The sequence below is a fragment of the Enhydra lutris genome, unplaced genomic scaffold (genome assembly GCF_002288905.1).
Source record: "Enhydra lutris kenyoni isolate GAN:26980312 unplaced genomic scaffold, ASM228890v2 scaffoldscaffold24, whole genome shotgun sequence".
Classification (NCBI taxonomy): Eukaryota; Metazoa; Chordata; class Mammalia; order Carnivora; family Mustelidae; genus Enhydra; species Enhydra lutris.
The window spans coordinates 13,107,620-13,251,385 of record NW_019154108.1 but is presented as its reverse complement, the minus strand read 5'-3'; the positions used below and the strand labels follow the sequence as shown (position 1 = coordinate 13,251,385).

General features: G+C 43.9%; 3 protein-coding genes and 1 pseudogene across 3 annotated transcripts; 1 reads left to right on the top strand and 3 right to left on the bottom strand.

The window, feature by feature from the left end:
* Nucleotides 1-19,653: 19,653 nt before the first annotated feature.
* Nucleotides 19,654-29,689, bottom strand: LOC111150794 (neudesin neurotrophic factor). Its single transcript, XM_022508396.1, has 4 exons — nucleotides 29,470-29,689; nucleotides 21,664-21,724; nucleotides 20,809-20,912; nucleotides 19,654-19,938 (listed from the first exon to the last, which is right to left on the bottom strand). Exons 1-4 carry the CDS (start codon nucleotides 29,644-29,646, stop codon nucleotides 19,762-19,764), a joined length of 519 nt encoding a protein of 172 aa, XP_022364104.1. The 5' UTR covers nucleotides 29,647-29,689; the 3' UTR covers nucleotides 19,654-19,761.
* Nucleotides 29,690-36,037: 6,348 nt separating this feature from the next.
* On the top strand, nucleotides 36,038-73,090 carry LOC111150730 (transmembrane protein 206). The gene is made up of 8 exons (XM_022508297.1): nucleotides 36,038-36,149; nucleotides 39,976-40,072; nucleotides 60,415-60,624; nucleotides 62,066-62,217; nucleotides 66,940-67,082; nucleotides 67,983-68,127; nucleotides 70,398-70,505; nucleotides 72,134-73,090. The coding sequence occupies exons 1-8, from the start codon at nucleotides 36,114-36,116 to the stop codon at nucleotides 72,293-72,295; spliced, it is 1,053 nt and encodes a 350-aa protein (XP_022364005.1). The 5' UTR covers nucleotides 36,038-36,113; the 3' UTR covers nucleotides 72,296-73,090.
* Nucleotides 49,779-50,034, bottom strand: LOC111150731 (annotated as a pseudogene).
* A 1,792-nt stretch (nucleotides 73,091-74,882) lies between the features above and the next one.
* On the bottom strand, nucleotides 74,883-137,741 carry LOC111150668 (protein phosphatase 2 regulatory subunit B'alpha). Its single transcript, XM_022508187.1, has 13 exons — nucleotides 136,771-137,741; nucleotides 106,534-106,730; nucleotides 103,786-103,887; nucleotides 89,609-89,701; nucleotides 85,748-85,878; nucleotides 84,655-84,714; nucleotides 83,677-83,785; nucleotides 83,094-83,147; nucleotides 79,176-79,226; nucleotides 78,548-78,667; nucleotides 78,339-78,466; nucleotides 77,575-77,676; nucleotides 74,883-76,078 (listed from the first exon to the last, which is right to left on the bottom strand). Exons 1-13 carry the CDS (start codon nucleotides 136,952-136,954, stop codon nucleotides 75,946-75,948), a joined length of 1,464 nt encoding a protein of 487 aa, XP_022363895.1. The 5' UTR covers nucleotides 136,955-137,741; the 3' UTR covers nucleotides 74,883-75,945.
* Nucleotides 137,742-143,766: the final 6,025 nt, after the last annotated feature.

The following is a 143,766-nucleotide window of genomic DNA, read 5'->3' as shown; positions in this document are numbered from 1 at the left end:
CCTGAGCCCCCCAGTACTCTTCTCCCAGTGATGGTTACAGGAGTTCCACCTTGCAGTTTTCTTGGCTCAGATCGCTTTCTTGCAAACACAGCTGCCCTCCCCTGTCCTTCAAGGGTTTTCCAGCAACCCTCTGCACTCAGTTCCTTGGCAGAAGATTACGGGATCACATGGCTGAGTGAGTGGCATTTTCTGAATCACGGAATGGAAAGAAACACTATACACAGAAGCTGCACACAGGACCTCTGTGTGGAGCCTGGGTGACAGCACAGCGTGGGAAGTGATTCATCCCAGCCCGCCAGGCCTGTGTACTGGCCAGCGGAGGGAGTGTGGCTCAGTGCTCGTCTTCTGTGGGGACTAATGGGGTTTCTCAGCCAGAGGGCAGCTCCAGGTGCCTCCCAGGCACACCAGGGCCCCAGGGTGTGTTGGTCGGCAGGTGTCTGGGAAGGTCACAGACAATAGGATAGAAGGTGAAAATGACGGACTGTCCAGGTTAGGGGAATCAGAGAAAGGAACCAGGCAGACAGATGTGGGGAGAATATGATCAGCCTCGCCCGCAAACCAGGAAACAGGCTCCGACTTCTCCATTCCATATCCCAGAAACACAGCCCAGGAGGGTCCGGGAGACAGTGCTCACCATGATGGAATGGAGTTAATCAATAATCAATAATAATAATCAATAATATGCTCGTGGCGGAGTCCGGGCACGGTCGAAGTCCTTGACATGTGCTATTGCACTTTATCCTTCTAGTAGCCCTCTGAGAACAGCAGTGAACCCATTTTGCAGATGAGGAAATTCTGCACAGAAACATGAAACAGCTTGCCTGAGGTCATGCCACTGCTAAGGAGAAGTCTCACCTCCGGTATCCTGTCCTGAGTCTGTGTGCAGAGCTCCTGTTGTTGGCCTGACAGTGCCCTTCCCATACGCGATCGGATTTTATCTGCACAGCAACAATACAAAGAAGGTTCTGTTCCCATTTTTTAAAATGGGAAAACTGAGGCTCAGAGAAGTTAAGTGTGTTGCCCAAAGTCACACAGCTGGTAAGTGATGAAGTGGGGCTCACCCATGTCTGCCTGATTCCAAAGCCCAGGATCTGTTTCATGACACCTGTGTTCTCCTTATCTTTTGGGACAGTGTCACTCTTTTCTGAGTCCTCGGCCTGTCCACCCATGGTTCATATTGGCTAAGTCTTGACTCAGTAGTAGGAACCTCTTGGTTGTTCCACACAAGGGCCTCCCTTATTGGAGAGGGAGGAGAGAGGTGATGTCCCAGAGCTAAAGGGACAGTGTCCCCAGGTGGACTTGGAGGGTTTTGTGCAGGTGGGGACCGATGAGGGAAGAAAGGCAGAGCTCACTGGCCAGCAGGTCCAGTATCAGCCAGCAGGTCCCTGGCTCTGTATCCAAATCCCTATTTATTTATTTATTTATTTATTTTTAAAGATTTTGTTTATTATTTGAGAGAGAGAGAGAGAGTGAGAGCAAGCACAAGCAGGGAGATCCGGAGAGGGAGAGCAGACTCCTTGCTGAACAGGGAGCCCGAACCTGGGATCATGACCTGAGCTGAAGGCAGATGCTTAACCAACTGAGACACCCAGGTGTCCCTCAAAATCCCCCTTTAGAAGACATGGGCTAAGAATGATAGAGATCTGGGTGGGGGTGTGGGAGCGTGGGGGTGTGGGGGTGACTCCAAGGGGCAGCCAGGGCTGAGAAGTGTTCATCACATCTACTGCTACTCTTCACCTCGTGGAGCAACTCTCTGTGGGGTCAGCCAGGGCCTAGCAGGTTCATGTGGGATGTGAATCTCCCAGGCCACAAGCCATGGAGATATATCACATATAGATGCTCTTGCTTTTGTTGTTCCTTACAGTTGGTGTCTTTAAGCAAGGTGTTTCCTCTCCGTTTGCCACAGGCCCCACTAGTCCCCACTGCCTGATACCCTCGTATTCACTTCGACAAATTACGGTGTCACTGGAGCTGCTGATAACACTGGAGTTTGAGGCCCTGAAGATGTAAGTAATTTAGTGTCAGTATTTCACACGAAAAAAAAAAATTGTGCCTCCTAGACCAAAATGAGGACCCTGAGGCCCCGTCAAGTAACAGTCACCGGGCACATCTGTGAAGCTAACTCTGAAGCAAACAATAACTTAGAAAATAACTTAGAAAAACCCATGTCAAAGGGAACTGGCTTCAGATTACCATTTGCTTCGGGCCATCTCCATCACTGATGCCCACACTCGCCGAAACCAAGCCCTGAGCTCATTGTCTCGCAGGTCTGGGGTTAGAGCTGGAGCTGTCACAAGAAGATACACGTCAGCTGACACACCCACAGGGTGAAGGGCACATCAGTTCACATCCTTGGTCTTCCCAAGTTAGGGATCGTTGGGCCCAGCTTAAGAGTGGCCAGAGGCCATTAGTGGGAAGGAATTTCCTTCTCATTGTCTATTTCTTGCTCACATTGTTCTTTCCCACAAGCATGAGCAACTCCTGTAACACAAAGATGTTCCCAAGGTGCCTGTGGGCAGGGCAGGCCTAGGTGCGTGTGCATCCTGGGACTCACTGTCCTCCTGACCCCTGGTTGTTTGTCACGTGGGGGACGAGGCAGGCTGCAGCTCGCCCTGCTTCCCCTGGCCTGAAGGCAGGCAGGTTTGTTCAGTTGCTTGAAGGGTGGAAAAGGAGATTTGTGTCTTGGGGCTGATGCCAAAGGCCTCATGTTGTGCCCTAACAGAAAAGCTCTGTTGTTCCTAAAGGCCCTGAAGCCATCTCAGGGTGCCTGGGGACACCCACTCCATTTTTTAACAAAACCTCCAAAAGCCCACATGGTACCAAGGATGGTGGTTGTGGCCATGACCTCCCGAATGACCCCCTGCCCACCACTGAGCCGGTGACCCTCCGATTTCCGTAAAGCTCAGCTCAGAAGCGCCAGTCCAGGAACTGCTCCAAATGCCCCAGGACAGCCCCGGCCCTGACCGTCACTGGGGGACTGTGCCCAGAGCCGTAGCAGTACCCTGCACGGGAACAGCAAAACTTGACAGTTTTCGAAGGACACTGAGCTCCTCGGTGTAACCCGCAAGTGCGGGCGGAGAGTGCCACCTCCATTGCACAGATAAAGAAATTGAGTCATCTGCTTTGGGTCCCTGGGGCCCCATGATGGTGAATGGTAGCCAGAACCGAAACCGATGTCTTTGGACTCCTCGGCAAGGGCTCTCTTCCTTCATCTGGGATGCCAGCACCCCCTCCCCCAGTCCAAGGGCAGCAGAAGCACCCAGTCCCCATCTCTCTCCGCCGGCCTGATCTGATTTTCATCAGCACTTCCTACGCGCGCGGCCCTGAGCTAGCCCTGGGCCTGCCTTCTCTGGCTCACAGCATGCAGAGGGCAGGGACTGCAGTCTGAGGTCACAGGGCCGCAGCCCCTGACTGGGGATGAGAGGCTCATTTGAGCAGAGGAGAACTGTGGGCTTTCCATAAGCTGATGGTTTGCTAATCTTTGAGGCTACAGAAACCCGTTTTCTAAATGCAAGCAGACACAGCAGCCTGATAAAAACACAGGTTACGCGGCGCCTGGGTGGCTCAGTGGGTAAGCCTCTGCCTTTAGCCCAGGTCATGATCTCGGGGTCCTGGGATTGAGCCCCACATCAGGCTCTCTGCTCAGCGGGGAGCCTGCTTTCCCTCCTCTCTCTGCTTGCTACTCTGCCTACTTGTGAGCTCCCTCCCTCTATCAAATAAATAAATAAAATCTTAAAAAAAAAAAAAAAACTAAACACAGGTTACTTAACTGACAGGAGGGTCAGGCTGGGCCCTGCCTCCTCCACTGGCCCACACAGCCCCTCACTCCCCGGGCCCTGGGGCCGCCTGCAAAAAACTCCCGAGGTTCACATCATTGCTCCGCTTTTAAAAGCCATCCCAGGGTGCTCTTGGTTGGGCTCTCCCTGCCTTGGAGGTGCCTTACGTGTCCTCGCCCAGCAACCCCTCTCCGTCAGCCAGAATCCTGGAAAGCCCGCTTGGGGTGGCCTCCCTGTGCATGCCAGGCTGAGGTGGGAGGGTGACAGAGAGGAAGGGGCAAGGGACAGCTCTGAGTCTTCTCCCCTGGAAATCCTGCCTCGGGCCCCAGGGTCAGGACCATTGACCAAGTATCCAGAGGGAAGAAGAGAAGGGATTCCTGCTCTTTGGGGAGAGACAGAGTGAGAAAGGAAGAGTCCAGAAGCTGCTCCTGCTCCCAGGAAGGCAGGGCACAGTCCTCAGCCGGGGCCAGACAGGGTCTAGAGGCATGCCAGATACTTGGCGGGCTGTGCGCAGCACCTGGTATGGGGACGCAACCCCCCAGGACTTCCCAGAGGTGGCGGTTTCGGTCGAGGTGAGGGAGACGTGCAGGGGGACCTGGGCAGCCAGCCAGAGGGGCCCAGGGCAAAGGTATCAGTTTAGGGGAGGAACCAGCTCGTCCTCAGCCCCTGGTCTATAGCAAATGTTTAAAAATGATGTTTGAATGAGGAAGGAAAGAAGCAGGAAGGAGGAGAGGGCGGGCATGGACCCATTTGGTTAATTCTCGACATTGAGGGAGGGAAAGAAATAGGACAGTCATCAATTAGGGTTTCTTTTTTATCCTTTTGTTACTGAATAAATTGTTTAAAGCTTGTAAACGTGAAACCCTTTAAAGAGAGACAGTGTTGGGGCGCCTGGGTGGCTGCCAGTTAAGCGTCTGACTCTTGGCTTCAACTCAGGTCATGATCTCAGGGTCGTAAGATCGAACCCCATGTCTGGGCTCTGTGCTCAGCACCGAGTCTGCTTGAAGATTCTCCCTCTCCCTCTGCCTCTCCCCCTGCTTGTGTGCGCTCTCTCTCTCTCTCTCTCTCGCTCGCTTTCTCTCATTAATTAATCTTAAAGGGAAAAAAAAAAGATTTCTGGCGATTGGGGTTCAAGGAGCTTGCTGTCCTGTGTCACAGTTCCCCACAGGTTCTTGACCCCAGTCATCCTCTACAATAACCGGGACAGGGGCCCCCCAGAAGGGCCACCTCCCTTCCTGCACACAGCGCTGGGAGCCCAGTGAATGAGAGTAGAGGCGGGCAGGAGGCCAAGTTTCCTGCCTGAGCTGGGCTCAGGGAAGGCGGGGGCTGTTGATAAGGCCGGGCGTGCAAAGCCTGGGAATCTCAGATTCCCCTTCCCCAGCTCAGCTCTGGAGCCTTCTGACCCTCACACCTCGTCCCTCCTCAGTGCCGGGAGAGCCCTCATCCCCCTGGGAGCAGGCATCGGCCATCCGTCCCTTGAGGCCACTCCCCAGCCCTCTCTGACCAGGATCCAAGTCCTCCTCAGAGCCCGGGCCTCAGAGCTTCCTGAACAAGATCTAACTGTGAACTCTGTTTAACCTGCTTGGGGAACAGGCTGGGTCAGGCCTCCACCCTTTTCTTTCTGGTGGCAAGTGAGGAGTCGGGTCAAACCAGGGGTGTTCTGAAGCCTGAGAAGGCCGTGGGGTGCCTTGCGGAAGAAATCTGAGTAGAAGGTAAGCCGCGTTCTCGCAGACGGCAAGGTCGTGTGTGTATTGGTGGCCGCGTCTTCAGGGGTCCACCCCCTAGCTTGTGCCCACGGCTCCTCCCGCCCACCCGCACCCCTGCTTCAGCTGGTCCCGGGGTGGGGGGGGAACAGGGCAAACAAGAGGGTCTGAGGCAGGGGTGGGGTGCTCAGTCATGCGTCCGTTCTAGGTGGACGAGGGCGTCCCAACTCCCCCAGGTCTGGCTCTGGAGGTGAGCGCTAACAAGGCCGCACAAGGTCAGGCCACAGCTTCGGCTCTAACATGGGCCCAGCTGTACACCCCCTCTTGGAAATGTCTGCAGAGCTGCTGGGGACTCCTCAGGCCCAGGGCCGTGACCTGAGAGGATGTCTGGGACCCAGCGGGCGGCAAGTGGAGGGAAGCTTCCTCTCCACTCCCCTTTCCCATCCCTGATGCCTGCGGCCCCTCCGTGCTAGAAACACTCACCCTGGCTGTCACCACCCCTGACAAACGACAGACCTCGCCCACTGCCGCCCAGCACACCTGTCCTCAACCTCCTCTGAGACTGCGTGTGAGGACCCTCCCCCTTCGTTGTGTTTTGGGGCCCCAGCCGGAGGCCCTGAGCCCGGTGAGGAGGCTGGTGGGTGGGAGTGGGGAGCTGTGGTGAGAGCTTGGACCCGCGCCCCCACGGTGCCACTGCTTTGTCTCAGTAGGTCGGGTGGGCCTCTGTGACCCGGGCTGAGGACCAGCCCTCCAGACCTGATTTCTGTAGAGAAACCAGATTCTGAATCCTGAGCCACCAACTTGCAGAGGGGAGTGGAGGTCCAGGGTTTGTGGGAATTTGGGTGTGAGGGGAGGGCAGAGTCACAGCCTAGAACCCACAGGGGCTGCTCGGTGGGCTTCGAGGCCCCCTGTGGACACTCTCCCAACCCTCCCGAGCAGCCCGCTCACCCCTCAGTCTGTCTGCTGCACCTTCTAGCACCTGCGTCCAACTTCCCCTGCCAGGTGCCTAAGACACAGCACATGGCGGGGCAAACAAAGCTTTGCAGACACAAGGGATGCTCACTCTTTGTGGATTTCATCTGCAAATTTACCTACTGGCTAAAATGTGTCAATGCCCAGGGCTCTTTTGTGGTTGTGCGCGGTTGACATGCAGAGGGAAAATCTGAGCTGGCCATCTGGACCCTCCCCGCTGAGGTCACGAGGTGACACTCTGCCTGCTCATTTCACCTCCCCCGCCGGAAGGAAGTGTCCTTTTCACTGTCTAAGTGGGGCCATCGCTGTGTGTGGGGGGGGGGGGGGTGATTTTGTTGGTGATTTCTCGAGCGCAGCCCTGCAGTGCCGTGTGGGGCTGCCAAGCCCAGGAAGGCTGTGGTGGGCGCTGAGGAGAAAAGAGGGGTATTCGCCAGGCTTCGTGCGGGTATAAGTTCCACATTAATGAATCTCCTCTTGTATTACACAGTCTTTAAACAGAAACACACATAAAACAAGGTTATTGATGGTTCAGTTGATGAAAAGTTGTGTCTGGAGGCTCCCAGGAACCTAATCCTGTATTTCCCCCAAGGGCAAAGGTTCGGAATTGGCTCATTCACTGTTGCCAGAGACTTGATAGACTATAATGACCTTGAATGAGGAGAATCAGCCATAGGGTTGCTCTGCCTGGGCTCACCCGGACCTAGCGTGGCAGGATTTCCTGGCATCCGTGTTTTGGAAGCACTGGAAGTGACTCTGCCGCAGGGTCTGGGGCGGGGAGTCGCTGCTGTGATACCTCAAGGCACCATGTTAGACCCGCTGGGTTTGGACCGTCAGGGCGGCCATCTTGAAACGGCCTCTGTCCAGCTGGGAGGTGATGTGTACCACGACATGGGGAGGGGAACATGGGACTGACCAGGTATTAGGGCTCTGAAGCCCTGTGTGACCTCAGACTAATCCTCTGATGTTCAGGGACTCAGTTTCCCCACCCATAACATGAAGATAATAACACTGACGCATGGAGGGATTTGCTCTGAGATTCAGACATGTCTTGTGAGTTAGGACACCAGGAGTCCACAGGTGTCTTTAGAGAAAGCATTCATCCCGAAAGAAAGGGCAGATGGTCTTAGCCAAGAGTGACGAGCACATTCTTGGGGAGGGAAAGGAGGAAGGAAAACTCGGGGAACCACTTGGTGGTGGTCACTCAGGTCAGCTTCTAGCCTGGCCCATAAGGACTTGCACTTGAGGGGACGACAGGGCAGGCTGATTGCCTAAGAACCTTGGTGATACCCAGGGAGTCCAAGGCCACCAGCATCAGACCTGACATATGGCCCCGGGCAGAGGCAGGATGTCTCCCCTCAAGGAAGGGTGCCGTGCACCATGGCTGCCTGGCTCAGCCTGTGGGAGCTGGTACCCACATGGGCAGTGCCCCATCCACCCCAACGCTCCTCTCACCCCCTGAGGTAGCACCTTCCTGAGCTTTGGGGACACTGAGGGTAGTTGTTGCAAATGTCACCTCAGAAAGTTGGAGCTGGAAGGGAAGGACCAGCTCCTGAGCTCAGAGGCCCTATACAGGGGCTGAGGGAGACACAAAGCCCGAGAAAGACTGTTAGTTCCTGTTCATGTGACCATTTTTTGTTTATTCCAGACTTGTGTTGTGAGGGAGATGGGGATCCCAGATGTTTGAGAATCAACTGAGCCAGTAGCTATGAAAGATTTTTAGGAGGGGTACCTGGCTCAGTTGGTTAAGGTCTGCCTGGGGCTCAGGTCATGATCTCAGGGTCCTGGGATCAGTCCTGCATCAGCTCCTTGCTCAGTGGGGAGTCTGCTTCTCCCTCTGCCTCTGCCCCTCCCCCTGATTGTGCCCTGTGTCTGTCAAATAAATGAATAAAGTCTCCAGCCATCTATCTCCCAACTCTGCCCAGCTTCCCGCCCTCCCCACCAAGCTCTGCTCACATTGGTCACCTCGCTCGAGAGCTCTCACCTGGGTGTCCCCAGCTAGCTCAGTGTCTACGATCCGCTGGACAGGAACTGCATGGTTCTCCTTTCCAGGGCATGGTTGCTGGCCAGCCAGCCCTGTGGGGCTGCTGCTGGGGCGGGTGGCTGCGGGGCTGTGCCTTAGTTGTGCCGCGGGTCTTCCAGAGACCTCTGCTCTGGCCTGGGCTTGAGGCATGGCCAGACCGCACTCACAAAGAGACATCCAGAACGACCACCCCTTCCCCAAACCCTCCCAGGGACACTGCGAGCCATAGAGGAGCCCATGGTCTCATCTCCCAGGAGCGCTGTGTGGCCGGGCCAGGCTGGGGTAAGGGGCAGCTCAGCAAGGAGGCAGGGGTGGGGTGAGGTGGGCCAGACACACCTGGACTTGAGATGGCACTTGTCCCCTTTCTCCTCACTGTCCCTTCTCCTGGAGAGGTAGAAGCCTGCCCAGGGAGGAGTGGAGGTCTCCCTTTGTTCCCAGGGGCCACCAGCTACTGACCACCTGCAGGGTTCACAAAACTGGGTCTGCTCTTCTTCCCTGAGTCTGCTCTGGCACAAAAGGCCCCCGGAGGCCAGAAAATGGCTCGGGTCACCTGACACTAATGGCAGAGAATGCCAAAAATGTGTCATGGAGGTGGCAACTGCGGGAAGCACCGCCATCCCAGGCAGAGGCAACAAAGGGAAACGGGGAAGCTCCCTGCCTGGGTGGAGACGGAGGCATCAGCGTGGGGACACGTGCCCGCCGGTGTTGACATCTCTGGGGTGCTGCTGGGGTGAAGAAATACTTCCGGGGCCTCCAGAGGAACCAGAGGTAAACAGGGAGGCAGGGAGCAGCAGGTGCCCCCCAGCTTTCCAGCGCCCTCTATTTGCGGGCGCGTCCTAGTGAACTCTTTCCTGCTTGCAAGTTCTCTGATCTGAACTTGGAGCCTAAATACATTTCCAGAGCCAGATTAACAGGAGGGGGAAGATACACTGCAGCTGCTATTTTTAGCAGGGTTTCAATGTCGGGGTGGGAGGGTGGGAGTGAGGGCTCAAAGATGGTTCATCGGTAAGTGAGGTCATTACAAACCTAGCAGTCCCAGTTTCCTTCTCTTGACCATGTTGCAGGTGATTGAAGTCCAATCAATTATCAGATTAGAATTAGTTCTGCCACATGATAGAGCTTTTCTTACTAGGTTGATAAATGCCCATTAATTTGATTATTAACTATGACGGGTAGTGTTTGTAATGATCACTGTTCTGTAGGCTTAGGATCTGGACAAACAGGAACTTCAGTATGTTTACTGTTGCTCTTACTTGAAAAAAAAATTTAAAAAGCACAAATTAAAGTCATAGATCCATTTCCATATTGTTCACTCATTCAACAAAAATTTACTGAAGTTCCTTACATAGGTGAAGAACCACTTCTCATAGTAGATTACGGAGTAATTTGTAGGAGTGTGCATGTAGTGAAGAAAATGGGCATAAGTCCTCTGAAAAGTACTTGAGTATCTTTTTTTTTTTTTAAATACACTCTTATTTTTCTACTTGGTTTTATTGTTCATCATAGCAGGAAATGAAAACTGTTCTTTGAATTGTTTTTTTCATCTGATGTAATAATGAAAGCCAAAGTACTCATATTTCTTAAGAAAGCCCTAAAGGTGCTCTTGAAATTCGCATGGAGGGATTTGCTCTGAGATTTGCTCCGAGATTCGGATTGCTAACAGGCGGCCGCTGGCAAAGCCACGCGTGGTCCGCCCAGTGTCAGCTCCAGCACCACGGAAGGGGGATGAGAAGATCAGCACAGTCGTGAGCTGGAGCTGGAGTCTGCTCTCGTGCATGTGTGTGTGTGTGTGTGTGCGCGCGCGCGGTGGGGGGTGGCAGGCACAGACCCCAAGCTCCTTCCCTGCAGACAGGACTGTGAGTCCTGCCCCATGCCTGTCAGAGCTGACTTCCGCTCTTCGTGTCACAGCCGAGTTCAAGGCTCCAACTGCCCAGGACTTCTCTGATTTCTGAACTGCCGGGCCCTGGGCCCCATTACCTCCCCACCCCCAAAACAGCCCCTGCTTTGAGATCTTCTCTCAAAAGGAAGCTCAAAATTCTCCATCCCTGGAGGGACATCCGGCCATCCGGCAGAGAAAAGGTTACAATGCCTGCTCCCCTGTCCAGCGGGAGGATCCCAGGAGCTCAGAGAAGCAGGCTCTGTGCCGTATCGCTCGGCACGTGGTGAACACGGGGAACTCCTTTACCAAAGGAAAGTACAAGCTAAAAATGCAGTTCTGGTCTCCATTAAATGTCACCTCTTTGGACAGATTCTCCCAGCCCATGCGGTCTAATTAGGGCCCCTGCCACCCTGTTGCTCTCCATCCCCCCGTGTTGTCATTTCTGTCAGCCCGTGTCATGGTGTGTGATTCTACTTTTTAGAATCGTGTGTTTATCGCCTGTCTCCTCTGGATAGCAGACTCCCAAGGGCAGGGCCATGCTGGCTTCCTTCACCACCACGGACTCAGGACTTAACCCAGTGCCAGGCACACAGTAGGTCTCAATAAGAGTTTGCCAAATGCACCAACTTAAAAATATAAAATGTTCTAAAAGGGGGAGGGGTGCGGCGCCTGGGTGGCTCAGCAGGTTAAACACCCAACTTCGGCTCAGGTCGTGATCTCAGGGTCGTGAGATTGAGCCCCGTGTCAGGTTCCACACTCAGCCTTGTGTCTGCTTGGGATTCCCTCTTGCTCGCCCTCTGCCCCTCTCCCCACCGCTGGCGTGCTGCGCCCCCCCCCCCAAAAAGTGGTTCTCCATGAGTTGTGGAAAATGGTGGGTCTATGAATTTGTGGGATATGTGGCATAGCACGGAGGAGAATGTTGTAGAAGGCAGTTGCTCTCCGCTTCCAGGTGGATGGGCTGGCAGGCAGGAGCATCTCTCTGCCCTCGGTGTGGTTTCGGCTGTGCCTGTGCTCTGCTGTACACCTGTGGGGATTAGGGCCCAACCCTTCCTCCTCATAACTTCGCCTCCTGAACCCCCGATGGCCCTGGGCTCAGTGAAGCCTAGAGCTGGGGGGCCCCATCGATTCTGAAAGTGGCTCCACATCACCGCCACCCGGGGAACATCTGAAAGCAGCGTTCTGTGGATCCCGCCTCTGGTTTCTCATTCTTTTAGGTCCATAATTCAGTGGGGCATAGCTGGTCTCCAGAACCGTGAGCCCGAGTCCTGACTGCCACGCACTGTGAGCTTACTTAACCTCTCCGTGTCTTGATTTCTTCCCCTCTAACATGGAAATAATAGCCCCAACCTCAGAGGTGTGTTGTGAGGACCAGCGTGCCTAAAGCTCCTGTTGCAATGGCTGGTTCAGTAAATACCGAATCAACACAGCTCTCACAGTGATTATTTTCTCGCTCTGAGTTAGCGGCTGGCGTGGGGCGAGCGCCCAAGCCTCCTGACCCTGGACCCAGTGTTCTTTCCAACACGTCACGCTGAATGTGCACACGGCATTCCCTCTGAGGCCAGACTCGTCACGGAGAACAGACGGCCACTGTCCTGAGACCCTTGGGTCAAACCCCAAGGGAAAGAGACCCGCACCTGAGAGCAAGGTGCCGGTCTGACCCCTGGAGAGCAGATAGCTGCAGATCACGGGAGTTCAGCTGTGCAGCTCTCGGGCCCTTTGAGAAGCCCTCTGGCTGCTCCTGTTAGCATTTCATTATGGAAATATTGGGAACCAAAAATAGAAGTTCTTGGGAGCTTAATCCTTTGGGCTTTACAGAACAGCTGCTGGAGAGTTCCAGGAATCAACCACCAGGGGGCACTGTCATTCCATGCAAGTGGTCACTGTGGGTCAAAGTTTCCATGAAAATCCCAATGTCCCTCCGCAGCCTCATGCACCCACCTTGTCACGCCCAGGACCCTGTGGCTGGGGTCCCCGCAGATCAGCAGCACCTGGGGCTAGGGAAACCTCTTTGCAGCTCAGTCCATCGCTCTCCTTGGAGACCCTTAAGAGCAAGGACAGTCCTTGCATTTATTTTCCTGGCTTCATACCGTACCCCAGCCCCAAGACCTCGTCTAGTGCTGGGCACGTAGTGGGCATGAAGTCCACAGACGCTTGGTGGGTGAATGGATATGTGAAATCTGGTGAAATTAATACGCTGTGGAAAAGAGACTGCCTGAGCTTTAAGGGGATGGTGAGACAGGATGTGGTGGTGTAGACCAGAGAGAGGATTATGGCTGATGGTTAAGGGGAAGGTCATGACTACATGGGAAGGAGAGGCTGAGTGGGCTCAGGCAGGAAGGGAACAGATGTGTTTCTGGGATCTAGCTGGGAAGAAGCTGCTCAGTGGGGAGGTCAAACCCTTACCTGGGAGCCCTGAGCAGCGGCACCAGGAATGTGGAGACGCGAGCCCCAGCAGCCCCTAGCCATGGCTCAGCTGCCCTCCACGTGGACATCGCTGGTCCCAAGGCCATTATTAGCCTCTCCTGTCTCTGGGGTGGTTGTGGCTGCCACCATCAGCTGTGAGCTCCCACAGGTGGACCCAGGCCCCACGGCCTCCCTTGGGGTGATGCCATAAAGTGCCACGCTTGCCATGCCACTGACAAGGCAGGGGACTCAGGCAAGAGGCCTGCAGCCCCATGAAGTAGCGGGGTGAGTGGGCGGAGGAGGCAGAGGCAGCCACGAGGGGCAAGTTCCGGAGTGGGCTGGGCCGAGTCGGGGTGACACAGCCAGGAAGATGAGGCAAGGTCACTGTCCCAGGACGAGGGGCGTGAGTGGGGGAGGCCAAGGCTGGCTCTCGCACAAACAGGGAAGAGAGCATGGCAGGCCAGGCCAGCGCCCAGTAGGGCCACATCCACCACCTGCTCCCTGGAAACCTTAGGCTTCCCTTTGCGGACGCCTCAGCGGCTCACTCCGAGTCCTGCCTCCCCCTTTCCTCTCTCAGCTGCTGGTTCTCCCTCTGGGGGCTTCTGCTAGAGCCCAGCGGCCTGCAGAGGGTCAGCAGCTCCCTCTGGCCTCACCCTTCAGCCATACTCTTCTGTTCTCCTCTCCTGGCACCCCCTGAATCCCATCCCCCAGGGCCTCCGGGACCTCAGCCCACACAGCCTCAGGCCCTGCACTCATCCTGGAGGGGAGCTCGGTGGTGACAGGAGCAGGGCTCAGGCGGGGCTGAGATTGAGCCATGGGGGAGGGCTGGCAAGAACAAGGCTGTGGGCCTGGCTGGAGAGGGGGCCAGTAGGGCCCAGAGCCAGGGAGCCCAAGACTTGGGCAGAGACCCAGAAGCTCCAGGAGAGGCCTGGGACAGCTTGGCACAATGGCCACACCTGAAATGAGGCCTCTGGCAGCAAGACTGAGTCTCCTGCTGGTGACCTCATCTGGATAAGGCAGAGCAGCCAGAGGAGGACTCACTGACCCCACCGGGAGGGGACAGAGGCACAACACAGGGACTGCCAGGGATGCATATGATATGGGCAGATGGGCAACTCCCCTAGCCCATTTTTTTCCCTTTGGGCTTCAGAACAGGTGGTCCCCAGGAAGCCAAGAGGGGAGGAGAGGCAGCTTGGATGGCCCCCTGCCCGGCCCAGACAGGAGAGCTACCAGTCGGAGCAGGCTTCCTTTTCCTCCCGGCCTCCAGGCTTTCCAAGACTGTCCGTGCCGGTTACCATCTGCCGTGGTGGTTGCCAGGGGAACCACTGACTATTTTTGTATGTTGCCCACATGACGGGGCCTTGGGAAGGCTCAGGCATGGTTGGTCCAGGAGGAGGTGATGCCCAGTGGGCTCTGTTGGAGACCTTGGTCAGGGGGTGGGCATTGTGGTCCTGGCCCAGGATGGGGCCCAGAATTCAGACCTACATCCCCGAGTGAAGGGTGGGGAGGGGTCACCGAGGCGAGGGGTAACCCACGTGGGGAAAACCAATGCATTCTCTCGTTCACCTATCAAGCACAGAAGGTGCTGGGCATTCATTACACTAGGTGGTGGTGAGGCAGCTGAGAACAGGGCTGGTGGCAAGAATGACGAATGAAAACACTGTCATGGGGCAGCAGAATCGGTGCTGATGCGGGCACCATCTTGGCAGGGAGGGGTCTGGGAAAGCTTCCTTGATGAGATGGTATCTAAGCCAGGACAAGGTATTGTAGGTGATGCGGGCAAGAGGGAAGTGACAGAGTAGGAAGTTAGTTGGAAGAGCCTTCCAGGCAGAGGGAACAGCATGTGCAAGGGCCCGGGGAGATTGTGAGTGAGGCATCTTCTGGAATGGAAGTCACCTAACTTCTAGAGTGTGAGGTAGGGCCCAACCCCAGGGGAAGTGAATGGTCGGCAGGCACCCAAACCATCGGGTGTGGTGGGGAGCTCCACCACAGGGGACACACCCAGGCACACCTGACATTAGGCCTCCGGCAGCAAAACGGCGGTACTCTTGGAGGAGGTGGGCAGGTGTTTCCCCACGGCCCTTGGGACTCTGGGAGAATCTCCAGGGCTTCTGAGAAACCAAAGAGCCTGAACTGTGGGAGGGAGATGCCATCAGCAGAGCTGGGTTACTGTTCAAAGTTTTGGGCTGAGCAGCAAGTATCTGGGGAGGGGACGAGAATGGGCTGAAGCTGGGCACCCTGATTTCTCCCACCCAGCCCATCACCCAGACCCTGGACGCATAACTGACGATTTCTTCTCACGTCGGTCTGTGAACCTGCTGGGAAGTCTGAGAAGCATTCAGTCCCGAGTGGAATGGGAGGGGAAGAGGAAAGAGGAAGTGGCACCGGGCAGGTGTTGGGAATCTGCTCGGGGCATTACGACACCGCACATCCGGTGCTAGCAGTAGCCTCGTGAAGTGGGAGTTTGGGCTCTCATTTTAAACATTAGGAAACTGAGGCTCTGGGAAGCTAAATAACTCACCTGGGATTATAGAGGCGGTAAGCGATGACATCGGGACTCATACCCGTCAGTCTGACCCTGAAACCTGTCTCTCCCCACAAGACGAAAGCAATGGACTGCACACCTGCCACATGCCGGACAATCAAGCTAAACACAGGAAACCTGAAAACAAGAGTATTTTCTTTTGTAAGAATCTCATGAGATCAGGGGCAAGGGGCCTGTGGCAGGTCATATTTTCCCAAATAGGCCTGGTGTGCCTTGACCCTGGGTGGGCTTCGTGGCTGCCATGAGGTGTGGAGGTGACATTGCCTGACGCTAGAGGTCAGGTCGTAAAAGGAGGCACAGCCCAGTTGTGTGAGAAGTCATGCGTGGAGAGGAATGGAACTTCCTACCCAGGACCGGCTCCACCCCCGGGAAATGTGACCGAGCCCGGCTTCTTCGTTCTGGCGGAGGCCCCAGACAGCGGGATGGACCAGCATCCCCAACGGCGCCCTCCGAGAGTCACTGGCCACCGCACCTCTGAGCACGAGGAGGAGCCATTGCACACCGGTAAGTTCTGGGGGTCATTACTTACACAGCTGTGGTCGCAGGAACGAGACTTTGGAAACTGTTAAGTGTGCACAGGTGTGAGGTGTTACTAGTAAACCCGGGTTTGGCATAATGCCATCCATTGGTGTCTGAGGAAGTCAATTGTGTCTTACCCTGGGTTGTGCCCCTGCTGGGTAGGGGCTGGTGTGCAGGGACGGACATTTGGGAAATGGTCCTTGGGCTGAGGCCCAGGGGATTGAGGGGAGGAACACAGGGAAGGACGCTTTCCCAGTTCCAGGGGGCGTTACTGAGCAGATCACCTCTGTGTGCAGCTGGGGTTCAGTCCCACCTGAGACCCTCTCAGGAGCCCAAAGAACGAGCCTCAGTGGCGGGAGGGGTCTGCAGACTCCAGCCCCTGTTGGTGGAGGGGCGTTCCGGGGGGAGGGACGTTAGCTCCTTGCCCTTGCCGGCTGGAGTGCCCTAGAATGGCTTAGATGGCTCGCTTGGCAGAGAAGTCCAGGGGAAAACGGCTGAACTTGGCACTGAGAGATACCACCACACGTGGGGGGCCGACAGGCTGTGAATGAGACCATGAGAGGTGACCGACACATCGTGGTATTAAGTAATTCTCGAGGCCGTGCTTACGTGGGATGTCCTGGGTGCACGTCTGCAGGGCCAACCCTTGCCTGGCCAGATTCCCTGCCACCCTGAGGCAGCCTGCCTGCCCTTTCTGGAAAAGCCTGTGCAGCCTTTGTGCCCTCGAGCTGCCCTCCTTCAGAGTCGGGCCCTGTAGGTGGTCTCTAGGAATCACAGCGATCCCTGGAGAGGGCCAGGGACAGGGCACTCTCCGCCTGGTGGAGACTGGGTTCTAGGGATGGATTTCCAGCTTCGGCCTGTTGCAGAAGCACCTCGGAAATGGACAGTGCCCCCAGCAGGCCATGGTTTTTGGAGATTGGGGCTTTGAGATGCAGCCTTTTGAAGGAAGCCAATGCAGAGGGGGAGGTCGCTATATTCAGACCCTAGCTTTTCCCCTAGAAGCTAATGATGGAGTAGATGGTAGACAGGTCGAGAAGGACAGAGGGGTCTGAGTCTGGAAGCCTTCCTGTCCTGGGACCTGCGCTGGATGTCCTCTGCATGAGCTCGCCTTTAGGACTGGGTTGCTGGTCAGCTCCAGCACTCACCCCTCTGGAACGTTCAGTGCCTGGTGGTCTTATTTTCTAAACGGAGAACAGGGCTCCTGGCTTCAGGGCCCCGTTTCCTGCCTCTAAGCCACTTCTTCTCTGTTATGCAAGGGAGCTGGCTTGTGCCGCCTGCCTGGGAAGAAGGTCTGTGTGGCGGCAGGCCAGGAGCACAGAGGGCAGGAACTGAGCAGCACCCAGGGGTACAAGGGAACGTGAAGCAGGGGGAGCTCCGTGGCCCCCAAGAGAGGCCACGGAGGAGCTGCTCCTCCTGGAAGGAACTTAGATTTAGGAAAGGAGTTAACCAATCCTATCAGTCTCAACAACACTCTGTTGTAAGGGCACCTCCTGTAGACTGGGTGTGGAGCGTCCCCTCTGAGAGATTGAACTTGAACTTATGTGGGGTCTGGTTAAGAACACAACCCCTGTCCACTCTCCCATTGCCTTTCCTTCAGCCTCCTCTTCTCCCGGGTAAGGAATCATAGCTCCTCTCTTCCTTCCTCATCCCAAGCTGGCACAGGCCTCCCATGATGTCTGCAGTCTCTCCGCTGGGAGGAGGCCTGGCCTCAGCGGTTGGCACAGTTTGGTCCCCCAGCTTTGCTCCTGACTGCGGGGTTTCCTGCGGTGCAGGGTTTTCAGTGCCAAAGCTGGCAAGTCCAGCAAGGTTGGCCACGTCAGTGAGGGTCTGTGCTGGGCCCTCAAGGTTCTCCTGTTTGGGGGAGACAGGCTCATAAAGAGGCAGTTATAGCCAAGCAGGTGAGTGCTAAGCTATAGGGAATCCCAGAGGCAGGTCGGAACGGTCTTGTAAGGATAGAAGCCTTGAAAGCAAAGAAAACATGACAAGCCAGTGTGGGAGTAGGGGAGCAGGGGTAAATGGGGCAGCAGGCTTTGGGTCCTGCAGACACACTGTGACACCGATCCCCAAGCCAGCCGGGTTTCCCTTCCCTGAGCTGCGCTCACCTGTGTGGGGCCTCTCCGGGCCGCCTGGGTTTCTGTGTGCTCTGTCCTAGAATCTCTGAATGAGACACATTCTGATTCACAGAAGCCCTTTGCTGGGGTGTAGGGCAGCGAAGTGGGCAGAACTGCCCCAGGAGTGGGGAGCCTGAAGCCTTGAGGGAAACCGTGCTTTGATGTGGGGGGGGGCCATCAAGGAGAGAGGGGAGTGGGGAGGACAGTGGTCCTGGAAAGTCCCCAGCCTGCATCCCAGGCTTTAAGGCAGGGACTCTTCCCCCATCACTGCCCATAAGGCAGGAAGTGGGTAGCAGGTGTTAGGTAAAAGAAGTCCTCACTCAGGTGTTTCCAGAAACTTGTAACCATCTGTGCGCACTCACACGTCATTCGTTTTTGGGGCCACATGTCCGGGTACAGACTACCTTGGCCACACGAAGGACTTTCTGAATTCCAGGCCAAAGAGTCCTGTCTGATAAATTCCAGGCCCTTTACTCTTGGGTGGGTGGTCACCAAGCTCCCAGCTTCTGAGTGGGACGCCAGAGTTCACCGGGAGAATCTCTAGTCTGGACACATGGAAGAACAAGGCAGAGGTCAAGCCTGCTCCTCAGAAAGGCTCTGGCAGGTTCTCCCTGAGGTGACAGGTGAGACAGAAGGTAATGTTTCTCAAAGTCTATCCAAGCCCATCCATGTCACAGTCTCCCGGGGGGAGGGGGGCGGGAGGGTGCTCATTAAAAATGCAGCTCCTGGGCCATGTTCTAGAAATCCGGAATCTGGGGCCCTGGGGTGGGCCCCAGCATCAGCATTTTGAACAGTCAGTCCCCTTAGGAGCGTCTTCCGCTTAATGTAAAAATTCTCTCTTGGGAAGAGATGCTATTTAGTTTCTCTCAAAGAAATTCATCTCTACTATAAAATTTCCAGGATGAGTTTAACGTGGCACTTCTCAGCCTCAACACATGAGACCCTTTGGGCCAGAGGTTCTTGGTCTGGGGAGGGAGGGCTGTCCTGTGCACCGTAGGCTGTTCAACGTGAGCTACCGGTAGAATCCTACAGCTGTGACAACAAACATATAAAAATGTCTTCAGACAGGGCCAGTGTCCCTTAGAGGGGAAAAAATCCCCCCTCAAAAGGAATGAAATCCTTATGGAATCTAATCTGAGTCCCGCGTGTTGCATGGACCTTACCAAGTTTGGGGCGACGTCCAGGCCGGGCTCTGGCCACAAGGCCCTGGCCCTGGGCACCACTTTCCAGCCCACATAGGGCTGAAGCCAGTCAGGGGGGGGTCACTCTGTCCTGGTGGAAGTGCCGAGCCAGCCCCTCTAGCGCCCCCTCACCACCCCTGCCGCTCCCACTCCCACGCATCCTCCCTGTTCCTGCCCTGATGGGGATGGTGAGGACGGCCCCTCGGGTGGGGACACTGCAGGTAGGACTGTGAAGGCGCGGCCCACGCACAAGGCTGCCCCTGCCCATGGAGCAGATGAGGCCTCAAGGAGAGGGCGTGTGGGGAAGAATCTTCTCTTGTGAAAAATATGAAGTTTATTTTTGTGCTTATTCTAAAGTAAACATGGTCACAGTGAATCTAGTTCAAGTACAAGAAAACAGAAATCTAAAGAAGTCAGTCACTTCCACGGTGACACCGAGGGGGCTCCTGGCCCCACCGTCCTGACCAGCCTGGTCAGTGTGCGGGGGTGGGGGGGTGTCACGGGGACAGAACACTCGACCAAGGACAATAACAGGCATTCAGGGTTCCCGGTTCAACGTCTGGTTTATTTGGGTCCGGGTGCCCAGAGGCTCGGGCAGCTGAGGGTCTCCCTGCCCCGCCCCCCATCAGGAACACGATCCCAGGATGGAATATCAAAACTCATCTTTTGTGTCAAAATGGGGCTGGTCTTCGGGCTCGAAGTCCAGGTTGGGGCTGCCGTCCTCGTTGAGAATCCTCCGGGCCGTGTAGCCCACGATGGGGTACTTGGCTTTGTACACTTTGGTGAAGACGTCGTCTAGGGATTTTAGCTCCTCGGCCGTGAGGCCCGTCTTGGGGAGAAAAGCCCAAGCGACACCGGGGAGAGGTGCGGGGGTGGGATGAGTGAGTCATGCCTTGCACTGGACTCTCACCACCCCGCCCCCCTGCCCCCACACCCCTAATGCTGGCAAAAATGTATCTCAACAACCAACCGACTTTTCAAGAACCAACCCTGTGTGTAGGGGGATGGTGGAGAGGGAGCCATTTGCTGTTTGACTGATGTGGGAATTCAAGACTCCAGAGAACACCCAGTCTGGGGCAGGGTCGGGTACGTGATACGCAGTCTGCACCCACCTTCTTTTCATGGCCCTCTACCCCTCTCCCGTGACAGATTCATACACCCTTCCCCTTCCTTGGCTCCTGAATCTTTCTGTAATGTTGTGGTTTATAAGTCTGACTCATCTGAGCACAGCTGGGTGAATGCCGGCCCCTCTGCTGGGATTTCTGAGGCCCTCAAATGGCTTCTGTCAATGCTGTTTTCTCTTTCACAAGAATATGAACATGGGGATACTCTGCTTCTCAACCCTGTTCATGCCCAGAGCGGCCTGGGGAATGGGTGTCCAAGCCCAACAGCAAACCTATGAGCCTGGGGGTGGCAGGTGCAGACTGTAAGGGGGATGGGACTGTCCGGCAGGTTGAAGCCAAACTGTGAAGGTCCCAAGTTCACGGGAGCTTGGGCGTGACTCTGCAGGTACTGGGGAGTCTGGGAGGTTTCTAAGTAGGAGTGGCATAGTAAGATCTCTACTTCAAGAAAACAGCTGGCCACACTGAGTGGACGGAAGATCAACAGGCTAATTAGGAAGCTTTGCTATTGCCTAGGTGAAAACGGCCATGGCCAAGGCAGGTGGGACATTTTGACAAAGGCTCATAATCTGGCTCACAGTGTCATGGGTGAGGTCTGCGGGGTCGAGAGACATCTTGGCCACCCCTCTGGTGGAGTCCTTCCCAGTCAAGGCATTGTAGGGGGCTCCTCGTCCATAAAACTCTGCAGTGGAGAAGAAGGAAGAAGTCGTGAGTGTGGACATGCACGCCAAGCAGCAAGGAGACGGTCTGTGGTGGGGGAGGGGGCTTCTGAGCCCAATCCGGTGCTGTAGAAGCCTCCAGGCCCAAAGAGAGGGGAAGCAGAGAAGACATGAAGCCCAATAAGCCAGCCCCTGCCATCAGTCTGGGTTCCACTAATGCAGACTTTGGAATAAGTCACACATGCTGGACTGAAAGGTGATTTTTAAAAAATACAGAGTGAAAACAATCTCTTAAAAATATTTAAAATGCAAACAGGAAGAATGTTCAGTCTTCTTAAATGTTGGTGGAAGCCAAGTCTACTCGGTTCAACATCTTTTGTTTGGTATCAGGTAACAATGAACCATAACAAAACTGCCATGATATCATCGGTAATTACCACTAGAGAAACCATGAAGTGACATTAAAATGTTCTGTCATGTTCTGTGATCCCAACACCTTGCAAAGCAACACTTTTCCTCTCACTGCTTCAACCATGGTAAAAACATCAAGTTGGAATTTGATTACATAAGCAGCAGGAAGCCATGGGGGGCTTTTGAGCAGGAGCATGACATCATTAGAAAACCACTGTGGAAGTACAACAGTGACGAAGAATGTTATCTCCATCTGAGGGAAAAGGCCCTGGCCAGTGTCCCCTCACTTTGTTCACACATCCAGTGCCCACTCTGGCTGCCAAGCTCCCCAGAAGTAAGGATTCATAAAGCCGAGCCACTTACCCTTTCCAGAACTGACATCAAACACCACTCCTTTCACTGCCATGTAGATGGGCTGATCCTCCTAGAAAGCAAGAGAGAAGCTGTTGGAGGCAGCCCAAGATCTCCGCTCCTCCAGCCCAAGCTGGTGACATCTCTTCCCACCACAGGCTGTGCAGACAGCAGCGGCCGAAGGTACAAAGCGGCCATCCCTGAGCCAGTCCTCAGCCAGCTCGTCCCATCAGGAGCTTGCCCCTGCCTGCCCAATGTCACGTCCACTCACAAACTTAGGAAAAGTGACAAAGTATCATGACAAGCCCAGGGCAATACCTTTCTGTGAAAAAAAAAAAAAAAAAAAAAAAAAAGAAAAGAAAATCCCAGGGACTGAAGCAAATCTACATAGGTAAGAATTCAAAGTATGTTAAATAGTGGATTTTTAAAATCAACCCAAATCTCCTTTCATCTTGGTTAATGTACTTACATGGATGCAATCAGTATAAATGATCGATTTTATATTTTGCTTCTTACAGGTAATATTGCTTCATATAAACATTCCCATGTATTGAAATAACCAAAATGGTTGTCACTAACACAGCGCTATTTTATATTAGTGATACTGTGTACCTGTTGGTTTGGCTCTTCTTCTATTTTGGGTATTTGGGCTCTTTCCAATTCTTTAAAACCATAAATGGCAGGATTATGAATATCTTTCTATTAGCTACTTTATAATTTGGTGAGTTATATTCCTGGACCAAAGTACATGAACAACGTCATCACTTATTAAAAATGTAAGCAGTCTGTTCTTCAAAAAACCATTTACAGTGCTAGAAATATACAAGCAATGCTGTCTCCCCAAAGTGCTCACAGTCTCATAGTATATTTTTTGCTATATTTATAGGGATAAAATGTTATCTGCAAATCCCTATCCCCTCCCACCACCACCGAAGAGAACAACGCAAAAACAGATGGCATGAATTTCCTAACTACCATCAGGGTGGACTCGGGCTGGGGCAACTGGCACGTTCTAGGACACGCAAGACCAGGCCTCCTTTGTCTCAGCCCCATTGTAGGTACGGGGACACCAACCGTCGGCTCCTAGGCCAGGGTGAAGGGGGCTGCTGCGGCCGGGTACACAGGAATCTCTAGATTGCCGAGAGCACACTGCTTGTTCTCCTCTAGGCATGGGCCTTGAGCTTCTTGCCCTCGTGGGGCTTAAGGTCAAGTTTTCATGACTACATTTCACAGAGAGAGGAGCTGGGGCTCTGGGAAGGTAAGCGACTCGGCCGAGGAAATGTATCTCACCATCACATAACTTCACAGGCCTCAGTTTCTCTGACCGTTAGGTATGGATAACACCCAATGACCTTGCAGGCACGCTGAAGGACACAGCATAGGCGAGCACACAGTAGGCCCAGCGCAGGAGCTCAGTGAGTGGTTGGTTATTACATTCTCTATCACCTCCGGACAGTCTCCAGAACTTCTGTTGACTTGGTGGACATGTGCTCCACCTCAACCAAGAGTTATTTAATTCTAATTTTATTTATTTGACACACTGGGGGAGAGAGAGCGCGTGCACAAGCAGGGGGAGCTGCAGGCAGAGAGAGAGGGAGAAGCAGACTCCCCGCTGAGCAGAGAGCCCTACTCGGGGCTCAATCCCAAGACCCTGGGATCACGACCCAAGCCAGAAGCAGAGGCTTAATCAACTGAGCCACCCAGGTGCCCCTATTTTAAATTTTTTTTAAAGATTTTTAAAAAATGATCTCTACACCCATGCGGGGCTCGAACTCACCCCCAAGATCAAGAGTTGCACGCTCTACCCACTGAGTCAGCCCGGCACTCCAATATGGGTCATTTTAAAAGGCATGGTTTAGGGTGCCTGGGTGGCTCAGTGGGTTAAAGCCACTGCCTTCGGCTCAGGTCATGATCCCAGGGTCCTGGGATCAAGCCCCACATCGGGCTCTCTGCTCAGCGGGGAGCCTGCTTCCTCCTCTCTCTCTGCCTGCCTCTCTGCCTACTTGTGATCTCTCTCTGTCAAATAAATAAATAAAATCTTTATAAAAAAAATAAAATAAAAGGCATGGCTTAACCAGCCAGAAGCCTGCTTTTTTTTTTTTTTTTAATGGTCTTTCTTTCACTGTGGTTGTGTATTTCTTGACTTCAATAGCTTATCAAGTGGGGTTACATATTATTTCAATTTAAACAGTATTTTAACAGTTATAATTTTACCCATGGCATTTGGTCATATTTTCCATCCTGATGCTTTTCCTTGACTACGTTACTCCTTCCTTGTGTGCAAAGAGGCATAGAAACATGACATTCACGTACATAAACTAGAACCACATGCATCTTATCACTAACACCCTCAACTCCAACAGTTAAATATGTGTCTCCTCGTGAAACCATACATTGAAGGTGTTGGGGCAAAGAAGAAATCCCAGCAAAGGGGCAGAAAGGAATGTTGTTACAGACATTCCAGAGAGAGGAATGGCCTTATCGGTTAAATGTCAAGTGCGCTGGGAGTGGGGCTGTGGGGTCATTCCAGGCCTGTGGAGCTGGGAGTCCACTGGCAGCAGAGCGGTGGGCATGGTTTCCGGGCCCCGGGGGTAACTCAGGCAACTGAGAAGACAAAGGGTGAGTGGAAGTCTTGCAGAAATGCAGACTCCGAAATACAAATGTCCCTGCAGACAGATAAAGACACACATGCTCATCACCAGCTTCCCACCAGGCTCCCCACCCTCTCATCCACCTGGAAGGATGCTTCGTTTTTTTCATCTGTACAGCAGGTCTGCAGAAACAGCAGGAGGTCTGCCTTTTTCCAAGAGCCCACAGGAGGAGTCACCTCAAGTCGAACAGACCTGGGTTTGAGCCACGGCTTATAAGCTGTGCTGCCTTGGGCAAATTACTTAGCCTCTCTGTGCCGCAGTTTCCCCCTCTGTGAGTATCCACTTACCAGGCTGTTGTGAGGATTAACCAAGGCAAGAGATATGAAGCCCTTAGCAGTTCGTTAGTTTCCTGGATCCTTAATCTAGATTTTGACAGACAAAAAATGTACTTCCCAAGTGACAGATAAGGATTCTAGAGGCATTTTAAGTTAAAACTGAAAGGGCCTTGAAGATTATCCAACACCTTCATTTTCCAGATGCAGCCCTACAGGCCGGGGAGTTGGGAGACTTGCCCTGAGTCCCAGCGGGAATCAGAGCAGTCTCTGGAGCCTTAGAAGCCAAGCTCATTCCACTCCCTGGCCTGCCCCACCGGGGGCCACACAGCATGAAGATAGCACACTTGCCTGGGACCAGGACAGGGTGAGGGGGGCCTGGGCAATTCATCCACAAGACTCAGGACCACCAGTGAGGCACGGAGTGGGTCAGAAGCACCCAGATGGACAGGAACCAGGGGAACCCCTGCATGAATGAGGCCTCGCCTTTCTCCTCGGGGTCTGGACTTGCCTCACTGGCCTTCCTCCCCACCTGCTGTCAAGCGGGGCCAAGAGAGGGCCACGAGAACGACCACAGAAGAGCAGACAAGGCAGCAGGGCGAAGAGAGGGAGGGAGAGGCCTGGAGCCTGGGTACACGCAGGACAGCGGGCCCCTGAGCCTTCAACCTCGCCCTTGAACCGGGGGCCAAGGACAGAGCCAAAGGCCCTCATTGGTAAAGAGGGAAACTGCTGCGGATGTCTTCTTCTGCAGAAATAACGGGGCCCCCCGAGGATCCGAGGCCGGGTTCCTTTCTGACCGCCGTGGCATCGGTAACCTATTAATGGATTGTGGATTCACTAAGTGACTTACTAACCAATTTTTTTAATGAAGTAGAAAAGGAAAAGTTTAAAATGGAACAGAAAATAGAAAATGTTGGGGTGCATCACACGTAGTAAGAAGAAGCATTGTTTGACAGAACTTTTGTGGTGTGTGTGTGTCCTGGGGGACGGTGCAGAAAGTACGCCCTGACACAGCCATCTACAGTCCGTCACTCAACTGCACAATTAGGCGGTTTCCCCTCTTTATTCTCCAGCCTTCACCCCCCTGCCTTCACTGTATCTTCTTCATGTCTGTTCAGAATGATCTTTCTGGAAGAAGTACAGTCTTACTCCTCACTATCATTCAGTTTTAGAAAAGCAGAAAACAAATGTCACCCTGTCACCTCCTGACCTTAGCACAGATTTCCGAGGACAGCTTGTGCTGAGAACAGACAAATTCCATCTACGAAGAATAACCGTGAAGCCCAGGGGGCCTCGGCCAGCTCAGGGTCCAGAGTCACATGAAATAAACTCCCGCAGCCAAACTACATTTCCCAGCATGCTGGCACGCTGGTATCTTCTTAGAACCGGTACCCCCGTGGGGCACGTCACTGCCTGGCACGGTTCTAGGACTGTGCAAGGACGGAAAGGGGCGCCCTTGGTAGTTGCTTTTCCTTGTTCAGGCCCGAGGGAGCAGTGCCTGGTTCACCTCGAGGACTCCTAGCTGTGTAACCTTGGGCAAGTTCCTTTAAACTCCCCATGCCTCCTTCCTCCACTGACAAATGAGATAACAGCCCCTCCCTCGTGAGGCTGTGATGGTCATTAAATGAGCTGGTGCTTTAAAGTGGTTAGGATAGGGGTGCCTGGGTGGCTCAGTAGGTTAAGCCTCTGCTTTGGGCTCAGGTCATGATCTCAGGGTCCTGGGATGGAGCCCCGCATCAGGCTCTCTGCTCAGCGGGGAGCTTGCTTCCCCACCCCCATCCTCTGCCTGCCTCTCTGCTACTTGTGATCTCTTATCAATCAATAAATAAAATCTTAAAAATAAATAAATAAAGTGGTTAGGATAGTGCCTGACAGAGCTGGCACCATCTGGTCCCAGGCCCAGAAATCAGGTGGGGCTGGGGGCAGGCAGGGTGACCCTCTCTGCCCTTGGTATCCTCCCACGCAGTGAAGGCGGAAAACACATTTTCTGAGGATGGCAAAAATCGTGTTGCACTTGGAGGTTGGAGGATGACATCCACTCTGAACGAAGGAGAATCCTCAACTTCACTCGTCTTCCCTCAGGGGTCCGAGGCGGCGCCCCGTAACCAACTCTATGAACATTTCCACAGGAAAGCATGAACATGAGTATTCACACTAAGGACAACACATGACCATTATAAACAGACTCGTGTCAGCGCCGGCAAGGTTCTGTCACCAAAGGAATTCAGAGCAGGTTGGGTTTTGCTATTAAATGACTTATTAAAAAAAAAAAAAAAAAAAAAAAGACCTTGTGGGGCACTTGGCTGGCTCTGTTGGTAGAGCATGCAACTCTTGATCTTGGGTTTGTAAATTCAAACCCCACGTTGGGCATAGAGATTACTTAAAAATAAGATCTTTAAAAAAAAAAAAAAACACCTCTTCTGGGTTCAGAGCTTGATTTTTGAATTGCATAAGAGGATTATGGACCTGTTATACTGCCTCTTGCTTATAACTTTAGTAATAAGTTAACAAAAGTAGCAGCTAAGATTTATAACGGCTTACTATGCTAAGATTACTGCAGGCCTATCCTCCTTTGCGTATCACCATCTCATTTAATCCTCACACAATCCCTACATAGAGTAGGCACTCTTGTGATGGCCATTGTCATGGTCAGTTTTACGTGCCAACTTTGATCAATTACAGTATCTGGGTGTCGCTATGAAGATACTGTGTGGTTGTGATTAGCATCTATAATTAGCTGACTCCACGTAAAGGAGATGATCCTGAACAATCGGGGTGGGCCTAACTGCATCAGTTGAAAGGCCTTAGGAACAAATTAAGGTTTCCGTGTAGAAGAAGAAATTCCTCGGGTGGGCTGGGGCATCAGCAACTGCCCAGAGGTTTCTGGCCTGCTCTATGGACTTCAGACTTGCCTGACCGCGGCCCGAAGAACGGGGAGTCGTAGCCAGGCATGATCCGAAGGTACAAAGCTCTAACTCGGGTACTGTATAATGTCTCACACAACAGTGACACTCCGGAGAGTGAAGGGGGTGCCATTAGTAATTCTTCCCAGACAACAGGCATAAACCAGAACCTTCCAGGGTGGCTCAGGGAACAGCACGGCTCTACTCAGCTGTATTCATCGGCCCCTCTCCTACCTGACTTTCTTCCTCCCTCTGCCTATAGACGCCCAAAACATTTCTCTCCTTAACCTGTTCCCACCTCAGGCTTCCCTCTTTCCTTCCCTTAGTTAAGTATCCGTGTCAGCATAAAAAAAAACAACAACAACAACAAAAAACAGGGTCTCTTCTCTGTCCTCATCCTGTAGCCCCTGGAGCTGTGGCTACAAGTACCCTCAACCTTGAACTCTCTCTTCTCTTGGGTTCTGTGCCAGGGGTCTCCAAGTTCGCTCCCATGTTTCAAGATTGACTTTGAGGACTCACAGAACTCAGCATACAGTCGTACTCAGAGCTCAGATGTATTACAACTGTACAGAAGGATACGAGATCGTAAGAGAAAAGGACACAGGCAGAGTCTAGAGGAATGCAGGGGTGGATTTCCCCATGCTCAGTCTTTCCCATGAGGGGTCACACACAGAGCTCTTCCACCAGCAACACTATGCAGCACCACGTGCATGATGTTTCTGCTCAGAATGTTAGTCTCTACCCATTAGAGACTCAGAGGCCAAGGTTTTTACTGGCAGCTGGCCATGTAGGCCCTCTCTGCCCAGCAAATACACGGTATAAAGAGCCCGGAGTGAGCCACCCTCATCTGCTAGGGAAGTGTGGAACACCCTGGAATTCCAGACATCAGCCAACAGCCACTCTTGCCAGCGGGCCTTCCTAAGGAGAGTAGGCCTGTTACGTTAACTCTTTTCTGCAACGATTTCTGGATCCTGTATCATCTGGTTCTCTGCTTCCCTTAACATCTAGTCACATCCCTGTCTCCCTCCTTCTGTGTTCTCTTCCACTCAGGCTTCTAACCAATGTCTTTATACAGTGATATTCAAACCAGCCATTAATGCCTAAGGGCCAAGTTTCTGACCACCCTCCCCCTGTCCCCCCTTTCAAACCTGGTCTATTTAAAGCTAGCTAACTTGGGGTTAGGAATCCCAGGCTGGAGGGTTTTAACAAGAGGACACTGGTCCCTTCCTCGTTCTGCCCCTAACTGGCGCATGCCTCAGTTTCCCCGTGTGTAAAAGCAGGAGGTTGGTTCTTATCAACGCTGACAGGCTATGGTTCGGTGATCTCCCCATCAAACTTTCCCCCTCTCTTCCCGGATTGGCCCCACTATGGCCCTTCTACCGGGGAGTGCAGCATCTTCCTAGGCTCTGAAGGCATCACACTGGACCCCAGCAGTCCAAAGGCACGGGGGACTGTGAGGAGTTTCCTAGACGCCTCCAGACTATTGAGTGATGTGGGTGTGTTGGAGCGGAGGGTGTCTTTGTCTTTAACCTCCGGTCTTCCCCTCTGCCCTCTCCCCAGCTCTTTCTCAGCTGAGAGCACAGGCAGTAAAAGTGGGTTTGAGATCGGGGCAGGAAGTGCAGGGAAGCCTGGATCATCCCTGGGTCTGCCCCACAGGTTTTACTTCCCTTCTCCCTCCCCCGCCACTCACTCCACCGAGGAAGAGGAAGGGTCTGCCCCCAGCTGATGCTAACATTACCCCCCCAAAGTTCCGAGGTCCCGGGGCCGATCACCAGCCGAAACGCATTTCAGGGGAGCAGCTCGCCGGAAGGCAGGCAGGAGGCAGCGCGGGCACGGGGCGTGCGGGCTCGGAGCCGGGGCCAAGTCTGCGCAGCCCCGACTCGGACGGACTCCCCGGGTCCCTGCGCGGCCTTCCGTCTGGAGGGAGGAAGCCCGCAGGCCGGGCGTCCAGCTCGGAGCCCGCGCCTCCCTCGCGGCCCCCAGTCCGCTCACCTCCTCCCCGCCGTAGCGGGCCAGCTCCTCCTCCGTGAAGAGCCTCACCGGGGGACCCCGCTCGGCGGGGCGCGGCACCTGCCCGGCCCAGGCTGCCGGGGGCCCCGGGGCCAGCGCCAGGAGCAAGACCAGCGCTGCCAGCCGCCGCAACCGCCGCCGGGACGCGGGGCCCGCCATGGTGCGCTCGCCGAGCAGGGCTGGGTGGCCTGGGCGGCTGGGTGGCTTCAGCGCGGTCCCGCCCCGTGGCCCCGGAACCCCGCCCCCCCCCCGCGCGCCGCCCTCCCCGCCCCTGCGCCCTCGGGACCGCGCCGCTGGAGCTCCGACTCCGCGGCCCCGGACTGGAAGCTGTGCGGAGAGCGACCCACGTGACAGTAGTTGTTGAGTAGGTTCGTGGGTGACACAGCCCCACACTCCAGCACCTAGGAGGATGTATTTACACACTAGGACCCCAGCTTTATTCAGTGGGGCTGGCTCAGTCGTGGAGCATGCCACTCTTGATGGGGGGTTGAGGCGGGGAGTGTAAGTTTGTTCCAGCCCCGCATTGGGGTGTAGAGGGTTACTCAAAAATCTTTTTAAAAGTTCCCTTTCACAAAATTCTGGCTGATTTCTATTCCTTTCCAGATATGTCCCCGAAGGGATTTTTGCAAAGGGTAGAGCGTGGCGCAGATTTGCACTGAAATAATAAGGGCTGGCATTTGTGCAAAGACTCCTTCATTAATTCATAAAACAAATACTTTTTGAGGTCCTCCCTGTATCAGGTTACTGGGAAGACATCGCTGAACAAGGCATCAGTATCCACATGGAGTTTACCTCCCATGGGCTTGTATGGATGAAATGGACAAAAGTGAGATACATACGTTGCTGTTGGCAAAAAGACAAAGCAGGGCGAAGGACAGGTAGCGTTTTGTGGGGGGGGGGGGTGGCTGCAGTTTTAAATGGGCTGACCAGGGGCTCCTGGGCGGCTCCATGGGTTGAGAGTCGGACTCAGAGTCAGTTCGGGTCGGGATCTCACGGGTCCTCTGAGAGCCGCAGTTGGGTCTTGGTAGGCATTCTGCTTGAGACTCCCTCCCTCTGTCCTTCCCCCTGCTTGTGCTTTCTCTTTCCCTCTCCCTGGAAAAAATAAATAAATCTTACAAAACAAAGAAACAAACAGGGTGACCAGGGAAGGTCCCACTGAGAAGGTATTTGTATAAAGAGGGTAAGGGAGGTAGCCAGGAGGGGAGGACATTCTTTGCAAAGGGGAAGACAGGCGCATACATGTTGAGGAAAGGCATCGTTCTGCTTGCTGGAGAAACAGTGGGAAGGAAGAGGTGTGGGAGATGAGGTCTGGGAGGTCAGGGGGTAAAGGGAAAGGAGGTGGGGGGCAGGTCTCGTGGGGCCTCACAGCTCACTTTGAAAGGATTTTGCCTTTTACACTTACTGAATGGAGGAGAGGAACGAGTTAAAATGTTAGTGGAATGACTCTGTGTTGTTGAGGACAGACTAAAGCAGGGAGCCGCTGCGGTAACCCAGTAATCCTGGCGAGAGGTGATGGTGGCTTGCACCGGAGTGCTAGCCATACAGGTGATGGACAAGGGGGTGGTCTCAGATGTGTTTCGAAGGTGTGGCTGGCAGGATTTGCTGACCACTGAGAAGAGATGTGGGGTCAGGGAGATTGAACAGAGTCAAGGATGACCCAGAGGGTTTTGGCCTCGGTAACCATAAGGATGGAGTTGCCACTTGCTAAGATAGGGAGAGATGGTGAGAAGAGCAGGTCTGGGGGGAGAGGCAAGACCAGGCTTGGTCGGTTCGAGAACACATAGATATCAAAGTGGTATCAGATTGACAGTTGGCTATAGGAGTCTGGATTTGAAGGAAGAGTTCCAAGGGAGAGATATAAATCATGGAATCCTTGACATGTAGGTTGTATTTAAAGCCACAGAATGGGGCCACATGGATGGCTCAGTCGTTTAAGCATCTGCCTTCGGCTCAGGTCATAATCCCAGGGTCCTGGTATCGAGCCCCACACTGGGTCCAGCATCAGTCTCTCTGCTCCTCAGGGAGTCTGCTTCTCCTCCCTCTGGCCCTCCACCTCTGTTCATGTGTTCTTTTGCTCTCTCTCTCTGCTCTGTCTCTGAAATAAGTAAAATCTTTTTTTTTAAATTTTATTTATTTATTTGACAGACAGAGATCACAAGTAGGCAGAGAGGCAGGTGGGGGTGGGGTGGGGAGCAGGCTCCCCGCTGAGCAGAGAGCCTGATGCAGGGCTTGATCCCAGGACCCTGGGATCACGACCCGAGCTGAAGGCAGAGGCTTTAACCCACTGAGCCACCCAGGCGCCCCTGAAATAAGTAAAATCTTAAAAAAAAAGAAAAAACTTAAAAAAAATAATAAAGCCACAGAATAGTCGAGATCATCAGGGACATGGCACGTGGATAGGAAGGTGGAGGGACCAAGGACTGAGTTCTTGGGTCCTGCCAACATTTTGTGGGTGCGAGTACTGGCAAAAGAAACCAAACCATGTGCAAGCCCTGACTCAGCACTTCCACATGTATTAACTCATTTAGTCCTTGCTTTCACTCTGTGAAGTAAGACACAGTGTCACCGCCCGTCTTTACAGATAATGAAACTGAAGTGCAGAGACCTTAAATACCTTGCTCAAGGTCACAGGGGGTTGGTATAGCCAAGATTCAAGCCCAGGCCCCCTCCCAGCATCTCCCCTTAGGCCCACGGACTACACCTTCCCTCAGTGACCATATCAAATGCTCATACATTTCATCCATGCAACAGAATGAACTTCTAATACAGAGCGACCTGAACAGGATCCATCACCAGCCCTCCGAATCTCAGTTTCTGTGTTAGTAACACACCAGGCCGCCTCCTTGATGGAATTGTGCCGAAACCAAAAATGATCACGGATGTGAGAGTCTGTGTAAGCTGTTCTGTGCAGAATCTGTGTTTTGTGGGTCGCAGGATCTCTAGGTTAGGAGAGGCCCTTCTAAGCCCTTGTATAGAATATCATCCCCATCAGAGGCAGCACGTTCCTTAATAACATCCATGACCTATAGTGTGCTGCTTCTCTGAGCCCTTTCTCTCTCTACAGTTCCATTTGTTAGTAACTTCTTTGAGCCCAAAGATACTCCCTACAATTTCTACTCATCAGATCTGCCTTCCTCTCCCTGAGACACCGAGTATAAATCTGTGGTGTAAGGGCGTGCTCACATGCCCTTGGATTTTTCTAGGCGTTCCTCTGATTGCCCTTCCCTACTTGAACCCAGATTCATTTTCCCCAGTGAATCAATCACCTGCAAGGAGAATACAAATTATTCAAAGAGAAACAGAATTACTTTTAATAAGATAATTGGTTGCACGGGGGATGAAGGAGGCTGAGAAGAATCCTGGAGGTAATGAGAAGATTAGAAACAGCAGGAGAGTAACAACATCCTAGCCTTAGTAGGGAGGAGGAGGTGGTATTCAAGTCTGGGGGCCTGGGTCCCCTAGCTGAAGCTAGAACCACAAAAAGACTCTGCGTCAGGGGCTGGAGCCATGGAAGGGACACTGCCAGGAACAGGGAGCAAAGAAAAGAAAAACCTTGCCTTCTCCCCTGCCCTGACCCCCTCTAATCTCCCAGCAGTGCTTCCTCTTGACTAAATTCAGTGGAAACCCAGCTACAGGCCTGTCTGCCCTACGTGAAAAGTTGTTTTGTTTTGTTTTTTTACCCGTAAGCAGCAGGTGCAATGATTAAAGCCACCTCGGATGGCAGCAGCATCACTGGGATCTCTGCTGCTGCCATAACAGGGCACTCTCCCTGTGTGTCTCTCTTCACATCATCTTCCATCTGTTGTAAGGACTTGAGTCATAATAGGTGAAGGGATCACCATACTTAGTATGACCTCATTTTATCTAATACCTCTGCAGCCATCTATTTCCAAATGTGGTCCCATTCTAAGGTACCAAGTTAGGACTTCAACATACCTTTTTGAAGGACACAATTCAACCCATAACAAGGATCTTTTGGGATCTAGATGGTAATTCAAACCGTGAGACTAAAGAAGAACCCATTTCCCTAGCCCCTAGGGAGGGAGTTGAAGGGATATCTAGAGCCCTAGCTTGGGAATGCCATCTTGGAGAATTGAGGGGATGAGGAGAATCCAGCAAAGGAGGCTGAGAAAGAGCTTTGAGTGAGACGAGAGCCAAAGGGGAGGCATGTGGGGTCCTGGAGGCCAGAGGAGGAAAGTAGACAGGGAGGAGAGTATCAGCCGAGGCCAAGGCAGCTGACGGATCAAGAAAGAGGATAAATAACAAAACAAATGAATAAACAAAAAACAGAATCATACCTATAAGTACAGAGAACGAAATGATAGTTGCCAGAGAGGGTGGACAAAATGGGGGAAGAGGAGTGGGAGATGCAGTTATGGAATGAATGAGCCACCAGAATAAAAGGCACAGGAGAGAGAATATAATCAATGATCTTGTAATCACACTGAATGGTGACAGATGGCAGCTACACTTGTCGTAAGCACAGCATAACCTATAAACTTGTTGAATCACTATGTTGTGCAGCTAAAAATAATGTAATGTTGTGTTATAACTATACCAAAAAAACAAACAAACAAACAAACAACCCTCATGAAAAAAAAGAGGAGGATGGGGAAATGGACATCTGATTTGACAACTCTGAGGTCATTTGTGACCTTGACCACCAAATTTCAGTGGAGCAGAGAGGATGAAAGCCTGATTCCTGTGTGCTCATGAGAGAATGGGAGGAGAGGACTTGGGAACAGCTAGTACAGAAAATTCTATTTATGTGTTCATGGTTTCTCCACACTAGCATGGAAGAGCCAGAGGGCAAGGACCTGGGAGTATCCCATTTGTTTCTGTATCCTAGGGCCCAGTGCCGTATTTGTTAAAACCATGTCAGATATTGTACTAGTATCTCCTTCAGATGTGGGACTCTGTAATTTTCCAGTTTGGTCCGATCAACAAAGAGTAGAGAGGATCGATAGGGCTGGACTAGATTTTTCTGGTCTTTCAAGCTCTAAAATTCTATGATTGTGTGACCTGTTCTATCCACCAGCCCCGCATTAACGCAGCTAGGAATCTAAAGAGTTGTTTGTTGTCGTTTGTATTGCAAGCAACTGTTAAATGGCTGGAATAAGTGTTCCATTCATAAACTGAACATTGTTGAGTACCTACAATATATATGGTATATTTGCTATGTATATGGTCCCATTAAAGATGCAAGACCAGGGAACCCAGGGTGGGGGAGGATGGTCAGAAGAGGTGAGGGAGGCCTCCCTCTACTAATACTCTGGAGGTCCAGGGGGCTTTGATGTGGTTGGTGCTACTGTGGTTGCTGCTGAAGATGGAAGAGGCCCCGAGTGGCCTGTGTGCAGGGCCTCACAGAGCTGCAGCTGCCCAGGACACAGAGCAGCATTCACCAAAGCATAAGTGACCTCTATTTGCCTCACGACTAATCAGCCCGGGGTGGGCACAGAGAATGGCAGTTCAGGCAGTGGGAGGAGGGGAAGATGCAGTCCACAGATCCACCGTGCTACAAGCCAGACATCGTATTCCCCACCACATCCAGGGCAGGAGGCTTCTGCTGCAGGGGAACAGCACTTTTGTTTTTTGCTGCATGATCTGTAGGCTCTCAGTAAGGCCCTGTGAGCAGGGCAGGGTTTTAGGCATAGATAGGAGGGCCCAGGGTATTAACCAGATCTGCGGGAGGTGCACCTCAGGGCTCAGTTGGTCAAGCACCTGCCTTCAGCTCAAGTCATGATCCTGGGGCTTTAGGATCGAGCCCTGCTTTGGGCCTCCTGCCTGAGGGGAGCCTGCTTCTCCCTCTGCCCATCCTCCCCGCTTCTGCTCTCTCTCTCAAATAAATAAAATCTTAGAAACAAAAACAAAACAAACAAACAAAAACCTGTGGGAGAGGGGCAGAGCCAGGACAAAAACCTAGACGTCCTGACTCCAACTGTCTGCCCTAGGAATAATGGAAAGTGTTTGGATTCTGTAGTCTGTTCCTGGATTAAATAATATTCATTTCAAAACAAAAAAAAATACTTTATGACTACCTTGCCCAAATCCTTTCTGAAACAAGGTACCTCAGTTTCCTTGTAAAAGAGGGAGCAAAATGTCCAGCTTACAGGGTTCCTTGCAGGATCAAGGGCATAATATGAATGAAAGTGCTTTGTAATATACAGTGTTCAACAGACATTTATTAGTGGTTAGAAACCACCAGACTGCCTCTTGCATTTATAGATTAGGCTCTCCCACTCATCTGACCTGACCTCTTTATTCCACTTTCCACTCATTTTCTCCGTCCCTCCTCTTCTAACATACAGAGGAAGTAGGAGGTGAAAAGAGCACGTGCGTCTAACACCTGGCTTAAACGTGGCTTTGGGTAGCGCTCAGGTTTTGCCATTCCAGAGTTGCTGAGAGATGGCTCTTGCCCAGTACTACATTTCCCAGCAATCCTCCCGCGGCACCAGCGGCAGCGAGGCGCATGCGCCGAGTGCCGCCCCGCCTAGTCTCGGGGCCGCACCTCCGAACCGGTTTCGCCCCGCGGAGCCGGCAGCTTAAAGTGCGGCGGCTGCGGTCCTTGCCGGCCGCTGCTCCCGAGCCGTAGCGGTCTCAGGTGTACGTCAGCTCGGCTCAGTGCCATGATCCGGCAGGAGCTCTCCACATCCTACCAGGAGGTACATGGCAGCTGGGGGCGGGGGCGGAAGCAAAGTTTCCCGTGGGGCATCCGAGCGGGTTCCCCTTGTCCGGGCGGGTGGGGTGCGGGGGGCGTCCCAGTGGCTCGAGTGCCCTTTTCGAGGAGTACGGCGGGGGAGGGGGTCCCCTCGTGCGGAGGAGCGGCGGGGCAGGAAGGAAGCGGCAGGCTGAGCCTCCTCCGGATGCCGCCGGCGCGGGATGGAGCAGGGGCCCCGGAGGAGCCGCGATCGGTAGCCGGCAGGTGAATGATTAAAGCGGAGTCGGACCCAGGCAGCTGCGCGCGGGCGGGCCTTGACCTCGGCTGATCTTTGCAACAAGTGGCGGCACGGGCGCCCTTCTCCCAGCTAGAACAGATGTGCGGGAGACATTAGCCTCTCTGCAAGCCCAAGGCCTCGTGGCCCCTTGCAGGTGTAAATGACAGCGATAATTATGCCTTGTTTGGAGGCCCGCCTAACTTTGCAAAGGTGCTTCTCGCCGAGCTCGGTTTTTCTTAACTGTCTCATCTCCTCCCACTACTTTAACTCTCACTTTCCAGCTCTTTGTCTCTTTCTTGTTTGTCCTGAGCTACAGGCTGCGGTTCCGCTTTCCCTCACACCTCCCGACTCCCCGGAGCTAGTGAACTGCTCTCCTCCTCCTCTCAGGTCCTATATCCTGGTCATCTCTGGGGATCATCCTCCCCTGTGCCCCGCACAGTGGTCCCCTCACTTGTGCGTTCAGTCAGTTCCACATCTTCAGTCCTCAAGTTTGTGTCCCTGTGTCTCCTCTGGCCAACTGCATGAGATGCTGTGTTACCAGCTCTCCCTTTGGTGTCTCCCATGCTGTGCAGGTTCCTTTTGAGGCCCTGCCTTGATCCCACAACATCCCTTTATACAAACAACCTGATGCTGCTCTTGAACTACCCAAGTCCAAACTTCTTAGCAGCTTTCAAAGCACTGCTCAGAGTCATATCTTCAGTTTTCATCTCACCCACCTATATTCTAACCACACTGGAAACTCACTCTTTACAAAGGTGCACCTGCTTTCCTGTCCCTTTTCCGCTTTCTCACACAGTTTCTTTTTCTTTAACTGTCTCTGAAACTCCATTGGTTAAAATTCCACCATCCCCCCATTATTCAAGGAGGGATCTTTAGTCCCACGTGCTCCATGGAGACTGACTTCCCAGATCAGTCTAGCATTCTGCCTGTCCTTCTCCTATGTACTTCCTGTTGTCTTGATCAATACTGACCACTATTGGTGTACATTCCTCGCTTTGTAAATGATCCTGTGTGGATCAAGCAGATGGCTTAGCCCTAGAGTGCAAGGGGAAGCGAGTTGAAAGTCGATGAGATTTGCCTAAGGCTTGCTATTTTTTTAGTATAAGACCTGGTCTGGAATCTGACTTTGGGATAAATTTCTGTATTTCTCCTGCCATCTCCTTTATCCAAAAGGAGCCAGATGAATTTTAACCCAATGCTGTGGATTCTGTGGTCTCTAGATTCTATACTCTAGACAGTGAGGGAATTCTCAGGAATGAGTTGTGTCTTTCCTCTGAAAGTTTTCAGGTTTATAGGGAGAAGAGCATAGTGGATAAATACTACTTTCAAGTCAGAAAGCCTGTGTTCCTAACCTGGCTCTGCTTCTGGCCATTTGTCAAGTCACTTAACTTCTCTGAGCTTCGGGTTTCTTCATTTGCAAAGGAGGGTAGCGATAGGCCTTATCTCCTATACCAATGAGTTGGTATACGGAATGTGCTTAGCTCAGCGCTTGGCAGGGGGAGACCCCTCAGTGAATGATGGCTCTTGTTAATAGAGCGTGGGCAGCTCCTGCTTCTAGGGCGCTTTGGGATCCTGGTTTGTAGGACCATGTCCCTCACTGTCTGTACATAATCTGCAGTATCACCTTTCCCATCAGGGCTCCTAAAATGGTTATTAAAATATAGGCAGTTATCCTGCTTTTAGGGGCAAGGCCAAAGGTAGAGTCACTTTCCTTTTGGGGGCACCCCAAGATGGAAGACATCGAAAGGACCCTTCCGCTTCTTCAGTGGCTCATTTTGAAGTCCCTGTCTCTTGCTTTGTTCAGAAGGAGGCCTCCCAGAGAGTGGCCTGCACTAGTCCTGCCTGGGTCATTCTGAGAGCAGACCTAGCTCTGAGTTAAACTGCTTTGCTGAAGGGGGGATTTTGGCTTTGGGGTTGGGGTAGGCAAGGAGTTATTAGGGCTGCAGGTAGTCAAGAAGGGAACTGGGTTGGGCTGAACCTGGGTAATGCCTGGAACACAGAACTCTGGGCCTTCTCAGAACTAACATCCTTCTTTCTCTTCGGCCATCAAGAGTCTTGGGACCTCTTGCTCTGTGCTCCCACGACCCATATCTCATAGTGTTTTCTCCAGCCTCCTACTCCTCTCCCATATGTTGATTTTCTTGTGAGCTTGGAGGTCTTCAAACTGAAGGTTTTATCTGATTCTGAGGGGCAGGAGTGGAGGCATAGAAAGGACGATAGAGGCACTTGGCTGGCTCAGTGGGTAGATCATTTGACTCTTGATATTGGGGTTGTAAGTTCAAGCTGCATGTTGGGTGTAGAGGCTACTTAAAACTATAATTTAAAAAGAGAGAGATTGAAGACCAGTAGATATATGAGAGTTTTATTTTAACCCAAGTCTCCTGGAGATTAATTTTTAGTGAAAATGTTTTGAGACCTTAAGTGTTGACACTGTGAACCTAAGAAAATACTTAGGAAAGCTGTCCCCTTCCCCTCCCTCCTAATTCAGTGATAAGTCCTCTAAATTCTGGTCTTGATCTCTCTTGCCTTCTTTCTCCTCGTTGCTACCAGAATTGTTGGTTATCATTGTATCCTTTTGCCCCTTATCCCTCTCAGTGGCACTTCCCCCATTTGCCAGATGAGAACACGATGAGGGGAGATTGAAGTTACCAGCTACCAGGCTGTTAATCAGCATCTGTTTCTGGGATGGACTGCCCTCTCCATTTCGTTCTGCCATTTGCAGTTGGAGTGGGTAGACATGAGCCAGAGTCCTGGAGAGTTCCGACACCAACTTCACTGTTTCCTCCTGCCTCTTAGCAGACTCTTAGCTGCATTTCCTCCTCCTTCTCTGGGAAGCCGTTAAGATTATAGGCTTTGGAACTAGACCAACTTGGATTTGACTTTTGGCTCTGTGGCCATGGAAAGTGTTGTGGTTGAATTATGCCCCTCCAAAAAGATGTGTGGAGAGTGTGAACCCCTAGTACCTCAGAAACTGACCTTATTTGGAAATAGGGTCGTTGCAAATGTAATTAGTTAAGAGGAGGTTGTCCTGAAGTAGGGTGGGCCCTCATCCAATATGACGTCTTTATAAGAAGATGACCATGTGGAGACACAGAGACTCCATGTGAAGATGAAGGTGGAGATTGGAAATGAGATGCCTTACAGGCCAAGAACACCGAGGCTTGCCCACCATTACCAGAATCTTGGAGAGCGCCATGGAAAAGATTCTTCCTCACAGCGCTCAGAAGGAGTCAGCCCTGCCAACACCTTGATTTCAGATTTCTAGTTTCTGGGACTCTGAGGGACTCAACTTCTGTTCTTTTGAGCCACACAGTCTTTGGTGCTTTGTTAGAGCAGCCCCGGGAAACTGACACACAGGAAGTTACATGACTTTCCCGGGCCTCGGTGTCCTCATCTGTAGAACTGGTATAGCACACCCTGCATCATGTGATATTGTGTGTGTGTGTGAGAGAGAGAGAGAGACCATCAAGAGGCACTTTCTGCTTTCTCATTCTAGTCTTCCCTAGCAGGGTTGATGCAGCTGACTGATTTGCCCTCTTTGTTCCCCCTCCAGCTGAGTGAGGAGTTGGATCAGGTGGTTGAGAACTCAGAGCGGACGGACGAGCAGGAAAAGGAGACAGACGGAGTCCAAGGTCCAGGAGTTTTACCAGGTAAGTGGGTTCAGCACTGGGGCGGAAGGGCTGGAAAGTGGTGCTCTGCCGTTGCCGCAGCCAGAGGCCCCAGCCCGGGCGCCTTGCCAGCTGGGTACCTGCGGAAGAGGAGGAGCCCCCCTGCCCCACGCCCCGGTGTCAGGTCTCCAGTATTGCCCCAGTTTGAAAGCTATCCATATTTAACCAGCCTGGGGACGGAGGATGTGTCCAGGCCAGTGTCTGTTCTTTTCTGTGCTCTGGTGTGAGCCACTTCCTGAGGCCAGGCCGTTGGATACAGTGATCTCTGCTCTTCTGTTTGTTTTTCCCTAGGAGGCAGTTAGCAGTGGAGCCTCTTAATACCGGAGTCACTTCCCAGGGCTCTCTAGGAGAATATAGGCCTCACCTCCTGAACATCAGGTCTCCCCATGATTGTCACCCAGCCGGGCAAGCAGGGTCCCATTTATCAGGCTGCATCCTAGGGAGTCTTACGGACTCCCTCCTGGATACACTCTGCTCCCTTATGTGACATCCTGTGTAACACTTGACTTCCCAGACCGCTTGTTCCCTCCAGCCGCCTTCGAGTCTCCTTCTAGGTCTTGGGTGTTAAATGTTGGTCAGAGGCCCCCATGTTGCTGTGGAGGGCAGGCTCACCCGGGCCAACATCCCTGCTTCCATCCCTGCTTTGCTCGCACACGTTCACACTCCTAGCCCAGAGCGTACTAGCCCAGAGCTCCAGACTTGCATATCTGGTATATCCAGATGCCCCCTGGTAGCTCTGCTTGACTGTCCCAAAGGTACCCTAAACCTCAAACTGACCTCATGACCTCATGGTCTCCCCCCTCCCAGCGTGGCCCTCTTCCGGTATTTCCTGTTTCCCGCCACCCATCCAGCTGAATCAGAGTCCTTTTCTTCCCCTTCCTTCCTTTCTTCCCCTTTTCCTCTGCCGCTCAGCCACGCTGGCCTTCTTTCACTTAGGCCTCCCTCCCTTCCACCCTCCGGCGTTTCCGTAGTTTTAGTCCTCTGCCGGGAAGGGTCTTCGGTCTGTCGTCTAGTTAATGCTAATGGTTCTTCAGCTCTCGGCGCATCCACTGTTCTCTACAAAGCCTTTCTGACCTCCTGGCTGGATTGCTTGTCCCCTCCAGCCCTGTCCCTTGCGGCCTGCACACCTCTCTGTTGGCGCTGTCCCTCATGGGACGGGGGTTCATCTGCCGGGCACTTGATGAGCGTCGGTGCTGCCAGCACGTAAGCTCCGTGAAGGTAGACGCTGCTCCGTTTCCCTCCCCACCTTGGCCCTGGCCAAGCCAGGTTCATTGTTGAACCAATGAATGAGTGAATGGAGCTGCTTCTCGGGTGGATTAAAGGAGGTGGACTTCTGATCCTCGTGATGCTTGCATTTATGGGGGAGAGGACGGAGCTGGGATCTTCTGTGATGGTGCTTAATCCCCACAAGGCTGTAGAAGGGACGAGACCGGAGGAGGAGCTCTTTCCTGACAGCTTTCTCCGAGCCAAGCTCTGTCCTCTCTGTTGCCCCATTGAATTCTCATAGCTTTCGCCTCCAGGGTGGTGGTCAACCTGATTTTCATGGATGAGGACCCGACGCCCAGGGGAGTTAAGGAAAGTATGGAAAGATCTGGGCTGATAAACAGACTGGATCCAGCTCTGTCTGACCTCAGACTCTTTCTACCACACCAGTGCCTCTTAAGAAGTATTTTAAGCATCTTTTATTAAAGCCTCTTGCGTAAAAGGTAGTAGCATGTCTGCCCCACTCTGGCTCTCGGCACTGCCTCTGAAGCCCTCAAGCCCCAGGGAGAGAACGGTACATCCGTATTTATCTGCATTAGCTCTGCATATTAGTTTCTGTTGTCTCTATAATGAAGTACCACAAAGTTAGTGGCTTAAAGCAACACAGATTTATTATCTTACAGCTCCGGAAGGCAGAAGTCCAAAATGGGTCTCACTGGGCTAAAATTAAGGTTTCAGCAGGATTGCGTTCTTTTCTGGAAGCTGTAAGGGAAAATCCATCTCCGTGCCTTTTCGAGCTTCTAGGGGCTGCTCACATTTCTTGGCTCATGGCCCTTTTTCCATCTTCAAAGCCTCCCGTGGCCAGTTGAGGCTTTCTCATATCTTATCGTCTGACACTGACTTCTGCCACCTCCTCCCTGTTTAAGAGCCCTGGGCGGTGTTGGGCTCACCCAGATAACGGAGGAAAATCTCCTTGTCTTAAAGTCAGGTGAGGGGCAGCTTTAAGCCCACCTGCTGCCTCAGTTTCTCTTTGGTCACTTGAGCTGTTGATAGTGCCAAGAATGAGGCACTGCTGCACACCCTGCTGTCTGCCCTCTGGCCCCCAGTCGGAAGAGGATGGATGGAGATGGCCAGACGAAGAGGAGACAGGCCAGTCTTGGAAAGATGAAGAGTTCTTTTGTGTTTCCTCTTAGAGATAAGTGCCCTGCAGACTGGGAAGTGTTCGTGATGACCTTTGGCCTTGGCTTCTCTTTTGCCTCCGATTCCTGGGGCCTTAAATCCTGAGGTCAGCCTGAGCAGGAAGGCGGACCTCAAGCAGAGTAAATTTTGGGTAGTTCCAGGGCCTGGCAAGAGCCTCCCATGCTTTTGGTGGACCCTTCTGGGTGCATCTCCTTTGTAGACCATAGAAGATCCAGACTCCGAAGTCTCAGTAGTGAGTCGGCCTGAGCTTGATGAACGTGATGACCTGATACACAATTCTCAGAGCTCATTTCCAGCCTTTGAGCCCTTGAACAATAGTTCAACTAATGGTAATGAGGACAGTAGCCACCATTTATTTCCTGGGTGCTTTCACGTACTGGGCCTGCATAGGGCTTTGTGTCTGTGCTTACACAGAGCCATCACGGCCACTCTGCGGAGGAGCTGGTTAGTCTGGAGGCATGGAGAGGTTAAGTAATATTCTCAGAGCTTCTGAGTGGCAGGGCTGGGATTTGAACCCAGGGCTGCCTCCCGGGGTGTCCTGACTCTGGCTTAGTTTCTAGATGAGCTGCTTTTCTGCTCCCAGATTCTCCCCTTCCTCTACCAGAGTTACTCCTGGACTCCTTCACCTGTTACTCCATGTGCTAAAACTACAAAGAGGGCAAATGAGGCAGGATCCACCTTCAGGGACTCAGGACATGTAGAGAGAGAAGGCAGGTTCCCCGCAGACGAACTTATCCATCCTTGTATAGAGCCTGCCCTGAGCAACCTAATGAGGGCCTTTTCTCCCTGTTAGGTGCTTTCCTGGCACTTGGTACTTTTTCTTTGTAGAATTTAAATTTAGCACAGCCGAAAGGGCATACTTATTGAATATAATTTTTTTTTCCTTTTAAGATTTATTTATTTTAGAGAGAGTGAGTGAGCACAAGCCAGGGGCAGGGCAGAGGGAGAGGGAGAGCGAGAACCCTCAAGCAGACTCCTTGCTAATCGCAGAGCCAGATGCACGGCCAATCTCACAACCCTGAGATCACGACCAGAGCCAAAATCAAGAGTCAGACTCTTAACGGACTGAGCCACCCAGGCACCCCTTGAATATAATTCTTTAACGAGTTGTTACCAACCCCCTGGACCTGCCCCCAGGAGTGCTTCTGTGAGGCACTCCCAGAACTTCGTCTTAACCCCCTTCATTGTATCTCTGATGCTTACTTCGCAGAGCACCTGGTCCATTGTGGGCGCTCAGTATTTGTACTCAGGGGGACGCGGGGGTTTGGAACAGGAATGTATGTCATTTGAGCAATTGGAATGAATGATTGAGGGTCAAGGAAATAGTAGGGCTAACAGAAATGGGGCTTCAGAAATGAACAAAAGGGGGCTTCCTTAGTGAAGGAAGTGGGATTAACCGGAGGAAGGGCGATTGCCCTGCGCAGTCCTAGCCCACGAAAGCACCCAGTGACTGGTGGCTAGTATCCTCCTTAGGTGGAAAAGAAGGGGCTGGCCAGGGAGGAGGGATGGCACCCGCAACCATGGAGAGCTCGGGATAAAAACAGGGTGCATTGGAAGCTGGGTAGCGGGGTGTGTTTGGAGTGGTGGGTTGGCGAGAGAACTAGAAGCAGATGAGGCGGAAGGACAGATTGAGTCCGATTAGGGAGGGCTTTGTGTGGCAGGGTTTAGCCTTTACAGAGTGGGGCGTATTTAATGGGATTGGAGCAGACCGGTAAGTGGGGTAAGCGGCGCCACTGGGCTGGGTCAAAGGCTGGTGTGGCAGGCTGCTGCGAGGAGCGGGAGAAGGGAGACTCAAAGAAGACTCTGAGGCCGGGTGAGTGGGCAAATGTAGATCTATTTCAGTCTGGAGGGGTGAGTAACTCGAAGAGAAGGTGCTCTTGTGCTGCAGACACATGAAGCCCCAGTGGGCGTGGTGTGTCTGGGCTGACGGCCCTGAGGCAGAGCTGAGCACTGGCACAGTGAAGGTGGGAGCCTTGAAGAAAGCCTGGGACCATGTATAGAGGGAGCTCTGGAGACTGGGCCTCGAGGAATGGCCACGTTTGGGGACCAGAAGAGGAGGGGGAGCTGGAGCCTGATGGAGGGCCTAGAGGTGGGAGCCACAGGACAGGAGGCCGGTACTGGGATGCTGAGCCTGCTGGCACTGGGCAGCACAGGTTCAGGCTAAGCATCAAACGTTCAGGATTATATTCCCAGTTTTACTCTCCAAGATAAGTAACTCCAATCCATAATCTGAGAGCCTCAATCTGTTTCCTCTCCATCAGGGGAATCCCAACCACTTACTCTCTCCAAAGGGAGAAATGAGAGCAGACGTGTTAACTGAATAAGCAGTTTATTATATCACAGTTGAAATAAAATTGAGGAAGACACTTGGCTAGTTAGTCATTATAGTCAGTTCTCCATGGAAACAACTGTATATTAATAGAATTGACAAAAATCAGCAGCCAAAGGAAAAAATATATTGGATCTCCTCAAAATGAAAACCTTAAGTGCATTAAAAGACACTACCAAGAAAGTGAAAAGACAGCCCGCAGGATGAGAGAACTTTTCAAATCACATGTCTAATAAGGGACCTGTATTTAGACTATAGAAAGAAATTTATGATCCAATAATAAAAGGACAACCCAAATAAAAAAATGGGCAGAGAATTGGAACAATGTTTTTCCAACACAGAGGACTGATAAGCACATGAAAAGACACTCTGTCATCTGTCATCAGGGAAATGCAGATCTACACTACAGGGAGAGGTGTTTGGTTGTGTTACCATGTGACCCAGCAATTCCACTTCTAGGTATATATCCAGGGGAAGTGAAAACTCATGTCCGCACATAAACCCGCACATGAATGCTCATAGCAACACTACTCATAAGAGCCAAAAGATGGAAGCAACCCACAGGTCCTTCAAATGATGAATGGTTAAATAAAATGGTATATTCACACAATGGAATATTATTTGGCAATAAAAAGGAATGAAGAACCAATATGTGCTATGTCATGGATAAATTTTGAAGATCTACGTTAGGTGAGAGAAGTCAGACACAAAAGGTCCCATGTTGAGTGATTCCATTGAATTATCCAGAATAGGCAAGTCCATAGAGACAGGAAGCAGGTTATTGGTCTCCAGGGACAAGGAGGAATGGAGGAGTGACTCCTAATGGGTATGGAGTTTCTGTTCGGGTAATGAAAACATTCTGCTAATTACACAGTGGTGATGATTGCACACCTTGAGAGTATACTAAACACTAAATATATTCACTTTAAAGGGGTAAATTTTATGGCATGTAAATCATATCTCAGAAACCCCACCAAAACAGCAAACCTACCACATCACTAAAAAGGAAAAAAAAAAAAAAGGAGACCGCTCATTCCTTCTTTGCATTCAGAATGCATCTTGGCCCCATGCTGTTTGCAAGGTAGAGTTTTGCAGGATTACGGTGGGCAACCAGTTCCCCCTTCCTGGGAATAAGAGTCCCACTGTGTTTTCAGAAATTGAATTACTCACCACATATCCCCTTACATTCTGGGGCAAGTCTGGGTTTTGGAAGCAGTGCTGTCATGGGTTTTGTAAAACTCCTAGATTACCTTTCCCAAGAAAGTCTTGTGCATTATTTTTGACTGTCTACTGTCATGAGTTTGCATTCATATAAAAGATGTATACTTTTGGGGTGCCTGGGTGGCTTAGTGGGTTAAGCCTCTGCCTTCGGCTCAGGTCATGATCCCAGGGTCCTGGGATCGAGCCCTGCATCAGGCTCTGCTCGGCGGGGAGCCTGCTTCCCCCTCTGTCTCTGCCTGCCTCTCTGCCTCCTTGTGATTTCTCTCTCTGTCAAAAAAAACTTAAAAAAAAAAAAAAAAAAAAAAAAAGATGTATACTTTTAAAACACCTTCATCCAGCTTGCCCCAGAAAAGCCAATGTTTGGTTTTTCCAACCACAGAATGCATAGGACATTTTGGCAAATGCCCAGCACCTTTTTTTTTTTTTTTAAACCGGTAAGATGGAATGCGTCTTACCAGCTTAAAATGCAAATGCATTGCAGAATTGGAGTGCCGTGGCGTGTGTGGATGATAAATAGTTTCATAGTTTTTATTTAGCTTCATGCCGATTCATGGATCAAGAAAAGGCCAGGAGAGGAGCTCACCTCGGCTTCTTTGAAACAGAGGAGCCTCTTGGACAGTATTCCCACAAGAGTAATTTGTCCAAATAGCTCTACCAAAGAAATCCAAGTGATGCAAATTGTCATGTGATCTTTTTGTGTCTTAAGTTCATTTTTTTTAGAATTTTCAAGAAGTTCCGGGGGGGGGGGGGTTCACCTCTTTCCCTAACCAAAGGCATCAAAAGTGCAACATTTCAAATCATGTTTATGTGGCTTCTCCTAGGGGGAATCGCTGCCCGCAGATGCCTGTTACTGTTCCTCTTGATTTGTGGCTTAGCCAGGAGGAAATGTCTCGAGCTTCTACTCGTCAAGAAATTATATTCTTTCTATCAGATCTTCTTTTGTCCTTGTTAGTGACTGGAACGGAGTAATCCTGTTCGCTGCTGTGCTAGGAGTCAGGACCTCGGGGCTCTCATTCTCTGCCAGTTGTAGACGCTGGGACCTGGATCACTGCATAGAGGGTGGGTTTGGACCACGTGGCCCTTTAGGTCCCTGCCAACTCTTAAAAAGTCTATTCAGATGTTATACTTAGAGTTCCTTCAGTTTTGTCTTGGGATTTTTCTCAAACCTCGTTTGGATGTCGAAAGCTGGTCCCTGTTGCTACTACAATTCGCAGGCCCTGGTGCAAGGAAATGTTCTTTATAATGTTTTGAAGTGAACCTGTGGGAGGCACCTGGCTGGCTCAGCGGTAGAGCATGCGACTCCTGATCCTCAGGGTCATGAGTTCAAGTGCCGTGTCGGGTGTGGCGGTTACTTAAAAAAAAAATCTGAAAAGTGAACCTGTGGTCCCACATGGGCCACGAGAGTTGGGGGTGCTTTCCAGGCAGAAGAGCTGTGGGTAGGTCCATGTGTACATAGACCACTACACTTTGGGTCTCATGACCCTGCAGCCCAGCTACGTGGGGCTGATCAGGAATCAGTGCCTGAGCTAAGGGAAGCCACCTCTAGGCGGGGGATGAAGGACAACAGGGTCCCGTGATGTGTGTGACAGTTTCCCTTATCCCGGATACTCTCTGGGAGGGGTACTTTGCTGGTACAGTGGAGTGCAGTCCTAGAGAAGCATGGAGAGCGAGCAGGTGGCAGAGCCACCAGGAAGCAGAAATTGACACTGTCCCTAATAACAATAAGCAGTAAAAGTTGAATCAGAGACACAGATTGAAAAAGAGTCTTGCTGTAATTCCTCTTGGAGAACTAGAGCTGCCACCTTCCATGGTGGCTCCCACTCGGTGCCCCAGGGGCTTCCTTCGGGCTTCCTGGTTCCTCACTTCTCTTTGTGGCTGTCAACATCCGTTGCCTCCGTACCCTGTTCTTTACTGCTTGGAGGAACCTCATAGACACTTCTGGGAACTTACACTTCCATGGAGTTAGACTTCCATGTAATGTAGAAACTTTCTGAAATAGTTGGCCACGAATAACAAGGGACTCCATTTGCTTTAGAGTTTCATGAGCCTGGGGTGCACGGCTCTTCTCCTGCAGGTGGAAGGTAGCTAGCTAGCCCTGCAAGACTTCGTTCCTCTGTCATTCAGGTCATTCAACCATCTAACAGGCATGGAAATTTTATTTTTGGCATTTCCCCCCTAATCTATCATTATTAAGAAATGGTAGTGCCGTGGTCTTCATTTTTGCTATCCTTATCAGTGAAGGCTTTGTTTTTTAAGGAGTAGAGGGCACATTCCATTTCTCTGGTAACATGAATGCATTAAGTGGGCACTCTGTAAAACATTTTGCAACGTTCTCATTCCTTTTAGACATCCTATAAAGTTGAAATGATTATTTCCTTTTCACATGAAGAAGGTGAGGCACAGGAGACCTAAGTAAGTTGTCCTGGGTCTTGGGGTCGTCAGGAGCAGAGCTGGAGCCCAAATCTCCGACACTAAAGCTTGTGCTTGTGACCCCTCGGCTGGATGTCTGGACTTGCAGTTTAGAAAATAAATGAATAATGAACTCCAAATTATTTCTTCATCAGAGTCCTTCTGGTGCTTTGGGCGCAGGGCTGTGTGACCTCCACAGAGCCTTTGCTGATCTCTGCCCTTCTCCCCACACCTGTACTTCACATTAAGCAAAGGAAATCTCGCAGTTTATATCCTCTTGTCCTTCTGAGTTCTTTGGCACTTTTAGCACAGATTGTCAGTCGTCCTCTCTTGGCATCTCCCTGAAGCCCCTAGTACAGAGTCTTGCACATAGATTTGTTGTTCGATTCATGTTTGTAGAAGAGTAGAATGAAGGACTTTTCTCTAACCTAAGACCCTTTGATAATTCTGTGCTGATGGTGGTGGGGTTTTTTTGTTGTTGTTGTTGTTGTTGTTTTTTTAAGATTTTATTTGTCAGAGAGAGAGAGCACAAGTAGGGAAGTGGCGGCAGAGGGAGAAACAGGCTCCCCACTGATCAGGGATCCCAACTTGGGGCTTGATTTCAGGACCCTGTGATCATGACCTGAGCCAAAGGCAGACACTTAACTAACTGAGCCACCCAGGTGCCCCTGTGGTTTTGTGCTTTTAAATAAAAGAAAATGAAATAATTATAAGCAAATACTCTTATATCTTTGGATTTGCAGTCCATTTTTTATAGGGAGCATATTGTTAGGTCCTGTTTTTAATCCAGGCTGAAAGTCACTGCCTTTTTTTTTTTTAAAGATTCATTTGTTTATATGACAGACAGCGAACACAAGTAGGCAGAGAGGCAGGCAGAGAGAGAGGCAGAGAGAGAGGGGGAAGCAGGCTCCCTGCTGAGCAGAGAGCCCGACGCGGGGCTCGATCCCAGGACCCTGGGATCATGACCTGAGCCGAAGGCAGAGGCCTTAACCCACTGAGCCACCCAGGCGCCCCAAGTCACTGCCTTTTAATTGGAATGTTTAGTCCATTTATGTTTTTTAAGTTGAAGTATAGTTTACTTATAGACCAATACATTAGTTCCAGATTACAACATGGTGATTCAAGAATTGTATGTAGTACACAGTACTCACCACCATAAATTGCCATTCGTCACCACACAAAATCAGTATAAAATTATTGACATATTCTCTATGCTGTACTTTTCATCCCCAGAACTTACTTTAAAACTGGAAGTTTGTATCTTTTTTTTTTTTTTTAATTTAAAATATGTTTATGGTTTTCCACTCATTTTGATTCAGGTTGCTTTTAGTGCTGCTTCTGTCTGAAGGAGCATCCTTCTAGAAGCTTTGCTTTTCTTCCTTATAGGTTGGCACAGGGCAGCCAACACATGAAACTGCTGTGTTTATGCATGGTTACAGATGGCAGTGATTTTATGGCATCCTGGGCATTTCCCATCCGTGAAGTAGGAATTAGAGCTCTGCACCAGGTGCTGGTGCTTATGCTTCCTTTTCTCTTCCTCCAGGGAGGCATAGAGGAGGTCCTCTGCAAGGGGCATGTTCTTGTGGGAAGCTTGCTGCCAGGAAGGCTTGAAGTTTGAATCTCTTAGTTCCTTTTTTGTTCTGTTTTGTCTTTTTAGTTCTCTTTTACCTATCACCCCTCACCCTTCTCTCCTCTGACAACCTCCACCTTGTTCTCTGTATTTGTGAGTCTGTTTCTGTTTGTTTTGTTTTTTAGATTCTGCATATAAGTGAAATCATCTAGTATTTATCTTTTTCTGTCTGACTGAATTTCACTTAGCATAAGAGGGTCCATCCATGTTGTTGTGAATGGCAAGATTTCATTCTTTTTTTTATGACTGAGTAATAGTTCACATCTTCTTTATCCATTCCTCTGTTGCTGGATACTTGGCTTGTTTTTGTATCTTGACTATTGTAAATAGTGCTGCAGTAGACATTAGAGTGCACACATCTTTCTGAATTAGTGTTTTTGTTTTCTTTGTGTAAATACCCAGTAGTGGAATGGTAGTTCCATTTTTCATTTTTTGAGGACCCACCATATTGTTTTCCATAGTGGCTGCATCAGCTTACTTTCCCACCAACAGTACATGAGGGTTCCTTTTTCTCCACATCTTTGCCAACAGTTATTTCTTGTCTTATTGATACTAGCCATCTTATTGTGGTTTTGATTTGCATTTCCCTGGTGATTAGTGATGTTGAGCATCTTTTCATGTGTCTGTTGGCTATCTGGGTGTCTTCTTTAGAAATTTGTTTTTCAGATCTTCTGCCATTTTTTTAATCTGATTTTTGGGGGGTGATACACATGAGTCGAATGCATTCTTTATATATTTTGGATATTAACGCTTTGTTGGATATATCATTTGCAAATGATATTTATTAGGTTGCCTTTTCATTTTTTTGATGGTTTCCTTTGCTATGTGAATGCTTTTTAGTTTGATGTAGTCCCAATAGTTTGCTTTTGCTTTTGTTTCCCTTGCATAAGGAGACCGGTCCAGAAAAATGTTTGCTAAGGCCAGTGTCCAAGAGATTACTGACAGTGTTTTCCTTTAGGAGTTTTATAGTTTCCGGTCTTACATTTAGGTCTTTATTTCATTTTGAGTGTACTTTTGTGTACAATGTAAGTTGTATGGTATAAGAAAGTGGTCCAGTTTTATTTTTTGCACGTAGATGTCCAGTTTCTTTGACACCATTTATTGAAGAGACTGTCTTTTCCCCATTATATATTCTTCCCTCCTTTGTTATAGATTAATTGACATGGGTTCATTTCTGGGCTATCTACTCTGTTCTGTTGACCTGTTGTCTGTTTTGTGCCAGTGCCTTACTGTTTTGATTACTATAGTTTTATAGTATAGCTTGGAATCTGGGATTTTGATACTTCTAGTTTTCTTCTTTCTCAAGATTGCTTTGGCTATTCACAGTCTTTCTCGGTTCCATACAGATTTTAGTATTATTTGTTCTAGCTCTATGAAAAATACTATTGGTATTTTAAGAGGGATTCATTGTATCTGTAGATTGCTTTGGATAATATGGACATCTTAACGATATGCATTCTTCCAATCCATGAGTGTAGTATCTTTTCATTTTTTGGTGTTACCTTCAATTTCATTCAACAGTGTCTTATAGTTTTCTTGTCTTTCACTTTCTTGTCTTTCACTTCCTTGGTTAAATTTATTGCTGGGTATTTTATTCTTTTTGATGCAATCATAAATGGGATTGTTTTCTTAATTTCACTTTCTGCTACTTTGTGTATAGTGTATAGAAATGCAACAGGTTTCTGTATGTTAACTTTGTATCGTACAAATTTACTGAATTCATTTATTAGTTCTAGTGGTTTTCAGTGGTGTCTTTAGGGTTTCCATATATAGTATCATGTTATCTGCAAAAAGTGACAGTTTCACTTCTTCCTTTCTAATTTGTATGGTTTTTAGTTCTTGTCTGATTGCTGCGGCTAGGATTTCTATTTCTGTGTTGAATAAAAATGGCAAGAATGGTCATCTTGTGTTGTTTCTGATCTTAGACGAAGAGCTTTTAGTTTTTCATTCTTGAGTATGATGTTAGTTGTGGGTTTGTCATATATAGTCTTTATTATGTTGAGGTATATTCCCTCTGACCCTTTGTTGAGACTTTTTTTTTTTATCATGAATGGATGTTGAATTTTGTCAAATGCTTTTGCTGTGTCTACTGGGATGATCATACGGTTTTTAGCTTTCATTTTGTTAATGTGGTATATCCCATTGATTTCTTTGCAGATATTGAACCATCCTTGCATAAATCCCTCTAGAATAAATTCCACTTGATCTTGGTCAATGAACTTTTTAATGTATTGTTGAATTTGATTTGCTAATATTTTGTTGAGTATTTTTGTATCTATGTTCATCAAGAATATTGGCCTGTCATTTTCTTTTTTTGGTAGTGTCTTTTGTTTTTGTTTCAGGGTAATCTGAACAGAAATCTGTTCAGATTTTTTATTTCTTCCTAATTCAGTCTTAGAAGATTGTATATTTCTAGGAATTTATTTCTTCTAGGTTGTCCAATTTGTTGGTGTATAATTTTTTTGTAGTAGTCTTTTATAATCCTTTTTATTTATGTATTAGTTTTAATTTCTCTTTCATTTCTGATTTTATTCTTTTAGTTCTCACTCTTTTTTTCTTGATAAGTCTGGCCAAAGTTTTGTCAGTTTTATCCCTTAAAGAACCAGCTCTTGGTTTCATGATTCTTTTCTATTTTTTATTTTTTTTTTAGTTTCTATTTTATTTATATCTGCTCTGATCTTTATTATTTCCTTCCTTTTATTAACTTTGGGCTTCATTTGTTCCTCCTTTTCTAGTTTCTTTAGGTGTAGGGTTAGATTGAGATTTTTCTTGTTTCTTGAGGTAGACCTGTATTGCTATAAATTTTTCTCTTAAAACTTCCTTTGCTGCATCCCAAAGATTTTGAACTGTTGTATTTCCATTTTCATTTGTTTCCAGGTATTTTTTTTTAAATATTCCTTTGATTTCTTCATTCACTGATTTGTTGTTTAGTAGCATGTTGTTTAGCCTACATGTGTTTCTGCTTTTTTCTAGTTTTTTTTTTTCCTTGTAATCGATCTCTAGTTTCGTACAGTTTGTGGTCAGAAAAGATATTTGATTTGATTCCAGTCTTCTTAAATTTATTGAGACCTATTTTGTGACTGAATGTGATCCTTTCTAGATAATGTTCTGTGTGTGCTTGAAAAAGAATGTGTATGCTGTTGATTTCAGATGGAATGTTCTATATATATATATGTTAAGTCTATCTGGTCTAATGTGTTGTTTGAAGACACTGTTTCCTTATTGATTTTCTGCCTAGATGATTTATCCATTGGTGTAAGTGGGGTGTTAAGATGCCCTACTATCATTCTATTACCATCAATTTCTCTCTTTTTGTTTGTTAATATTTGCTTCATGCATTTAGATACTCCAGTGTTGGGCATAGATATTTATAATTATTATATCTTCTTGTTGGATTACCTTATCATTATGTAATGCCCTTCTTTGTCTCTTGCCACAGTCTCTGTTTTAAAGTTCTGATTTTTGTCTGATGTAAATATTGGTACTCCAGTTTGGGGGGCTTTTTTGGTTTTTGTTTTTGTTTGTTTTTTTCTTCTTTCATTTGCACAGTAAATGTTTTTACCATCCATTCACTTTCAGTCTATGTGTCTTTAGGTCTCAGATGAGTCTATTGTAGGCAGCATTTGATGGGTCTTGTTTCTTTATCCATTCAGTCTTTTGATTGGAGAATTTAGACTGCTTACATTTGAAGTTTTGATAGCCATGTACTTACTGCCATCTTATTTATTGTTTTCTGGTTGTTGTTGTAGTTTTTTTCTGTTCCTTCTCTTGCTCTCTTCTCTTGTGATTGATGACTTTCTCTGGTGTTACGTTTGCATTCCTTTCTCTTTATTTTTTGTGTTTTTATTTCAGATTTTTCGTTTGTGGTAACCATGAGGTTCATATATAATATCCTAAGTATATAGCAACCTATATTAAGTTGATGATTGTTTAAGTTCGAACACATTCTAAAAGCATTAAGTTGTTACTCCCCCTGTTTTTATGTATATGATATCATAGTTTACATCTTTCTATTTTGTGGCTTTCTTCACTAATGTCTTAGATATAATTGATTTTACTACTTTTGTCTTTTAACCTTTATACTAGCTTTCTATGTGATTGATCTACTATCTTTACTATATATTTAATTTAACCCACGACATTTTTTTCCTTTCATAATCTGATTATGTTCTGTTCTGCTTAAAGAAGTCCTTTTAATGGCCAGGTTAGTGGTGACGAACTTTAAATTTTGTTTGTCTGGGAAACTCTCTCTCCTGCAATTCTGAATAATAACCTTGCTCAGTAGAGTTTTCTTGGTAGCAGGTTTTTTCTTTCAGCACTTTGAATATATCATGGCACTGCAATGTTTCTGCTGAAAAATCAGCTGGTAGCCTAATGGGATTTCCCTTGTTAGTAATTTTTTGCTTTTTTCTTGCTGCTTTTAAGATTCTCTCTTTGGAGCACCTGAGTGACTCAGCTGGTTATGTGTCTGCCTTCAGCTTGGGTCATGATCCTGGGGTTCTGGGATTGAGTCTTGCTTCTCCCTGTCCCCCACCTTCCTGCTTGTGCTCTCTCTATCGCTATCAAATAAGTAAATAAAATCTTTCAAAAAAGTAAGATTCTCTCTTGATCTTTTTTTAAAAAAAGATTTTATTTATTTATTTGACAGACAGAGATCACAAGTGGGCAGAGAGGCAAGTGGGGGGGGGAAGCAGGTTCCCAGCTTAGCAGAGAGCCCCATGTTGCTCGATCCCAGGACCCTGAGATCATGACCTGAGCTGAAGGCAGAGGCTTAACCCACTGAGCCACCCAGGTGCCCCTCTCTTTATCTTTAATCCTTGACATTTTAATTACTATGTCTTTTGTGGACTTCATTGAATTCATCTTATTTAGGACTCTCTGGATATCTCTTTCTTTATCCAGGTTAGATAACTTTTCAGCTATTATTTCTTCAAATAAGTTTTCTGCCCCTTTTCTCTGTCTTCTTCTGGGACCTCCATAATGCAAATGTTAGTACACTTGACGTTTTCTCAGAGGTCCTGTAACCTATCCTCAATTTTTTTTTCACTTAAGATTTTTAATATTTTCAAAATTAAGATTTTTAATACTTTGACAGCTATATCCCACTTTTAAAATTTAAATCAATTGATTAATATGTAGCGTATTGTTAGTTTCAGAGGTAGAGTTTAATGATTCATCAGTTTTACATAATATCCAGTGCTCATTACATCACATGCCCTCCTTAATGTCCATCACCCAGTTACCCCATCTTCTCACTCCCTTCCCCTCCAGCAACCCTCAGTTTCTTTCCTATGATTAAGAGTCCCATAGTTTGTCTTCCTGATTTTGTCTTGTTTTATTTTTCCTTCCTTTCCCCAGTGATCCTGTTATGTTTCTTAAATTCCACATAAGAGTGAGATCATGTGATAATTGTCTTTCTCTGATTGACTTATTTCTTTTAGTATAATACTCTCTAGTTCCATCCATGTCATTCCAAATGTCAAGATTTCATTTTTTGATGGCTGAGTAGTATTCCATTGTGTGTGTGTGTGTGTGTGTGTGTGTGTGTGTGTGTGTGTGTGTATACACCACATCTTCTTTGTCCATTCATCTATTGATAACCCATCCTCAATTTTTAAAATTTTAAAATTCTTTTTTTCTTTTTGCTGTTCAGTGGGTACTTTCCATTATCTTTTCTTCTGGATTGCTGATCCCTTCTGCATCTGCTAAAATGCTGTTGATGTCCTCTCCTGTATTTTTCATCTCAGTTACTGTATTCTTCAACTCTGGTTGGTTTTTTGTTTTTGTTTTTGTTTTTGGTTGGTTCTTTTTTACATTTTCTGTCTCTGTTGAATTTCTCACTCAGCTCATCCACTCCTATGTCTTTTGAGCATCTTTATGACTGTTACTAGGTATTTTGCTTATCTCTATTTTGTTTAGTTCTTTTTCTGAAGATTCGTCTTGTTCTTTAGTTTGGAGCATGTTTATATGTCTACTCATTTTGTTTGATCTTCAGTGTTTTCATGAATTGGGTGAAACAGCTACCTCTCCCTCTTTTGAAAGAGTAGACGTCATGTAGGGACTTACCTGCACAGACTGTGGGTGCCTGCCCGTGTGTAGCTTTGTCTGGCTGACCGGAGCTGTATTGGGTGCCAACTAGGGGTCCTTGGGTGTTCTCTGCAGGAAGCATCCTGGCAGGGAACACTGAAGTTGGTGGTGAGGATGGGATGGGGGTCTGGGGTGTGCCATGCTGGGGCCACATGGCGCTTGAGCAGGCATGGGTTGGGGGGCACCTTGGGAATATGGCTAGAGCTGGTTTGGGTTGGGAGCCTGAAGCTCACTGAGACAGTAGGTGGGCTCGAGCATCTAGCCTCTGCTCCCATCTGTGCTACCAAAGTGGAGGGGCAACATAAACGGTGGTGCTCCCCAGCACCTCTGACACCAGAGAAAATTCTTGGAATCCCCCCGACTCCCACCCTGGTTTGTCAGAGGCTCTCGGGTTATTGAATGGGTTTCCTTCACCTTTAGTCATTTAAGCCTTTTAAACCACAGTTTTTTTTCTGTGCCCCAGGATAGGTGAATCTGCTTGAGGGTCCTTTAGTGCTCTCCTCCTCTACTCCAGTCTGCTGTGTCAGGGAGGAGTGCCAGCGACTCTGTCTTTGGTTGTACAGAAGCTGTTTGATCAGCTGTCAGTTCTTCAGGAGGAATTATTCTATATCTGGTTGTAGAATTGACGTGACCATGGGAGGACATAAGTTCAAGGTCTTCCTATGTTGCCATCTTGGATCCTCCCCAGTCTGTTTACATTTAATGTAACTATTCATATGGTTTGATTTGGTTCTACCAGTTTACTGTTTTCTGTTTGTCTCATGTATTTTTTTGTTTCTCCATATTTCTTTCATGCAGCCTTTTTTTGCAGGGGGCGGGTAGCAAAGCAAAGTTTGCTTATTGAGTGATTTCTTGAGCGATTGCAAAAGTGATAGTACAAAGCTCCCAAGGAGGGAGGGGACCTGAAGGCATTGCCCTCTTGCAACTTATAAACCTTATGATGTTGTATAATTTTTGCTCTAGTAGTCTTATGTTTTAAAAATACATAAGCAGCTTTTTATTTTTACCTATGTATTTAGCATTTCAGTGATCTTTATTCCTTCCTGTATATTTGAAATTTATTTAGTGTTAGTTCCCTTTGGCTCTCAGAATTTCTTTAACGTGCATCGTGGTGCAGATGTGTTGGCAATGAATTCTTTCAGCTTTTATGTTTGAAAATATCTTTATTTTACCTTCATTTTTTGAAAGTTTTGCCGGAATTTAATTCAGGGTTGACAGAATTTTTTTTTCTTCCCGCCCTTTAAAGATGTTCTGTTGTCTTTGGCCTCCCTTATTTGTGATCAAAAGTTACTTGTCATTAGATATAATATCCTGTATGTAATTTGTCTTTTTTTTTTTTTCTAGCTACTTTCAAGATTTTTCTCTTTGCATTTGTAGTTTGACTGTGACTTGCCTAGGAAGTCACAGAATAACATATTTATTCTGTTTGACATATATGGAGCTTCTAGGATCTGCAAATTGATGTTTTTTTCCCGGGCCATTATTTTTTCACATACTCTTTGTAACCCATTTTTCTCTCTTCAGTAGATGTTGTTAGACTGTGGAATATTGTCCCACAGTTATCTAGATAGTCTCTGTACAGTGTTTCCTTCAGTCTTTTTTTTTTTAAACTTGGTTAACTTTTGTTCATTTAACTTCAACTGCACTCTTTTTTTTCTGCCTTCTTCGCTATTAAGACAGTGCAGGGAATTTTTCATTTCATTTCATTACTTTCCAGCTTTAGAATTTCTATTTGGTTCTTTTTTTAAAAAAAAAAAATTGAGAGAGAGAGAGAGAGAGAGCGAGCAGGAGGCAGGGGCAGGGACAGAGGGAGATGGAGAAACAGGCTCCCTGTTGAGCAGGAAGTCCCTGTGGGTTGTGATCCCAGGACCCTGAGATCATGACCTGAGCTGAAGGCAGATGCTTAAGTGACTGAGCCACCCAGGTGCCCCTGGTTCTTTTTTATAGTTTCTGTTTCTCTATTTCCTCTTCGTCCATTCCTTATCTATATATTTGCCTTTAATTCCTTCAAGTGCTGTAAAGTTCTTGTCTGCTGATGGCAACATCTGGGTCATCATGGCCTTGATTTCTCTTTCTTTTTTCTTGTTTTTTTTTACATGATTTTTTTTCTTTTCTTTTTTTTTAAATTAACATATATTATTTGTCTCAGGGGTACAGGTCTGTGAGTCATCAGTCTTATACAATTCACAGCGCTCACCATAGCACATACCCTCCCCAGTGTCCATCACCCCGCCACCCCATCCTTTCCACCCCTCTCCCCTCCAACAACCCTCGCCAAGTTGGCTTTGAGTTCTATAGACTACTTTTTCCATTGAGTTTGGGTCACATTTTCTTGTTTCTTTGCATGTCTATTGATTTCTGATTCAACAGAAAACATGATAACAGTGCAGTATGGAGGTTCTGGATTCTGTTACAGCCCTCTGAGGAACTTTTGTCTTAGCAGGCAGTTAATGTCATGAGACTCAAGTTCCAGACTCCTGGCTCCCCTCTCCGAGCAGCCACTGAAATCTCCACTCACTTTTTTATGTTTCCACCTGCTGCTTTTCCTCTTGGGCCTCTTGGGGTCTCCAGCCAAGAATTTGAACATATTTTATTGCAGATTTGGGGGTTCACCCTCCCCATCCTTTTCAAAGTTCCCCTTAACTTTCTGCCTGCTCTGCCCGCCCTGAACTCTGTCCACTGCCATCTGGTAGAACAGGCGAATTTATAAATGTGCTCAGGTTCATTTTCTTGCCTTCCAGGGTCGACTTTTCTCATTTCTGCCTGCTTTTGATCATTCTCCAGTGCCCTCACATAATTTTTAAGTATTTTGTCCAAATTTTGTAACTGCTGTCTGTAGGAGAGTGGTGTGACCAAGCTGCTCTGTCATTGGTGGAAGCCAGAAGCCACGCACATACCTTTTTGGACTTATGTTCACACTTCTCCTCGGCCTTGGGCTCAGCCGCTGTGGAGGGACTCGGGCTTTTTCCCCTGGGAGCTCCAGTTTCAGCCAAGGAGTAGAGATGATGCAGAGAGAGCACCATGGGAATGTCTCAGTCGGCTTGGGGTGCTGTGCCAAAGAACCCCAGGCTGGGTGGCTTACACAACATTTTTTTTTTTCTCAGTTCTAGAGATTGGAAATCAAAGATCAAGGTGCTGGCCAAGTTTTGGTTTCTCATGAGGCCCCTCTCCTTGGCTCACACATGGTCATCTTTTCCCTCTGTTCTCATGGGTCTTTATCTCTGTGTGTCTATGTCCCTGGTGTCCCTTCATCTCTCTTATGAGGACACTAGTCCTGTTGGATCCAGTCCCCACCATTATGCCCTCATTATCTCCTTAAAGGCCCTATTTCCAAGTGAAAGCACACTGAGGATTAGGGCCTCAGTGTATAAGGTTGTTGGCGGACACATAATTTAGTCTGTAGCAGAGCATGATCAAGGCTGGGGATGGTCTGGGAGCAGGCAGGAGCGGCTGAGCTATGCTGTGGGGATGGCGTCGGGACGCATCTCTTCAGCCGTCGAGTCACTTACCATAGCCATGCCTGCTGCTGCTCTCTCCCAGGCACGTTGTGAGGGGCTTGTGGTTCAGCGTGGGCGGGACTGGCTCTGCCCTTATGGAGTTCACAGACGAAGAAGGTGGGAAGACATGCAGATGGACAGTGAGGTCACAGAGTGATGAGAGAAGACATCTGGTGCCTTGGGAGCACTGACAAAGGGGTCCTCCATCCAGTGTATGGGTTGGGGAAGGCTTCCTCGAGGAGATGCGTTTCTAAACCAGAACCTGAAGTGTGAGTTAGGAGTCAGTCATGGAGGAAAAGGGCTTCAGGCCACGCACAGGGATGGGCAGATGGCGGGCGGGGGGCCCAGGGTCGAGGGGGGGCTCTGCACCCCAGAGGAACAGACAGTCATTTAGCACGGCGGGAGCCAGAGGTGCTGGAGGAGCAGAGCGGTGAGGGAGAAGGCCAGAAAGATCAGCTGGGGCCGGCTTCCGTGTTGGATTGTGACTCTGTCCCCAGATGGGAAAGAAGTGTTAAAGAGAGTAGCAGTCTCCTGCTCGGAGGCCCCTTTCTGGCACAGTAAGTGCCCGGTGAATGTTGACAGGTGCCACGTGTTATGGTTTGGGGGAGGGGGCTGAGGTGGTTGGAGGGTTGGGGGTGCGGATGGCTCGCCTCCTTGGTAAAGCAGGGGAAGGGCCGGGAGGTCGCCGACCGCCTCTGGCTGCACCTGCCGCCGGGCTCCAGGTCACGCGTGTGGTGTTGCTGTTCAGCCCTGGACAGCGAGTCCGCCTCCAGCAGCATCCGCTTCAGCAAGGCCTGCCTGAAGAACGTCTTCTCCGTCCTGCTCATCCTCATCTACCTGCTGCTCATGGCCGTGGCCGTCTTCCTGGTCTACCAGACCATCACAGACTTCCGAGAGAAGCTCAAGCACCCCGTCATGTCGGTGTCTTACAAGGAGGTGGATCGCTATGACGCCCCAGGTAGACAGCCTGCCCCGGACAGGCAGCGGGGCCCAGGTCTGGGGCGCCAGCTTACGGAGGAGCCCCTGATGCACTCCCCCACCGTGCTGGACAGCCGGGGGACGGCGGGCAGCCGGACCCGGGCACGGTCTGTGTGTAGAGGACGCGCCCAGGGAGCTGCTGTCAGTACCCAGCAGAGCGTGTCCTGTGCGGAGCTGAGGGGTGGACGGGGCCGGGTGCGGTCACTGCGTAACTGGGGTGGGCAAGGAAGGCTTCGCACGGAGCCGGATTTGAGCCCGGCCTTGACAGATGAGAAGAGAGTTTTTCTGGGAGGGGGATGAGCAGGAGCAGGGGTGAGTATAGGGAGGCGGAGGGCTTCCCTGGAGAGGATGGGTCTAGCCTGGCCTCAGCTCGAGGCTGGTGATGAAGAGCAGTGGGGGGTGAAGGGTGGCAGGGGAGGTAAAGCCACCCAGATGTGGCTGGGGCCCTGCCTGGGGAGGGGGGTCCCTGTCTTTCCTGTCCCAGTCGGGGGGCAGTCCCTGAGGAGGAGCCATCTCTGCCATAGAGGGTAGTGTCTGCCTCAGGGCTGTGAGCCTGGCCCTGGGCTCTGGAAGTGTGGGCAGGAATCGGGAGGCAGGAGCTCAGAGGGCTCTGGCTGTGCGCACAGACCGTGTGCACCTGCTCTGCCCACAGGATGCCTGACTCACCCTCTGGATGGCCTGGCCGCAGGGCAAAGCCAGAGTCTCGGGCCTTTGCCTGCGCTTCTGGAAAGTGTGCGGCTCGCAGCACCTTCGCCCATCTTTGCCTGTCTTGTGTCGGTGCCTCTTCTCTGTGGGTCTGCCTTGGTCCCTTGATCTGCGGGTGTTTCTTTCTGAGCTCGGCCTGCGTCTGGTGCCGCACACCGCTCTCGGGTGTTCTGTCACCAAGGTCGGATGGCTGCTGTCAGGAGAGCCTGGAATGAGGTGCTCTGGCTGTGGGGAGGGAGGGACCGTTGAGGTGTGAATCACACCTGGAGCCCCCCCCTCATCAGAGCAGGAGGTGAGAGGCAAAGTGAGCCGTGGGGAGTCCCACAGCAGGGAGCCTCCCAGGCAATGTGCAGGTGGCTGGTGGTGTGGGGGGCTGGCATGGCCAGGGTCCGGCATGGAGGCCCCCTTGGGGTGCGCTGAACGGGCCATGAAATAGGGTGGGTTTTGGTGTAGGCGCCAGGAAGCCCGCACCCCAGGCCAGGAGAGGGGCTTTCTGGGAAGGGGATTGTGTCTTCCTTTAGAGTAGGGCTTTCTGAGGGCAGCAGAGGTGGCTCCCCACCCTCCAAAACCTCTTCTTCTCCCTCCTCTGCTGTCACTTGAGGAGTCTTGAACTGGGGTTGTTGGTAGGAGTGAAAAAATGTGTGTGACTTGGTTTTAGGGGTGTGGGTAGGGACTGTGACTTCTGACAGTCCCTTTTTCCTGTTTGTGCCCTCTAGGGATTGCTCTGTACCCGGGTCAGGCCCAGCTGCTCAGCTGCAAGCACTATTACGAGGTCATTCCGCCTCTGAGGAGCCCCGGCCAGCCGGGTGACATGGACTGCACCACCCAGAGGATCAACTACACGGACCCTTTCTCCAACCAGACCCTGGTAACGCCTATCCCCCCACGCCAGGCCTGGGCAGGCCGCTCGGTCAGCCTGGCACCCCGCGGCCCCCTGCCTTCTGTCTGCCACAAGGCCACTCCTACTCCCTTTGTGCAGGCCCTTGGCCCCGGGCGACCATGAGGCTGTCCCAGGTGGAGTCATGGCCATGCCTGGCTGGCCTGAGTCAGCAGGGGCTATGGGGGCTTCAGCGTTCTCCGGGTGCTCCTCGGGGGTTCCTGACAGCATGGTAAGAGCCTGTCCTTGGCGGGAGGATGTAGGGCTGCGGGGTGAGGCCAGTGTGGTGTCGTGGAGTGAGTCCTGTACCTGAGTGCCCAACACAATTGCCACGTGGGGCCAACGGAATCATTCATTCCTGGGGACGGGGCCTGGGAAGCCGTATTTTGAAGTAAACAGGCCAGCGGGAAGAAGCCGGTCTGGCAACGAGGACCCCCGCCCCTGGTGGCAACCGCACAGGGTTTGGAAGGCAGGGAAGGAATTTCGTATTTATGTAAATCTTCTCTATTGCATCCCATGTTCTTGTTTCAGAGAGGACCGAACAGGGCTGAGTAAAGGTTTTCCAGATCAAAGAAAGGAAAGGGGCTTTAAGGTGGAGGCAGAAGCTGCGGGTGTCTGGAGGGGCAGGTGCCCCCCACCCCCCGCGGCGGGAGGCCAAGCTGAGGAAAGGCCTGATGACAAGGGCTCGCCTGTGGCTCCTCGGGTGGTCTGAGGTGGAGAGCCCGGCTGGGACGGTCTGTTCACGTTCGTCCTGGGCTTCCTCCTAAGATCCAGCTGAAATGATTCCCTCTCCAGCAGAAACTAGAGTAAAATAACGTTTCCATGACAGTCCCACAAACCCAGAGCAGGTATCACCAGTGGACAAGACATTTTGGGCTGGTGTGAAATACAGATCGGGTCTCTGGACCCAGCAAACGGCCCCCACCCTGAAGTCGGCGAGGGGAAAGCCTTCCGTCCGGCTCCCAGCTCCGCACCCGCCCGCGCGGAGGGCAGGGGTCAGGGGCAGCGGGCGGGACGGTCATCATGGCACTGCCCGTTGGTGGGGCCTCCTGCCCTCCCAGGGCACGGGGAGCTGCGGGGCATGACTTTTGCTTCTGGGTAAGAACATTCTCTGTGGAGGCTCGGGGAGCTTCCCCGCTGGGCGCCGGGGGAGACGGGCCTCCAGGGCCGACGGGGCACCAGGTACCGGAGAGGACTCTGTTCCCAGGAGGGAAATCTGCCGCATACGTGGCCTGCTGGCCTTGCCTGCCCGCGGCCCCGGAGCGCCAGCCACAGGCCAGCGCGGGCATGAGCGAACCCCAGGGGACACCTGTGCCCCGGACCTGTGCTCGTTGCCCTGGCCCGTCCTTCAGGTGGGAGTGGAGAGGTTCGGCTCGTTAGACGTTTTCAGGAAACCAGTGGCATGGAAGAGGACCAGGAGGGACCGACGGAATGGACTCCGTAGGGTGGGGAATGGATGCTAATTTAGATGAAGGGAAGCGTAGTTTTTAGGAACGTTAAGAGGAGCAGGATATACCCCAGGAACGCTGTGCGGACCCCCACCCCCACTGCCCACTCTGGGAAACTCCGCTGGACAGCCGGGCTGCGCGGGGGTCTTGGGGTGGCTGTTCCCCCCCAACCCCCGTGGCCGTCCCCCGGCTGAGCAGCACCGCCGAGGAGCCCCTCGCGCTCGTCCCCAGACCTGGCGGTGCCAGTGGCACCATTTGCACTCGTTACGCAGTTTAACGACCCGCTCTGAGCACCCCCGAAGTGAGGGCGCCCAAGGAGAGTTGTTGGCACAGAGACGACGCTGAAGGCCGTGCGTGCGTCTGGCTCCGGGTGATGGTTCTTCTCCAGCGGGGCTGGATGTGGCTCGTTGCTGTCCACAGCCGAGAGCTGGGAGGGCTTCTGGCCTCTCTGGGCCGTGAGGCGGGGAGGGAGGGCCAGGCGGGCACAGGAGAGCGCCCGTGGGGAAGGGGCCGTGGGAGCCCAGGGCAGCTGTGGTGTCTCTGCAGGCCCCCAGGGAGCTCCATGGTTGGAGGCATCTGTGCCCCACCGCAGCCCCTGGCCATGGCCTCTCGGCAGATTGGGCCTTGCTGGAGGTCCCCAGTGGCTGTGCCTGGCGTAGACATCAGAAAGTGTGCCCCCACCTCCCCCCACCCCCGCCTTGGAGGTTGGCTCGCATCCTTCTCCCACCCCCGCCCCCTTTGTTTGCAGCACAGCGTCTAAGAAGTGGGTCGGCTTCAGGCCATTTGCGTCCTGGCCCGTCTGTGTGCACGTGGCCCACTGGGGGCCTCCCCTGACCCGCTTCGTGAGGCTCACGATCCCCGTGTTTCCTAGTCTCCCTGGTGCCTTCCGTTCAGTGACGTTTACCTCGGTTAGAGCCGCCGGGCTCCAGGCTGTAGGACCCGTTCCTCTCCTCACCACCTGCCGTGTCCCCTGGTCCAGATGGCAAGCCCTTGCCTCCTTCGCTTTGCTCCCAGAGCATTCCCTGTGTGTTGGGCCGACACTAGCCCGAGCTCCTTGGCAAAACCACGCACCCCTAATGGACACCGTGGCTGCGGCCACAGAGGAGTCTGCTTCTTGGGAACCCGTTGGGCATGTGGGCGGGGGGCGCCAGGGGCGGCCAGCGATGGCTTCTGTCCGTCACTCTGCCATCCACAGGACAGGCTCTCGGGCCTCGTGGGCAGTCCTGGCTCACGGTGACGGGCACGTGCGGCGTCCCCTGAGTCTCTTCTGTGCATGTTCCAGGAACTTGATCACGCGGCCGCGGCCGGGCCGCTGAGACCGGAGAACTGGGGAAGGGGGTAATGGAACAGTTCGCGTTCTCTCCTGCCCCGACATGTCGCGGAAGGGCTGGGAATGGAAAGGACCAGGATCTCTTGGGAAGATGCAGCAAGAGGCCGGCAGAGTGAGGGCGGCGTTCGGTCGGTCGACCTGGAACGCCAGGAGCAAAGGGCTCCAAGAGGGGTGTTTAATTCGGGTGGAAGAATAAAGGACTGTCTGCGAGGATGCAACCGTCAGAAATCTGTATGTGCCGGACAGCATTCCGTTTGTGTATTTTAGGCAAAACCTGTTAGAAATAAGAAATAGCCGTTGCCTTAAAGGGTGACTAAATCCGTACTTTTCTCTCTCATGTTCACCGATCAAATAGACAAAAGGAGTGAGGATAAGAATTGAACAGCGTAATTCATCAGTTTAGAGTGAGTGTGTGCGTGACACTTTGTGCCTGACATCGCTCACTCTCCAGGTGTCTGTAGAGCATTGATAACTGTGACTGACGTTAAGATGGTTTTCCCCAAGTTAACCTGCAAATCCAGGTTGTCCGTTAAAAGTCCCAGTTGATGTTTCCATGGAATTTAACAATCTAGTTTTAAAATGTCCTCTTAGAAGAGCACGTGTACAGCAATCACCCCACTGGATTTGGGGACAGGTAGCAGCGCCGTGGAGGGGACCTGCCTGGTCAGATGACAGAACCGTGTAAACCCGGGGAACAAGCCCATATCTGCCCGTTGTCTGGGGAACGGGACGCAGATCCCTGTTTCATACCAGATACAAAACTGAAAGCTGGGCACATAAAGCATCTGAATGTAGAACCTTTAAAAAGTGTTCTAGGGGCGCCTGGGTGGCTCAGTGGGTTAAGCCTCTGCCTTCGGCTCGGGTCATAATCTCAGGGTCCTGGGATCAAGCCCCGCATGGGGCTCTCTGCTTGGCAGGGGGCCTGCTTCCCCTCTCTCTCTCTCTCTCTCTGCCTGACTCTCTGCCTGTTTGTGATCTCTCTCTCTCTCAAATAAATAAACAAAATCTTTAAAAAAAAAAAAAAAGTGTTCTAAAGAAATACAGGAGGGGGTGCTTGGGTGACCCAGTCGGTTAAGCATCTGACTCTTGATTTCAGCTCAGGTCAGGATCTCAGGGTCATGAGCTCGAGCCCCACGTCAGGTTCTGTGCTTAGTGGGGGTCTGCTTGGGATTCTCTCCCTCTGCCCCTCCTCTCCCCTTCCCCCCCAACCCCCGCTACCATGCTCTCTCTCTCTCACACTTCTTTTCTTTTCTTTTTTTTTTTTTTAAGAGAGAGTAAGAAAACTATAGACCATTGATGTAATTTTGGTTTTCCTTGACCAGCAAATCCCAGAAGCCATAAAGAGAAAGATTTACAGATATCACTGTATCAGATTTAAAGCTTAATGTAAAAAATGACATTAGAAACAAAGTTGATGGAAAAGTGACAGACTGGAAGAAAACATTTGTACATGAAATGGATGTAAGCTAGCATCCTTTTTATTAATTAATTAATTAGAGCACGCATCAGCAAGGGGAGGGGCAGAGGCAGAGAGAGAGACTCTCCAGCAGACTCTCCGCTCAGCAGGGAGACTGACTCAGGCTCGATCTCACAACCCTGAGACCATGACCAGAGCCGACATCAAGAGTCAGACGCTCACCGGACGGAACCACCCAGGTGCCCCACGAGCGTCCTTCCTAAGTGAAGGGCTCCCCTAGCTCAGGCAGCCGCTGAGAAAGGTGGACAGAGGACAGTTGCTCTTGGCTCTGGTCCAGCAGTGCCCAGAGAGCCGCCCCGCAGGGCTGAAGGGGAGTGAGCACTGACAGCGGCCCGGGTGGCCCGGGTGGCCTGGGGTCCTCTGGGGTCCGCCGGGTGAGGAGCTTTCCGGTCACACGTGTCCAGAGCAGAGCAGCCGCGGCTCCCCCAGGGCTGATTTTGGCCTTTGTGTCTCTGCAGAAATCCGCCCTGATTGTGCAGGGGCCCCGCGAGGTGAAGAAGCGCGAGCTGGTCTTCCTCCAGTTCCGCCTGAACGAGAGCAGCGAGGACTTCAGCGCCATCGATTACCTCCTCTTCTCGTCCTTCCAGGAGTTCCTGCGCAGGTGGCCTTTCCAGTCCGCAGCGGGCTGGCCCATCCCGGGACGGGGGCGGGCACGCGGGGCGGCCATGACCCCGTGGCCCAGGGGCCTGACCTGGAGCCCGGAGGCCCCGGGAGACCTGTGCTTACAAAGTGTGGCAGGTCTGGTGTGGCGCGTGTTCGGACCCGCGGGCCGAGAGCAAGGTCCTGTCACTGCTGGGACCTTGTGCGCCCCGAGTCCCTGGCGCCGGGCCAGATGTCCCCTGTGCTGTCAGGGCAGCATGTCTAGCCCTCGGTGTGTGTTTAATACGGGCATGAGAGTTCCTGTCTGCTGGGGGCGCCTGGCCGTGCCCTCTCTGGGGCCCGGAGTGGGCACTGGGATTGCAAGTGTTTTCTTCACGTGCCTGACTCCGGCCTCCAGGCCCTGCAGAGCCCAGGGCGCCCCTGAAGGGAAGTGGGGTGGCAGTCACCGCGGAGGAGAGGCCGCCCCCCTGGCTGATGCTGCGGGCCATCTTCCCTGCTCACATACCCCTGCTCCGTCCTTCTGGAGCCTGGAGCCTCTGCTGTGGCGTCTTCACCCCGTCTGCTGCCGCTATTCCCTCGGGTCTCCCTGCTGGAGCTGCTGGCTGGGCGGATGCCATGGGGTCCTCTCTGGGGAGGGGAGGCCAGTGGGTGCCGCTGCGGACTTGGGGCCGGTGCTCTGGGAGCAGGTGGGAAGGAGGAGGGACTCCCCCCCCATGAGAGGCCACCTCGAGCCGGGTGACAGCTCTCCCTGCGTGTGCAAACCCAGACACGGAGCTTGGAAAGGCAGCAGGAATTGGGCAGCCCCCCGGTGGTGCCAGCCAAGGAGCCCACGGGAAGCAGGGGCTGGAGTTCGAGTCCGGCTGTCGGGCCTAACTGGACCCTTTCTTCTGTGTCTTCCCAGCCCAGACAGGGTGGGCTTCATGCAGGCCTGTGAGAGCGCCTATTCCAGCTGGAAGTTTTCCGGGGGCTTCCGCACATGGGTCAAGATGTCCCTGGTGAAGACGAAGGAAGAGGACGGGCGGGAGGCGGTGGAGTTCCGGCAGGAGGTAGGTGGCCCTGGCTTTGCTTTCCCCTGCCGGCCGCCGCTTCCCTCGATTCAGGGGTGCAGAGGAGCTTTGCAGAAGAGATGACCTCTGGGCAGTCTTCAGAGTAGAAGGGACCCCGTGCCAGGGAGGAGACGTGCTCCCCGGGCCCTTCCCTAGGCCACTGTCGGTCCCCGCCGAACACGTGGGCCAAGCACAGACGCCTGCGTTTCGCAGAGCCGATGACTCGGCCCACACAGCCTGGGTTCTCAGCCCTCGGAGGCTGCTGGCCGCATGGGAGACGGGCGACTTGCAGGGAGGAGATGAGATGCGGAGGCCTCTGAAGGTTGTGCACATGATGATCCGTCGGGATGCATGGGGAGAAATCCTAGCTTTCTCCTTGTATTAATTTATCATCCTTTTTGCTATTTCTGAATATTTTGAAAGGCGTGTCACGTTAGAACAGCAATAGCAATGTTATATCACTTTGGAAGAGTCGTATATGTGGAGGGTATTTGCTCAGAACATGATCCTAGTGGGAAGTGTGACTGAAAGCTTTCCGCCTGCTGGTCTGGAGCCCGGAGGTGCCCCCGGAGTTTCTGGCCGCAGTCCCGGCGGTAGATGGGAGAAGACCCAGGGAAGAGGCCCGGCCGTAGGGATGGAGGGAGAGAGCATTTTGGTTGTCACAGCAGGGCTGTTTGTCAGTCACCATTGAAAGCAAGGCCGCACCCCTACCTTTGGGACCTCCACCTTGGCCGTGGCTGCCCCCTGCCCACATCCACACCCAGAGCCCACCATCCTGTGTTATCAGTGGCTGGGTGCTTGCAGAGGCAGCGAGGAGATGGGTCTGTTCTAGAAAACTCTGTTCCTCCTTGGAGATGTTCCACTGGCTTGGACTCTGTGGGGCAGCATCGGGAAGGGCCTGGGTTGGACTAGAAGGACCGACTCCACCGACGCGGCTGTCAGAAGCCAACGCCCCTTCCCTGTCCGTGGGACCTCAGGCTGCTCCGGGTGAGACCTTTGGGAAGGGCTTAAAGCCGATTTTCTTCAAGAGGACAGGTTTGGGGAGCCTGGGTGGCTCAGTGGGTTAAGCCTCTGCCTTCGGCTCAGGTCATGATCTCCGTGCTGGGATGGAGCCTCGCATCAGGCTCTCTACTCAGCAGGGAGCCTGCTTCCCCCCCGCCCCCGCCCTCCGCCACATCCCCCGCTGCCTGCCTCTCTGCCTGCTTGTGATCTCTGTCAAATAAATAAAATCTTAAAAAAAAAAAAAAAAAAGGACAGGCTTTTTTCCTGTCCCAGGATGTGGCAATTCGCCTGGCAATGGGTCCTTAAAGTATTCCTAGTTTTCAGCTAACCACCACATTCTAGATTTTTAGTGCACACTTTTCTCCAAGAGCCCCTAGGACCTTCCTCATCTGGCCCCACAGCGGCTGAGAAAAGGGTACCCGGTACCTTCCCCTTGCAGTTTGGTGCCGCCTCTCTGCCCAGCTCCCCCACAGGAGGAGGAGCCCAAGGGGACCAAAGTCCCAGCGAACCTGTACATCTCAGAATGTCTGTGCTTTTCGTTATTTTTAGACAGTCTTTTGGTGGGTGACCTGAACTCTGTTGAATAAGAGAAACAAAGTTTTTTTTTATGAAGTGTTTTAAAGTTTAAAATACTTAACCTATGTATTGTCTCCTTTGGTCCATCCCACACCTCGGTGATGTCAGCACTTTGCCCACAGTGGGGCGAGGGGCGAGGTCAGGGTGGACACAGCCCTACGACTGGACCTGGCGGCTTCCCCGGGACCTGTTTGCTCCCCGTGACAGCAGGCCTCGGAGTGTTTAGTGATCGTGATCGTGCACCAGATCTTAGCCGCCCACTACGCACAGCCGCGTAGGTCTGGGAGGTTACACTCTGTCCCTAGAGACCTGAAGGGTCGAAATACTCCACTTTTAAGATAAAGTGTTTTGAAATTTGAGGCTCTGTGGCTTCTAATTATGCCTAACGTGGCCCTTCGAATATGGTTTAGCTCTGAGTCCGATGCCCAGTGGCCGTTTGGTGATGACCCAGAACACCCACTATGCGTCCCAGATCCTGTTCATTTCCCCAGGGGGCTTCCGGAAGCCAGGGTGGTCTCGGCTCTGGTACCAGTCTCGGGATGTTGTTTATGAGATTTCTGGCTTTGTCCGTCCAGAAGGTGGTGTGAAGGGAGCCCCGGTCCAAGATCCCCTCACCGTCCTCTCCTTCCCTGCGACGAGGGCTAGGGAGGGGCGCGGAGGAGGTAATCCTGCTTTCTCTCCTCTGTGCCCAGACCAGCGTGGTCAACTACATTGACCAGAGGCCAGCCGCCGAAAGGAGCGCTCAGTTGTTTTTTGTGGTCTTTGAATGGAAAGATCCTTTCATCCAGAAAGTCCAAGACGTGAGTATTACTTCGGGTCGCAAGAGCGGGTTCCCTGCGCCAGGGTACTCTGACTCCTTGCAGGCTGTCCTCGTCTCCTTTCTCCGCACAAATTCGTTTGTCATTTATGACATTCGTGTTCTGTGTTGTGTTTCAGTGGCTGTCACTAGCCAGTTGACCCTGTGAGGGCGGGGCTTCTTCTTTCATTCATGGTCGCTGTTACCATCCGGCAGGGTGCTTAGTGCAGAGTCCTTGCTCGGTAGTAATGTTAAGTGAATGAACTGAGTAGAAAGCATGGATTGTGTTAAGATAATGTCTAGATTACAGCTTTTGGAATTCCTTCTTTTTTTCTTTTTTTTTTTTTTTAATGGGTCTCTGTTGGGTAATGATCCTTATTATTTATTGTCAGAGCAGAAAGGTACAAAGAAAAATTAACAGTGTGTCAATTAATGCCAGATTCTCAGACTCCATCTTGGAGGGGAGGAATGATGGGACAGTTTTGCTAAAGGAACAGTCCAGGGAGACCCCATCACCAGAGCCAGTCCCCAGTCTAATGCTAGATAATTCCCCAAATGTCCTGATGTAGTCGTGGCTTCAGGGAAGTGCCTTCTGTGGCTGAGACCCGAGCGTGGAGGGTCTCTGTGACCATAGCTGCTCCTAGTGTCCCACCCTGCCGGGCATCGTGGGCTGCCAGAGCCACGTGCGCAGGGGCGCGTGCAGCTCCGGGAATGCAGGTTCGGGGTGGAGGAGCGAACGCCTTAAGCTCTGCACGTCAGTTGCGTGGTGAGCCGTTTTCCACTTAGGCCATTACTCAGTCGGAGGCGCCCATTGGCAGAGGAAAGGCCACACCTGAGAGGGGCCAGCCCTGAACAGTGGCACTGGGGGAACTGTTTTGTACCCGGGAGCCCCGAGGCTCCCCTTGTCCAAGGTCACCCTGCTCAGCTGACCTGGGGTTGCTGTGGTTCCCGTGCTGGGGACTCAGAAGTGCAAGAGGAGACGTGAGCCTGGAAGGGTTTCGGCATTGAGTAGCTCTGGAGGGACTCGTCGCAGACAGGAAGTGGCCGCCAGGGTTTTTGTGGGATGAAGGTCTCGGTTTTGGCTTCGTGGTCAGAGAGCGGAGCTCCAGGGAGCTGGGAGCGGTCCGCACAGCTGGGGAGCAGGAAAGCATCACAGGCCGGGGGCGTCCAAGGGCATAGCCTGGAGGTAGGAGTCCAGGACAGGGGACTGCCCCTGGACCAGACGGAGGGAAGTTGGCGTAACTGAGATGGGAAGAAAACAGGAGGAACTGACCTGACGGGAGAGGGTACAGTTCTGGGGGGAACTGGTCTCAGAGCAAGTTCACTTACTGTGGATGAGGCCAGAAATTTAAACCTCAGTACTGAGTATCTGATTTGTGCAGAGCTTTTTTAAGAAACATTTTTTTTTTTCAGGATCCATTCAGGGGAGGAAGGGATTAGTGTTTTTCTTCTCAAACTTGAGCTCTGCACGGTTTAGTCAGAAGGAAGTACAGCCACGGCAGCTTTGGGACGCAGGCGTTTTTCCTGCCCCTCCCGCCGTGTGGGGTGGGAGGCTCTGACGATGGCGCCGGTATGACCTCGGAAGCAGAGGGGAAGCACGCCGGTAAGCTTGTGTGTGTCGCTCTTTTCCAGATAATCACCGCCAATCCTTGGAACACAATCGCCCTTCTCTGTGGGGCCTTCCTGGCGTTGTTTAAAGCGGCAGAGTTTGCCAAACTGAGTGTGAAGTGGATGATCAAAATTAGGAAGAGATACCTTAAAAAAAGAGGTCAGGCAGCAAACCACATAAGCTGAGGTGGCCTCGTGGTGTTGGTAGAACTGCCCCCGGCGATGGAAGTTCTCGTCATTTCTGTTTTGGTAAACGGAGCGGCCAGCGGCCCTGTGCTCACCTGCCACGGCCTCGCTGGGAGGACCAGCCTGCCGGACCGCAGCTTCTAATCTGGCCCCGAAAGAGGATGTTTAGAGCCTAATGGAACAGATCCGGTGGATAACCTACAACCTATTTAAATACTTAAATTATTAATGAACATTTTTGGACATATGAATAGGGATTGTGGAAGATGGAATTAGCTATGTCTCAGGTTTTCTGAAGGTTTGTGAAGCTGCCTTTCTTCCTTGGTTTGGTGTATAGTTAAGCTCTAACGGGATGATCCAGGCTCTACATTTCACCTTAGTCCCCCCCCACCCCCGAGGTTTTTATAAAGTGGACAGAAGAGTGATTTTTTTCCCCCAAATCCTGAGGCTGCAGATGTGCAGGTTCTGCGTTGAGCCCTCTGCACCCCGTACCCAAGGGCAGAATCCGTTGTCTCCAGCCTCACCCGCCAGTTCCATCATCCAGCCTCTGACACGCGCTCTCATTTGTTAAATTTTAAATGGGACTTTTGTAAAGCTTCTAGAAAGTAGTGCTAAGATATCTTGAGGATTGACTAGCCACCTACGTGTCTGGCTCCGGTATCTGTTGATGCGGGTATGAGCGCGCAGTGATTAACATGCAGAAGCCCTGGGACATGTGTACAGAGGAGGTGCCTACTCAGTGTATTTTGATGATTTTATTAACAGGTAAATAAAAGTTAGGTTAATGCAAAAGGAGTCAGTGTGCCAGTATGAGTCTGCTCGATCGGTAGGCACCAGTACGCTTTCATTCTGTGACCTCCAAGTGAGTGGCCTCGTGAGCTCGGACTCCCCAGATGGACGATCTGGACTCCCGAGTTACGTCATGACTGTGTCCAAGGAAAGGCAGGTGGCCCAGTGGGGAAGAGTGACAGATGTACTCCCGTGAATAAGCTGTGCTCTGTTCTGCCCTACCAAAGCACCCATCTGAGAAAGGGGCACTCAGCGTGACCTTCAAAGCCTTCAGCCTAGCTTTTTTTTTTTTTTTTTAAAGATTTTATTTATTTATTTGTCAGAGAGAGAGAGGGAGAGAGAGCGAGCACAGGCAGACAGAATGGCAGGCAGAGGCAGAGGGAGAAGCAGGCTCCCCGATGAGCAAGGAGCCCGATGTGGGACTCGATCCCAGGACGCTGGGATCATGACTTGAGCCGAAGGCAGCCGCTTAACCAACTGAGCCACCCAGGCGCCCCACAGCCTAGCTTTTGACAGAGGTGAGTACTCCGTATTTTTCACACGGTAGCCATGGGGTGATTTAAGGTTATGGAAATTGCCTCCAGAGTTTCAAATTATTTCCATGCCCTTTGCTTCTAAAGAGGACTTGGTAACACTTCCTATATTTTATAACCCGGCTTTAAGTAACTTAAAGAGGGAAAACTCAAATGTAGAAGTGGGGCACTCATGTCTCACTCAGGAAGACACTGTTATTTGATTGAATTATTAAAGATAAACTTGTGCAAAGAAATATTCGCTAGTACTCTGTGCCACACAAGTGTGCACATTCAAACGTGAGCCTAGATCTTGTCTCTCCGTAAAGTCTTTCTTGCAAGTGCAGAGGCAGGCGTAGCTTACCTTAACACTGGAAAACGTGTGTGTGTGTTACAGTAACTCAAAGATGACACACCACCTTAGTATTTAATAAAATTTGCTCAAACGAACATACTAAAACTTGAAACTGCATTTCCTGTATTGTGGAAAGTCGAGAGACCGCTTACATGTGCTTTAGAATAAGCAGCTAGTTAGGAAGTGAGCATTTTTAGCTTGTCAAAGAGAAAACCAGCCTGCCCGAACGCACTGTGGCTGCTCCCCGGTGAAAGAAATAGAAACCTGCCGCCAACACTTAGACCTAACCTTCAGTTTCTGGAGCGGCAGGGGCTAGCCTTTCCGTCTGTTCTGTATGTGGGAGGCTCACCCCTGCCTTCCTGGGCTGCCCCCGGCGGCCAGCAGCACTGCTGGCTCGGGCTAGCGCGGCCGTTTCGGCGCGAGCGCGCTGCTCGGGGCAGCCGGGAGAGGGCGGCTACGTGAGGCGCTCGCACACAGCCATGTACCGAAAGGAAGAGTTTCTCTGGGCACCTCAGCGAGTGAAAGGAGTTGCTTTCACGGTGACCTTGGAATTGTGTGCAGGACCCAGGCTAGAATTTTTCATGAATGCAAAAGAGTGGAAAGTTTACACTAATGTCTCATTTCCGACTCTGGCCACGATTTCTCTGAACCTCACCCAGGGAAGTGTTCATGATAAATTTTGAGATTTATCCTTGTGGTCTTGTTTTAATTGAAATGACATTTAAGGTCATTTGAACCTATTCTCCGAACACAGACACGAAAGATGAAAGGATGTCCTAAAACTTAGAATTTTATGCAGGTGTTCTGGAAAACCGACGTAGTTTGGTGGGTTGCTGCCGCGGTCGTGTGTGTCGTATGACCGTAAGGGCAGCAGGCTGCTTCTGGATGCCTCAGCTCGGAGCTGGGAAAAGCAAAGACAACATAGGCAAAATACAAACATAGACTTTATTAAATGCTGCTCAATCCCCCAGTGAAGATCTTTCATTACAAAACAGTTCTCCACACAACTGCAAGTAGAGATTGGAATGGTACTCATAACAAAAGGTGTGAGAAATACTTGACCAAGTGAAAACATACAAGACCTTTCTATAGTCAAGAACTCTACAGGGGAAGCCTACTGCGTTTCCTTTAAATAAAGCCAGGCGGTGACAGTGAGCGCTCTGCGTCACCACATTGTGGGACTCAAAGCCTCCTTCCCTGGGGCAGGAGGGACTGGAGGAAGGGCAGGGTGTGAGGACTGGAAAGGTCCTGCCTTCAGCCTTTGGGAGGAAGAGGAGGAATGAACTGAGAGGCAGGCTCGGTGCTCCCCTGCGCGCCTCCGTGAATCTGGGCTCATCACCCTGGGGAGTTGCAGATGAAGGGGGAGATTCATGAGGAACAACCTGAAGAATTTGGTTTACTTTCCCAGCTTTTATTTATATTTTGTGCTTTAAAAAGTCTGGAGATTTAAGTTTCTGCTCAAATTCCAGAGTGCAGTAATCGCTCTAATGAAGGAAGGCTTAGGGCAGGTAACTCCCCCCATCATATTTCTGGGAGCAACAAAGAGAAGGGTAAGGATTACACCTTAGTTTTGTTTCAGGAAATAGTCTTTTTCCCAGTATGTAACTAAGGTCTGCAGCAATGTGAAAAGCACATTATAAAAGGGAAAAATATACAGAGCAGACTACTATCTCTATGTGCAACACAATCAAAAAAAGAATTCAAGTCATAATTCTTACCACTCCCATAATTATCTCACTCATATCATAGATGATAAAGTTCATTCATTTCTGTGAAACTTGAGAAGTGACACAATAAATCCATGATTAGACAGAGGTTACAATATACTGTGGCCATGATAACAGCACAGGGCTATGTTTAGTCCATATTTTTCATTTACAGTTGCCAGAAAAAAAGTTGGCCTTTTAATTATACTGAGAGGTTTGTTTCATAATTTTTACATATTTCAAAAAAGTGTAAAAAACTGCCTATCCAACAGTGGTGGTGGGCTTTTTTTATTCGTCACTTGTATTGCTGAGAATACTGTGCATGTTGTAAGCACTGTTCTGCTTTTCCAGAGCTTTCTTTAGCTTTAGCTCCTCTAATTTCTTCCATAATTCTTCACGTTCCAATTCCTTCTTTTTCTCTCTGTAGATAAACCAAAATTTTTGTAGTCAGAAGCCTTTAAGGAACTTGCTGTTTGGCATTTTGCTGGGGAACATATTATTCACCCACATTTCACTTAAATCCCTTTACTGAAGCATTTGAGGCCAATTACCTGGAGCACCTAATTATTCTGTCACTGTCCTGTGTGACTAACACCTCTATGCAGCTCCTGTACCAGCTCAGAGTTACTCCTTGCTTTCCCTGCAAGTTCTCACATCCACGACTGCTACTGTCATTTGTGCCTTATTACATTCACTTTCTCACCTAACCCTCTTACAACCTTTGGAGCCGCGATGGTCATCCTTTTCCGGAGACTGAAGGGTGGCTGTGAGGTCAGGCTGCAGCCACTTCTGGGTGGAATCATCTCTCTAGCCACTAATCAGTCAAGAAAACAAAATTCAAAATATTTGTTTCAACTGTTTAATTTCAAATCTAAGAAACACTTCTGAATAACTTGGGCCAAATTATTCTGAAGGACTATATGAACATCCTAAAGATGGTTTTGTAGATAGGATGATGATTCTTAGTTATGTGAAATATACAAGTTTCATGTGATTCTAATCATCTTTCTTTTTCCCCATTGCTTCCTGAAGTTGAAACTATATACCTAATTTCTTTTCCTGCCTGAAAGGTGCTTTTTTTTTTTTTTAAAAAGAGTTACTGAGGGACACTGGGACGGCCCTGAAGAAGAGCTATCCTTGTTCTACCCGCCACAGGAAAACCCTGATTAGGAATTTATAGTCAAAAGAGATCAGCTTTTCCAAACAAGAGGTAATAAACTTCTTAGAAGTAAACGGTAGCTATTATCCTCCAATGATGGGTGGGTGGAGGCAGAGTGGTTATTGCCTGCCTCATGTTTGAAACAATCACTTTCTTCTCATTTATTTCATATATGAGGTTCTCCAAAAGAGGTGATCACTTAGGCAGGTTTGTCAGTGCTGCTGTGTTACCATCTCTAAAATACTGACTGTTGCAAGGAACAAAATAGTCACAGTTGAGCCAGAAGCAGACTATGTGAGCTCCCTCTGACCAAAAAAGAAGTAATGCTGAACTTTTAAGATACCACTTTGTTAAAATGGGCAACTTAGCCCTATCAAACATTGTGCAGAGAGCCTCTGAAGAGTCAAGCTCGCTGCGGAAGCCCATCTGGAGAAGCGATTTTCATAAATACATAGGTCAAATTGTTTAAATTTGGCATGAATTGTATTTCGCGATGCAGGTGCTACCAGACTGATGAACTCTAAGGCTCGGAATGAGAAACAGGATTTATAATCCACATTAAAACTGTAATCCAACCAGCAGGGAAACTTCTTTATTTGGAAAGGACTTAAAAGAGTTTGAGCATTACAATTTGAAAGTCTAGATATAAATGACTCAAACACTGTAATTTTAACTTGGGCAAGATACCTTATTGGATTGAATCACATTCAACTAATCTAAAATGTATAGATAACCTGGTAATTAAAAATACCAAATACCTTTGTCTTTCTGCTTTGTATGAACTAGTAAGGTCATCAAAAAGCTTGCCATTCATTTCCATTAGGGTTTTCAGCACATTGTATACCAGTGCTACGATGGTCCTAAAATGAAAATCAGCAGTGTTGGGTCACAGGAAATGTAACATTATTATCCCTAAATGGTGGCTGATTCACTTAATCCATTTTAGAGATGATAAAGTGCAAGAGGTTTAATAATTTGCTCAAGGTCACATAGCCAGTGGTGACAGAGATGGTCTGATTTCAAAATTCATGTCTGCCTTATATATTACGCTTAAACTCTTAAAATGTCACTTTCATGTCTGCTCTCTAGTCTACTGTCTCAAGCTAACAGTATTAAAATATGAGAATATAACTTGTAAGAAAAAAAGGCTAACTTGTAAGAAAAATAGAAAGTAGGATAAGGGTTTTACAGAGGTTAGAATACATGCACAATCTGAACATTGCTGAGGTGACCTTAAGGGCTCCAGCCTCTCCCTGGGAGTGCTAACCCCAGAGGTTTGTGCCGCCTCTGCAGAAGCTGGCTTGGTCTCCCCACCTGGGTTTGACCACACAGTAGTGCGAGATTAAATTGAAACCAAGAACTTAATAATTAACTGTATGTATATCAAGTACACAATAGAACAGCATTGTGATGTTAACCTTGGAATAAGTTCCAAGTCTGTATAGGTTTCATGTATGAGTTAGATCGAAAGAAAAAAAAGCATAAACACAATAATAATACCATCAACACAAAAGACACTTACGGATTCCAGTGTTCTTTGGAGATTTTGTACAAACTGCCAAACATAATTGGCAGAATTTTATCAATGTTCTCCTCAATCAAACTAAGAATATATTCATTATTCCAGAAGTACAATGCCCTTTCTGCAACCTAAGAAGACATTTACAAATGTCAAAACTCAGAGGAAAAAGAAATAATAGTATAAAAATGGCTTCACTGAAAATATCATACCTGAAAATGAGAACTGGATACACACTTGGATATCTGCTTAAAAAGGGGTTCTTCAATTTTTTTGAACTGTGTGGGTTCAATGACATCTAAGATTTCTTCAATTTCTCCTAAAAACATCACCTAGGTTAAAAAAATTTTTCTTTTAAGAAACATAAATTACATGATGTTAACATAGAAAACTACAAATAAGAAGGTTAACCTACAAATTACGCAGTGGACAAAATTAAGGTCTTGATTATATATACAATTTACTATAATGTTCAGCTTTCCCACCAAGTCCAATTCCCAAAAGACCACCACCTCTTGCTTGGTGGCAGTGACAATATAGCCAGCCCATAGAAGCATGTTTTTTATTTGTTTTAAGGATTTTATGTATTTGACAGAGAGAAGCCAGTGTGGGGAGGAGGGAGAGGGAGGAGCAGCAGAGTGAGAGAGAAGCAGGCTCCCTGCTGAACAGGGAGCCTGATGTGGGCTCAATCCCAGAACCTGGGATCATGACCTGAACCCAAGACAGATGCTTAACCGACTGAGCCACCCAGGCACCCCAAGAAGCATGATTTATAATTTAGCCCTAAGATTAAAAATTTTAATAAAATTGTGCTTTTTTTTTTTTTTTTGAACAACCTACCTCTTTCTGACTGCATGTTTTGGGCCAAAATTTCAGCAACCCTCTGATCACCTGCAAAAAGGGAAAAGTTCAGCACAAATTAAGCAATGAAGTTGGTTAACCCCAGGGAATTTTTAGTAATTGTGATTATATCAATATTCAGTCTGAAGTAGATCAATATTATTTAATATCTAAGTGTATTTAATATTATACTTATTTTATTTATATATATCTTTATATATATAAGTATATTTATAACTTATATATTAAATATTATTTAATATCTAATATCCAGAATTCCTGCTCAGCTTTATACTTTTTAATAATCCAACATATTTATTAAATACCTTTGTACCAGATACTGTTCTAGATGCTAGAAATACAATGATGAACAAGACAGATGAGATCCCTGATTTTCCATTAAACTCAGATTATCCATTAAACATAGAAGTAATTTTAATAGTAAGTGCTACTTATATTAGTAAGAAAATAAAGAAAAACACGATAATGAGTGGGGGAGATAAGTTATTTTAGGGAGAAACTAAGGAACAAAGAATTCCTGTTACTTAAAACCATCTGAACCATCAGAGAGCTTCCCAATTTATTTCATAGCTAGCACCATCTTGATAACCAAAATACAATGAAGGGATCATAAATTTAAGTGAACACAGCTGCAAAACTTTATATTAAACCAAGTGTTAAGTATATATTAACAGAACATTACTACTTGTCCCCTTATACCTTATTCCAGAAATTCCAGTTCAACTCATTACAGTTTTAAGTTAAAAGGGAAAATTTTAAAATCTTTAAAAATTTCACACCTACTTGACTAGCAGAAATGTTAAAGCTTAATATTGAGCACTGGCCTGGGTGAGGGAAAAGACATCTTCAGAATCTGGACTGGAATATTAGATTGTTCAAACTTTTTGGAAGGCAGGTTGGAATATGTAAAAATTTCAATGTACTTTCGACCCAGCAACATGGTTTTAATTTTAATGATTTTTAAACATTTATATACATGGGACACCTGGCTGGCTCAGTCGGTACAGCATCCAACTCTTAACCTTGGGGTCATGAGTTTCAGATCACCTAAAAGTTTTTAAAAATTAAATACTTAAAAAAATCCATATACAGTAATTTTTTTTTTTTTTTTTGGTGTGCTATCCTGAGGGCTTTTATACACACAGAATTTTTTTTTTTGTTACCAGCACCACAGATAGGACACAGAAAAATTCCAACATCCTAAACATCCCTTCACCCAGCAATATGTTTTAACTACTCATCTGTTTATTAATAAATATTCAGTGTGTTATGGTAATCCATATAATGGAATTTGATGTTACCAGTGAAAACAATGAAACAGATTAATATGGAAAGGTAGCCACATTGTGGAAAAACCTCATTAGCACTGTCCCACTGTTTAACCTACACATACATATACATGTATACAAAAAATTTCTAGGAATATATTCACCAAAGATGGTTATCTTTTAGAGGACAAGATTTTAAGGAATTTCCTCCAACTTGCACTTTATGATTTTATATTGTGTGAACCAAATTAACACAAATTATTTTCATAAACAGAAGTAATAATAGTCTTTTGCATTTTAGAAAATAAAATAATTTCAATTGAAGATATAGGTACACAAGATATAGGTAACTATATCTTATTTATAATTTGTAAGACGCTTTGATATGAATACCAGGTTTCTAGAGAATGAGTATGAAGGCTGAAACAAATATGGCCATAATTTGGGTGCTGAATGGTCTATGGCAGAAACTGCAGAGATCTGTATATCTACAGGTTTTATGAATTGAAAACTTTTCCTTTGTCAACTTGGACATTTACCTTCCTACCTTCTCATCCTGTTTCTGTTCTGTTGTTAACACAGCTCACCTAAGAGAGACCATTATCTAGCCATTATCCCTTCTCCCCAATCTACTCTTTAAAAAGAAATCACCTATCTTCTCCCCTATCCACCCCATATTAATTTATATTTAAATTACATCTATCTACAATTCAGTTATGAACCATGACTTATTATGTTATGGGTTTTGTCTTAATTCTGAGGAGAGGCACCATGGACTTAATTCACTTTAGTGAATTCAAGTTTTAATTCAGCTGAATTAATTTAGTGAATTCAAGTTTTAATTCACTTTAGAGGTTTATGTGGTTTCATGTAAGTACTAGGCTTCTAATTTTCCTGATTTGTCTTTAGAAACCGGTTTTTTAGCTGTTTCCAGAAAGATCTGCAAGTCTAAAAGTTCAAAAACTCTAAGTATTAGGGAGTGAAGAAATATGTTCCTTTACAGGGAGTTCAAGTCAGAGGAAGAATACTAAGTTCATAATCTTTTCAAGCATGCCTAGGGATAGCCTAAGTAACTTTATAATAAAGAAAACCTTATTTAAATCCTTCAAATACTTTGCTATTCTTCAAGAACTCTTAGTTTAAATATTTAGATTTAGGATGCCTTGAAAATATTCACTCAAAATACTTCATCAATGTTAAAAGATTGTTTTGTCTGCTTCATACTTTTCTATTTTCTCCCTACCTTTTTTTTTCTTGGATCTTCAGTGTTCATAATAACATTTTTATTCTCTCCTGAATCTTCTCATTGCAGGCAAATAGCAGAATTCAAAGACTGAATTGCTATGTTGATTCATAAACAACCTTTATCCCAAGATTACATCTTGATCGCCAAAGGCAAGGAAATGTTTTCAACCCCTATCATATGGTTTATCATTGTTAAGAGGGAAAATCCTTTTTTTTTTTTTTTTTTTTTTTTTAATTTATTTGAGAGAGAGAGAAAGCACAAGAAGTGGAGGGTGAGGGGGAGAAGCAGACTCCCTGCTGAGCAGGGAGCCTGATGTGGGACTTGATCCAGGGACTCCAGGATCATGACCTGAGCCGAAGGCAGTCACTTAACCAACTGAGCCACCCAGGCGCCCCGGGAAAATCCTATTTCTAAAAACAAAACAAGGGGCGCCTGGGTGGCTCAGTGGGTTGGGCCTCTGCCTTTTGCTCAGGTCATGATCCCAGGGTCCTGGGATCGAGCCCCGCATCGAGCTCTCTGCTCAGCGGGGAGCCTGCTTCCTCCTCTCTCTCTGCCTACTTGTGATCTCTGTCTGTCAAATAAATAAAATCTTTAAAAAAAAAAAAAAAAGTTTAAAAACAAAACAAAACTCCAAGGACCCTCACAGTATGTTTTAATTTTAAAAGGTGAATGAAGGGGTGCCTGGGTGGCTCAGTTGGTTGGGCATCCAACTCTTGCACGGGACTGAGCCCCACTTAGGGCTCTGTGCTCAGTGGGGAATCTGCTTGGGATTCTCTCCCTCTCTCTCTGCCCCTCCCCCAGCTCATATGTGCACTCTTCTCTCTAAAAATAAATCTTAAAAAAGTGAATGAAGAATAAAAAGATTATCAGTGAAGATAATATGCATATAAAATTTCACTGTAGTCATTGGATCATGTCATCACACATTTCAACTATGACATTTTAATATTAATCTATATTTAAGTTATTCAAGACACAACTTCTAACTCGTGAGAATTCCCCCTCCCAACACTGTTCTTTGAATGCAGATTAACTTAACATTCCTTCTAAATGACTCTAAAGTTAGTACTACTACTGTTTGACAACTTTACAAGGGCATAAAGAAAGCTGTAACAAAATACTACAATGTAGATTAGAGATATAAAAAGAAATAGACCAGGGGTGCCTGGGTGGCTCAGTGGGTTAAAGCCTCTGCCTTCCGCTAGGGTCATGGTCCCAGGGTCCTGGGATCAAGCCCCTGCATCGGGCTCTCTGCTCAGCAGGGAGCCTGCTTCCTCCTCTCTCTCTGCCTGATTCTCTGCATACTTGTGATCTCTGTCTGTCAAATAAATAAATAAAATCTTCAAAAAAAAAAAAAAAGAAAGAAAGAAATAGACCACTTACTGGTTCTGTTAGTGTAGTATCTTTTTCCAGGAACTGTACAACACAGTAGGCTAGCTAAAATGTAAGGGACAGTTAATAAATACTACTGAATGAAACAACAGTGATACAGAATTTTTATATTTAGTTAACAAAAATGACTACCTCATTTTAATAAAGTTCACTCTGTATCTCAATACATAAACATGTATATGCTCACAACTGTGTGATGTTTAACCTTGAAAGAAACTTTTAGGTAAAAAAAAAAAAAAAGATGTTCTTTTTTCAGTAGTTACCTTCTGAATGTAAAGTTAAGTGAAACATAGGACTAAAGCTAACATTTTAGTTTCAAAGTCAGGGCCCACACCAGAAAAGAGGAAAACTTGGTATTATCTCTCCTATATTTATACTTAAAGTGTACTGAGCTTATTTAATAAAGCTAAATATCATAATACTTTTAAGTTATAATGAAAATTTGCCCTGAGCAATTTATAAAGCAAATTGCTTAATTATACCTGCAATTCCTTCCTCAATATTTCTCCACTTCTCTGCCTTTATATCAGCGTCTGAAACAATATTCACTTGATTTGAAATGTCTGAAACTTACCTGAGCATGAAACAAAGCTAATCCTTTTGCAGTATGCATAGGAATAAGAACCTTCATTAGAAATTGTTTATGTTCTGCTTTCAGTGGCAATGCAAAGCCATTGATAATACTGGAGGGAAAAAAGGCAGGGGGAAGGGTTAAGTAGTTACTACTTTATTTCCAAAAATTATATCCATGAGTATATAAGGAACAGTGTTCTGCTTCAATCCTGGTATTGAATGACTTACCCATCTTCAAACTAGTCTGGCTCCTCTAAGTCATTCAATGATCCCAGAAGAGAACTGGGACTGCCAATTAAAGTCCCACTAAATAATTTGTCTTTATTTCCTATAAAGCCCATCACTTCATACATTATTGCCTTTATTCTCCTACATAAAGCCACAGGGAGATCAGTATCACAATGCTGTTAAAACTTCCAATATTTTCTGAAGCAAAAAATACTTTCTGAACTCTGAAGTTTCCCTACTTTGCTGAAAAATCTGAAATTAAGTATTTTCTTCATAATCATTCTCTATTAATAGAGAGGGCCTCATCTTCTCAAGTTAATACTGCTGTGTGATGAATAAGGAAGGCAAAATGTTCACGTAAACTAAAAGGCTCTGAAAAGAACAGATAGATTAGGAATGGCTTATTAATGTCTCAACAAGAATTCTTATAAGTTTATCAAAGATTCATTATAGTTTACTTCATTTCTTCCCAATCAGATCCTATAAATTTCTGAGACAGTCTGGTAAGATCAGGCATAAAACATGCCACAGCTTCAAAAGCAGGCAGCCTATTCTAAAACAGATGTCTTGCATGGCAAGTACTTTAATATGCTGACCGCTTAAAAGCTATAAAAAGAATTCAGTTGAGAAACTATGTCTTGTGCTCTATATTTAAACTCTAAAATACGAAATAATTTCTCCAACCCCAGTTAGGATTCTAATACATAAAACATTCAAAGTTATCTCTTTAAAAACAAAAAAACTGACTTACCTTCCTAATATTTCAAGGAGTTCAGCAACACCATTGAAATGTTCTGTTTCATATATAAACCTGAATTTAAAATATAGATAGATATAATAAAAACTCAAGTATTAGTAAACTAAACTAAGAGAAGAGGCAGGAAGGTCAAGAAATCAGTCGTAAGGGCAACTATAAGAAACATACAAGCATTCTTTGTAAAACTATTTTGTCCCAAATTAGTAACTTCTTTTGCTAAAACTAGCCATAATGATAATGGAATATTAGTTCACCTGGAATATTTTATTTTGCTTAAAAATTTAAAAGAAAGATGGGTTTTCTCAAGGAAATACTTTTCAAAATAGGAAACTTCCACCCATAGGAAAATCCAAGAGAAAAGGACCCACGTATCATAAGAACATTTTTATTCATAGCTTTGCAAAACCTAAACTATGCAGGCTTCCCGGCTTTCCAAGAGTAGGCTTGCTGTTAAAGCAGGAAGTAAAAGACTCAAATGACTACAGGACAGGGGAGGTGTTAAGTGAGTCAGGTAGACTAGGAGAGGAGGACAGAGACCTGCAGAAAGATGCTCTCTCCAGAGGAGACAGCTGTTACTGGTTTCTAATTGTTACAACACGGGAATGCCAGCCTAATTCTGCCAGATTTCCAATGAACACAAACAAACCAAACCTGAAATGTGGATGTATTAAAGCTAAATCTCATCGGAAGGAACTACTTAACACAGTATCATTTATAAAGGAGTCAAAATGCAGGCTCCATATAAATTTAGCTTTGTCAGAAAAACAAATGAAAGTACTTTCAAGATCAAATGATTTTAACAGTATTTATACTTATTTTTTAAACAAAAAGCTCAAACAGGTAACTAGGCAAATTCCATAAATTTTAAATATGAACATTGGTATTAGGTATTAAAAACAGTCTTCATTACATGAGAAGTAGGTTGCAAGTTTCTAAAAAGTTACATGCAATCAAATGACACCCACAAAATGACTCAAATACTAATAAGGTTAAGAGTTCAGATACTAAAAGTTAATCTAAAGGAATTGGAATAAAAACACATGGAGGGGGGAAAAAAGTGCTATATATGAATATAGGACCAGTTTACCTGAGGAAAATGTTGTTAATTTGTTTTCTGATGAATGCTCTTAATCCAAGAAATTTCCCATAAATTCGGTGCAGAACAGTCTTCAGGAAGTCACGTTCTCTGGGATCTTCACTATCAAAAAGCTCCAGGAGCTTTAAAAAAAATCTGAGAAATTACTTTTTAAAAATAATTGAGCTAAAACTTCACTTTATTCTAATTTGATTTAGAGATAACCCATGAAATCTTAAAAAATTTTTTTAAAGATTCTTAAAGATTCTGCCTTAGGTTGATTTTATTCTTGATAAATATTGAGGCCAAAGAAATCTAAGGAGTATTTCTTTTCACTTCATTTCAAAAAACAACATAATATAAACTCTTCAAAAAATTGGGATTTTTTTTTTTTTTTGCCTTGCCACTCATCTTAAAATTCTTAATTTTAAATAAAATTCTTAAAATTCTATCCTATTCTTGATGACTAACGGCTCATAATTTTAGTGTTGAAATTTGAGATTTTTCATGCTAATAATTTAAAATACATACAAAGATCTTAAGCTTGCAAACTACAAGTCATTATAAATAAATGAAGTTTAAAAAAATACATATGTGCACATGAGTATTTATGGTTTACTAGAAAGAACAAACCAAAGCTCTTTTTGAACAAACCAAAGTTTTTACACTAAAAATCAAGCCTGCAGATCAAAAAGTGGTATTACTATATTTTAAATAAAACACTGGATTTTCTTAGGAAAAATTTTAAAATACTCCCTAACTATAGAATGTAATTTCGTATATGAAGTCATCAAGAAATTCTGTGTTCTGTACTCTGATACTGATAATTATAGTCAAGATGGCAAGCTCTGAACCTCATCAAAGTTTTTTTCCCATTCTGTCTTGAATTATATGTAATTGTTTACATATGCATCTCTTCTACTAGAGTGAGTATTTTTTGAGGGTGGTGATAACTTTAGTCGTATTTATATACCCCTAAACAAATGTCTGGTTTATAGTTTGTATTCTTTGTTCACTAGGTTATTAAAATCCTGAATGAGGCTCCAGCCAAAAATACCCAGAGTGTAAGAATTTATGTTTATATACCTAATAATTTCAGTTCAAATTATTCTAATTAAAAATGGCTAACCTACTCACTTGAGACACTCAGATCCAAGTTTCTGATATTGGGTTTACTTAGAAGATAAGCTTTCAGATTAATAAAAGGGGCCCTTCATTGTTAAGGCTGACATGTTTAATTCAAGAACAAATATAATCTAGTATAAGTTGATCCTCAGGGAAAAAAAAAAACCTAGAGAATAGCTGATAGCTGAGTTTCAAATCTATTTAAAGAAACCTATTCTGAAGTATTAATTTAAATAATCTATTTAGAAATATAAATAGATATAAATATAAATTCATGTAATAAAACACACACAAACCTAGTCCTCAATAAATTGTTTCTCATTCTGGCTGTTATATCTAACTGCTTTTAAGGGTAATTAATAACCTCTGAGCTTTTTCATCATTGATAAAATGAGGAAGGTTAAAACTAATCTTGTTGGGGCGCCTGGGTGGCTAAGTGGGTTAAGCCTCTGTCTTTAGCTTGGGTCATGGCCTCAGGATCCCGTGATCGAGCCCCACACTGGGCTCTCAGCTCAGCAGGGAGTCTGCTTTCCCCCGCCGCTGCCTGCCTCTCTGCCTACTTGTGCTCTCTCTATCAAATAAATAAATCAATAAATCTAAAAAAAAAACCAAAAAACTAGTCTTGTTTTTATTTAAATGAAGGTAATATCATAGTCTAGTTCTAATCCTAATTCTCCCAGCTACTGGCTGTGTGGAATTAGACATGGTCTAGTTCTTTATATAAAAGCATATAAGGGCAGTGCCTGGCACATAAAATATGCCCTCAATAATTCTTAGCTTCCTTTTTTCTTCTGAAATCCTGTGACTTGAATATAACTTGGAATTACACAAGTGTTTTTTCTCTTGAAATGATTAGTATCCACATTTATACTTAAGGTTTTTTTCCCTGTACTTCTAAGTCTTAAAATTACCATGTAATCAAATAATTTCAAAATATAAAACCTGAGATATATACAAAAGTAACATAAGAATGACTAAGGAAGTGATGTATGAAAGCACAGTCATCTAAACTGCTAAGAACAAATTATTGGGCTTTAGCTTCTCAGGTAATCCAGATATTTAGAGAAGGTAGAAAATGGGTCCCACTCTACCAGTTTTCTTCCTGTTCCCCCGCAAACCCGTGGAATAATCCAGCAGCAGAAACACCTCAAGCTCCAGACTGAAGAAGCACTAAGGCAATTGTTCCTCTCAACCTTCTATCTTAAACACAATTTAATATGATATATCATAGAGTTCCTCAATATACTATATTCCTTCTGTAACACACAAGAGCTACAAAAGGAAATAAATACGTATTCATTTGCAATTACCAAAATAACAAAACTCCATCTAATCTTACCTTTACTTGTGATTGAAATGGAAATTTTACTGTTAGCACACACCTAATATTTGTTCGTAATTTATGAGGAGCTGCTTGAATGGGTGAAGGACATATCTTGACAATATTCTCCATTAATCAGTACACTCACAGCAACTAGTAAGAATACTTTATGTGAGGTCCGAGGTAGTTATAAATGATCAAAAGTGAATTCCAAATATGTGGGACTCATGTTTGTAGAATCTTTATCATACACTGGTGGTTAAGAGGGTAGGAAAGGTCCTAGCGATTATTAAAATATTAAAAGCCTTAGCACTGGGTTCATCACCACCTTCTCACTTATCTTCTCTTTCTTGAAAATGCAAGTAACTCTCAAAGAAGAGAGTATCAAATTCCTAATGAGACCTTACGTACTGAGATAAATTTCCAGAGGAAAAAAATGAACCTAGAAAGATCTGGTCTCCTTCACAATTTTGTCTAGGTCTAGCCAATTCCCCATAATTAAAAAGAGGCTTTTACATTGTTGAAAAGATTTTGAAAATAAAAACGAACACATTCTGAGAAATTAATTTTCAGTATGTAGGTTCCAAAAAATAATAGCTAGTAACCAATTTATAAAATAAAAGAAGGGGGAGCCTGGGTGGTTCAGTCATTTGAGCAGCCGATTCTTGACTTCAGCTCAGGTCCTGATCCATGATCTCAGGGGACTAAGCCCTGTGTCAGGCTCAGTGATCATCAGGGAGTCTGTCTGAGCCTCCCTCTCCTGCTCCTCTCCCCTACTTGTGTGTACATGCGCTCTCTCTCAAATAAATCTTAAAAAAAAAAAAAAAAAAAAGAATAAAAGAAGGTATCACACTATGTTTCACTATCTCCTTTTCTTCTTAAAGATCCCATTTATCTGTGGCTTAGGAACTGGGTGGCTAGAATGCCTAAGGTGGGAAGGGAAAAGGAAAAAGGAAAGGTCACTGGTAATTAATAACAGGAAAGGAGCCTAACCCCAAACTCCCAACAATGATTCCATTTCCACTTTTCCTCTGTCATTTCAAAGTCACAATGCTTAAAACATATGTCAAAGTTCAAGTTCAGAGACTTAAAAATTTAAAAGAAGGCTTCTTGCCTTTAGATTGAATGGTCGTACCAAATTTTTTCAGATTGTGCAGAAAGGCTCGCTTTCTGGTCTTTAAAAGTAACTATGAGAATTCAGTATTGGATAAGATAATTCAACTGACTTCATTAGAAGCTCACTCTTGATTAAAATACATTGATATTGTCAAAGCTACTTCACCTTTACCCTAATTGTCTGGCAAGAGTATTAAATGCTGTTAAAGTGAAATAAACCATTTAAGTTCTGAAAGACTATTTTAATCACAAATTAATAAATCATTGCTAAGATGAACATAAGAAAATTTAAGACATTAAGAATTCCTTACCTGTTGGACAAATTTCTGATCAATGTATCGCTTTGCAATGCTAGGCTGGAAATCAGGGCTCTCCAAAAATCTTAAGAAGAATTCATACACCAACTATGAAAGAAAGTCAAATAGAAGCTAAGATGATAACTATAAAAATTTACCCTAATTTATCCCTTCATACCAAACATACCTCCCCTACCACCCTAGGAGGGAGATTTTCATCCTCATTGGAAAATGTGATGAGTTGGTAAGATTTTTAAAAACTAAATGTATATTCACAATTTGGCCTCCTAAGCTAGTACATTTGGGGATTTACTGCTTTATATCACTTGCTGAAACTGAAATTATAGGAGCTTGAAAATAAAAATGACACCTATAAAATATTTAACTAGGAAAGACTATTTTGTAGTCCATACTCACTGGGAATGTGTTCTTTCTCCATTGGACTCCCAACCCACCTCAATTTAATATCCAGAGTTCTTTAAATACAGGACAAGAATAAACTGAATTGTAAGGGGAAGTGTATCAATAAAAATAAAAAGCAAAAAACTTCAGATCTTTCTATAAAACTATAGTAGGAAAAAATTAAATCAAAACCAGCACACCATAATTACATTTAGGAAGTAATGAACTAAATTACTTAAGTTCAAGGTTCAGGAAGGAATGTTTGTTTATCACAGTGAATATACTAGAAGTCACAGCAGGATGTCTACTTAAGCACCAGCATCTTGCGGTACCAGGGTGGCTAAAGTTAAGCATCCGACTCTTAGTTTCAGCTCAGGTTATGAACACAGGGTCGTGAGACTGAGCCCCTCACTGAGCTCTATGCTGGGTGTGGAGCCCGTTAACCTCCCCCACCTCCTTCTCTTAAAAACACACACACACACACACACACACACACACACACACACACATATACACACATTTAAATATATGTAAATATATATAAATACACACACACACACACACACACACACACACACACACATATATATGAGTGTCAGGCATTTAAAAGTAATAGGTAATGTTCATTTGTGGTCACAAGTGAGAATTAAAAGTAAGATTTAGGGCACATGGGTGGCTCAATTGGTTAAGTATCTACCTTTGGCTCAGGTCATGATCTCTGGGTCCTGGAACTGAGTCCTGCATTGGGCTCCCTGCTCAACAGGGAGCCTGCATCTCCCTCTCCCTCTGTCCCTCCTCCTGACCCCGCCCTCTAGTGATGTCTCTCTCTCTTCTCTCAAATAAATAAAATCTTAAAAACCACAAAAAGTAAGGTTTAGTTCGACTTGCCTCCATCACAGCTGCATCTGTCTTTTAAGAAGAAAGGAAAACACACTAAAGTTTTTCTTTTATTGTAACCTAACAGCTATAAAATGTAGGAGTATAGCCCCCCAAAATGTACCTTAATTTATTAGCTATCAAACAACACATTAATCTAATGCCCTAAAAATAAAAAAGGAAGACTACATCCTAAAGTAGAAACAATCAGTAGACATTTTGATCACAAAATGATAAACATCAGGCCACATACAGAAGGGAGAAATAAATTTACAGACATTACAACACACAAAAAAAGCACTACCAGATCGGGGCCTTATCATTCACCATAGAATAACAAATTTTACTATTGAATTCAATAATATTCTAAGCCTAACAACAGTTTTGGGAGTTGAATAAATGTTGTTTTTGTCCAGTGCATCTTTGACCAACTATCCAAAGAAGTGATGCTTATCTGGTCTAATTATTATCTTTTAGCTGTTCGGTATGACACTGTAATATGAAAACAGAAATTGATACCAGTTTTTATTTATAAATCTTCTAATCAACCAACTACACAAATAATTTTGCTTTGGGTTGCACACATGCAAAAAGATACAGAAAATGATCAGAGTCCTCTGAAGAGTCAGTACAGTACAGCCGCAGGCTGCTACAGAGTTTCACTGGCACAACATACTCAGGGCCTCTTTTTCATGTCCAATCCTGGCCTACTGTGATATTGTGATATGAGAAAATATATACTTGGTCTTCATCTGTGGTTATTACCACAGAGCTCCTAAAACCTTGACATTTCCTGAGCAGGAGTAAGAGATACAGTTTTTTGTTGTTTAATAAGAAACCCCTCTCAAACATGCTGGAGTTTAGGTTAATGTGATAATTCCAGGAGGATGAAAGTCTGGTTATCACAGGAAACAATGTGATGATGAGAGGGTTGAAACTTTCAGCCCCAACTCCGCATCCTCCAGGGAGGGGAGAGAAGCTGGAAATCGAGTTCAATCACCACTGGCCAGTTACTTAATGAATCATGTTCACCTAATGGAACCACCATCAAATTCCTCAACAAAGGGTTTTGGAGGACTCCTGGGTTGGGGAACACACCCAGGTGATGGGAGGGTGGTACACAGAGCCCCCTTTCATACCTTAATCTATGCATCTCTTTGATTTGGCTGTTCCTGAGTTGTATCCTTTATAATAAACTCGCAAGTAACAATAAGTGAAGTGTTTCCCTGTGTTCTGTGGGCTATGGCAAATTATCAAACCGGAGGAGTGGGCTCTGGGAACCCCAGACTTGAGCCAGCTCGGCAGAAGTACAAGAGACCAAGACTCGTGACTACCATGTGAAGTAGAGCGTGGTCTCATGGGACTGAGCCCTTAACTTGTGCCTCTGTGGTAACTCTGGGTCATCAGTGTCATAAATGAACAAACTATAAAACACCCAGTTGGTGTTCAGAGAAGTGATAAATTTCTTGGTGTGGGAAATCGACACATTTGGTGTCAGAAGTTTTCCCTATAGCTACGTAGTGTGAAGAGATACTGGACACTGTACGGCTCTGAAAAAGCTCATTCACTTGTTAGGGAAAGAAGACAAAACTAGAAATATATAAAATGGTATATACACAAAAATTGTATGGCACAGGGGCACCTGGGTGACTCAGGCAGTTGGGCATCTCACTCTTGATATCAGCTCAGGTCATGATCTCAGGATCATGAGATCAATTCCCGTGTTGGGCTCTGCACTCAACAGGGAGTCTGCCTGAGATTCTCTCCCCCTCTGTACAGTTTGTGTTAATTAATTAATTCTTTAAAAATGTATGGCACAGACTGAGTGGAGGAGACCTTTAGAAAAAGGTTTTATCATTGTGGAATAAAGTCAGTAAGAAAAGTTTTAAGGAGGACAGCAACTTGAGCCCTATATTTGATTTGATTGTGCATAAGCCAAGAAGAAAAAGGGCTTATTAAAGAAAGGTAGGACATGTCTTGAGAAGCAGATGGTGTAGGGTATGGGTTGGTGGGTATGGAATCAGAGGCTCAGAATCTTCATGCAGATGCCTAGTTGAGTGGAAGTTAAGATTTGTGGTAAGGTGGGACCAGGTTAAACATGAGTCAAGTATGGCATGCATTAGCCTATATACTCTACCTCTGAAGATCTGCATCAGATATATACGGCTTAAGGCTTAATACTATTAAGAGCAATCACATGCCTTTTGGGAGACTTGGACATCATCAAGCTGAATCCTCTAAATCACATACTCAGTTGAAACATATGCCCATCACAGATACCACATTATTATTTCTTATGTAGTTCTCATCTCATCATTTACCTAACACAGTGAACATTAAGTGACCAGTCAAGATTAGCAGCAAATCGCTTTTATGCAGCCAACTTAGCACCATTGAAGAGATAACAAAAGGTTATCTAATAAACACATGCTGAGTAATGTCAAACAGAAGTAAACACTAGTAATCTACAGAGCTGAAAATCTTCAAGATGGCACAATTAAGACTATGCTTCTATAAAATGGCACCCTGTGTCCCCACTGTCACTCTCTCTATACTCTACCCTGCATTACTTTTTTTCTTGTATTTATCATACCTTGACATAGTATTATTATTTATCTTTTTCCACTAGGATGTAAAAGATTTTGCTTATTAGTTTACTCCCAATATTTAGAACAATGCCTTGAATACAATATTCAATTGTATGAATAAATCATAGTTGTGGAGGACTGCTTCTGTGTAATTACTAAAGTTTCTCTATATTCTTCTGTATGAAGAAATACTTTGCTCTAAGAATCTAAGAAACAGTGCTTCACAGAACAATAGATACTTTCAGCAATGGATTCATTTCTTTAGTAAACTGGCAAATTTCATATATGTTCAATGTACGGCTGGTCCTCCTACTTCTGTGAACCAAAAAAATACCCTAAAAGATAAAAGGTAAGTACAAAATGTAAAAAGATAACTAAAGGTGGGTAATCTTACCATTCTACTCCATAATGACCATGTCTTTCCTAGGTAGTTAGAATATATAAAATTCTAATCTTCACCAATAAAAAAGATTTTAGAAGAAGGTACAGCAAAAACAACATAGATGATTTAAGTATCTGAAAATAAGATCTATACAAAAAAGCTAAAGGAACTGGAAATGTTTGGCCCAGAGAGGCAAAAAGTTTTCTAAGAAGAAACTTTAATAAACTGTTAGAAACAAAAGGCTCTCTCTTCAAGGAATATGGTGGCCCAACGTTTTACAAACTCTATTAAGAGAAAACGAATTAAAATTTTTTTAAAAGATTTTATTTATTTGTCAGAGAGAAAGAGTACAAGCCGGGGAGCAGCAGGCAGAGGGAGAAGCAGGCTCCCTGCTGAGCAAGGAGCCTGATGCAGGCTCGATCCCAGGACTCTGGGATCATGCATGACCTGAGCATAAAGCAGAGGCTTATTAATCCACTGAGCCACCCATGCATCCCAATTTAAATAGGCTTTAAAACTGATTTGATATATGAAACAATTCATGTAAGACTTAACATACACTGAACTAAATGAGATATTTCATATTAAGTGCCTGAACACTGAATCTGGAGGGCTATGTGAATGTGAAGAGGTGTACACTGTAAAATGTTTATGTTCCCAGTATAAATTTCTAATTGCAGAGGTCACAAAGAAGTTTCTAGTCCCTATAATACAGGTTATTCCTAAAAAAAGAAAAGTCTATGTTTTAGTCAGTACCCTACATAAAATAATTACATCTTAAGTATCTGTGCCACTAAAGAAAATAACTAATAAAAGAAAATTAAAATACTACATAATCTGCCTGTATTCCAGACTAATACAGAGGCCAAGCCTCCCTAATTATCTAAAAGTCAGTATACAGAGAATTACAATCTTGTTTGTCCTCAATAAATACAAAGCAATAATGCTTAAGAAAGAAATAAAAAAATAATTTATAACTCTTAATTAGTAATTACCATATATTAATACATTTTGTAAATTAAAAGATGACCAGTCACCTACTACTAGAACAGTTTTTCTTTTGTTCCTTTTTTCTTTGTTTATTTCATTTATTCCATTTTTCCATTGCTCATTAGTATTTCCATTACAGAGTGGAAAAAAAGTAAAAAGAAAAACTGTAAATTAGCACATTTTTAGGAAATTCATGAACAGTGTTGGGAAAACAAAATTTTGAGATGTTTTGAAATTGCTTATTATTCCCCTTATTAATTTAATGTTTGTTTTTCATCCCATCAAATCAATTTTTTTTTTAAAGATTTTATTTATTTATTTGTCAGAGAGAGAGAGAGGGAGAGCAAGCACAGGCAGACAGAATGGCAGGCAGAGGCAGAGGGAGAAGCAGGCTCCCTGCTGAGCAAGGAGCCCGATGTGGGACTCGATCCCAGGACGCTGGGATCATGACCTGAGCCGAAGGCAGCTGCTTAACCAATTGAGCCACCCAGGCGTCCCATCAAATCAATTTTTAAAATCAAGTATCTGACAAGCTAAATGTAAAATGTAAACTTTTAATATAGAACAAAAAATTTGGGTGAAGGGATTTAAAGTACATTAACAAAAGAAAAACTTTCATTGAGCAAATTTCCTCAGTGCTACAACTGTCTATAATCTCATTTATCAGAGAAGCTTTAATATTCCACTCTAAAAAAAGATGATTAAATAATGATGTAGCAACTATATTCTGACAGATTCTATAAATCAGCTCACTCAGGATTCAATAGTTTCTGATGCCCCTAGACCATTTAATTGCCAAATTTTAAAACTATACACCAAATTTTAGTTATGAGAAAGATTAACTGTAAACATATATACCTAGGGCAGAGTCTTTTCATTGGGGTCATGGATATATGAAAATTTGTGTGTCTCTGTGTATTCTGTCTTGGGAGAAAACCATTTTTTTAAAAATCATATTTTGAAAGCAACTGACCACCTACCTCCTAAAATGTTAAACTGCTAGTTTCAGGGAATTCAAATGAAAGTTCAAATCATACCAGTGAAAAATAGAAAGCGTATTGTTTGTTTGGCTAAATTTTCACTGTTAATTTCCATGAGCATATAAAAATATCTTAATGGAGATACTAATTTTAGAAATTCAAAGATTGAGGAAACTTTTTCAAATTATCCAACTACATGTGATTAAAAAAGATATAATCAGCTCATGAGAATTTCATGTTTTTAAAACCTTTGCATTATTAAACATAGTATCATTAATTTTATATCAACTATGGTCTCAAATTTTACATGAACTAGTGTATGATGCTATTAAAAAAGGTTTCCAATTCAGATTTTCTAGTTCTATAAGCTCTAATGTGCTGATAAATCTTAAAAATTTTATCAGCTTTTGCTAATCCCAGGATTCCTCTTTCACTTTATTTAGACATATATATGCTAGACAGAATAAATAAAAGAGGTAGGCTGTTGCTTAAAGTGTCCCAAAAAGTGTAGAATATACATTTCTTTGTCTTTTAAAATAAAATGGAGGGGCACCCGGGTGGCTCAGTCTTCTCTGACTTCGGCTCAGGTCATGATCTCGGGGTCCTAGGATCAAGCCCCGCATTGGGCACTCTGCTCAGCAGGGAGCCTGCTTCTCTGCCTACTTGTGACCTCTGTCAAGTGAATAAATAAATATCTTTAAAAAATAAATAAATAGGGTCGCCTGGGTGGCTCAGTGGGTTAGGCCGCTGCCTTCGGCTCAGGTCATGATCTCAGGGTCCTGGGATCGGGTCCCGCATCGGGCTCTCTGCTCAGCAGGGAGCCTGCTTCCCTCTCTCTCTCTCTCTGCCTGCCTCTCTGTCTACTTGTGATCTCTCTCTGTCAAATAAATAAATAAAATCTTTAAAAAATAAATAAATAAATAAAATGCAATGACCACTAAAAATACAAGTCCTGGCAAAATAAAAATCAACAATGTAATTGGAAGCAACAGCTAGCACCCACATATAAAGCAGGGTTTCTCTCTACCTCCCAGGAACTATATAGAAAAAAGCTGATGTTGGTTGTTATCCATCCTGTTGTCATTAAAAACAAAAACGTATCATTTTCTCATTTTACTCAAGACAGACTCTTCCCTCCAATGATTCTAGCCTGCGGCAGGCATTGTTGGTTGACTAATATAATACCCATTCCCTTCCTCTCACCTGTCAGTGTGCTTTACAACTAGAGTAACCGAAAAAGGAAAAAGGGAATGGAAATAAGATGAACAACAGTCCAAAAGGGAAAAAAAAAATTAAAAAAGAAATAAGACTTTTAGAGAGAGTAAAAGACACAGAGAGCCGAAGAAGAGCCACACGTGAACAGCTGCCGCCCCCAAAGAAGAAGAACAAAGCAGTGCAGCAAAAGAAATATTAAAAGCTATTACTGAAGAAAACTTTTCAGAAATAAAAATAAAAATAAAAGTGGGTTTTTAGGGGTGCCTGGGTGGCTCAGTGGGTTAAAGCCTCTGCCTTCATCTCAGGTCATGATCCCAGGGCTCTGGGATCGAGCCCCGCATCGCTGCCTATCAAATAAATAAATAAAATCTTAAAAAAAAATTTTTTTAAAGTGGGTTTTTATAGTAAAAGAGTACTACTCAACTGAGAAAATTTATCTAGAAAAATCGACACTTATGTATGGCCAGTAAAGCACTTGGCCATTAAAGGAAAAATATTCTTTAGGCAAAAAAAAAAAAAAAAAAAAAAAAAAAAAACCCGTCTTTATATAAGAGACAGAAAATCAGACTGAAATCAGTAGACAATGGAATAAGATATTTAAGGTACCTAAGGAAATATGAATCAACAATTTTATATCAAATCAGGTTGATCTTTAAAAATTAAAGCTACACACAAACTGCTGTTGTACACGCACAAACTCAGGGAATAGTATTTTCACGAGTTCCTCTACTAAAGAATGTGCTCCAGGGGTGCCTGGATGGCTAAGCTGGAAGAGCATGTTACTCTTGATCTCAGGGTTTGTGAGTTTGACCCCCACACTGGGTGTAGAGATTACTTAAATAAATAAAAACTTTAAAAAAAATAATGAACTCCAAATTACCAAAAAATGATTAGAGGAATTCTGACACAAGGACTGATGGTAAAATTAAATATATTACCTCTAGAACTAATCAAAAGCAATGGGCATAAAGGTAACAGAATAGTAGTATACAAGAATTACATGTTCTAACCATGTTAAGTATTATACAATAATACAAATATAAAGTTGAGGAAGGGGATGAAGAAGAGTGAATGGAAAGTAGAAGCTTTGAATTGCTATATAGGTATTTACTGTGAGAGTAAATGGATTATTACTTTACATTAGAGATTAGGTAAGTAGGAAGTGGAAGAAGAGACTACTTGATAATTTCAGTATTGTCCATGCTAGGGAACCAATAAATTAACAATAAGAGAAAGAACCAAGGGTATCATATATCATATAAAGGTATCAGCATAAAGGTAACAATAAAAACACACTTCAAAACAAAAAAAAATACACTTCTTCCCACACACCAAAAGTACTTATCTTTTAAGAAAACAGAACAGAAAACAAACAGTATAGTTTAAAAAACTGTGCTAGTTTCTGTGCATACATTTTCCCATTCAATCCTTATACAATCCTGTTTTATTCCAGTTTTATAAAGGAAGATGCAGAGAAGTTAAGCAGCTTAACCAGGTCACACAGGTAGAAAAGTATAAAAACTGGGATTTAAGTAGAGGTCTATCACCAGAATAATTTCTATTTCACCATGCTTTGTAATAATTCTCTTTGTAATAATACTTGTTAGAATTTATATATATAAATTTTTGTTACACTTAACTAAGGCATACCATTAAAAACTCACTTATGAAGGCTAAAAAAGAAAAAGTATGGCTAGCTGAATTATTTGGAAGATCTAATTTACTGGTGCTACAATGAAGCTAAAAAGGTATGAACTAAGCCTCATTAAGAATTGGTGTGTAATTACTTTAGGGCCACAGACTATAACAGAGGCACTAAAGCTTTTAAAAATCAAGAGCAAGGGGGCGCCTGGGTGGCTCAGTGGCTTAAGCCTCTGCCTTCGGCCCGGGTCATGATCTCAGGGTCCTGGGATGGAGCCCCGCATCAGGCTCTCTGCTCAGCAGGGAGCCTGCTTCCCCTCTCTCTCTGCCTGCCTCCCTGCCTACTTGTGATCTCTCTCTCTCTCTCTCTCAAATAAATAAATTAAAAAAAAAAAATCAAGAGCAAGTACTCTGGAGTAATACTTGAGTTGTAAACCTAATTTGGCTCTTTATTACTTACATAATCTTGGGCAGGATTCTTAATCTCTTTTAGCTTCATATAAGCTTTTCTATAAAATATGAAAAATATTTTTAAAAATTTTTATTTAAATTCAATTTAGTTAACATACAGTGTCTTATTAGTTTCAGGGGTAGAATTTAGGATTCATCATCTGCATATAACATTCAGTGCTCATTACATCAAGTGCCTTCCTTACTGCCCTTCACCAACCACCCTACCCTAAAAGGTGAGTATTATGGTGTCACCAAAAGGATTAAATGAGATAATGTATATAAAGCAGTTGTCACTATCTCTGAAACATGTAAGTGCTCAATAGTTATTGGTATTGCTATAATATAATTAGCTAATCATGATCAGCAGTCTTACAAATGAGTACCATTGGTTATGTGTAACCTTCATTAAATTCTCTAGAAAAACATACTGTGCTTGCCTGCAGATTTCAGGTCATTAACATTATTTTTAAAATATAAAATTTATTTGAAGCATTAAAGGCAAGAGTCCTTTGAACTTTTACTTTCTCCCTCAGAGCCTTGCTTAAAAATAAGTGTCATTTGGATGTTCTCAGAGTATATTTTAACTAGACAACTGGAGAACAAAAATCAATGATCATAAAGACTAGATTTATAAAAACATGTGCAAAAGAAACACTATACACATGTGAGTATAATAGTTTATGGCTATAATGGAATCTTTGTAACAGTTTCTAAGTAGTATAAGATGATCTACCCTGAATTCTGCCTAAAGAGTTCTAGTTACTAAAGCATAAACTAAAGTAGTGCCAGTGTGATTCTACTGAGTGAACCCTAAATGACATTATATTGAAGCCACATATTTGAGGGTAAGTTTGAATGACACAATTAGAGCCAGACAGAAATAGGGGAGGGGGGAGGCTTAATGGAAGAATTGGTCCTACCTATGTAATAAGTTTTTTTTTTTTTTTTAAGATTTTGTTTATTTATTTGACAGAGATCACAAGTAGGCAGAGAGGCAGGTAGAAAGAGAGGAAAAGAAGCAGGATCCCCGCCAAGCAGAGAGCCCAACGAGGGGCTCGATCCCAGGACCCTGGGATCATGACCTGAGCCGAAGGCAGAGGCTTTAACCCACTGAGCCACCCAGGTGCCCCTGTAATAAGTTTTTATTACCAATTTTCCAATTACATCTGAAGTGTGAACTGTCACACAATGGCATTAAGTCAGAAAGACTATCCCTCTCTCAGTCTCAACTAAATAGAAGTGCTCCAGATAGACACTAATGAATGGTACAGTGAGGACTTCAGTGAACCTACAGACCCACAAAAACCACCCAAAACAATGTAAGCTGGCATAATAAAGAATAAGTGAATGTAAAGGTAGATCAATAGAGATTATCCAGGAGCGCCTGGCGGTGGGGGGGGGGCGGACTCAGTTGCTCAAGAGTCTGCTTTCGGCTCAGGTCATGATCCCAGGACCCTGGGACTGAGCCCCATGTGGGGGGTGGAGGGAGGGGTCCCTGCTTCTCCCTCTTCCTCTGTCCCGCCCCCCCCGCTTGTGCTCTCTTTTTCAAATAAATAAAAATCTGAAAAAAAAATTCATTAAAAAAATACATCATGGGATGGAGCCCCACATCAGGTTCTCTGCTCAGTGGGGAGCCTGCTTCCTCCTCTCTCTCTGCCTGCCTCTCTGCCTACTTGTGATCTCTGTCAAATAAATAAATAAAATCTTAAAAAAAAATACATCATAAGGGGGAATGCAAACTAGTGTAGAAACTGTGGAACGCAGTATGGAGATTCCTCAAAAAATTAAAAACAGAACTACTCTACAATCCAGTAATTACACTACTGGGTATTTATCCAAAGAATACAAAAACACTAATTCAAAAAGATATATGCACCCCTATGTTTACTGCAGCATAATTTACAACAGCCAAATTATGGAAGTAGCCCAAGTGTCCACTGATAAATGAATATGGATAAAAGAGATGTGGTATGTGCATATATATACACACAATGGAATATTATATATCCACCCCCCACATACAAAATGGAATATTACTCAGCCATAAGGAAGAATGAAATATTGCCATTTGCAACAATACGAATGAATCTAGAGAGTATAGTACTAAGTGAAATAAGTCAGAGGAAGACAAATACCATATAACTTCACTCATATGTAGAATCTAAAATAAGAAACTAGAACAAAGCAGAAACGAGACAACCAAAAAACAGACTCTTAATTATAGAGAACAAACCCAGAGTTACCACAGGGCAGGTGGGTGGGTGGAATGGGTGAAAACAGATGAAGGGGACTAAGAGTATACTTATCACAGTGATCATTGAGGAATGTATAGAATTGTTGAATCACTATACTATATACCTGAAACTAATATAACACTGTATATTAACTATACTGGAGTTAAAATTTTTTAAAAAATCATAAAGAAGAGAAAATACACTTATAGTACTGTACTGTATTTATCAAATAAAATCTGCATTTAAGCAGACCCATACAGTTTAAACTGGTGTTATGTGTTGTGCAAGGGTCAACTATACATAAATAGACACTATAAATGTATTTTATTTATAACTCATTTATTCTACTGCTCTACAAGACACCACATAAAGCAATAATTACAAAATGGTACATGGTGGACATGTATAAAGATCTACTTTGTGGGGCACCTGTATGGCTTAGTCAGTTAAGCATCTGACTCTTGGTTTCAGCTCAGGTCATGATCTCGGAGTTGTGAAACTGAGCCCTGTATCTGGACCCCTACTCAGTGGGGAGTCTGCTTCCCCTTTCCATCTGCCCCCCACCCTCCACTCTGTCTCTATCTCTCTCTCAAATAAATAAATCTTAAAAAAAGAAGATCTAATTTGTATGACAATAAAACCACAAATAATACTACAAAGGAAGTAGGGGAGGCAATGGAGGTATATAGGATCAAAATTTTGTATATTATTGAAATTAAGTTAGTATTAACCACACTAGATTGTTTTAAGATGCTAACTGTAATCCCTGGGTTAACTACTAAAAAAATAAAAAATAAAGTTAAAAAAAAACCAAAGGTAGGAATGCCTGGGTGGCTGAGTCGGTTAAGCATCTGCCTTTTGCTCAGGTCATGATCCCAGGATCCTGAGATCTTAAAAAAAAAAAAAATTAAAATGGTTAAAATGGTACCTTAGAAAATACCTGTTTAATACAAAAAGCAGTAACAGAGAATAGAGAAATAAAAAGGCATAAAACATACAGAAAATAACAAAATGGCAGATGTAAATCCTACCTTATCTGTAATTACATTAAATGTAAATGGATTAAACACTCCAATCAAAAGGCAGAGATTGTTGAAACTGATTAAAAAAACATGATCCAACTTTTATAAGATACAATTTAGATTAGAAGAAACAGATTAAAAGTAAAAAGATGAAAAATATATATTATGCAAACGGTAACCAAAAGAGAGGTGAATTGCCTATACTAATATCAGACAAATAAACCTGAGAAACTTTATGGAGTTACAATGATAAGGACCATCCAGATAGATAATATAACAATTATAAACATAAGCAGCTAACAACAGGGTCCCAAAATACATGAAGAAAAACCTGACAGAATTGGAAAGAAATATATAATTTAACAACAATAGCTGGAAACTTCAATATCTCACTTTCAATAATAGATCAACAAGGAAATGGAAGACTTGAACAACATTATGAACCAATTAGACTTGACAGTTTTCTATAGAACATTCCACCAAACAACCACAGAACACGCATTCTTCTCAAGCACACATGAAACATTCTCCAGAATATACTGTCTGTGAGGCCCTAATACAATCCTCAATGAACTTAAAGGATTGAAAACATTCAAAGTATATTCTCCAACTACACTGAAATAATTAGAAATCAGTAACAGAAAGAATGTGGTAGTCACAAATATGTAGAAATTAAACATATTCCTAAAAATTAAAGAAGAAATCACGGGAAAATTAGAAAGTATTTCAGGTGAATGAAAATAAAAACACAACATATCAAAATTTATGGGGAACACGTTAAAACAAAAATTGGTGCATGACTGGTACGTGAATGTTATAATAGCTCTTGTTACAATAACCCAAAACATCCATCAAATGATTAATGGATAAACAAAATGTGGTATATTCAGAAAATGAACTATAATTCATCCATTAAAAGGAATGAGGTATGGACACATGCAACAACATTGTTGAACCTTGAAAATATTATATTAAATAAAAGAACCCAGACACAAAAGGCCACATACTATATGATTTTACTTACATTAAATATTCATAACAGGCACATCCATAGGGAAAGAAAGTAGATTAGTAGTTGTCAAGGACTGTGGGGTTGGGGGAATGGAAAGTGACTGCTAATGTGAAGAGGGTTTCCACTTGGGGTGATGAAAAAATTCTAGAACTAGAAGTGGTGATGGTTGCACAGCATTGTGAATGTACTCAATGCCACTGAATAGTACACTTTAAAATGGTTTAAATGGTAAAAGTGTACTTTATCACAATAAAAAAAGTAAAAACATTTTGGAAAAAAAATGGTTAAGAACACATACTAAAAGTCAAGTATTTTAAATAGATCTAAAAGAGAACCACCATGATTTCAGCAGAATATCATAAATGTAAAAATTGTCAATATATAATATGTTTCATACTTGTATGTGAGGCCAAGAGGCCTCAAGTGTGGGTTCATCCTCTTCTGGATCAAAATCTGGATTATCACTTGGAGGAAGAGTACGAAAGATGTTAGCACTGATCTGTGAAGAAAAAGAAATTCAGATTTATATTCTTCATTATATAATTAAACAATGTAAATGAAATATTTTAAAGATAACTTTAAGAGTTGTGACTATAAGCCTAGTTCAAAACCTAGAAACCTCATCAAGACATGAAGAAGGTAGGCATTTCTTTTTTCTCTATCCCATAACTAGGACTTCAGATGTCAACCTACTAGAGATTTAAAGATTTCCTCTGGATTCCTCCTTCCTTAAATTACAAGTTGTTCTTTCCAAGTTTTGCTTAACAGGAAAAAAAAAAAAAAGGAAGGGAGGGGATTATGGAGGAAAAAGCATAAAATTCCTAACTCTACCTTTCTCTAACTTGATCCTTTTCATCTTTCTGCAATTCCCTCCATATTCTAATCCAGCCATTTACTTACCTTACAATCTAAAAGTTTGATAAAAGATCTCTATTCCTATACATACACACCACACTAAGGAGAGGGATGGGAGGGCAGAATACTTTCACTGCTATTACAGACATGGTTTATAATACCCCACTGAGATTTAATTTAACATAGTTCATCTACTCTTTTTTTTTCCCCCCAAGGCTTATCCTTTTGAAGTCAGGATGTGAGATTCTTCATTTCAGATTCCATGAAATACAATATTTACAATTTCATCATTCACACTGTCTCAGCACCAACATAAACTTCACATCTTTTTTCACCAGCAAAGGTTAGACTGTGGTGCCAATTCAAAATTCTTTGAAGAATGATGAACAGACTGAGAGACCACTTGGTTTAGTAAACATTTAAGGCCATACTATTAAGGAGTTGGTCACCTGAAATAAACGATTTAGGGAATAAAGGATGAGATAAGAGCTGTTTGGTAGTGCAAGCAAATTTCCAACTATTCTTATGAAGTGCACCTACGGTCAGCCAAAGAACTGCTAATAGTCAATTAGTACAACCATAAGACTTAGAAAGTAATAACCCAGAATTTGATCTCCTAGAACTCAACATGAAGGCAGAACCGAGAGTTTGATGGATAGGAATTTCACAAAGATGGCAGAAAGTCATAGATAAAACTTGAAAAGGAGATATATCCCATAAGAGGGCATAATTTGCCTTTGAGAGCATACTTATTATTGGTAGTAAAAGAAAAAAAAAATAACCTTGTAGCCACCAACAAAGGTAACTATATGTAACAAATATACCTAAGAGCTTTACAGGGCCAACAGGGTGAGTTGACTTCACACTTACCTAGAAATTAAGTACCCAGAAGTTTAAAAAAAAAAAAAGACAAAACATACACATCTTTTTTCTTGGGGATAGAAATTAAATCCCAAAATTTATTATTACATAGTAAATTACAGAATAATTTGAGTCAAATATTTGAGCATTTTCAATATGCAAATATTTAAGTCATTTTAATATCCAAGTCAATAACTTTAAGTAATCTCTACACCAAACATGGGGCTTGAACTCACAACTCCAGAATCAAGAGTTGCATGCACTACCAACTGAGCCAGCCAGGCGCCCCCTCAAGTCAGTACTTCTACAGAGATAAAAGTAAAAGTACCTTTTTCCTGTATTTTCAAAATTCATGAACATAAACCATTTGAAATCAGTAAAATGGAAATACTGTTTCCCCCGAACATATTTTAATGATAAACACAAAACAAAAACCAAGTTTATCAGTATTCAATATTTCCGTTTTCAAACTGTCACTTTTCACAGTCTGTGAGAGTTTCAGAAGCCGATTTTATTTTGATCAATGTTCTCTGTACAGCTGATCTTTTAAAAATTCTTTAAGGCTTTTATTTTCAATTTAAAAAAAAACCCAATATTTTCTAGTTCAGGAAGATGAAAGAAAACTTAACGAGTATAATAGGGCCAAATTTAACTACATTTTGTTCTTCCCCCAGAACATATATTAGTCAAGGGGAAGGAAATGAAGACAAGTACAAATTATACTTGCTAAAACCTTCTATACTCGGGTAACATTTAAGCTTCAATTATGTACTCAGTGACTCTCTAATTACTCCAACGAAATTTTTTGTATTTTGTTACTATGCACCAAAATACAAACATCACATCCTAAACAAACTTCTACCATTTGATGGAGAATAAGGTTGAATTATTAATAAACAATATCCTAAACAACCTTACTTTAATAAAGTTAGCAGTATTTTATTTTTCAGAGATTTCATACTTATTTATGTTATTTAACTTTTTGAAGGTCCTGAGTTTTTATTGAAATTCAAGTGTTACAGACATTATAAGTATATTAAAATATTCTAAATATAATTTTTCCAACAGCTGGAATGTAGAGAATTCCATAGCTTTTCATTGTTCTTCTCTTTCCACTTTAGACATTCTCCCTTAGTGACAATTCAGCCCTATACATTAATTATCTATCAGTCTGTATAATCTTAAGCCTACATCTTTCTCCTAAGCCCTGGATCTGCACTATACAATATGGCAGCCACCAGCCACCGTGGCTACTGAATTTTCAAACTATTATAAGCAATGACAGTATCTTTGGAATGAATGGATAATCTTTCAAATGGACTATTTTAAAAACATTTTGAGTACATTGATTATTGCACATTTATTAAAAATCAGTCTCAGTAATTCATAATTACACCTTAGATCTTACTTGAATTTATATAAATCTTACCATTTTTACTATATCAGAATATGCTGATTCAACAATTACACCACGATTAGTTGAAACATACTCAACCAGCTCATTCAGTGTTGCTCTTTTAATTTCTTTGCTCTTCAAGTCTGAAACAGAGTCCATGAAATCAAACAGTATACAACACTGCTGCAACTTCTGACAGAAAAGCTCTTGTTGTTCATTGGAAGTAGCATCTATAAATAAAAACAAAGAAAAACTTAGAAATAACCTACTCAGAAACTAGCTTTAATATGTTTATTAATTTATTAGAAGCTGTTCATACACATAAAGCTTCTCTCAAAAATCTAGTGGGGAAAATAAAAATCTACTGAAAAATTCATCCATCTAATCTCATCATTCATGCCAGAAACCAGAAAACATAATGGACTTTTACTCCTTTCTCACTACCCATAATCAACAATTAAATGTTACTGATTCTGTTTAACATATCTGGACTCTATCCTTTTCTTGTCATTCCCACTGCCATTTTAATGCCCTTCATCATCATCTAGAATACAAAAGTGATACCCTAACTGCTCCTCTTGCCTGTTTCCATAACTACTACAACTCCTGATTTATCTTCTAAACAATCTTAAAAGCTAAAATCTTGCTAAAAGGAGAAATCAATCTGGTCACACTCAATAATGATCCTCCAAAAATTACAAATTGAAGCTCAAACTCCTCAGGATTGTATACAAAATTCAGCTGTCTACTGTCAACAATCATCTCTTAACACTTTCCAGCACGTACCCTCACTTTGGTTAAACAATATTCCCTGCAACTTGTGAATATTTTACAGTTTCTTCTGCCTAGAATGCCCTTTCCCCCCACATTCCTACCCTGGGAACTCTACTCATTTATTACATTTCAGCAGAAACATATTCCTCTTAGAAACTCTAAGACACTAAGGCTAATTGGTTAATCCCCTTTTATCTAAGTGTACCTTAGGTGTGTATCTCTACTATAACATTTATTGCGCTACATTATATGGCAATTATTGTTTTACAAGTACAACACTCCTAAACTATGAGGCCTCTACAGACAAGAAACAAGTGTGATCTTTATATCTATCTCTGGGTCTCTCTCTCCCTCCCCACCACCTCACATCTAGCACAGTGCCTGGCACATAACAGACATTCAGTAAATGTTTATTGTTTTACCCTCTACTTATTACAAAAATATGGGCACACTATATTGATTTGATTTTAACAAATGTATTAAATCCTTTTGTTTCCAACACCTGAAAAACAACTTCAATTTTGAACTTTCACGTCTATAAACAAGGACCTTCAATTAGCTCAATTATTTAAATTTATTGACAATTGAAATTAAATTTTAAAAAGTCATGTAGATGTCTACTACACTGATACTTAGTTTGAAAAAGCATAAGATGAATACCTCTGCTTTTTGTAAGCTTCCCAATTATGCTAAATTTATTAGATTGGGTATGTGTTATAACTAGAGAAGGGATGATTATTTGAGTTATAAGAATCCTTCTCAACTCATACTGTACAGAAAATCCCCACAAGTTTTCTCAGTTAGTAATACCTTTTTCTGTTTATAAAGATATCTATATCCTCATTATATAATCTTATATCTTTATTATAACATATATTAGATTTTCATACATAATTAAATTCCATTATAGTGATGGAGAATATAGGGGAAATAAGTGCCATACCTTTACAAGCTAACTCAGTTCTAACAGTTTTAAAACATTTTTAAGCCATTTTTTCCTTATGCTAAAAGCAATACAAACTCATACAAGAGTCCGTTTTAGACCTAATTCTCTTCTTCCTCCTGCTACCCACTCAACATAAAATCACTGCTTTTCTTGTTCTCCAAAGGCCATGCGTTTTCTCAAACTCTTTTCCCTACGTGAAATACCTTACCAGATTTCTTCACCTATGTTTCCAAATCCTACTCACCCTCTAAGAATAAAAAATCTCACATTCTCCACAAAATTTCCCTTAAGTAGTAAGTCAGGATACAGTGATCCCTCCCTTCTCTGAACATCTACAGATGTTTGAGACTCACAGTCTCAAACATACTGCTGAGTATGCATTATCTTCAAGCTTGTATTTAAAAAATATTTCTTTTTTTACACACCAAAAGATTTCAGGTTCCTCAAAGGCAAGGATCATTCACTGAACAAGGTTCCTTTTTATTTCTTTCACATCTAGTGTAGGGTATATAAAGAGTCAACAAATATACATTTGATGTTTGAAAAAACTTTTAAATTTGAGGAATAAAGATTATGCACTAAAAAACAGGCTATAGAATAAGTTCAAATTGGGCTGGATATTGAAAGTGGCAGGGATAGTAAGTTATTACATCATATCCATGCTTAAGAATGTATAACAATGACCATTTTTATCAATGACCATTTTTAAAACCATTTTTATTGAAGGTAGTTTTAAAGACAATTAAAAGACAATTACGGTTTTCATCAAGAAGTTATTAACTATTTTGCACTTGTAGATGTTTATTATGTCCCAACTCTTAGGTACCTTTCTGAAACACAATTTATTCTGAATTTTCTCATAAGAAAAAAAGAAAAGCAAAAAATACATTTCAATAGTTTGAAAAAAGATCAGACTATATTCTGGCTATATTTCATAAATATGAATAACAACTTGTGAGAAAAAGAAGGCATAATAATTCTCTTTGTTAAATATAGAAAGGACTGACAAAATCTACAATGGCCACTTCATACTTCACCATTATAAGAATACTTGCAAATGAAGTCTGTTATTCTCAATGATATTTCAGTTTGGCAATGTCTAATATTTACGCAGTAATGTCACATATTGTTCTGACTTGGTCATTTTTAGTGGGCTAATATTAATTATCCGTTTGCCATTTTCTTTTTTTTTAAGATTTTATTTATTTATTTGACAGAGAGAGATCACAAGCAGGCAGAGAGGCAGGCGGGGGGGGGGGGGGGAAGCAGGCTCCCTGCTGAGCAGAGAGCCTGATGCGGGGCTTGATCCCAGGACCCTAATATCATCACCTGAGCCAAAGGCAGAGGCTTAACCCACTGAGCCACCCAGGTGTCCCCCATTTGCCATTTTCAATGTGGATACTGTCCGTTCCAGTTCCTATGGTGATAGCTTCTTTGCCAGGGATTCTCTATCTGAAATATCCACTGGTGTTTTCTACCAGAAGTTCACTTAGTGGTTTAAAAATAAAATCACCCATGGAAACATGTAAGTTCACAAGAAAAAATAAGAACACCTTATAGTACCTCATCATACAGCAAGTGGAATGGTGGATACACACAGTGTAACTGTTTTGCATCATCCCCTGAGTACAACACAGTATTTGCTTAGTCACCTTAAAATTAATTACCAGAAGAGACCCCAAATTTTTGCTGAAGCAGTTTAAATCAGGTCTTCTTGAAATGATGACGTGTATCTAAATCAAATGGATTGTTAATTTCTTCTAAAATGTATAAATAAATCAGGAACAAATAAAGGATGAGTATTTAAAATCCTAGTGACTGCCATTTAAATGAAGAGAAAAACCCAGTCCTGTCATAAACCTAGAAGTATATTTTGACCTCCCTAAGTCTTTACTTGAGAGCAATTTAGACCAGCAATTTTTACCAGTAATTATTATCACAGTGTATCATATTCAACAATTTTAAACGCCTTAAGTCTTTAAAATTCCTCAAGGAAATTTGATTACAACTTAAAAATATTATGATCTGAAATACGAATTTACATTATCTCTTCAAAACATCAGAGCTAAGAATTTATTAAAGTGCTCTTCTAGAAAACATTACTAAATCCCCAACATGGGAACAATGGAAAATACAAGAAAAACTGCACAAATAATTATCTAAAAAACAGATGTGCAGCCTTGCTTTGCAAAATACATAATTGATTTAAACTTGAAGATGAGTTTTTCAAATGTATCTTAACTGTCTTCTATTTTTTCAAGACTAAAATTTGATACCACTAAAAAATTCTCACTACTGTAGGAATCCCTGCATTTTCTTAGGCAGAAGGAGAACCAAGACAATGCTAGGAAAGTGAGACATTTCATCTTTGAAGATTACCACAACCTTTTAAACTCACAAAAGCCCTGGGGCGCCTGGGTGGTGCAGCTGGTTGAGCACCCAAGTCTTGGTTTCATCTCTTGGTTTCGGCTCAGGTCATGATCTCAGAGTTGTTAGACCCTGTGTGGGGAGTTTACTTGAGATGCTTTCCCTTCCTCCGCCCCTCCAGCCTGTACATGCTCCCTCACACTTGCTCTCTAAAATCAACAAATCTTAAAACAAACAAACAAAACCCCACAGAAACCTCACAAAAGTCCTGTTAGGTTTCCCTACTTACCTCTAATTTGTTTTTCATTACGCAGTGTGAATATGTATCTGGCTCACATTTTAAGGAACTGCTCTATAGAACTGTTTCTCAAGGTGGGAATTGCAACCCACTGGTGGGTAGTAAGTCATTTTAGTGTGTCATGACCAGAATTTTAAAATATATATAAAATATCAACATGTTGCAGGGCTCCTGGGTGGCTCAGTTGGTTAAATATCTGACTCTTGGTTTCGGCTCAGATCAGGATCTCATGGGTCCCTGATCAAGCACCTCATCCCCACCCCCAGGCTCCTGTGCAGGGGGAATATGCTTGAAGATTCTCTCTCACTGCCCCTCCCTCCACTCCCACATGTGTACTCTTCTCTCTCTTTCTCAAATAAATCTTTAACAAAATTAATGTGTTGCATCTATATGAGTACAATGTGTTTATGAAATGCATTTATTATAGTTTGCAGTCAAAAAGCCTGACAGCCACTGCTTTACAATAAGTGCTATTAGAGCCCACACTATGTATGTCCAATATCACAATACAAATCTGTAATGAAAATGGGATTCAAATCACTTAGAATGCAAGAACAAGTATAAGACTATAGTCTTTGAAATATCAACTGTTCCTCTAATAGCTGTATTCTAAATCCTTACCCACATAGAGATTCACAATGCATATTAGAAATGACAAATTTATCTCTTCCCCTTCACTCTAAATAAGACTAAACAGAAAGAATATAGGTGTGTGTGTGTGTGTGTAACACTAAAATAACAAAGAGAATGTTCACTAATATTAATAGAAAGTAAAGGATCACAGTCATTAAAGGAAGACCTCGAAACATGAAAGAAAGCTAAATAAACAGGAAAAACAAAAGGACCCCAAAGGGTTAATTTAGCATATCACTTTGAAATTTCAGATGCCCGGGAATAGACTAAAAGCTTTCAGATTAAAACAAAACAAAACAAAACAAAACAAAACAACAAAAAAAAACCTCACAAAAGAACCAGAGGCAGATATCCATGAGATTTCTTATCAGCAAGAGTGATGCCAGAAGATAATGGGGCTATACATTTGAATTTGAATGCCTGTCTAGAATTTTGTAACTAGCCAACTATCAATAAAGTGTAATGATTCAAAAAGGGCATTTTCAGACATGCAAATACTTGGAAAAATCAGCACCCTCACAATCTTTCTTCAGAAATTACTTGAGGACATGATGCAGCAATAAAGGAAAAAGAGAAAGAAACAGAATCCAGAAATAGGGAAATCAATCCAGAAAAGCAGTAAAGTCCTACAGAGCAACTGAGCTATTTAGAACAGGAGGAAAGAAGCTCCATGGCTTCTTAATGCCAACAGGAGGACCAATCAATAGGATATCTTATTATATGGAAGAAAAACTTGAGAATACGTTAAAAGCACAAGAAAAAGAAACACAATTAGAAACTCCAGAAAATACTAAAAAGACTATATAAGGAAATGTAAATATATTATGTGGTTCTGAAGCCTATACAGTCACACAACATAAGCCATGCTCACTGACTTCTGACTTTTATAATCACAATTTAGAGAAAACTTAATTGTGGTGTAGAAAATGCTACCAACTTTAAAAATGTAATGTAAAGATAACGGAAGTTGAAGGTGAAAAGAGAGGAGGAGAAATTAAGAGGCACCACCCTTCCAAGTTCATTTCCCATTACTCCCCTTTTTTATATCCCATGTTCCATTTATGCTAACATTTGGAAGTTTCCTGTTTTATATGCACAGGTTGGAATGCACTCTCTCATTATTTTTTAACCTCTTCAGAAGCAAATACAAGACAGCACCCACCTAAACACTAACCAATGAGAAAAAAACTTTAGCCAAGAGATTTCAAGTCTACCAGAATCATTGATGGTCTTTAAACATGACTATATCCCCTGCTATGAGAGAACTAGGATATTTTAGCCTAATGCCATTATTTGTAAAACTTCCTTGGTTCTAATTTCATACTTAGCAATTGTACTAGTTTTAAATTTTGTCCACAATTATCTGACACTCTTCCCTTCAAAACGTTTAATTTAATCCTTTATGAATGTGGGCTGGACTTGGTGACTTGCCTCTAGGGAACAAAGTACTGCATTAGTGAAGCTATCCAACTTTCAACTCTAGGTCATAAAAGTGAGGCTATGTGACTTTCAAGACTGGTTCTTCCTCAAAAGAACCAGGGTCACACGAGGCCTTATGGTTCACAGGATAAACTGTTTCAGAAAAATAATACTTATGTAGTTGAGTATATAGTCTGGTTGATTATACTAATTCAATTGATATTAGCAAATTTTGTGAAAAATTTTTTGAAGATTTAGAATCTTTATGAAAATGTGGTAAGGAAGTTTTACACTATACTCTTTGGTGTCAGTTTATGAAACTTATTTAGGAAGACTGTACCACTAAATAAAGATGAAACTTTATTTAGGAAGACTGTACCACTAAATAATGTCTGAGTCTATTCCTCTGTCTTATACGCTCTAATACATGGTTTCTTTTTATCATACACAGTACAAGTATAAATTAACCAAGTTCATGAGATAGTAATAAATGCCAGTTTATTAATTTAGGATGAAAAAAATCATTCCTCAGTGTACTATATTAGAATATTCCAGTTATGTATTCCTTAGGCAGGCCTAAAGCAGCAGCCAAATCATAATCAGAATGATGTTTGGTGTTTTAATTTTCTAATGCTTAGTAACACATTATCCCAAATTTAGTGGCTTAAAACAATAGTTATTATCACAGTTTCTTTGGGTTGGAAATTCAGAGAACGCACAGAAAGAACAACTTATCTCTGCTCCATGATGTCTTAAAGCCTCAGCTAGAAAACCAGAAAGCTAAGAGGTGGAATCCTATGAAGGCTAAATCACTCATGTCTGATAGTTAATTCAGGCTTTTGACTGAAAGTCTAACTGGGGCTAGTGCTAGAACCCCCACAGGTGGCCTCTCCATGTGCCCTGAGCTTTCTCAAATATGGTGACTGAGTTTCAGGGTAAGTAATTTGAGAGGTCTCACAAAAGACAAGAAAGACTCTTATGAAAAAAGTTACAAAACTTTTATGAAATATATAAAAGATATAAATAACAGAGATATACCATTATTCATGAAAGAGAAGACTCAGTGTCTTCTCCAATGAATATACAGGGAATGAAATTTGGATTGCAACATGATGCAATTAATCAAGAGGGTGTTTTGTTGGAACTTGAAAAGTTGCTCTTAAAATTCTTCAGGAAAGATGAAAAGCCAAGATGATTTTTAAGATGAAGAAGAGAAGACTAATCTTACTATATATACTAATTAAAACTACGTGATTTGGGACAGGAATAGACAAAAAGACCATTGGAAAAGAAAAAAATAAGGTAACTTGTGACATCCTAGTGTGCATATACAGAAGGTTAATACATAATAGAGTTGGGTTTTTAAAAATGTCAGTAGTGAATTTTCATTCAAAAAATTATGCTAGGACCACTGATAATTCATAGGGGAAAAAAAATTAGATCCCTCCCTCACACCATTTATAAAAATTAATTCCAACCAGAGAACTAAAAGACCAAATGTGAATAGGAAAACTATAAAATATTTCATTTTATAATCAACTCTGGACTGGCATCCAGAATGCACAAAAGAACATCTATAAGTCAGTAAGAAAAAGACAAATCTATAGAAAAGGAGACATGAAACATAAATGACCAATAAATATGAAAATACATCCAACCACACTGGAAAGCAGAAAAATATAAGTATGTAAAAACCATATATATGAATTTATGTATGAAATGCCATACTATCACATCATACCTATTGCAGAAGAATGACAGAAAGTGTGGGCAACATTTATGCTTCCACCAGACAAGTATTCCCCCTGTAAACTATTAAAAACTGGACAAAATATGTGAAATAACTGCTCTCAGATGTTTGAAAATGGGCAATATGGGACTGTGATCCCTGAAAGAAGGAAAAAAGAGAAGGCCTGCAATCATACCAGCTCTCTGTTAGCACTTTCCAGACTGTACCATAAGGAGAAGCCTCATAATAGCAAGCAGCCTTACTGAGCCAGAAGTGGAGATCAGGGTTAATGAGGTGGCTGGAATTTAAACATTAAAGTACTAGAGAGAAAGGAATTAATAGAGAAGGAATTTCTATTTTTCTATTTAAGTTAAGTGATGATAAAACTGCTTATACAGCAAGTCTTTTAAAAAATTTTTTTTAAGAGTGAGCGAGAGTGAGTGAGGACACACGCACATGCATTGGTGGTGGGAGGGACAGAGACAGAAAAATTCCAAGTAGACTTCATGCTGTCTGTGGAGTCTGATTTGAGGCTCAATCTCAGAACCCCAAGATCATGACCTGAACCAAAATAAAGAGTCAGAAGCTTAACTGACTGAGCCACCCAGCACCCAGAAAGTCATTTTTTTAATATAAAACCAACCTTAGATTCTGGCATGAATCCTTTGTAATCATGATGTATTAGCCTATTTATATGTGGCTAAATTCAATTTATTAGTATTCTGTATAACATTTTTATATCTAAGTTTATAAGGGATATTGGTCTTTAACTTCATTTTCTTAAAATGTCCTTGACGGGGTTTTTAATAATTTAATTAAATAGGTATAGGAATTGCCCAGATTTTTGTTTCTTTCTGTGTCAGTTTCAGAAAGCTATTTATTTCAAGGGATTTCCCTAATTCCTTTTTCAAATTTATTGGCATGATTATATACTTGAAAGCTATAAATACCTAGGTAAGAGTAGGTACTAATTATTACTACAAAACAAGCTAAAATTTTAACCACAGGAAGTACAACTTCTAGCAAGACAAGGTAAAAAGCTCCACCAGAACTGCTGCCCAGGGAAACAGATGAAAATTATTATTATTATTATTTTTAAAGATTTTATTTATTTATTTGAGAGAGATCACAAGTAGGCAGAGAGGCAGGCAGAGAGAGGAAGGGAAGCAGGCTCCCTGTGGAGCAGAGAGCCCAATGCGGGGCTCAATCCCAGGTCCCTGGGATCATGACCCGAGCGGAAGGCAGAGGCTTTAACCCACTGAGCCACCCAGGCACCCCAGATGAAAATTATTTTTAACACAAACTTTGAAAGCCTCTGGAAATGGTCCTAAGACAAACAGCAAATGAGGAAACATCTAAGAATACTTATGAAAATTTGTTAAGAGCAATAAGAATGTGTGTTTTTGAACAAAGCTACCTGCCTCTCTCCTCCCAGCTTAGCTAAGCAGAAACTCCACTCCACTAGCCAAGAACACAAGGATCCCTCTACCACTAGCTCCCTGTCAGATAGCTTTCTTCAAGTAAGGAACATGATTTTGGCATTTCTCACCCTGCCCACAGCTATCTATTACTGAGACTAAGTTCTGGGTCAGTGGAGTTAAGAGGGACTCCCTTCTTTTGCCCAACTCATGGGACAGAGGCTCTAATTGGTACAGCACCACTGAGAATACTGGGGCTGCCATTACCTTAGTCCTGATCTATAAAGGTGGTGGTTCCATGATGGAAGAGGTAAGCCAAAAGATCCAAAAAGATCTCAAGCTATCGCTGCCTTTCCATCTCCTGCTCAGCTCCTGAAGCAGGGTGTCACCCAAGGAGAAACATGCCATTATCCCTATCATCACCCAACTCTGGAGCCCTAACTCAGAAATTTTGCCTGGGGTGAGAAGCAAGCCATAAAACAGCTATTAAGTCTCTTCCCAAAGGAACTGACTTTTTTTTTTAACAGAGCATAGAGAAGTTCAAAGTTAAGGGTGCTCTCAAAAAAAAGTGGGAGTTGTGGTGAAAGGCAATCGGAAAATATGTAGATTCAATGAGGAAACAGGTTTTAGCCAGCTAGTTTGCAGGAGACTACCAGGGAAAGAAACAGCTTGGAGAAGCCCTCCTGGTGTCAGAACAAGTATCAGACACTGACCTCAGGAACTATTCCTTCAAAGGAGCCTGAATTTGACTGGATTAGTCAGAAAAAAATCAGAACAATTTATGCCCCAGAGCATTGGTGGAAGTCACTGGAATTTAAAGTTGGGGGTGTAGTTAGGAAAACATAAAGAGAGCCCTGTCCAAAGCATCTGTCATTTCAGAGTGCCTACTAGCATGCCTAAAGCTGCACCTCTCTGAAGAACAACATTAAACCAGTCACTAAACAAACAAATAACACCACCTCTGAGAGGTAGGACCAGTACCCAGTACTCTGTTGCTATAATACATTAAAATACATTATCTAAGGGCGCCTGGATGGCTCAGTGGGTTAAACCTCTACCTTCCGCTCAGGTCATGATCTCAGGGTCCTAGGATGGTCCCGCATCGGGCTCTCTGCTAGGCAGGGAGCCTGCTTCCTTCTCTCTCTGTCTGCCTCTCTGCCTACTTGTGATCTCTGTCAAATAAATAAATAAAATCTTTAAAAAAATAAAATAAAATACATTATCTAAAATGTTAAGTTTACAACAAAAAATATTATAAGATACACAAAGAAACAGGAAACTATGTCCCATATACAAAGGGGAAAAAAAAAAGGAGGCAACAGAAACTGCCTGTGAGAGCAACTAACAGAAAACGACTTCAAAGTGGCCATTATATATATTCAAAGAACTAAAGGTAACCATAACTAATGAAGTAAAGAAGATGTGGTAATGTAACATCAAATAGAGGATATAGATAAAGAGACTGAATTAACTACAACAACAACAAACCAGAGAGAAACATGAAAATTCTGCATTAAAAAGTACAATAACAAAATGAGAAACTCTCTAGGATTCAACAGTAGATGTGAAATGTCAGAAGAAAAAATTAGGGAAGTTTGAAGATAAACTAAAAGAGATTATGAAATCTGATTAGAGTAAAAAAGGTGAATAAAAATGAACAAAACTTCAGAGATTTGTGCAACACCATATAGCATACCACATGCATGTAGGAGGAGTACCAAAGGACAAGGAAAAAAAAAAGAGAAGAAATAATGACTGAAAACTTCCCAAATTTACTGAGTAACACTAATCTACATACCCAGAAAGCTCAACAAACTCTAACAAAGAAAAATTCAAGGAGATTTCCAGCTACACCATAATAAAAGTGCTGAAAGTCAAAAGGAGAAAATCTTGAAAGCAGGAAAAGAAAAACAACTAGTTACTTACAAGAGCTAAGATTAACAGCTGACTTCTCAGCAGAAATAGCAGAAGCTAGAAAACAAACTAACATACTCAAACTGCTCAAAACAAACAAACAAAAAAACCCCACAATAAAACAAAAAAAGTGTCACCAAAAATCCTATATCCATCAAAGCTATCGTTCAAAAATTAAGGTGAAATAAAGACATTCCCAAATAAACAAAAACTGAAAGACTACACAGTCTGCCTTGTAAGAAACACTAAAAGAATTCCATCAGGTTGGGAGCCTGGGTGGCTCAGTGGGTTAAGCCGCTGCCTTCGGCTCAGGTCATGATCTCAGGGTCCTGGGATCGAATCCCGCATCGGGCTCTCTCCTCAGCAGGGAACCTGCTTCCCTTCCTCTCTCTCTGCCTGCCTCTCTGCCTACTTGTGATCTCTCTCTGTCAAATAAATAAATAAAATCTTAAAAAAAAAAAATTCCATCAGGTTGAAAGCAAGTGACCACCAAAAGTAATTCAAATCCATACACAAAAAACAGCTCCACTAAAGTTAATTATGTAATTATAAAAGGCAGTATTAATGCATATATTTTCTTTTTTCTTTTAAGGGACTTAAAAAAACCCTACTATATAAAGTAATATATACATACATGTACAGATACACATATATATATACAGATATATTTTTATATATATTTACAGATAGATATGGATATTGATATATTACACATATACTTACAGATATATATATATACACAGATTTATATATATATACACATTATAGGTATGCATAAATATAAATATAAAATGATATTAGGTCATTACCATATAGAAACGTAATACATTTGCCAATAACAGCACAAAGGAGATGGGTGGGAGCAAAACTGTACTAGGTTAAAGAAATAACTACTGATGGTAAAGTATTAACTACAACAATGTACTGTTGGGTCTAGAACATTAATAAATATAACTAAATAACAATAATGCCTTAAAAAGGGAGAAAAGGAAATAAAGGAATATAAAAGCAATGTTTCTGTATCTCACCAGCACTAAGCTAATATAAATCTGAAGTCGATTCTATTAATATGTATATGATAAGCCCAAAAACAACCACTAAAAATAAACTCAAAAAGATGTAGTTAAAAAAAAAAAATCATTAAACAAATGTAAATACTGCTTTGAAAAATATTCACCTAATACTAAAGAAAGCAGAAAAGGAAAAATATAGCCCAAAGACATGAGACATAGAAAAAAGAAAGTAAAATGGCAGGCATAGATCCCACTATATCAACAAATAACATTAAATATAAATGGGTTAAACAATCCAATCAAAAGGCAGATACTTCAGACTGAATTTAAAGAGACCTAACTATATGCTGTCTCCAAAATATAAGCCATAGATTCAAAGACACAAATAGACTGAAAGTAAAATGATGGGAAGTGATATATCATGCAAACAAACACAAGTCTAGAGTGGTATACCTCTATCAGATAAACAGATTTTAAAACAACAAAAAATTTATTAGAGATAATCATTTTATGATAAAAGGGTCAATTCATGAATAAGATGTGACAATTAAAAAAATTTGTGCACCAAGAGTTCCAAAATATATGAAGCAAAAACAAAAGTGAAGAAAGAAATGGATACTTCAACAATAACAGTTGGAGACTTCAATATCTCATTTTTAATAATGGATAGAACAACTAGACAGAAGATCAAGGAAATATAAGATTTAACACTATAAATCAACTAGACCTAACACAATTCTATAGAACACCATAGAATTTATATTTACTATAGAATACCCCACCCAACATCAGCAGAATATATATTCTCAAGTGCACATGGAAGTCTCCAGGACAGACCATATGCCAGGTCATAAAATCAACCTCAAAAAATTTAAAAACATAAATACTACAAAGTATGTCCTCTGACCATGGCAGAATGAAATTATAAATCAGTAACAGAAAACAAACTGGGAAACTCACAAATATGTAGAAATTAAACCACAGACACTCCTAAATAATATATCAAAGAAGGTATCAAAGGAAAATCAGGAAATACTTTGGGACAAATGAAAATGAAGACACAACATAACAAAACAAATGGGATGTAGCTAAAGCAGATTAGAAGGGAATTTGTAGCTGTAAATACCTACAGAAGAACAAATAAAGACATCAAATAAATAACCTAACTTCTGCATTTTCAAGTGATCCAGAATAGCCAAAACAATCTTGAAAAAGAAGAACAAAGTAAGAAGACTCATACTTCTCCATTTCAAAATGTACTACAAAGCAATAGTATTCAAAACAGTGTGGTACTGATGAAACAAGAGAATATAGATCAGTGGGACAGAATTGGGAGCCCAGAAATAAAACCATGTGCCAACTGATTTCAACAAGGGCATCAAGACCATTTAATGGAGAAAGCACAGGCTTTTAAACAAATGTGCTAGGACATCTGAATAGCTACATGCAAAAGAATACAATTGAACTGTTACATCATATCCCATATAAAAATGAACTCAAAGTGAACTAAAAATGCAAGGGCTAACCTATGTAATTCTTAGAAGAAAACATAAAAGTAAACCTTAATGAATCAGATTTGGAAAAGATTCTTAGATATGAAAACAAAAGCATGAGGAATAAGAAAAAAAGATAATTTGGACTTTTTATCAAAACTAAAAATGTTCACATGAAGGAAAAAAAAACAACTAAAAACATGCACTTCAAAGAATACCATTAAGAAAATGAAAAGACAAAGGGACTTGTATTAAAATATATTAAAAATTATTACAACTTGAAAAAAGACAATTCGATTTAAAATGGGCAAAGGATCTGAAGTGCCATTTCTACAAGGAAGATACACCAAAGACCAAAAAGCATATTAAAAGATGCTTGACATCGTTCGTCATTAGAGAAATGCAAATCATAACCACAAAAAGATCATACTTCATATTCATTAAGATAACTGTAATAAAAAAGTCAGAATAACAAGTGTTGCGGGGGTATGCAGAGATCATAAACTGGTGTTAGAAATGTAAATGCTGCGGCTATGGTGGAAAACAGTGTGGCAGTTCTCAAGCAATTAAACACAGAATTACAGGGTACCGAGGTGGCTCAGTTGGTTAAGTATCTGCCTTCAGCTCAGGTCATGATCCTAGGGTTCTGGCAACAAGTCCTGCATCCTCGCTCAGTGGGGACTCTGCTCCTCGTTCAGTGGGGACTCTACTTCTCCCTCTCCTCTATCCCTCCCGCTTGCTCACGGCATTCTCTCTCTCTCTCAAGTAAATCAAATCTTAAACAAACGAACGAACAAACAAAGAATTACATATGACCCAGCAATTCTAATCCTAGGTATGTACTCAAGAGAAATTAAAACATATGCCCACATAAAAACTTGTACACAAATGTTTATAGTAACATTATTCATAATAACCAAAAGGTGGAAACTCAAATGTCCATCAACTGATGAATGAACAAATAAAACGTGGTGCTAAAGCCATACAATGGATCACTTAGTCATAACGGGAATGAAGTACCGAAACATTTACCACATGAACAAACCCTGAAAATATTATGCTAGGTGAAAAGAAGCCAGTGGTATAAAAGACTTATAAAAGACTATATATGATTCCATTCATATAAAATGTCCAGAACAGGGAACTCTATAGAGACAGAAAGTAGATTAATGATTGCTTAGGGAAGGGGATGGATGAGATGAGGAGTAATACTTAAATGGTATGGCATTTCTTTTTGAGATTATGAAAATGTTCTAAAATTGACTATAGTGATGGTTGTACATATCTGTACATACACTAAAAGCCACGGAATTGTACACTTTAAATGGGTGAATCATATGGTATATGAATTATATCTCAATAAAGCTTTTAACAAATTGTAGTTCAATCCTGGTCTCTAAAACACTTTCATATCAAATATGCAAAACATTAAAAGTTTAAAGTATTAAAAGCAAGTAAAAGTTTAAAGATCAGTTATGATTTAAAGGGCAAATGCCACTAACCAATAATTATAAAAACTTCATTCTACCACAAATGTATACACAACACATGCCTAGGATACCCGTTTTGTCTTTATGCCATCTATACTAATTTCTATGGAACATATAAATGAAAACACAAAAACCACCACATAAAAGGAGAAAGAATAATATTTTATCAATAGGGCTACATAGGGTTGGTTTTAAGAACAGTTCACTGAATAAAAAAGAAAAAATTCCTTAAAGTAAGATAATTTGAAGTTTTCCTTTGTAATGTAGTTTTGCTGGTATAGTCTCAAATTCATGGTACCAGAAAATCTATTCATTTCTCTTAAGACCTCAAATATAATATAAAAAAAGAATGAAATTTTAATACATTCATTATCATAAAACCTTTCTTTTCTTGCCCATTTTCATAAAAGTCAATGTGATAAACTAAACTTAAGGATAACCAAATTATTTCAAAATGTTCATTGTTAAACCTCTATTTTAGATCTAAGAATAAATAAAGTATCAAGTATAATTTGTAACAGAAATAAATTTTATAGGTATAATTTTCCTTAAAGGAAAAACGTGTCATATTTCCAATTACTGGTACTCACATTTTGAAATCTAAAGAAGGATCTCATATAGGATTCATGCTACAAATTATAGAACAAGCACTGTATCATAGCAACCCAGCAATACCACTACAGTGACACGCTGAGGATGCAATCCAAGATTCTAATTTAAGAAACTGGCACAGAATATAGGACATGTAGCTTTTTTTGGCAATACTCCTAGAACATTAATAACTAAGACTCTAAAATCAGCTTTTATTTGAAACTTTAGAGGATCAAACTATTATAAAGGAACAATAGAAACATTTATTAACAAATGATTCACAGCAATGCAAACAGAACTTTGTTAAGGATTTATGATTTCATTAAAATTGAAAAATGGTTGGAAAAAAACTGGAGGGATAACCTTTTAGGAAATTTGAATACATGCACCCTACCAATTTGATAGTGAATCCTAATATACAAATATTGTTTCAAGAAAACTGCTAAAATACTATTCAAACTTTAAAGAATATTTCTATGCTTTACTCCATCACTATTCAAATGTGAATACATCCACAACTATTATATTTTAGAAGGATAAATTTTTTTTATCTCAAAAAAATTTTTTAATCTCAAAAAAAATTTTTTTTAATCTCAAAAAAATTAACTTTGTTTTTAATCTCAAAAAAATTAACTTTGTTATCTTTTGTCTTTGAAAACAACTTCTGATAAAGTAGAAAAGAACAAGAAATGAAGATGAGCTAATGGGGCTTATTATATGAATTCCTTGGAATGTAGAAACTTGGACTTTTGGAAGGAGAATACAGAAAAACAGGCTCTTGAGAGAGTACAGGCATATTAACTCATTTCATTGCACTTCTCATATACTGAATTTTTTTTTTTTTTTTTACAAATTGAAGCTTTGTGGCAATGCTGCACTGAATAAGTCTACTGGCACCATTTTTCTGACAGCATTTGCTCACTTCATGTCTCTATGTCATATTTCGGTAATTCTTGGAATATTTCAAACTTTTTCATTATTTTATTTGTTACGGTGACCTGCAATCAAATCAGTGACTACGACTTTCTGAAGGCTGATGACTAGCATTTTTAAGCAATAAGTATTTTTAAATTAAGGTAAGTACTTTTTTTTTTTACATAATGCTACTGCACACTTTAAAGACTATAGTACAGTGTTAATATAACTTTTTTATGCACTGGGAAATAAAAAAATTCATTTGACTCACTTTATTGTGATATTTGCTTGATTGTGGCGGTAGTCTGGAACCAAGCAGGCAATATCTTTCAGATATGCCTGTAAAAGGAATATCTGTGTCATCTGATTAATTCAATTTGTTTTTTGGTTTCTGTTTTTTATTCCTATGTGATAAATTATGAAACACTGTTTTTTTGCTTTTTTGTTTTTTGCTTAATTCAATTTGAATATAAAGCCTGTTATTCATTAAATTAAACAGGCTTTTAGAAGCATTTTGTTTCTCATTTGGAATTTTTGGGGAACAAGAAGTATTAAGCAAATCTTTACAGATCGATGCCTCTATAGCTATTTTCAGTTTTGATGACTATGATGAGGATCCATCTGGCAACTACTCTTCCCTGTAGAAACACCTGCTACCGTGTTAAGGGAAGGGATTAACAACTTAACAACGTTGTTCAAAAGTCTCTAGAACAGGCCTCAAGGTCTACAAACACTCTGACTTCCTTCCACCATCAGACCACAGATGGGCTTCAGGGTGGTGGTGGTGAATCCAAGAACCCTAAAATTATATACACAATATTGTATACAATATTTTCTGAGAAGATGATGCAATTTCTTTAATCAGGTTTTCTAAATCATCCATGTATAACCTCCCTAAAATCAAACAGCAGTGTTCTTAGAAATGATTTCCTCTCCTTTTACTATAAGGAATTTAAAAAATTTTTTTTATTTTTTATTAACATATAACGTATTATTAGCCCCAGAGGTACAGGTCTGTGTGTGTACAGGGGTACACACTTCACAGCACTCACCATAGCACATACCTTCCCCAATGTCCATCACCCAACCACGCTTTCCCTACCCCCCTCCTAACATAAGGAATTTTTCTAATCAAGGTTTAAAATAATCTGATTTAGTACTTCCAGAACTAAAAACTTCACTCAAAAACAAATCTAAATCAATTTTAATTTTTTCCTCTCAGAAGTATGCTATTTATAATATTCAATTAAAGTAATGGGTTACATGTAGAACAGCATACATTATATGATCCCACTTAATGGGAAAATATAGAAAGATTCTCAAAATTTAAGAAACGTTTCCTCTGGGAGTTTTTATTTTCTATCCTTGTAGGATTCTTTTTTGACTTGAGTTTAACAGTGAAGTCTGTAAGTTTTTATAAAAATAATAAAGCCATTATAAAGGAAATAGGGTAGTTAAGAATATGACATTTCTTATGGCATAGTCTTTAAGTGAGTTTATTTTAGAAAACCATGAAAACTGAAACTCACTCATGACTCACAGCAAGTATTGTATCCTAAAATAGTCATTCCTATTCCACAGGAGAAGCTAACTTTTCTAGATCTTAAAAAAAAGAAGAAGAAGCAGCAGCAATTCTCAAAATATCAAAATGTTATGTCTAAGGTCATCCATGTTGGTCCAAATTAAAAACAAGATATCAAAATATATGAAATACCGAAATCAGTGCCTGGGTATTTGGTAGCTAGGTAAAAGCTGGGTTATTTTTAAGCTTCCTAAGTGTATGATAGAAATTTCCTATGAAGGAAATATGACTATTAAAACTAAATGCCCCTTAAAAGGTGCACTGTTAGATTTACTGTTTTGTTTTCATTTTGGATTCAAATTTAGGCTGGTTCATTCACTGGAAGGACAAATGTATGTGGAAAACTACTTAAAGAGATGACATCGTCCAATTTGTTTTTCTGGAGATTTTACAGCAGAATAAAAATCAGTAAAGTGATAGATGAATCAGTCCAACTGACTCTTATATCCAAGTCTCAGTTATTTTGCCTCAATTTATTTCCTCCCTCAAATTGGGAAATAATGATCACAAAGACTACGCTAATGTGGCCACAAATACGTTTTCCGAAACTGTATGTACAGAGCTTATGTAAAGAGAGACTGAAATATACACAGCATTTCCAAAAGAGAGGCAGAAATAAGTAGACAGTCTGATCAGTTCTTGATATTCCATAACTCATTAAAACTGCTAATTATAGATTATAATTTTAACTCCAAAATATAAATCTAGCTCTGACAAAAGTGCTGAGTGATGAAAAGTTTACTTCATCTTCTGTCTCAGTACTCATTCATAAAACAAATGTTAAATGTTCTCCAATGAAAATTTTACATTACTTAAAAAAGGGAGGAACTGTGCTAAAAGGGAGACACCAAAGAAGATCAATGAAGTATTTTTATATCAGCCCAATTTAAGAAATAAAAATCCTCTGCACTGAAGATTCTTAGAAAAATGTTCAATAATGGTCTACTTGCCCAGGACCTAAAAGAAATCCGTATCTTGACAATGTTCAATTACTATTAACTCTCCTTTGTACTGTTAGAAATTCGGTATTATTATTGCTTTAGTGCAGGCAATATACATCTTCAGTTTGATATTATAGAAGAATCAAAAACCAACTGAAAAGATACTGAGCTATATATAACTTGCACAAACACATAACCTACCTCTTTTGGTTTCTTTATCAACAAAATGCTAAATTTAGGGTTGTATGCAAACATTATGTGACTCAGTTATAAGTCAGTATAAAATCATGAATCACTGCATGACACAAAATGGTGTTTTTCTTTAAGTCAATTTAATAGGTTTTGCTTCATTATTTCATCCAATAAATAGTAAGACCAAGAACTGACTACTTAAATGCTGGGGAAGAAGATATAGATCTCAGGTCTTGGAGCACTTAACTTACACTCTAAAGGCAGAAAACAGGAAATAAGTAACTCTAACCTTACTTGCACTTGCACTTGTCCCAACATATTTTGTGATCTACCTCGCACATACACCATGTGGTGTACACAAACATTCCACTGAATAGTGAACAGATAATACCAATCTGCCCAGAAGACCAAGTAGCCAATGTCACAAACTATGATCATCTTCTAACAGGCAAACTTGAAAATCTTCTAATTAATTTTTAGAAGTCACAGAAATTACCAAATGGACACTCCATGATTCATGCTTCCAAAAATCTATTTGATATTCTTACTTGGGTCTCCAAAAGATACCTCAAACTTCAAATTTCCAAAATTCAATTCTGGATTTTCCCTCTAAATCTGGTTGCTTCTTTAATGTGTTCCTTCTCAGTGGTGGTAGACCTACTCACTCAGTGGTCCAAGCTAGAACACCTGGAAGTCACCCTTGTTTCCTACCTTTCCTTCTCCTCCTCCCCTCAAATAATTAACAAGTCCAATCTAGGATAGATCCCAAATACAATCCATTCTGCACCTCACAGCTAATGATGAATTTTTTTTCTAATTGCCAAGCTTCCTGAAAGAGATGTCCATACTTACTGACTTGACTTTTTAACAATTTCCATACATTCCTTACTTTACAAAAATTTCAGGTCTATCAATCCTCTGGAATGCCTCTTAAGTCACCAATGTTATTTAGACTACCAAGCCCATGGAACTTTTAAGCTCTTGTATGACTGTCAACAGCTCTTTTCAACGTTACTAGTCCCCCTCCCCCAATTTTTAAAAAGATTTTATTTTTTTGTGAGAGAGAAAGAGAGTGCGTGTGCATACACAAGCAGGAGTGGGGGCGGGGGGCAGAGAGAGAAGCAGATTCCCTGCTGAACAGGGAGCCTGATGAGGTACTTAAACCTAGGACCCTGGGATCATGACCTAAGCTGAAGGCCGACACTTAACCAACTGAGCCACCCAAGTGCCCCTCCCCCATTTTTAAAGGTGCTCTTCCCATGACTGCCTTGTCTCTCCTCTTACCTGTCTTCCTTTGGCTTCCGCTCAAGCTCTCTCTCTTGCCTTGAGATTACCCTCTTTCCTTTGATCATCATCTAAATGATGGTATTCCTTGGCCTCTTCCCTTTCCACACATTTTCAGTGGTTGCTTCTACTTGAATCATTTCAAATGCCCTCTTTAATCTAAAGACTCCTAAATTGTTCTCCTTAGCATAGGTCTATTTAGTTCCAGACCCAAATATCTAACTTCCTACTAGACAGCTGCACTTTGATTTCCCACAGGCACTTCAACCTGTCCAACAACAACAAAAAAAAACATTTTCGGGGCGCCTGGGTGGCTCAGTGGGTTAAAGCCTCTGCCTTCGGCTCGGGTCATGATCCCAGGGTCCTGGGATCGAGCCCTGCATCGGGCTCTCTGCTCGGCAGGGAGCCTGCTTCCTCCTCTCTCTCTCTCTGCCTGCCTCTCTGCCTACTTGTGATCTCTGTCAAATAAAATAAATAAAATCTTAAAAAAAAAACAACAACAACCAAAAAACATTTTCCCCCAAATCTGATCTTCCTCTCTTTTCCCCTTTCAGTAAATTGCCATCATGCCTCTAGTTGCCCTAGTTAGAAATGTACCATCATTGGTTTCTCCCTCTCACCAAGTCCTGCCTTAGACAAGGCCACCTTCATCTCTTGTCTGAATTACTGTGCCAGCATCCTAACTAGTGTTCCTTACTTGCATCCCCCAGTACACTCTTCATGCTCCCATCAGGAGTAAACACAGCACATGGTATCAAGACTATGGTATAGACCCTAATTGTTGCTTCAGTCTCTTCTCTCATCAGTTCTCTATTACAGTATCCTTTATTACAGCCACGAAGACTGTTGGCACTTCCCCAAATATACTACACTCATATTGCCCATTAGGTGGACCTCTCAGACCCCATCTGTCTTAGCTGAACATCTTGTTTAGGTCCCAGTGTACCTGTTGCTTTCTCCAGGAAACTTTCCCTGATCTCTCTCCTTACATACCAAAACCGGATCAGGTACCCCATATTCTACCCTAGCCGCCTACTGCTTACTCTTATCACAAAACATAGCAGTAATTAAAACTGCCTTACATGTCTATATTCCCTACCAAACTACAAGTTCCTAGAGACATTTAATTTCAAAAAGTCATTTTATTCACTATATTAAGTAAAGCTTTAATCTCTAAATTTTAAGCACTATGAACACCAAAGAGAGGAAAAATATTTCTGCACCAGATTTTGAAGGCAAAGTATGTATCTAGTTTTAACAGCAAACAAAATTTTTCCTCTGGCCAATTAAAAGAATGAATGTGTAACTTTTTTTTTGTTTTGTTTTGTTTTGTTGTTGTTTTTAAAGCAGATACACGGGTGCCTGGATAGCTCAGTTGGTTAAACATGACTCCTGGTTTTGGCTCAAGTCATGGTCTTGGGTGGTGGGATCAAGCCCTGAGTCAGGCTCCCCACTCAGCAGGGAGTCTGCTTGGAATTCTCTCTCCCTCTGTCTGTCTCTCTCTCTCAAGTAAATAATATTTTTCAAAAAGGCAGATACATATTCCTACAGAAATTATACATAACTTATGGCTCTAGCAGATGTTTATCATTAGAAAAATCTGTCTGAAGCACTCTGTTTTGCCAAATCAAAATTCAGAGTTTACAATAAAAACTGTCTCATCTTTTTCACTTTATTAATTTAAAGGCATGGGATTAACAATGTGTTCAAATAATCACTAACTTGTGATAACAGCTGTTATTCTAGATTAACTTTTACCAATGAGTGTGAAACAAAGGCAAAACCACTTAAAAGAAAAAATGTATAATTTTTGAAGCCATATTTAAAACTTGACACTTCTGAACTATAAGTTTTAAGTCCAGTCATTAAAAAATTCCTGTTTCAGACATTTAACCTTTTTTAGGTACGACATGTCCATACAGTTTATTCATTAACAAAGCAAAACCTGAGAAAACATCTAGGAGCTTAAAAACCCTGTATTTTCTCCCTACATTAAAGAAAGTTTCTCTAATGAAATGACAAGCTATTTATTTTGCACAAGAGTGAAACTGATTCCCAGTGGAGGCTAAACTACAATAACTCCTGTGGTCCCATTCACCACTAGAAGGCTCAACTAGATATAACATCATGGTAAGGTTATAGTAGCTGCAATTAGCATCACCATTCCAGTAGGAGGAGTGTGTTCCCAAGAAATCCCTTGCCTTCAGTGTCCAAGTTAGAAACAGGTTCTCTGAATTTTATCATGTGAGCCTATCATATTCAGCAAATTACTCCTCCAAAAATCTTAATATATTTCTTTAGAATTTCTGATCAAAATTGCAGGATTTCTAAAATTCACCAATACTCATTCAAAAAGCCCACATAAACAAACTCCTTCAGGGAAGACTTCAAATATATACATTAAAAAGTAAGTCTGAAACTGCTTATTAGTCAATATCCTGCTCAGACAAGTAGAGTTTATTTTGCATAAACCTACTCTGTCATGTAAAAGTCTTTCAGCAAAGCATTTAGGTTCCTTGTTACACAATAATGCATTAAAAGTAATTACATATTTAAAATCTGTTCCCTTCATCTCCTTCAAGGACATCCTTATAAAGACTGCAACTCAATTTTAGAAATTACTGCGAACTAATTATTTGAGTTCATTTAATGTTTGTATACACATGTCCAGGTTGTGAGTCAACCCAGTACTGCTTTTCCACACAAACCTTACACAACACGTTTCCTAGCAAAAACCTATCAATAACATTACATATCACAAACCAGTCATTTGCAAACCGTAAAATACAAGAGCAAACAATCCTTCATTTTAATCCTACATTTACTATTTACTGTCATGGTATCAAAAGCCCAGAATTTATTTACTTAAAAACCTGAACTAGACTTAGGCACAAATACATTAAAATAAAAAAACAAAATAGAACCAATCTGCTGATAGATAGCATCAAACATCACTGAACAAACGTTACTGAAAGAAGCACCATCAGTAACTGGGTGGGGGAAGGGGTGTTAAGGGAAGACAGTCGAAAGACAGCTAACAGGTAACCTCTCTCCGACAAAACAGTTATTCTAACTACATAACTACATTTACTATGCACAAAATACTGTATCTGGTACCACAATGAGATATGAAAACACAGATGACTTCTGCTTTCAAAGTCTTTCATTCTGGACAGAGAACATTACTCCATAACAACTAAACACAGACTCAAAACAATACATCAATAAATACCAGTCTTATTCAAATTGGATAGCAGAAAGACCAAAAACAAAATAGGAACATGAAATATAAGTGGTACCAGGTGCTTGATGCTTTACCTTCAACAAAAAGCTGTAATCAAGATTAAGATAGAAGTAAAAATACTGTGCAAAAAAATTTCTTGTTGCCAAACAAGGACAAGGCATGACCAAAAAAACAGTTAAATTCAAGAATAGTTCATTTATTTAATACCTAATATTCAACATATACACTAGTAATATAAGTTCTAAATCTTAAAGAAGCATAACAATGCCTTTAGTGTATAGCAAATACTAGTTCTGTACTCCAAAATGGCTGGAATCATGTTACCCTGAATGATGGAATTAAAAACCCTCTATGAATGTTCTCACTTTCATTTTACTCAGCCCCAGCTCTAAAATCAGAGAAAAGAAAAATAGACCTAGTAGAAAATGATTAACAGTTGAGTTTTAATTATGGTAACTACAGAAAAATCCTATAGAATCATCATCTCATCATACCTAAAACTCCCTTTAGGAAAGCATCTGATTAGCCATAGGGGGCAGCAAAGTTAAGAGAGTGAAAAGTAAATAGCAGGAGGTGAAGTGAGGGCAGGAAATGTTAATAGGCTGGGTAATGAGCCATGAGTATCAGAGAGAAAAGGACAAAGTCTCAATTAATGAATTAAATCAATAGACAGATAATGCTAAATTAGTGATTCTCAACCCTGGCTGCACGTTAGAATCACCCTGGGAGCTTTTAAAAATACAAATGCCTGTATCCTATCTTAGGCCAATTAATTTAGACTCTCTTGAGGGTGGGCCTTGGCACTGATATTTTTTAAAGTTCTCCAAGTGTACAGCCACAACTGAGAACCTGAGTGTTAAACACAAAAATAAAAATAAGCTAGTCTCCATTACCAGCTTCTTACAGTTTAAAAAGTTAAATTTCAAAAACAAAGCACAAAAATCTATTTCCCAAATATATTATTTTTGGTGATAAACTTGCCTTCGTCATCCAGAGAGGGACAAGAACTAATTCATCTTTGTGATTTTATCAAGACAAAATGTGACTCTTACAAATAAAAATGATTAAGCTGATGTAGAAAAACAATTCAAGTTTACTACTTACAGGATAGCACTCTACTCCAAAGATCACACTATTTTAACTAAATACATTTTACTGCAATATCACTTTATTCAATTAGACACTTCATAAAATAATCCAAAATTCAATTAAGGATCAGAGGAGGTAATAAAAGGGGAAAAAGAAATCTGACCCTAAATAGGAATTCTGAAGATGTTAAACTTAATTAGAAAATTTTTCCTTCATGTAGAGGCCAGCAATGGATATTATGTTATCAATTTCTCTAGAAAGTATATCCTAAAAAATTTTTCTATTAAAAAATAATCTTCCAGAAGAAATTTGGCATTACTTTCAGAAAGTAGTCCGAAAATGACAAAAATGTGTTATATCCCTTTGCGAACATTTTTCTTGATATATTCAGAGGAATTTCAACTCTCCTTTAGTGCCAATCCAACTACAAATAGGGATCTGGGATTTAGAGAAAATGGTATTAACTTTGAGAAGACCCATAAACCTTAAAAGTTGAGTCAGTGTTTCCCCCACCACAAAAAAGTTAAGATAGTTAAGAAACTTCAGATCATGTCAGTGCTCCTGTTCCAGTTACCCTAAAAGACCACGTATCTCAAGGGAAAAACATTTTTTTTCCTAAAGGTAAGCAAGGCACTTCAAATCAGCATCTCTGTTACTGGCCTGGATTCCTCCAGTGGGACCCAGTTTCTAAGAATATACCAACAAAGAATCTGAGTGATACTTAGCAGGAGTTTCTTCACTTCATCTCAAAGCGGATTTCATTCTGTTTTTTGCTATTTACCGGCTGTTTCTCAGGAAAATGCACAACTATACATTTCTACTGGTTAACTCAATTACTTTGCTTGGTAAAAAATCGTCTAACTACAGCTTTTAATATTTTAAACATTCTTAACTCTACCCTATTTCCACTTCCACATTTAGGCTGAAAAATGATATAGCTTCACCTTATTTCACATAAATCAAATCTTAAAACTGGTTATAAATAAAATCTTTAAGTACACTAGGAAAGTTTACCATTTATGTGAATCCTTCATTAAAAAAATATTTTTAATCCGGACTCTCAAATATCAAAGAGAATGGAAGCTAACATTCTTCGCCTATTTTTAGATACTTTAATTACATTATTTCACTTAATCCCCACAATCCTAGAGAGATAGAAGGTATTATCCCCATTTTACAGATAAGGAGAAGCCAGAAAAGAGTAAAAATTTACCTTTGACCCAGGACTGACCCCAATGACCCAACTCTATCATACTGATTCAAATTTTTATAAAATAGGTTAACAGCAAAAATACTGAAATCAGTTGACCTGAGTAGCCGTAACAGTTGCAACACCAGATAAATAACCACAGGCCTGAAACTAAATTTTTTTTATAAAGATTTTTATTTATTTATTTGACAGAGAGAGATCACAAATAGGCAGAGAGGCAGGCAGAGAGAGGAAGGGAAGCAGGCTCCCTGCTGAGCAGAGAGCCCCCTGCGGGGCTCGATCCCAGGACTCTGGGATCATGACCTGAGCAGAAGGCAGAGGCTTAACCCACTGAGCCACCCAGGCGCCCCCTGAAACAAAATTGTTTAAGCCTCAACTTTCTCATCAATAAAATATGAATGATACTGGTTTTGCAAAGTTGCTGGGATGCCCCAATGAAATATAATGTTTGTAAAAACGCACCAAGCTATGGCATGTCATGCAGCAGCATTACTTTAGTGGGTGTGAAAAAGCAAGGGATATCGGGGTTAGGAGTTACACCTCTTTGGACTATTTCACTTATTATACACAATACTGTTTTATAATTAAAGAAAGTATGAACCAGGGGCGCCTGGGTGGCTCAGTGGGTTAAAGCCTCTGCCTTCGGCTCAGGTCGTAATCCCAGGGTCCTGGGATCGAGCCCCGCATCAGGCTCTCTGCTCAGCGGGGAGCCTGCTTCCACCTCTCTCTCTCTGCCTGCCTCTCAGCCTACTTGTGATCTCTGTCAAATAAATAAATAAAATCTTAAAAAAAAAAAAAAGTATGAACCAATTTGTAAATGCTAAGAATTATATAAATGTTAAGGCATCTACTACTTTACCAAATAAATCCTTCCAGAGACTTAAACAAAATAGGTTAAAACAGGCTGAAAAACTTCTACTGTGAATAACAGATTTTTTTTAATGTTGGACATTTCCTAACTGTTGGATACTAGAGGAAAAATTTAAGGTAGAAAAATTAAGTCCTATACTAATTTAAATTTAAAAACAGAAAAAAATGGTTGATCAAATGCTTCTACTTTTATTTTCTAGTACCTCACTCTCAGGGGGAGCTTATAAAATTAACATAACAAGAAAATTTAAAAGTGCTTTGAAAAAAAATTTTTAAGCTATACAATGAGGCAGTTTAATTTTCAGGACCCACATGATATGTTTGTTTTTAAAAAATTCTTTTAACAAGTCTTTTTTTTATTAAATACTTTCTATAACAAAATAGTTTTCTCTGAACATTTTCCCTATTAAAATCCTGCAACCTACTTACTAAACGATTTTGCACAAATAAACTTCTTACAGATGAAAAAGTTGGATTATTTTGTTAATGCCTACCCATAGTATGCTTTGAGGAAAATAGCTGGCACCTTTCCAGTTTAGATCCGTGTGGACAAAGTGTAACATAAGCAGGTTAGTATAAACACTTGAAAGATCTTGGTTGCCCACAAATATCTGAATCTCTCCACAGGAGGATTCTATTTCAGAGCAGGAAGAAAAATTCTCTTTCATACACACACTAAAGGGCTTTCCACTGGTTTTTGTTAAGACCACAAATGGAAAAAACTACTACAGACAGAAGAAGCACACAACTCTGTGGTATCAAGTACACTGCCAAAGTACCATGTGAAGCAACTGAATTTTTTAAAAAAGCACTTTTCAAGCACTTTGGCATTTGCAGTAAAAGTAGCTCTTATTAGTGGGCAATCCAAGTAAGGGTCTTACCAATTTGCATAAATTATCTTGAATACCTAATCTTCCTTTTAAAGAATACTGTATTTTAATGTTAAATATACAGAATGAATCTAAAGTTCCAGTTTTATTTTTTCTGTACTAGTGACCAAATATTACAAATAAAACATTCAATGGCACCTTCAACTTGTTGAACTATGCACCATATAATTTAGAGGATTACTGACTCGGCATATTTTTGTCAAGCTTTTAAAAACTGTGTTAAAGCTGCATCTCCTAGCTTGATCTACTAACCATGTTTAATATGCAATTATTTTTATTAAATAAAAGTAAATATATTAATGAGGAAAACAGTACTAAGGATCCACGATACCCTACTAAAAAGCAAATATGAAAAATGCTAGCAGCAAACCTTCAATTATAAACAATTTCACAATTTAATGGAAAAAAAAATCAATGACATAAAAACGTTTTTAATTAAATTTACACTTTGAAATCCATGAATAGCAATCCAACATCCTAACAGGTAAGATGATATTCTTTTATAGCTATGAATCACTCAAGAATTCAAATCTTGGCCATGCCTACCACTGTGGCTTACCATTGACCCTGATACGTAAATTTTAACCGTTTTTGCATGCTGAACAACAAATGATAAATGCAGCAACACAAGCTACACGTATCTTAAAACCTTTCAGAAGCGAGCTGGATGCCGGCTGTGGGATGTCCTTGATTCAGAAGCACCCCAAGAGGCAGGACAGTATAGGGTCTGAATGGGGTTCCAGATCCATTGTAGGTCAACTGTAATTCGATCTGGGGTTTTCTTTAGACTCCTAGCCTAACTAAGGCTGGATGCATAGGTCCAAAGAAAAACAGGAACCAGATTATCCTTGAAGGAGATGAAATGGATTGAAAAAAATCTCAACATTTATCTATTTTAGTATAGGATCTTTTAATTTCCATGCCTTGTAAAACAGATGATCTGATTTCCATCAGGTTTCTTTGGTGTAAGAATTGTTTTAAATGTCTAGAAGCATTATCACCTTGCTCTAAGACGATTTCTATCTCATCAAAAGCGAAGACATGAAAATTATCAAATTAAAAGAGTGATGCACAAAGAATAAACTAGACCACCGGGCAACATTTTATTAAAAATCCTCGAAACCTTGTGGGAAAAGTAAGTGAGCCAAGTTCTCCTGCACAGCATTAGGCACGGAGACGAATCTGAATTACTGTACAACCTACACAGCCCCTGGAACCCCTGCTTCGCGAACGAAGTTCCCAGGCCACTGCAAAGCAATACTAACTCTCTTACACTCCTCCAAATTTACCCTGTGTATTTGCTCAGGCAATAAAGTATTTTAAGTCTTCCTATTCTTTAAGTCAACTACACCATTTAAGCCTAAGGACCCAGTAAGTAAGCTACGCTTGTTCCTTTATAAATAAATCTGAAGACAAGCTAACTCCTAAGCACTGTTTGCGTGAGGCTTGCAAACAGATCCCGGTCTGTGTGACATCTGGGAACAATCCGTGGGAAGGGAGGCGAGGAGAGGGCGAGAGCAGACGCTGGATAACTGGGAAAGTAAAGGAAGAGTTCGAAGTGTGTGCAAAGTGGAAGAGGGTCTCGGGCAAGTACAGGTCGGAAGGCAGGGCAGGCTGTTCAAGCCAAACCGGGAAAGACCAGCCCGGAGCAGGACGGAAGAACTACCTGGCGGGGAGCAGGAGGAGAGCTGCCATCACCAGGGGCAGGTGAGCGAGCGCGCAGGTGGGGAGGAGTGCTGGCATCTTCTAGGATGGGAAGAGTTCAGGTGAATCGGGGAAAAGAAAAGCAGCGAAACTCTGAAGAGCAAACCTGTTTGATTCGGGCGGGGGCGGGGGGAAGCAACGTGGGAAACACGACTCACACTGCAAGCCCCAGCGCGGCAGAAGGAAACCCCTGGAGGAAAAGGCTCTGGAGGCGCGGGGGCGAGCCCCTGCGCTCCCTCCCGGGGCCGCACCCTCGGAGGTTACCTTTGAGCTGGGGCAAGGGGTGCAGCTCCGCCTGGCTGCCCTGGCTGCGGAACTGCGACGAGCCCTGGGAGCGCTTCTGCCTCTGCGCCTTGCGCACCGATTTCCGGGTGAAGCCGTCCACTTTCTCCGAGGCCGAGATGGCGGCGCTGGCAGCCCCCACCGGCGGCGGCGACGACGACGACATCGCCGCGGCCCTGGCGCTTGGCAGCTCCGGCTGCTGCGTGCACGGAACGGGCAGCCGCAGGAGGAGGAGGTGGGGGGAGAGGCGCGGAGAGCTCGCGCCCCTTCGCCCCGTCCTCCCGGCCGCGCCGCCCTCCGGCTCCCGGGAGCCGCCGAGCTTCTCCTCGCCGCCCAGCTTCTCCTCGCCGCCCGCCGCCGCCTCACGGCCACATCTCAGTGCCGGGGTTCCTGGTCCCCGCCGCGCGGCCACCTCCCGGGGCTGACGGAGGCAAGGGCGGGGGCGGAGGGGGGTGAAGAAGTTGTTGACTTCGGGCGCGGAGGGCGGGTGGAAGAGAGCCTGAAGTTTGGACAACTGAGGCGAGGGCGCGGGGGTGCGGACGCCGAGCGCGCCTCTCTTCTCTTCAGCCCAGTTCGCGAGCCGGCCGGCCGGCCCTTCACTGTCCGCTGCCAGCACAACCCGCCCTGCTTGGAGCCTCCTCCCGAGGCGCTGCCATCGCGGGTCCCTTCCGAGCCGCCGCCGCGGTGCCCGCTCTTCCCTGTCAGCGCCGGACCCTCATATCCCGGTAACCCGCCGCCCCGGCTCTGGGCGCGCAAACCCTCGCTCCTCACACCGCGGAGCTGTCCGAGCCCCCTCCCCCGCGCGCCCTTCCGCCGCCCACGGAGAACCCCCAGCGGGCGACCGCTACAACTTGAGAAGGTGGAGGGTGCACGCAGGGAGGGGGGATAGTGTGTGTGTGCGCGTGTGCGCGCGCGCTAGAGCGCGCGGCCCAGGGGAGGGGCCGCGCGAGGGGTGGGGAAAGAGGAGATTGACTGACAACTTCCGCAGGGTCCCGCCAGCCTCTCGGACGTTCGGGAGGGAGTAAGAGGTGGGAAAACATGCCTATTCTCTCAGCCAATCGCAGGGCTAAGCGGCAGGAACGGGGTGAGGCGTGGCCTCCTTCACGGTCTGTTAAGGGGAGAGGTTAGGCTGAGAAACGGGGCGAGGTTGTGTGATGGACTTCTGCCACAGCCAATCGTGAGTGAGGACGGCGAGCGGTGCGCCGCTACGTCACAACAGCGTGATGAATTCTTCTGGTAGAGAAGGGAAGTGTCCCGCCTCCAGGAATCGCACTTGCGCGCCTGCGCGGTGGGGCAGGCTGTGTTTGCTCTCCTGACTGCGTATGAGAAGAGCTAAAGACTAGAGGGGACAGTTAGAGAGCAAAGCGAGGACTCTTTCCCGTTCTTGTCCCATCTCCTGGCCAGTGAGGAACTGCAGCGACTGATGGGGCTGAAGGTCTGGGGCGGGAAAGAGCGCCAGGTGTTACATCACTAAAGTGGGTGGAGCAGGAGTCGGGGTTGGGAAAAGAGCGGTTAGATTGACGGGCGAAGGGACCCTGGGGAAGGCGAGGAAGGGAGTACGTTGGTTTGGAGTTGGGCGCTGGATTCCTGGGCGGGCCTTGGCACCTCCACTGGTACTAAACCGCGTAATTAGTAGTTGCGGAATGAGTTTGTAGTTCTTGAGTGGTTCAGGCACCGTGGTTCCGAGAACCTCTCGCGCCTAGTGTGGGCAGTCGAGCACGTACTGCTTCAAAGAGTTCTCCGTAGCCGCACCATGCTGGAAGAGGTTTCTCGAGCCCAAGTTAGCATCCCACTAATTTTCACCCTTTCTTCAGCCAGAGGCCTTCGCTTCTCCAGCAGAACGAGTACAGATTCGCTGATCAGTGGCTTGTGGATTCGGGGGTTGCCGTTTACTCGCACAGTGATCTCTTCCTCGGAGATTACAAGCTTCTGAAGGACAAGGACTGGTTATCGTGTGGATGTGGGTGCGCGCGCGCAGGCTTTGCGTATCATGTTTAATAAAAATAAGTGAGTTGTATGAGGAGTACGCAAAAGGAACCAAATGTTCTCTCTCCAAAGTATTATAAGACTCTCACTACCCAGAGTATTAGTGCTAAGCGAAATTCATAAATTGGTTTGTCACTTTCATTAAAATTGATAAACCTTTGCAGAGTAGCAGCATAAAAAAATTTTAAGCCTAAATTTAAGCCTAGAAAAATTTAAAAATTGAATAATTAAGCACAACAGTGTCTCCCTTTGGCTTAGTGGGTTTTGCGCGGGTGGGCCCAAATCTCCATTCCTTCTCCCAGGAACTCCAGATATTTTCCTTTCCACTTGATAAAAATAGGTGCCATGTGTTTATGCAAAAGTACCTGTGCATGTGTACAGAAGATTCCAACTTTGGGTAGGAAGTTGGATTCTAGATCCAGAACCAAACCAATTACCTCAAAACATCTCCTTCCTCAAATTCAAAAGTGGTGAAGCTGTATACAGTTCTCCCACTCAGGAAGGTTCAGATCTCAACAGCAGCTTTGACAATCCAGTCAAGATCTAGACCATATGGAATCTAGTTTCGAAAATGTTCAGGCCAGGCCCTCTCACAATTTGCACAATTGACCCTAAACATACTTCAGGGCTTTGAACTTCACTACCAGATTAGTCTTTTAAAAACTCCATTTGTATATTATTCACATGTTTGAAGAACTACCCAGTACCTGCAAGTAGAGTCTAAATTCAAGACTCTTCCTCAAGCTAACTCCTACCTACCTTTCAAGGCATAAATCTCACCATGTCCCTAAGTAAACTTTTTTCAGGTCAGACACATCATTCCACATACTGATCCCCTAGAAGTAGTTGTACTCCCTTAACCCTCTGTCTTTACTCTTCCAACATTTTGAAATAATCCTTTTTCTCCATCCAGTTGAAACCTATCTTTTCTTCAAGCCCCAACTCGATCCCTATCTTTTATGAAGCCATTTATGATAATCTGGCTAGAAGTGATATCTCCCTTCTTTACATTGCCAAAGCATTTATTGTCTACATCACCCATATGGCCTGTCATCACACACCACTGGAGATGACACGATGCTCTTCCCCTCCCCCCGAAAGTTTATAAACACCAAGAGATTAAGATGTTAGTCTTTCTATACCTCCGTATCTCCTACAGAGCACAGGATAGACATAGAGTATATAACCTAGTTTTTAGTTCTCCAGAGCAAGGTGTCTGAAAGTGTGGTCACCTGCATCCGAATCCTCTGAGGTGCTTATTTAAAATGCAGATTCTGGGATGGTTGGGTGGCTCAGTTTGTCAAGCATCCCAACCAACTCTTGCTTTTGGCTCAGGTCATGATCTTAGGCTCCTTGTTGGGCTCTTCACTCAGCAGGGAGTCTGCTGCTCTTCTCCCTCTTTCCCTCTCTGTGATCTATCTTTGTCCCTCCCCCTGCACATGTGTGCTCTCTCACTCTCACAAATAAAATCGTATAAAATAACATATAGATTCCTGGATCTGATCCCAGACATACAGAATGAGAACCTATGGGAAAAGCAATGAGAAATCCATCTTTAATAAGCTCCCCAGATCATTCTTTTGCACACAAATATTTGAAACTACTATTCTCTGGATATTACTTTAAAAGATTGTAAATAACTAGAAATCAGAGGTACTATAATTAATAATAAAGAGGATTTAATGGACTAAGAAGGGGGAATAAATAGCAGAAAGCAAACCAATGGAATAAAGCTAAAATTCATACTAGAATATGATAATGGATACTAGAAAATAGATACCAGAAACAAGTTGTTGAGAGACGTGGAAAAGGAAAGCTACTTAGGCTTTCTGAAATGGCCCCTTGGGGAAGAATTTTGAGCATAATTTTAAAGAAAGCGTAAGTCAAACCTGAAAAGAGAAAAGAGATGAAAAGAGAAAAGGATGACATTCCAGATTCAAGTCTCCAAACATCTTGGGGGAGGTGGGAAGAACAATAGCCCAAGAATAAAAGGCCTGACTTTATTACTCACCAGCAGTGTGATCCTGCCAAGTCACTCACACTCTCAAGAGCCTTGGTTTCTACATGTGTACATCGGGAAAAAAGTGAACATCCTTCCTTACGGGGTTAGCATGAGTTTTAAATGTGAAACATGAAAGAAAAAGGTTGGGAAAGCGGAAGCTATACACATGATAATTTTACACACATATGATTTTTTATGCACTGTCTTAAGTAAATAAGGTATCTGTGTCCTAAACAGACTTGGTCACTAAGAATCATCTATCAGGAGACAAGTTGCAGTACAGATCTATTTGTGCCTCCGATGCAGGAAGACTGTTGATGATTCCATGTCAGATCTCCTGCCTCTTTCCATCTGTGAAGACCCTTGCTGTACAGTGACTCAGAGGCCAAGCCTTCATCACTGGCAAATTCTTTGGATTGGTTTGTCCTCACATGACTTGATTTCCTTAGTTCATAAACAGAAGTACACTTACTGATCTCATTCTTTTATTCATAATGCCTAGCTTGCTGAGGAAAATGAGCAATTCATGAAACAACAACATCCACAATACCAAAATCATGGTTCTTTAATAGTTTTAAAGAGTGCATCAAAGAAAGTGTTCTTTCCAAATCACTGTGAAATTCTCTAGAACATATCCAAGCGAGGTTTTGGCTGTCAACATTCTCTTTTCTTAGGAGCCATGATTCCCAGACTGTGATCTAACAGAGCCCCAGACAAATGTGCTTTATCTGCAGAATCAAATAGTGGTGGTATATTCCCAAATTTACAAAAGTAAAATATGTCCTATATATTTTTCTTAAAAATTTGACTCTCACTACCTCTTTATTAGAACCTAAATCAAGATAGTATCTGATTTGTCATAAAATGTTTATTTTTAAGACCTCTCCCCTTTTTATAAAAATGCACTCATTATGTAAAGTTTAAAAGGAGTAAAAGGGTCAGGAAAAAGTCTCACTCCCATCCCTGTCTCCCAATACCCAGTTCCCCTCCTCAGAGGCAACCAATGCTACCAGATCCTTACATGTGCTTCTTCCAGAGAGATAATATGTTTACTTCCTTAAGATTTCATAAACTCACATTTTAAGAAGCTCCACCAGGTGCTCATGATTTTTAGGTATTTCACATTGCTCCAGACTTAAATGAACCTTCTAGAGTTCTTAGAGGTTTGTGCATATCCATTCATTCATTCATTATTTTATTCATTAATTCACTCACTCACGTGACATACTTATATTTGCATACTCTGCAGCAATAGAACTAGAAAGTTGAAGGAATCTCAACAGCTGACCAGTACAGGTTTGGTCAAGTTGGTACCTGACTCTAGGTAGACCAAGAAGGACCTTCTCATGTGCCTCAAACTGGTCCAAACTGGAAAGTCCTTTTTAAAATATATTTTACAGGAGATTTCTGTTTCCATGTACAATGAGATCTTCTGACTTCTAACTTACTATGTAAGTTGTCAAAGTTTATTGAAATTTGGTTTTCATAAACTAAACTTAGCACTTTCCTAGATGTTTTCAAGGACTCTAATAACTCTGTGTTCTCTTTGTGGCCCTTGTGCAGGCACAAGTGCTCATTGAGATGATTGGAATTCCTGCAGTTTTCAGGAAGGGTCCTTTGTTCACAGGGCAAGATCAGTTGTTGCGGTTTTCTATTGCCACCACTTTTGCTTTTTAATTATAAATTGTTTCTGGTTGATCTTATCATTTTTAAATCAGCTCACTGTAGTCTATTGTACCGGCTACTGTGTTGGTCAACCAGGAGCTTAGACAAGGTCAGAGTCAGTAGAGATGGGTTAGATTGGAGATTTATCTTAGAGGAGTATATAGGATTTGCAGAAGGTATTATAAATCCCACAAAACCTGCTGGTATACTTACATGTTATGATTACCATGGACTCTCTCTTCTATAGCTGCAAGGTCTTTTGCTTTATTTAAGCAGGGTATAATTATAAGTGTCTGAAAACCCCCTGTGTACCCAATCCTTTACCTGGATAAGGAACCAGGATATAATTTCAAGAGGCTCAGCTCATGCCATATCCTCTTGTCCTTGCGGAGTGGGACTAGAAAGCCTGACGTTGGCAAGCTCTCCACACTTTATTTCAACCCTGAATTCGTTTTTCAAGTGCCTGCTAGGTACCAGGCAATATGCCAGACACTAGGAATGGAAAGATAAATAAAGCATGGACCTTACAATTTAGTGAGGAGGGGCAACATAAACAAACGATCAAAGACTACATCATATATGTTCTTCATGGTTTTGTATGAAAACAGTGGAATGAAGATCAGAGTTTGGTTTGGGAGGGGGAAACCAGAGAAAATTGAACAGAAAAAGTCATGCTTAAAGTGAGTCTTGAGACAAAACAGTTTTCATGGATAAGACCAAAAACAAACAAAAAAGAATCCTTGCCATTCAAGAAATTAGTTTCCCCACATGTATCACTAAGAAGTTTTTCATATCTCAGTTAATGAATTTACTTATTTCAAACAATATGTTACCAAGAAAACATTCCATTGCAACAGAATCAACTATCCCACACATTGTGTCAGAATTTGACCTGGAGGTGGATAGTTAAAGAAAAAGCAGATATTAAATTCAACATATGACTTTCCTCTGGATGTATTTCACAAAGCAGTGCTTATAAAAATACTGTATGTTTTCTTAATGTTCCACTCATATAAATCTCTAAGTGGTCTTCCCTTTCTACCTGAAAGAAGCATCAAGGTGTTGAGGCGGTCCCTATCTTAAAATAAAAGTCCTTATCTAGCTCCTACATGTCAGCAATGTGTTTTCTCTTATTGGCTTGCTGTTTGGGCTCCCACTTGCAAAAACAACCAATCTGAAAAAAATTGAACAACCAATTATTTCTTCAATGTCAGGTGGTATCTATGATTTGAAGAAGCAATATGAGTAGTATGGGATTTTCAGTTACTATTGAACTGAAAATGCTCCAATGTTTTCAGATCCTAAGCTTTGAATTCTACACCAAA

What these genes read in the sequence shown, in the direction of transcription:
- LOC111150794 (XM_022508396.1), bottom strand. Translation starts at nt 29,646, where the DNA reads ATGGCGGGCCCCGCGTCCCGGCGGCGGTTGCGGCGGCTGGCAGCGCTG. An exon ending in TGATGTCAGTTCTGGAAAGG is followed by an intron (nt 20,913 to 21,663) that starts GTAAGTGGCTCG and finishes TCTCCACTGCAG; the next exon opens with AGTTTTATGGACGAGGAGCC. An exon ending in CAGACCTCACCCATGACACT is followed by an intron (nt 19,939 to 20,808) that starts GTGAGCCAGATT and finishes TTTCTCCCCAAG; the next exon opens with ACGGGCCTCACGGCCGAGGA.
- LOC111150730 (XM_022508297.1), top strand. Translation starts at nt 36,114, where the DNA reads ATGATCCGGCAGGAGCTCTCCACATCCTACCAGGAG. An exon ending in TCTCCACATCCTACCAGGAG is followed by an intron (nt 36,150 to 39,975) that starts GTACATGGCAGC and finishes TTCCCCCTCCAG; the next exon opens with CTGAGTGAGGAGTTGGATCA. An exon ending in GGATCGCTATGACGCCCCAG is followed by an intron (nt 60,625 to 62,065) that starts GTAGACAGCCTG and finishes TGTGCCCTCTAG; the next exon opens with GGATTGCTCTGTACCCGGGT.
- LOC111150668 (XM_022508187.1), bottom strand. Translation starts at nt 136,954, where the DNA reads ATGTCGTCGTCGTCGCCGCCGCCGGTGGGGGCTGCCAGCGCCGCCATC. An exon ending in CCCCTTGCCCCAGCTCAAAG is followed by an intron (nt 106,731 to 136,770) that starts GTAACCTCCGAG and finishes TTTTATTTATAG; the next exon opens with ATGCTACTTCCAATGAACAA. An exon ending in CTCCTTGAAATATTAGGAAG is followed by an intron (nt 83,786 to 84,654) that starts GTAAGTCAGTTT and finishes TTTTCCCTCCAG; the next exon opens with TATTATCAATGGCTTTGCAT.